This window comes from Balaenoptera musculus, chromosome 2 (genome assembly GCF_009873245.2).
Source record: "Balaenoptera musculus isolate JJ_BM4_2016_0621 chromosome 2, mBalMus1.pri.v3, whole genome shotgun sequence".
NCBI lineage: Eukaryota > Metazoa > Chordata > Mammalia > Artiodactyla > Balaenopteridae > Balaenoptera > Balaenoptera musculus.
In genome coordinates, this window is record NC_045786.1 from 60,954,940 (window position 1) to 61,097,338 (window position 142,399).

The window sequence follows — 142,399 nt, forward strand, 5'->3', positions numbered from 1 at the left end:
GGGAGCCCCTGCCCTCTGTCCCCCACATGGGACAGGCCTGGGTCTCCCCCACCCACCCTGATCCCTGGCTGCTGAGCCCAGGACCCAGCACCTGGGTGGACAGCTCAGCAAAGGCCATTGATGGGATTTGTGCTGAACTGGGGATGGAAGGCCCAACCCAGCCAGCACTGGACTGTGCAGGCCCCAGCCGCTGCCTCTAGGAATGGGCTGGAGGAAGTGCTGAGTGAGGAGGCCTGGCGAGCTGGCACAGAACACGCTGACTCTGCAGGGAGAGGACCACCAAGTGACCACTGCCAGCTGGGCCCTGTGCCCACCCCTCCCCCGAAGCCACATCTGGTGCAATGGTCGGGGAGGCAGGGGGGCTTTGGTCCCCAGAACCAAGGAAGGCAGCTGTGGAAGGGCCCTCGGAGGGGGCTGAGGGCCTTTGGTTTGGAAGCGCCTCTCTTCAGGGCTGGAACTCTGGAGAAGCCCGGAAATGGGGGTGGTGAGGTCAGAATCTTTTGAGGGACAAATGGGGTGGGGGGAGGTGGGGGAGGGAAGGAACCCACCCTTCTCTAGGACCCAGGGGAATTCGGTGGCCCTGGCCACCTCCTACTCTGTTTTTCCTCGTAGCTTCCAAGGTTCCCTGGGGAATTGGAAACACCAGAGTTGATAAAATAGTCTGGGCATCAAGGCAAAGCTCTGTGAGGCAGGAAGCCTCCTCGATCCCCTGATCCCCTCGGCCACCAGCCCAGCAGCTTCTCCCCTTCCTGACTTTCTCCCCCTCGGGAGAGGCAGGTGGGGCTCTGGGGCTTGCTGAATGGTAACATTCCCTGTCCACCCCACTCCACCCCACCCCCGCCCCCCATTCCTCCATCCCAGGGTCCAGAGCTGGCAGAGGCAGGGAAGATCATTATTACAGGAACAGGAGAGGGGATATCATCCCAGGGGCTTTCCTTGCGGGGAGGGATTTTGCCGAAGATGTTGGGTGGGGCCTGCTGGGTAGGAGAGCCCCTTAGGTCAAGGTTGGGGGGTGGGTAGCACTCAGCCAGCATGCGGTAGGGAGAAGGAGCTAACAGAGCCCCCTGCCCGAAGGAGAGAGCTGGTGAGACCAAGCAGGATGCCAGTCCCTTGGGCTGCAGCGTGGCAAACTCTGGAGAACTGGCAGAGAAACTGAGGCAGGAACCCAGTGGTTCTAATAGCAGCCTGGCAAGGTTAAGGGAGGCTCTTTTCTCTCTCTGTCTCTCTGCTTTTGTTTTCCTGCCTCTATATCTTTAACTTCCATTTGGGTCTTTCTGGGTTACTCTACCTTTTTTTGTTTCTGTTTTCAATACTCCCCATTTTCTCATTCATTCTTTCATTCATTCATTTTCTCTGTCTCCCTCCGTTTCAGTGGCTGGCAGTCTCTACTATTCGTTTCTGTTCTTTCACATCTCTCTTACTCTGCCTCATCTGTTTCTCCCAATTATTCCTTCATTTGTCCACTCATTCAGTCAGCATGTTCCCTGGGTGCCTGCTGCATGCAGGCCCTGTGCTGGCTGCGGGATCCCCAAAGAGCTCACAGTCTAGTGAGAGTGATACACGTAAACAGACAAGAACAGAGTGACTGTCCTGAATAGAGGTGAATCATTGTGCTGACTCTGTGACCTTTGAGTCACTCAATAAATATTTGTTGAATAAATGAATAAATGGTGAATTTCCTGTTCATATTCTTTGACTATTTTCTGTTGTAACGTTCATCTGCTTAGTATTGATTTATAAAATGTAGTATATTTAGCATCTTTTTGTATATCACTTTGTCACATATTGTGCAAGTAATTTTTGAAGTTTGTCATTTGAATCAGTATTTTTAATACTTTCCTGATATACTGAAGTGCTTCATTTTTTTTTTTTTAACATTTTTTAAATTATTTATTTATTTATTTGTTTATTTATGGCTGTGTTGGGTCTTCGTTTCTGTGCGAGGGCTTTCTCTAGTTGTGGCAAGCGGGGGCCACTCTTCATCGCGGTGCGCGGGCCTTTCACTATCGCGGCCTCTCGTTGCGGAGCACAGGCTCCAGACGCGCAGGCTCAGTAATTGTGGCTCACGGGCCTAGTTGCTCCGCGGCATGTGGGATCTTCCCAGACCAGGGCCCGAACCCGTGTCCCCTGCATTGGCAGGCAGATTCTCAACCACTGTGCCACCAGGGAAGCCCCCAAGTGCTTCATTTTTAAGCTGTCAAATTATTGATTTTTCCTTTATGATCTCAGACTTTATCGTTGTATGACCTTTCATCAAGAATGTACACATTTTCAATTAAATTTCAAGATTTTATAATTTCACTTCACTTTTTTATTTAACTCTTTAATCTATTTTATCTTCATATGTGGTGAGAGGTAAGAACACAACTTTAAAACAAATTAAGCCACTGTCCCAACATGAATCATAAATTAATCCATAAATGAATTCCTAGTGATCTGAAAGTCCATTTTATCACATACTGAATATTCTTCTGTTTGACTGGGCTTTCTATTCCGTTCCATTGGCTTATCAGATCATTTTTACACTGATATGCCCTATATTAGTAATTGTGACTTTTAAACAAGGGTTATTAACTGAGAGTACAAGTCCTATTTATTTATTTATTTATTTATTGGCCGCACCGTGCAGCATGTGGGATCTTAGTTTCCAGACCAGGGATTGAACCCGTGCCCCCTGCAATGGAAGCACGGTATCTTAACCACTGGACCACCAAAAATTATTTTTTGTGCTTGTCATTTAGATGGATTCTAGATTTTTTTTTTTGTTGCCAAGTTAAACAAAAACGAAACAAAATATCCCTCTGGGATTGGAATTGGATTAAATTTATAGATTAATGTAGTGCTAATTAACTTCTTCTCAACACTGAGTGTTTCCATTCAGGAACATGGTGTATCTTTCTATTATTAAGGTCTTTTTAATTGTTGTTCTTCAGTCAAGTTTTATAGATGAATATATGTGTTTGGTGCTTCTTTTCATGAAACATGGCAATGGCATCTGTGGTAGGCAGCTTCTGAAATGGTTCCCAATGATCCCTGGTAGTCACTCCCTTGTATAATCCCCTCCCTTTATGTGTGGGTTGGACCTAATGACTCGCTTCTAGTGAACAGAATGTGGAATAAAGTGATGGGATGTTAATTCTGAGATTAGGTTGTGAAAGACTGTGACTTCTGTCCTGCTGGAGCTCTCTTTTTCTCTCGGGCTCTCTCACTTGCCTGCTCTAATAAAACCAGCTGCCATGTTGTGAGCTGCCTTATGGGAAGCCCTTGCAACAAGGAACTGAGGCCCTCAGCCCAACAGCCATGTGAGTGAGCTCACCCATTTGAACCTTCAGATGAGACCACAGCCTTGGCTAACTACTTGATCATAGCTTTGTGACAGACCCTGAGACAGAGAACTCAGCTCAGCCATACCCAGATTCCTAACCCACAGAAACTGTGGGATAATAAATGCTGTTGTTTTAAACCACTAAGCTTTGGGGGTAATTTGTTATGCAGCAATGGATAACTAATACAGCATCTTTATTTATTTAATTTTTGCATAATGTTTTCTAACAAGTTATCAGGAAGTAGAAAAGATATTAACTTTCTGTGGTTATTTTATAACTGGGCACTTTACTGAACTCTTCTTTTCTGATAATTTTGTGTTTCTTTTCCTAGTTTTTCTAAGAGAGTCATATTTGCAAATAATTATAATTTGTTCTCTTGTTATATTTTTTCTAATTGCGTTAGCTAGAATTTTTAGAATAATGTTGAATAATAAGACAGTGAAAATCTTTGTCTTGTTCCCATATTTGATGAGAATGCTTCTTGTATTTCACTGTTTTGGTGTTGGCTGTGGATTTGAGAGCTAATATTTTTTTACCACGTGAAATAAGTATACTTCAATCTCCAGTTCACTAGAGCTTTTTAAAAGAAAATCAGGAATGGATGTTGAAATTTACCAAACATCTACTCAGCACGTAAAATGATCTTTTTTCTCCTTTGACCTATTGCTGTGGTTAATCAGTTTCCTGCAGTTTTGATATAACATCATTTGTGCATTCCAGGAATGTTTGCTCATGGTGTATTCTTTTCATGGTTCTGTACTTTCACTGTAAGCATCTTTGCCAAGACATCTTTGCCACAAACGTTTATATCACATAACTAACTGGCTGTAAGGCAATTTTGCCATAAAAGATTAAAGAGGGACATTAAGAAGGACAGAAACATGAAAAATGAACAATGAAATTTAAAAGACTTTATTACAAAATACAAAATATTTGAATACATTTAAAATGTGCATAGATTCATGGCAATACTATACAAATAACTGATTATATTTTGTGGATTGTCCCTATCTGCACTTGTTTTTCCAGGTCTTTCATTCATAGTATTTTATACTTTCACTTGTTGACTTCTCATTTGGCATTGCTCTTTTTCCTTCTGGCTAAAATTTCTTCCTTCACTAGGAGAGGTATCCGTTTCCAAGTTGTGGGATGCGTATTTGTACCTGAGCCCTGTACTGAGCCGTGAAAGCCTCTACACTGTCGTTAGTTCTTGCCATAATGTCCCCTGTCCGTTGATCATCCTTCCAGGCTTGTGTGGGAAAAGTGGGCTCAACTCTGCACCTTCAAGGCCCTCGAGGCCTCTTTCTCCTCCAGTGTAGTGTGTTTCAGAATAAGAAACCAACTCTTGGGGCAAATCGTCGTCATCTGTCAGCTCCATAAAGCCGTCAATAACGTCTCTAACTGGAAGAAATGCTAACACATTTCAACCAGTGGAAAGCAAACAGTCAAACAAAAACTGTTAACCAGTTATTTGATCTTTCTCAGCAAAATCGCCTTACGGCCCATTAGTTATACAGCAAAAATGCTTTCGGCAAAGATTTCTGTGGCAAAGACGCTTATGGTGAAAGCATTGGACACACTCTCTTGATACATTCTTGGACTGCTTTGGACTTTGATTAAATTTTTATTAGGACTTTATATAAAAGAGACTAGCGTTCGTTCTGTTTTTCTTTGCGCCATTTGTCAGGTTTTAGTATTAGGGTTATTCCAGGTTTACAAAAGAGTTGAGAAGTGTGTGAGTCAGGGTCCTGGCAAGAAACATCCCCCCCAAATGGTTTAAATAGAGAGACTTTAATGAAGGGACTCCGCATAGAAGTGTGGATAAGGTGAAGGGAACAAACAAGGGACAGCGAGGCACCCAGAAATTAGCACTAGTGGGGAGACACCACCATCCCCAGGGCTGCGGGGACGAGGGAGGAACCCAGAGAGAGCTGGCACCTTGGAGGATAGGTCCAGGCAAGAGCTGAGGTTGGGGACACTGCTACTGCCAGAAAGAGGGCACTAAAGCGGGGAGGGAGCAGGAAGAATATAGCAATGCTTCTCGCCTTCGGCCCTCCAGCCTCCTGCCCTGCTCCCTGTTGTCAGAATCCAACCAGAAGCTGGAGGATCAGGAAGCCTGGGGGATGAATGTGGTTTGTGGGCTCAGCCCCCTGGGGCCTGGGACTAGACAGGGAAGGATGTGGTTTCTGCTGTGGTTTCTGTCTCGTGACTGGACTCTGACGGATACGTACATAATCATACGTCTGACAAGTTTTTAATATTCACTTCCACATCTTTATACAGCAGCTTCCCTATACTGATTTTTTGTTTGTTTGTTTACTATGATTTTGCTTATTTTGATTCTTTCCTGCTTGCTAAGAGTGCATCCCTGAGGATTCTCCCCCATGAAAGGTAGAACAACACGTGGCATGTATCCTAAGTTCTGGAGTGCAGGAAAGTCTTTTTCTGTTGTCTTCATGCATGAGTGCACCTGGCAGATTGTTGGAATTTTAGGTTACAAAATTGTGATCTCTCAAAATTCTGTAGAAGCGTGGTTCCCAAAGCGTGTTCCATAGAGCACCTGTCTTTCCACAGAGTCAGTGGAAACGGATTTTATCGTTGAATAAGCTTGGAAAGATGTGCTTGCTAATATCACTAATTTCACAAATGCTTTAAAACCCCTGAGAAAGCTTCAGTATAGGATCTTGTCTTGTTTTGCTTCACTCTGCATCTCCCAAGTTTGTTTTATGACAGAAGCTTTTTTCTCCAACATAAGTACTTCCCAACATTCCATGGAATGGAAACTCTCTTCCAATTAAACATTATTCAGGAATGTTGTAGATGTTTCTCCCATTTTCCCCTCTGCATGGGTGCTTATAGGATTATTTCTTTACCCTTAAAATGGACAAAATCCTGCATGGTATTTCTAAGTTGTTTTTTTAATTAATTTGACTTAGATAAAAAGGAACCTTTTAAATGTATAGGCTTAGGCTTCCCATCAGCTCAGGAGTATCCTCTTCTTTTTCCATTCTTGCTTTTGTTTCATTTGTTTGGTTTCTTCTTTTGGTCTTGATGTCTATTGTGGCCTCTCTCTTTGTTTTTATCCCTTTGGGCTTTTCCTCTGCCTTCTCAGAGGACTTATATCTGTCTCTACTTTTACAGATTCAGTCTTCTGTAGTTTCAATTCTGTTCTTTACCATCATAATGCAATTTTAAATCCTGCTGCTGCCTTTGTAGTCTCTTTACAGCCTTTCTTTCTTTCTCCTATATGGTTTGCTTCAGATTTCCACCTACCTCTCAGCCAGCAGCCTTCTCATTTCATTCTTCCCGTCTTGTTTTTCCACTCTCCTTTCTTAGAGTTCACATTTTAATTAAATGAAGTGCTTTTTCAAAGGAATTATTTTTCTCTGCCCTTTGAGGGACTCGTTCTTTTCCCTTCATGATACAGGATCTTTTCAAAGACTGTGTGTTTGCAAGCGTATGTGTGCGCGTGTGGGTGGGTGTTTGCTTTTACTCCTCCTTAAAAAATGAATGTTTTGTAAAATCTTATTATTTTCCCCAAAACAAGAGGGAAAGAAATGGATTCTCTTTAGCTCACCATCCACCTGGATGTTTTTCCAACTGTCCAGTCATCTTTTAGGCTGAAGGACTGGTAAATGCAAACTCATGTCACCAACTGGCTGTGAACACAAATTGCCCGTGTCATATGTCCCCCCACTCATCTCCAGAGTTGACCTGTGGGTCTTGCTGGCTGTAGTGTGTGTGTGTGTGTGTGTCCTGTTCTTTCTCCACTCAAGTAGAGCCTTCCAAGGGCCATTACCAGCTCAGGGATCTAGTTGGGGGGAAGAATGGGAGTTGGCTGGGGCAGACCCAGTGGGGAATCTTGCTTCTGCACCAGGGGCCAGCTATACACTAGGCTACTCCTCTACGTAATTGATGCAGCCATGATAAGACTTGCGCCCACCCTGTCAGGGAAGGAGAAGCGTGGTATCAGGGAGACACTGATTCAGAGCTTCCCCCCAGTTATCCACTTGGCCTAGCAACCACATGCACCCCAAGGCCCCCAGTCAGCTCCTCCCAAACGCTGTTGATCCGCAGCACTGAAAGGGCTTCCGAATGACATATTCTCTGCAAGCCCCATGTCCCACCACCTGCCCTCCAAATTCAGAGGCAGTTGGCAAATGCTGCCAGGACCTCATCTACTTATTTCTCATGAAGGAAGTTTAGCTTTCTCAGAAACTGGAGTTGGGAAGCAGCCCTCGGGGTCTCCCTTCGATCCGGGTCATGCGTATTCTCCGCAGATCCTCAGTATTCCTGCCATGGGAATATGCTTCCCCTGGCTTCCAAGCCGACTCAGCCTTGCCCTTCTTTTTGTTAATTCAATTTAAAATAATGTATTTATATATTTATTTATTTGGGCTTTCCCTTCTTTTATATTCTTTTGATCAATTCAGCTGGGCTCTGGGAGGGAGGAGAGCCCTGCAACAGCATGACCTGCTGCTGTGTGGGACTTGTCCTATTCCAGATGCAGCTAAGACCCCAAACTGAGAACAAAAGACACCAGGGACCCTGTGTCCCTACATTCAGAGGGTTACCAGTGAGCGCCGGGAGCTCACACCATCGCTCTTCCGCAGGGCTCGCAAGGGGGCTGGACTGGCTCTTCTCTTCTTGGCACCATGACAGCCCACAGTGCCCGGAAGAGGAGCCAGGCGGGAGAGAGTCATTTGCCACGTGGGGAGTGCAGTGCATGTGGCCAAGGCTACTCTCTCCCCTCTTGGGGGTTGATGATGGGGTGCTTTTCCTCCCTGAAGCCACAGGGAATTTCTTGTAAGGAGAGACAAGCTTGTCATCCCCAGGTGGGTGTCTGCTTCATCTGTGGACTCTGTGATATACCTCCGGGCTGCCTGGGGAGGGGAAAGGGAAATAGGAGACAGATGGCAGGGTGGGAAGAAGGAGCACTGTGGGAGGTAGCTGGGCTCAAGCTGACATGCTGGTGCCTCACCCAGGAGGGCCTTGCTCTAAGGCTTCAAGAAATGCACAGGCCCTCCGAGAGAGTCAGCTTGTGAACAGAGGATGGGTCGGAGTAACCAGAGTGGCAATGCAGCCAGGAGAGGACAGGCTTGTGAGATCTGCTTCCACACCCCTCTCCTGGCCCCCGAGTCCCAGAGATCCCTAGAAGAGAGAGGAGGAAGACGGCTCTAGAGCCGGATTCCCCCTCACTCTGGGGTCTCAGCTCTGCCGGGGGAGATGAACAGGACTGAGTGTTGATTGCTGAAACGAGACTGTTCCAATAGATGAAGATGGTAGGAGAGTTGTGCGATGCAACCAAGATGTCATTAAGAGCCCTGCCACCCAGTGGGAAAGGGGCTTTCAGCAGGACACAGCTGGGTGAGGGGGGGTTAGTTGTTAGAAAACAATTTCATGTTTATACCCCAACAAATTGAGACTCTGCAATGAACGTGTTACACTTGAAAAACTCTTTCTTAAAAGCAAAAGGGGAAAAAAACAGCTTTGGAACATTTCGGGGGTAAGGAATGTATAAAAGGGGATGGGAGCTTCTGTGAGTGAAGACAGAGAGGGAAGGCCATCGGCCGGGGACCGAGGGGGTCAAGGAGCATGTCTTGTCCTTTTGCTTGCAAGGACAAGAGCCCAACTCATGCTATCTTATGTAGAAGTGGGGACTTATTGGAGGGATCCCGGAGCATCTCACAGAATCTAAGTAAGAGTTCAGTAGTTGAGCCAGGGGAGTGGTGGTGACGCAGGTGGGCACGAGTGACACCTGGAACCAGCCCTCTCCCAGCCCTCGTTTTTGCTTCCTGCTGCAGGTCAGCCTCATTCTTTCCTCTCACTGTACACAGGTTTTGTCCAGAAGACAGAAAACATGGCCACTGACGGCTTCCAGGTGTTGTAACGTGGAGGTTCTGTCCCAAGAGAAAACTGACTCTCAGTGGTCCCAAGTCTAAAAAATCCCAGAGGACGGCTTCACTGGTGGGGTCAGGCCAGGTGCACACCCTGGACAGTCAGCCTGGTTGGGGAGGGCAGCTCCGCAGAGGAGCAGGGAAGACCCATCCCAGGAAAAAGAGGATTGGTGCCATCAGGCATTCACAACTGGTGTTCCCGGCAGGCATCTGACCTTTTGACACCATGGTCTTCTGTAAGGATGGGGCTCTGACGACCCCACCATCTCTTCACCTGCCAGGGTGCCACACAAGCTGCAGAAGTTCTGATGACACTGTGGCCTTCACCCCTCATGAAGCCCAGGCAAGGGAAACAATCACAGAAATCATAATAGCTGGCATTTAGTGCCCACTTACTATGTGCCAGGCCGTGGGCTGTGCTCTATATGAGTTGTCATTGAATCATCACAGCAACTGTATTATTTTCATCCATTTTGAGGATGAGGATGCAGAGGTTAAGTTGGAAAGATTAGGAACCCAAGGGCACGTGGCTAGTGAGGGCCAGTACTGGCCCTCTGCCCAGGTCTGTCAGGCTCCCAAGTCCACAAGTTTTTACCATTCAGCTCTCCTGCCTCTAAGACTGAAGGTCTGGGCCTTGGCATTTCCAGAGAAAGTAGAAAAGTCTTCCTGGCCTGTTATGGACTTTCGGGCATCACAGACAGAGCCTGAGAAACTCCCTGGGGACTGGTTGTGTCACCATGAGGTCTCCAGAAGGTCGTGATGTGCATCTGAAGAGGTGACTCTGCTATGAGCAACTGCTGTGGTTGATGGAGGGGCCGCATAGCTTGATCCTCCATCCTGATGGCTCTGGGGACAGAAGGGGCCCAGGCTCCACTCTTCCCTTCTTTTGTCCCGCATCTCCTTTCTTTCTCCTCCCTTCTGGTTTTCCCTCTTCCTGCACTAGAGGGAGGGAAGTGCCTAGTTCCCCCAGGCACCCAGGGCCCGTTCCACAGGCTCTAGCTAGGTCAGATGTGGGCTGCAGGCAGCACCGTCGTCAGCAGAGGGCGCCAAAGATTCTTCACACATCCAGGGCCCAGGCCCGGCCCTGGAGGGGAGAGCAGAGAGGCAGGTTGGCAGGATGGGTACCGCATGCTCCCTGCCCATTCCTCTTGCCTCAGTCAGCCCGTCCTCTGTGCACCTGTACTCGGAGCTGATAAATGTGCACATGCCTTCGTGTGTGTCTAGGGGTGTGTGTGTGTGTGTGTGTGTGTGTGTGTGTGTGTCTGGTTCTCCCAGTGTCAAAGAGGAAGTCCCGGGTCAGGGCATAGGGAGAGATACTCTGTCCATAACAAAGCCACTGATTTTACAGACCTCAGTAACACCATTTTCTGGGCAGGCATTATAATTCTAGTTTCTGTCCTACTGTGGGACAGGCCAAGAATGACTGCATGAAGGGAGGGGAATGAACAGTGATCCAGCTCTCTGTCTGTGCCAGGTCTTGACTAGAAGCTTGACACCTATTACCCTGGTTGGCCAATCCCAACAGTCATGTGAGCCAGGCAGTATTAGTCCCATTATACAGAGGAGGATGAGGCAGCTCAGGGAGGTTAAGTAACTTGCCTGAGGTCACACAGCCAGGAAGTGGTGAAGGTAAGATTCGAACCCTTGTCTCTCTGATTCCAAAGTCCATGCCAGTTTCACACCTTCTAAAGCTGCCCTCTCAAACTTGTGTTTTCGTTCATGCAGACACCCCCCCCACCCCCCCCCACCCCCAAAAATGGGCTTGAGAGCAGCCAGTGAGGTTCCAGGAGCAGCAGCTGGCTCGTGGCTGGAATGACTGAGAAATGAATGTTGATGGACAGTGGCGGTTTCTGGGATTCAAGGAATAAGGGACTATATTTAGCTGTTTGCTGTGGGCTAGTTAGCTGATGGGGAGTGAGGACCCAGACTGGCTGGGAGGAGGGAGAGAGAGAGAGAGAATATGAATGAATGGGAATAAGGTGCTCAGCTGACTGGCCTGGCCCCTCGCCCTCAGGGTTGGGTCTCTGTGGCCAGCTTTGCATGGAACCATGGCTGGTTGGGGGTCTCTTTATGAAGGGGAGTCCCTACTATATCACGGCTGGTGGGACAGAGAACAGGGCTTGCAGAGCAGAATCTTCCAGGCCTTTCAGATTGTCTTCTCCACATACATGATATTGGCCTATGAGCCATTCCAGCTTGGGGGTGAGGGGGGATCTGTAGACCAACGTTTGGCGAAGCTCAGATCCAAGGCACTGCAGCCACCTCCTGGATGCTTGGGGTTGGGCCCCTTTGAGTTACGTGACCTCAGCTGCCCCTCCTCATGGGCCCGGACATCCCTCTTCTTTCTCACAAGGGAAGATTGAGACACTTGCTCTGGATGTGCCTTGGGCTTGGTTTTCCCAAACAATCTGCTTCCCAGAGGAATAGAGAGAGAAGTTCCTGCCTTCTCCTCCCATGTCTGTGGTTCTGTCCCCGTCTGCCCTCCTCCTCAACCACTTTGTCCCCTCCTTGTGTAACCGATGCAGCTGGTCCCTCATCCTTCTCTTCAAGCTGCCCCTCCCCCTCAGATTTCACTCACTCAAAAAACAAATTGGAGTTTACTGACAATTTGGGTGGAAAGACCTAGAAGAGGGAGGGTCTCTCACCCCAGTGCAACACTTGAGATGCTTTTCTGACATTTCTCTCCACCCTTCTCCCTACTTAGGTCCCCCCGTTCGCCTACCCACCACATCCTTCAAGGTGGGCAGCACAAAGGGCCACCAGGCACCAGGGCACACCTTCCTGATATAAATAACAACAATACTTGTCTATGTAGAAGTAGCACCACAAACCTTCTGGGACTCTGAGTCCGAGCAGCTGAGGCTGCAAGAGAGGCCCCGAAGCTGCAGCACAGGAGACCTGCCTGTGCCCCACCCACACCCAGCCACACTGCAGGCGACACATGGCCGGTTACTTCCCTTGCTGGGCCTGGATTTCCTTGTCTGAGTTCTCTTCCCTCTAGACCGCACTGCCTTGAGGGGAGGCTCAGGGACAGGCCTGCCCTGGGACAGGCCCCAGCAAGTCCACATAGACATCAAGCTGCCCGCTTGACCACCTCCACAGGGATTCTGCTCTGCCCCCGAGGGAGGCCCACAGCCAGGACCTGGGGCAAATGCTGTAAATCCACAGGAGTGCTCGCAGTTCAGCACATCTGGGAGCCGTAGATTGCTGGGCGTGGAGCAGGTGGGTGAAGGCCATGGTGGCTTTCTGAGGAGAAAAAGAAGCCCTGGCCTGTAGCATCTGCCAACTTCCATGGTATAACCCCCCCCCCCGCCCCCATGACCAATTTCAGCCTCCCAACATGCTGCACAGAATGCAGAATTGGGAAGAGATGTGCAAATTTGTTTTTCTGAGCCAGCACCAGCTGACTTCAGCACACCACCCAGCAAGGGGAAGGGCATGAATCCAGGGACCCTAACCTCAAGGATGTGCTGGCTTCAGCTGGGGAGAGCCAGCAAGCAGACTCCTAAATCTGCGCGTCCCTTTCACAGGTCAGCTTAACAAGGGAGGATAAAAAACTCAAGGGTGCATTTATGAGGGAATTTGTTTCAGCAACAATCAGATCACTTAGCAATTTAATTGCCTAAATATTTCTTTACCTAATTTAAAAATCGCTCGTCCCGTCCTGTGAGTAATTGGGCAATGTGTTATTGAATTACTGAGGGATTTAGTGCCTAAATTGAAGAAGCAATCAACCATTTGCATCTTTGAATCGAGGAGCTGATTGACACCTGAGGAGGTATTCATACCTGGCTGGGGTGGGCGGCGTGGGAAGCTGGTTCTCCGAGCCTCTCTAGCAAGCTGCACCCCCCCCCCGTGAACCAGGAGCCCAACACGGTGGGAGCAGTTTTCATCGTCAGCTGGGCCTGGGCCTGCTTGCCCTCCTGGGTCCTCTCGTGCTGCTGTCTTTGCTCATCACTTCCCAATTTTCACCTCTGTCCCTAGATTCTTCAATTTCGGCCCTTGGCTTTCTCCATTTTGGTTTGTCTTCCTCGCCTTTCTGCCTCTGTCTCCATTCGCCTTGTCCCACTCTGTCTTCTTCCCTTCTTTTGTGTTTTTTGTTTGCTTTGTCTGTGTTTGCTTTATCTGTCCATGTCTCTCCCCTCCTTGTCTCTTCTTTGCTGTCTCTCTGTTTCTCTTGGAGTCTCTCTCTCTCTCTCACACTCACACACACACACACACACACACACACACACACACACCTGGCCTTGTCTTCCAGCCCCAGTTCCTCCCTGCTCTGCTTTCCCAGCTGTACGCTGGTCCCTGGCTCCTTGGCACCATGCTGCCCAATTGACCTCCCTCCCTCTAGCTGTCTCTGCCCTGCCTCTTGAGGGAAATCAGAGTCAGAACCTGTGCTACAAACCCACAAACACACTCAGGATTCCATTACACCTGGGAGCCACAGGTGGCAGGGGGTGGGGATGGGGCAAAGGCAGTGGTGGCTCTCTGAAGGAAACGAAATCCTTGCCTTGTAGCATTTCCAATTTCCATGGTGTTAATACTCTCACCATGGCTGATTCCAAGCTCCCAGCACAATGTCACTGAATGCAGAATTGGGAAGAGATGCACAAGTTTGGTTCTTCTGAGTCAGTGCCAGCTGATTTCAGCACACCTCCAGGCAAGGGGGTGGAAGGGGCTTCCGTCCTGCCTGCAGGACCTAGGAGGGGGCTGCTGACAGGGCTGACCACAGAGCAGCTCACTGCAGCCTCCGCAGGGCAAGGTCTCACTGGGCAAGATGGGGCTGAGCTCTGGGCCAACACCTCACTCCATCCTGGCTACTACTTCCTTGAAGCTGACTTCACAGTATGCTCACCTTAGGGTGGGGCAGGGAGCCGGAGGATTGACTTCTATAGTCGCTAAGGAAGCCTTCCAAGATGAAATACCTGCACTGAGCAGAAGGCAGAGGTACAAGAGAGGGCGGAAGGGCATTCCCAGCAGAGGGCAGGAGCCAGACCGCGTGTGGGGATGGGGTCGGGGGGGGGACGTAGCTGCTGTGGGGGGTGCTGGTGACCACGAGCAGTTCAGTGTTACCAGAGTGTGAAGTTTGAGGCTGGGGAGGGTGAGAGTGGTGCAGAACAGGCAGACACGAGCCCGGGTCCTGGAGGGCTTTGAAGGAGCCCGGTCTTTTCTGGAAGGCAGTGAGGAGAGTAATGTGATCTGTTGCCTTAGTTCGGTTTCTGTGAAAACAGGCCTCTTGACAAGGATTTGGGTGAAGTCATTTGTTTGCCAGGTGATTGCAGGAAACAGGTGAGGGAGTAGGGAACTAGACAGGATGGAGAAGAGTGGAGAAAGCATGTGTTAATGAGCAGGCTACTGCTGTGGGCATTTGGAGCCCCGGCCCGGTGGGGCCCCTCTGACGTATGGAACATGCCTCAGAACTGTCCAATCAAGGGTGGGAAGCAGGGTTATTCATCCACCACAGTTCATTCCTTGTTGGTGGAGGGTTGCTCTTGGGGTGTCAATGCCCCTGGCATTCTAATCTGACCCACGTGGGTGCCAAGTTCAGTCCAGGGTCAGAAAATGCCCTTTATGAAGAGAGACCAAGATGCCTAGGACCTGGGTCCCAGGCTGGGAAGTGGCAGAGAAACCCACGTGGCCAGTGCCTTTTGACGGCTGCCTTTGCATTGGGCAGCACGGGGGTCGTTGGTGACTCTGGGGAGGGCAGTTTCAGAGGGATAAAGGGGCAGAAGCCAGAGAGGACTGACTTATGGGAAGAATGAGAGATGATACAGAGAATATAAATTATTCCAAAAAGTACGGGGACAACAGGGGAACTGTTGCAAGGCCCCTGGGGCAGGGGAAAAGGTGAGCTGCATGCAGACTGCGGAGTTGCTCAGAGCCCAGGAGAGCAAGCAGGTGGGTCTGCAGGAACAGCAGCATCCCGCCCAGCCTGCACCGACTCAGACTGAACAGCCGGAGCCCTAGCTGACACCTTGCGCTTCCATATTTCTCCTTGGGCATCACGGATTGGCTCGCCATGACCAGTTCTGCAAGCATTTATTTGATTGATTGGAAGCAGACAGGGCTCTGCTCTCCAGGGGGACAGACCCCATGTTAGGGATCAAGGGGGTGAGAAAAGGAGGACCTGTCCGCATAGTCTAGGGAAGTTGCAGCCATGAAATGACAGATGCAGGGAGCAGGCTGGGGGCATGCACCAGTGGAGGCATCTGGTGGTAGAGTCAGGAAGCGTGGTAGAGTCAGAGAGGAGACAGCTGTTGTGCCTGGGCTGGGGCAGCCAAGCCTGGAACGATGAGGGATATTTAGAGGTAGAGGAAAGAGCGGGCAGGCATTCCTGGACTTCAAAGCCTTCCTAGCCTGCTTACGCCTTCCTGGTAACTGGATATCACACGCCCTCAAGACTAGGGATCCACTGCCGCCAGAAGCAGTCCTTTCATAGCCAGACCCCTGCCACCATCCTTTGGTGGATCAGACTGCCCTTGTTGGGGAGTGTCACAGAGGATGTTTGGAAGGAGAGGAGGAGTGTCACACTGGGCCTCCAGCTTAAGGGAAGAAGGCTGCTTCCTTAGGTTTGGTTCCTTGGTGTCGTAGGCTGAATAGGAGCACCCGCCACCCCGCGCCAAAAAAAGATAACCACGTCCTAATCCCCAGAACCTGTGAATGTTACCTTACGTGGCAAAAGGGACTTTGCAGCTGTGATTAAGTTAGGGCTCTTGAGATGGAGAGATTACCCTGGATTATCAAATGGGCCCCAAATGTAATCCCAAGGGTCCTTATGAGAGGGAGGTAAGAAGGTCAAAGGAGGAAGTAGGAAACATGACAATGGATGCAGAGGTTGGAGTGATGCACGAAAGGGGCCACCAGCCAAGGAATTCAGGCAGCCTCCAGAAGCTAGAAAAGACAAGGAAACAGATTCTCCCCTGGAGTCTCCAAGAGGAACCAACACTGCTGACACCTTGACTTTAGCCCAGTGAGACTTGATTTTGGACCTCTGGCCTCCCGAGCTGTAAGAGAATAAATGGATGTCGTTTTAAGCCACCAAGTTTGCCGTGATTTTTTTACAGCAGCCAGAGGAAATGAATACACCTGGGAAGCAGACTTAGCAATAAAGGTTTGCATGTAGGGATTTGAGTGGGGAGTGCCCCTCACCTGTAGGGAGTGAAGGCAGCAGAGGTGGAAAGACCAGGCAGCCGAACCGCTATGGAGTCACAGATGAGTCCACGTGGCCCTGCAGAGCTGCCCCAGGTGAGGCAGAGAGCTGGCCCATGACCCGTGCGGAGCAGTTCTTGGATGGAGCTGCCCTGGGCAGGGGATGTGGCCTTGGTTGAGAGCAGCTCATGGGGAGAGACTGTGAGCCCTGCAGGCCATACTCACCCTGGTCCTGCAGGCCTCCTACAGCTGTGGAAGGCACACCTCTCTGAGCCTTCTTCCTGAGGTCTGCGGGCCCGGTACTTGGACAACTTTCTAACATCCTGAACTTTTTCATCTATTGAGGAGCTCCACAGTGTGTCCACATCTCTCCCTGAGCAAGAAATAGGGGTTTTAATCCCAGTTTCTAGAACTGTTACTAAGTACTTTACATGTGCTGCCGACTTTAATCCTAGGAGGAGCACTAGCTATTATTTATTTATTTTATGGATGAACAAACTGATAGAAAGGTGAAATGAATGCCCAAGGTCAGGGCCAGGATGCACCCTAGGTCTGCCTGGTACCTTCACTGCCCTGTGACATTGCCTCTCACTATCCACCATTTTCTTATTAGCTGTGTCATCTTGAGCAGGTCACTTAACCTCTTTTGGCCTCAGTTTTTAATTAATTAATTTATTTATTTATGGCTGTGTTGGGTCTTTGTTTCTGTGCGAGGGCTTCCTCTAGGTGCGGCAAGTGGGGGCCACTCTTCATCGCGGTGCGCGGGCCTCTCACTATCGCGGCCTCTCTTGTTGCGGAGCACAGGCTCCAGATGCGCAGGCTCAGCAATTGTGGCTCACGGGCCTAGTTGCTCCGCGGCATGTGGGATCTTCCCAGACCAGGGCTTGAACCCGTGTCCCCTGCACTGGCAGGCAGATTCTCAACCACTGCACCACCAGGGAAGCCCCTGGCCTCAGTTTTTTTGAAAACGAATTCTACTCTCTGTTGTGCCTCCCTCCTAGGGTTGCTTTCACCTGGCTTCCAAGGAGACGAGATGTAGCAGGCTTTGTGCCTGGGCCCGTGACCCAGCTGCTCTGACTCCCTGGGCCCAGCAAGCTTGCCCCCGCCCCGTGCTTCCCCCTCACCACCCGGTCCCTGGTGGCTCTGGGCCCCTGATCCAGAAGAGGAGGGGGATGCAGGAGGGAGACTCATCTCTGGCTGCTTGTGGTTTTCAAGATTGACTTGTCACCTTTGTAGTTTCCCTTAATGCTGGGAATTATGTAGGACGGCTGGGAATGGTCATATGGTTTATGTGCTGGGGTTTGGCCAAGGAGGAGATGGTGGTTGAAGTGCAGCCCACACTGGGCACCTCTTGCTTGGCACAAAGGTACCATCTGCCAAGGGACTGCATCTGCCCAGAGGGGATAGCCTTTTAAAATTCTTACAAAAGCCACACATTGGATCACAGTGGGCTGGGAATGTGTTGGCTTTGCAGGAGCTCAGGGCTTGCAGCTCAGCCCTCACACCCTGGAATCCAGAGTAGAGAAGGGGAGTGAAGCAAACCCCACCTAACTCACAGCTGCAGTGCCAGAAGCCACTGGGATCCCTCTGTGGGAGCTGCCCAACCTCCCAGACACACGCAGAGGGAGTCTTAGAGCCTTTGGCCCACTTCTCTCCGCAGACCTCTGCATGGAGGCCCCCATCCCAGGCTGGAGACAACCACAGAAGGTCACAGTGCATGGTTTTTTTTTTACAGTGCATGTTTTTAATTGTCCCAGAGTGGTTACTTCCTTACTCATCTCTCCCTTCCCAGTCCTTTCTGTATGGGCTCCAGATTAACGTGCCTCAAACCCAGACTTCACTGCATTCCTTCCTTCCCTGGCTCAGAAACTTCCATGGTTCCTCCCTGTCCAGACTGGCATTCAGCGCACATGATCTCTCTCACGCACACACACACAAACACACACACACACATCCCTCCAAGGCCGACAGCTGCTCCTTTCTCTTCCCTAAATTCCCTTTGGCCTTCTGTCATCTCCTGTCCCCAGATCCCACCTTCAGACCTTTGCCTCCTGGACCTCTATCCTCACCCTCTCCTTTTCACTCTCTAAATAATGACTTCCCCTACGGGCTGCACAAAGCCCCCCTCATGCAGGGCAGAGGGCTATTGACCCCAGGTGAGGCTGTGGGCAAGGCAGGCAGCTCTGGGGGTGCAGCTTGGTGCCTCGAGTGCCCTGAGGACTGAGTTTGAAGCAGGTGCTCTGAGGGGCCTGTACTGGACAGCAGCAGCTTCCCGTGCAATGGGGGCTCCCCGGGCAGGACGTGGGGGCCCAACCCAGCTGTGAGTCGGTTCCAGGTCCCCCAGAGGCTCCCAGGGCCCTCCTAACTGGAAGGATCAAAGGTAGAGAACCTGCAGTTCATGGGGCCCCGGCCCCTGCTGCTGCAGGATGCCCAGGAGACCACCAGCCTGTAAGCCAGGCAGTCAGCACACTTACCAAGACCAGGCATCAGAAGGGGACACGTGCAATGACTGTGTCACACACGCTGCCCCACACAGGAGCCACTCACTGGCCACGTGTGGCTACTGAGCGCTTGAAATGTGGCTCATCCCAATTAAGATGTGCTGCAAGTGTATTATAATAGTACATAATAATATTATGGTCATATTGGGTTAGGTAAATCTTTTCACCTGTTTCTTTTTTACTTTTTTAATGTGGCTATTAAAAAATACATTTGTGGGTCACATTATATTTCTATTGGACACTGCTGGTCTTGGGGGTAGAAAACATAGGCGAGGTCCTCGAATGGTCGGTCACACTGTGAAACAGGTGATGTTTAGAAATGGGCTAGAGAAAACAGAGGCGGTCTCTGACACATGGAGCCCTGACCGCGGCAGGTGCCGAGTGCTGGCCCCGACGCTGCCCTGCGGCCGGGGAGCATGGCTGGCGCAGCTGCTCCCTGTGCTGGGTGCATCTCAGAGCAGAGCTTCTGCTGGTGGGAATGGCAGAGTCCTGGGTGTCTGAGCATGCGGTGTGCGCAGATGAAGACCTGTGGGCCTGGGGAGGAGGCTGACAGACAGATCCTCTCCAGGCAGCCCTCATCACCATTCCAAGAGGTGACTCATCCAGATCCCGCTCTCCTCAGGCCACCCTGCATAAACACGGGCCGTCATCTGGGCCATTAGGATGATTATCGCCACTCACAGCAAATCACGCTGAACCACAGTGTGCGGGGGGATTCCCAGCCAAGAGAGGGGGCGTGGAGGAGGGTATGGTGCTTACTGCATCCACCCGCGGGGCTCTGGAGCTGTCAAGAGATGCTTCCAGGGGGACCCCGATGGCTCTTCGATCCCAAGCTAATTGCCAGTTCCCAGCAAATCTGCAGCCAGAGCGGAAGGCTTAGGACCTCTGAGAACCATGAACAACAACAGATTCCTTCCGCCGCCCCCTTCCAGCCCCCCAAAACAGCTCTGGCCCAGGGGGCTAGGCTTCCTCCCCTGCCACCCCTCCACCCCAGCCAGAGCACAGGGACTGCAGAGTGACTCTGGTCAGGCAGGGTGCCTCGTCCCTGGGGCAGCCTGGCCTTCCAGGGGAGTCCTGGCTCGTGGAGGATGTGCGCCCTCTGCAGGACTAATGTGCAGGTGCAGGTTCCACAGGAAGGAGGAGGCAGCTCATTCTAGAGGCTGTACCTTGGGGCTGTAGGAAGACACGGGTCCTGGAGAGGCCTTCTCTCTTGTGGCTACTGCTTCTTGGGTTAAAGAATAAATGATCACGGTGCACCTGACTCCTTCAGTGTCTGCCCAACAGCTACCAGTTCTCTGAGTTGACGTTTGCTGGGCTAAACACATTTATAGTCACTCATGTTTCAATCTGTAAGGTAGGTCTTTTTATTCCTAATTTATAGATGAGAAAACAGAGGCTCAAAGAGGTTATGTATATTGTCCAGGGCCACACAACTGTTACCTGGAGTCTGACTCCAGAGCTCATGGACTAAACCAGTTCACTCTGCAGCCTGCTTAGGGTGTGGACTCCCAGGAAGGAAATAGAGCAGACAGCTCTGGTGACCGTCTTTGCAGTGACCAAGATGAGGTGAGGGTGATGGAGAAGCGGAGAGGACCTGGGCCCTGGGGTAGGAGTGACACCAGGCCGTTTCTGAGTTATCCTAAGAAGAACTTGTCAATCTCCCAAGCCCCAGCTACATGTGCTGTCCTTCCCCACCCCCCCTCCTTCCCCACCCCCCCTCCTTCCCCACCCCTCAACAAGGCCGCTTCATTCCCCTTCATGTGCCTCTGTGGTCAGCCACAGTGTCCCTGTGGAAGTAGAGAACAAACTCACCCGTTCACTTGGTTTTCATACTTCCTCCCATTTCACAGAGGGGGAAACTGAGGCCCAGCTGTGGGGGAGGGGTGCTTTCTCCAACCACAGGTCACCCCACTGGTCACTTGCAGACCTCAGGCCTGCCACCCTCACTGAGTGGGGCTGGGTGGTGTAGCTGAGTCTTTGCTGAGCAGAGAGAAGTCAGGAGTTGTCTCTGAGCTTTCTCTACATCCATGCTTGCGGGCCTCGCCCCTTCTCTCCCGATCACAGCAGATCTTGTGTCTCTTCTTCAGAGTCCTTCCCTCCTTCCTCCTGCCTTTGGTCTGACAGGTTCTCTAACATCCTCCTCTACTGAACTTAAGAGTTTTGAGAACCCATCTTCCCCAAGTCCCCCTCATCACCTTCTGTGTCACTTCTCCATCACCCTCATCTCATGCTGCTCATTACAGTGACTTTCACCACGCCCACCCCTCTCCCACTGCCTCTGTTACCTGCACCTCCACCAGCATCTTCACTATCACCACCACCACCTGCCATTGCCAGCATCGCCATCATCACTATTCTCTTCCTCCTCGTGGCTTGCACCACCCTCACCTCCTTGTTGCCATCCTTTCCACAACGACCATCATCAACATTACCTCTAGCATCTCCATTTCATCCACAACATCACATCCTGTATTGCCTCCACCATTACTGTCACCACCGCCACCACTACCATTACCTCCATCATATTTACCGTCACCAGCGCCATAGCCACCATCTCCTCCAGGCCCATCTTCACCTCTGTCATCCCCACCATTACCAGGAACTCCACCCTCCCCTTCACCTCTGTCATCTTCTCAGCTATTTCCAGCCCTATCCCTTCCACCATCATCTCTCCCATCACCTCCGCCACCTCCACCATCCCTGTCACCACCCCTCTCTCTCCCAGAGACAGTGCCTGACACTGAACCAGGGACTTGGGCAAGGAGCCCTGGCAGAGAAGAACACCTTCCTGCCTGACCGACACTCCCTCCCAGATTTCTCAGAGAAGACCCTCAGCAAGCTGGATGTCAGAACAATCCCTCCTCTTGACCCTTCCACAGGATGCTTCTGACAGGAGACAACTCAGCCCTCCCTGTCAGCCATGTCTGTACCTAAAGAGACAGCTGCTGTCTGGATGAGGGATCAAGGCCATTAATCAGGGGCTGCCCTTGTTTGCATAATGACTGAATACATTTGCATGCCATTTGCTCCCAGCTTCTGAGCGTGGCCCTGTGGGTGTTTAGGTGTCATTTGCATATCACTGCAGGTGAGGGTCCGGCCTTTGAGACGTGGGCACTTATTAATTCCCTATTCTTTTATGTGCCGGTTCAGAAAAGAACTTGGAATGCTTAATTCTAGAGTCAGTCAGCTGCAGGGCTCTGAGGTGGGGAGGTAGGGAGGTCCACTTAAGAGCCAGAGGGGAGTGGGCAGCTGGAGGCTTTGGTGTGGTCCAGGGTGGAACTGGTGGGGCGGGGTTGGGGGGGGTGTGGGTTGCTGGCTGCAGAGACAAGCTCTGGTTCTTAGTATCAGTTCAGGATAGTGCCCTGCACAGCCACTCCTGTCCCCCCCCCCCCCCCCCCCCCCCGCCCCGGCTGTAATCCCTTCACTGTGACCTTGGGCAAGTCCCTCCCCCGTCCTGTGTGGAAGGCGTTAAGCTACTAAGCCCACTCCATCCAATGCCTGCTCTGAGTGCGGCGGTTCTCCTCCTGCCTGCACAATGGAATCACCTGAGGAGCTCTTTAAAAATACCAGCGCCCTGGCACCCACCCAGCCCTCGGTGGGCCCTGGGCACGGGTTATTATTAAAAGCTGCCTGGTGACTTTAATGTGCAGCCAAGATTAAAAGCGACTGCTTGTGGCGCTACCCTCCCACCCTGCCCCCAGCCTCCCGCGGCCTCCCAAGACCTACCTCCCTCATTTCCAGTTGCTGCTGATCTTTCCCTCACTAAAGGCTCACCTAGCCCCAGGATCTGGCAGGACAATTTGGATGCTAGTGCTTTTGCTGGAGGCCTCAGAAATAAATCCTTCCCCCCTGGGCCACGTGGCTGATGGCTCACGCGTGGCAGGATAGCACTTGGCAGTGGCTGGAAATTGCCCCGTCTCTCCACCTTGGTCTTGCCCAGTGGCATCTCCTTGCCTGTGGCTGATCCAGAGAGGAGTCTGCAGGGGCCAGGAAGGGGAGGGGGCTGCTCCTGGGCAGCTCTCCTCCACCCCTCCCCTCCCAGACTCACCCATCAGTCATTCCACACTCCCAGGCTTTGCTGTCGCCATTTCCACGCCTGGCAGAGAGGCCCGGCAGCCCCTCTTGGCTCCTTACTCTCAAGCCCTGCGCACTGATGTCCTTGCAACCCCAGAGCCCCAGCCCAGCCCCCATCTGGAGAAGGAATGTCCAGAGCAGCCTGAATGTTGTTTCAAACAAGCTATAGTAAACACGGCTGTAATTTGGCCTTCCCCAAACTTTCTGGGGTCATAACAGGCATATCCTGCACAGGGCAGGATAAGGGAAGTGGGACAGAGCGCCTGCACGTCCCCCCAGGTAGTGCAGCCCCGGAACGTCTTGGCCCACCTGTGGGTCCTCGGTTGCCAGGGGAAGGGTGGCCTGTGAGATGGGGGTCTGCCTTGAGGAGGACCAGACAGGAGACTCGGGTGTGCGCCCTGGGGGAGAAGGCAGACCCTGAGTAAGGCTGTGGGCAGGCGAAGACATGAACATGGGGAGCTGCCCCAGGACCAAGGCTTGGGTGTCAACAGTGGGGGCTCTGGTGTTCGCTGTCAGCGTTCACATTCTAACTTTGCCGTGATGATGAGGGTGATGATGGCATCTGTCTTCTGAATTTGAGGATTATGGGAGAGGAAGCCCGTGACATGTTTAGCACAGGGCCTGGGACATAGGAATTGCTCAGCAAGTGCAACTATGATTATTGTGCCCTGCTTCCTGACCTCCTGGAGCTCCAGCCCATTCCCCCTTGTCACAGTTCCCTCGCCCTGGGGTTTCAGGCCCCTAAGGGGTTAGTGGGAGGGGGGGATTAGGGAAGACTTGCTGCCTTGCCCTTTGGGATGGGGGCTGCAGCTCCACATTCTGGGGCCTGAGGCTTCCCATTGGGGTTGGTGGTGACAGGAACAGGAGCACCAGAGCTGGGGCAGCCCCTCCCGACCATGGGCTGCGGCACTAAGGCGGCAGCTCAGGCCCCAGCACTAATGAGCTCTGGACTTGCAGACCCTGGCCGGAGTCCACCCAGAGGAAAAAGGGTCAGAGGGCACGGTCAAGCCACATTCCCTCCCCAGCAGTGACAGAACTGAGCAACTGGTCTATGTAGGAGTAGAATTGGCAGGACTTGGGGATGGATTGAAGTGTGTATGTGTGCCTGTGGAGGGGAGGGTGGCAAGGGCAGTAAGGGAGAAGGACTAGAGAGTTCCTTTGGTCTAAATGGACCTGAACATCCTTTTTCTGAAAGGCAGACAAAAAAGACGGTTCTGACATAGTTACATGTCAATCAGATTGAAAAACAAAACCACCAGTAATACCCGCAAGGCTGCAGTGTGGGTGTGTAGAGTGTGTGTGTGTGTGTGTGTGTGTGTGTGTGTGTGTGTGTTGTGGTTGGGATGGGGCAGTGGCCTGGGAAGCACACCCATGAAAAGCATCAGCCTTGAGGATCAGCACACAAGTACCATTTGTCACTTTGCTGTGTTCAGCCAACACTGATGTCTCTGTTGATGGTCACTAAGATGACTTTCAGTTAGTTGAGAAAGAAACCCCACATTCCCTCCTATTTCACTACCTCCCCCAATTTTCTAGAACTTCTCTTTTTTCTTCCTTCAATTCCTACTCATTCTCTTTCTTCCTCCCTTGTCCCCTTGAGAGGCCAGTGTTCCAAACTCAAGTCTGATCACAGCAATGGGGCTGAGTCCTGGGCAGTGGAGGCCCCTCTCACTATGTCCCACTAGTTATGTCCTTCCCCCTGCAGTAGGTGTAGCCCTTCCCCCTCACTGGACAGAGGTCAGGGGCTTCAGCCCAGCATTGGGCTCTGCTGGCCAGCTGGAGGGTGGGTGCAGAGCCCATTTCCTTTATCCCTCTCTGAGTCAGAAACACAGACTCTGGGGCCCAGAGAACTTGGGTCTTTATACATGCCACCTCTGTGAAGCTGTAGGTGGATAGAGAGCCATTATCCTGGCTCCAGGAACAGAGAGTTGTCTTGGGGTCATTCAAGGTATCCAGAGAAGGGAAATGAATGACCTCCAGGGAAGAGGCTTGGAACAAGAGTGAAAGGAGGAGAGATGGGATGAGATCATAGAATAGATATAGCCAATCTAAACTTTCATATCAGGCTGAGGACCAAGTTTTGGAAAGCTTGGATAGGGCCTGGGCGCTTCCATTTACTTTATCTCTATGCTCATGACCACTATGGCTCATTTAAAAACATTATGTTTAGGTCTTGCTCATTGGAAGTGTGTAGACACTAGTCTTTCCAGAATGAAGTTATCCCTATTTTCATCTTCACCATGACTGCCGTCACCACCAACCCCATCACCAATATCAATACAGAGATGGCCATTGTAGACAGTTTTTGTTAACTGAATGAAAGCCAGCACTACCGTCACCACCACTGACATCTTCATCTCCACCACTGCTGGAATTGAATCACCACTACCACCACCTCCACCATCGTCAGTGACATCACACCTCTACCACCAACCCCCCCACCACTGACACCAACAACATCACTAACAACCACCGTTATCATCAACATCCCCACCATCATCACCAGAACTGATATTGTCACCTCTGCCACCAAGGCTACAGCACCGTTGATATCATCTTCACCACCACCACCACCACTGTCATTGACATTGCCACTATTGCCCTCACTGACATCATGACCACAGTCATTCACCACCATCATTAGCAACCTCACAACTCCTCCCGCCCACCATCATCCTCACAACCATCATGCCTGAATCCCCGCCATTGTCACTGACATCACCACCACCACCACTGATTTCTATCTTCTCTGCTAGAACCGTGTTCCTTTCCTTCAGAGCACAAAAGGAATGTGCAATTATACATTCTTTAAGGTGATTACCTGGTTCCCACTCAACTACAAGTGTCATGGAAGCAAGGATTGTGTCCCTCTTTCCCCCACTGGGGAATTCTCCGTGCCTGGACAGTGGGCAGCTCACAGTAAGGACTCCGTAAATGTCTATTGAATTAACAAATTATTTAGACCAGCACAGTCTCTACACTTAGTTGAAGGGAACTTAGTCTCTAGGATTTGAATGCTTCCCATAGTTCTATCTCAGGACTGGACCTTACTAGAGAAAAATAACACTGGGTGATAAAAGTGATCAGCTAAGAGGGGAGAAGTCTGTGCTGGCTCCGTGGTCCACACAGCAGTATGGGAAGATCCTAACCTACAGTCCACCAGCTGGGAGCACAGCAGACGAGCTGAGAGATGTTCAGCTCCTCTGAGATCTTCATTTCCATCACTATGTCACCTGGAATTTATCTGAACCTGGATCGATTCAGTGTCAAGACTTAATCCAGTCCATCTTTAAGAGCAACAGAGGTTTTCAAACATGCTCCCAGTAGGCCAGAGCTTCCTTGGAGGTACCTTGGAAGAAATGATGACCTTCAAGGAGGGGTCTGAGGGGGATCACAGAGAGGAGGGCTCTGGGCTTCCCACCCAAACTTCAACCATTGGGCTCCTGGCATAGATTTTGTAACAATGAGGCTCCAATGATTTTAAAATCAGGTTTGAAAACCATTGGCCTAGAAGGCGAGTGTTTGAATTGTTTCGTTTTGGAATAGATGTTTGGCATTGCGTATATGTCCAAACCAAAAGTCATAAGCCAACTAATGCCACCAGGCCAAAAGAAGCATTAGGAAATGCACACCGATGTTTCTATGGACCCTTCTCCTCCCAAGGCCACAGCTCATCGAGATGTCTTTTATTTTGGTTCTTCGGTAAACTGGAAACACAATTTTGTTCTTAGAGAACTGTATTCCATGCAGGAACCCTTGTTTAAATAAACTGTCTTGGGGACAGAAGCCTGAGGAGGAGGGCAGTATATGAATTTACCCACGTGCCTTCCTGCCCAGCAAACGCTGGCTCTTTAGCCATGCAGAAAAGACCCTGGTGGGGGGAACAGGACCCCATTCTTCCAAGCAACCCCCTCCAGCAGAAACACAGCAGCCAAGAGACTCGGAGTCAGCCAGGGATGGGACATTGTCACCTGAGGGGAAGGAGACCAGACACTAATTGGGGACATAGTGCCTTTCCAGTGATGGTCACTGAGAGTGACAGGGCGGGAGCAGGAGAGTGAGAAGGATGGTCGTGCCTCACCCCCAAGGGCCAGGTCCACAGCAAAACAACAGATCCCTCCCCCGCATCCATCAGCCCCCTCTGAAAAAGTGTAGCCACTGGGCAGGGCTCTGCATGTGTGTGGGTGTGTGTGTGCGTGTATACACACTTGCCAAGCAGCTGTGGGGATGGGGGCACCTAGCCAGCACCCTGTCTCTCTGTTGGTTCAGCCCCTTCTGGCCAACCTTCATGTCTGTCCTCAGGGTACCCCTCAGAGCATGGGCAGGCAGGGCGGGGGGCCCGGGGCTGGGGCACAGTCTGGGGAGAGCGGGTGGCAGGCACCGCTGCTCCAGGGAGAGTCTGCAGTGCCCAAGTCAGGGAAAAGATGGCATTCTCTGGAGAGATTAAGGCTGCAAAAGAGAGTTTAGTCTGAGGTGGCATCCAGGCTGAGAAATGAAGGTGCAATTGTGAGTGGGCTTTGAAACCAGGAGGGGAGTCGCTTGCTAGCCAGAGATTTGGGCTGTGACCTTCCACAGACTGCTGGGGAGGCTCTGGAAAAACACTGTCATGTGTGACTGGTACATTGGGAGTAAGGGGGGCCACGGGGTCGGGCCCTCCTCTCCGGACCAGGGATTGAGCAAGGCTGTTAGACACGTCCGTTTCTTCCACAGGAGGCAGCCGGCTCTCAAGGTCGGTTATACCCTCAACCATTTGCTTCCTGGTGCAGAACCACTGCAGCCTTGGAAAGCCCTCAGCCACTGAGGGATGGCTGACCAGCACAATCTCCTCCCAGTGTGTGCCCTCTCTCTAGCCCTCTCAATCTCTCCTCTCATTAAACAATCCTGTCTCTGCTCTTATGCGCCCCCCCAGGAAACACACTGCTTACCATGAACCATGACTCCAGAAGGCTGTTGATATCGCAGCTGTATTACCTACACCCTCACCCGAACGCCCCATCGGACTTGATCCTGACTTCGCGGCTGAAGCACCACCTCATTCTGTCTGTTGAGGGCGTCGATCCCTTGTGAGTATCCTCAGAGAAAGAAATCCTTTAATGGCTGAGGAACCTGGGGGAGAGGAAGGTTCCGGCAGGTAGAGGCGGACAGACATTGGTCTGTCGCTCTCATTCTTCGGTTCATTCAGCCAGTGACATTCTCCTGAGACCCTGGGTGCCCCGCCCTGTGCCCAGATCTGCCGGGATGGACGCAGGGAACGAGGGAAGAGGGCCGTGTTCTCGGGAAGCACAGTCTATCTACTTGGGGAGGCAGGAGTTACACAGGCAAACCTGTGAGAAGTCCATGCAGAGCAAGCCCCGTGGGTTGGTGGCAGAGATCGTAGCACAAGCTGTGTCCCTGAAGTTGAGTACGCCTGCCATGGGCTGGGCTTGGGAGACTGGGGAGGGCTTCTTGGAGGAGGAAGGGAAGGAGGACAAGTAATCGGCGTAACTTACATCCTTTTGGACGAGCTCCGCGTAGACTGTGCAGGCAGCGGAGACCAGCTCAGCGGCATCAAGGTCTATGAGGTTGTTGCACGCCTGTGCCGGGAGAAGGTGGGGCGGAAGCAGGTCTCCCCCGGGCACAGGCAGCGACCTGCCGCTTCAAGGGGACAAGGCCGCTGCTCACGGCAGTCACTGGGGCCAGCTGATCTCCCCCCCACCAGCTTGGCACAGTGCCTGAAATTGTACCAATGGAATTTTCTCTATTGGAAAGATGGTAAATGCAGTTTTCATTCTGGGCTCTAGGGAGTCCTGGGGTTCCACCGAGCGTTTCATGGGCTTCTAGGAGGACTCATTTTATGATTGGGGTTCTCTCTAAGATGTTTTTGACAAAGCCTTCAGCTGCTTTTTAGAATTGTTGGAAAATTCCAGGTCTTTTGTCACAGGAGGACCCTAGGGCCAAAGAGTTAACTGTCAGTCTGTCAAGCCTAAAGCTTAAGAACTGTTCAGGGCCTCAGTTTCCCCATTTGCTAAACAGGGGTGATGGTGATGATGAGCGTTATGGCCTCTCTGTGTCAGGCTTGTCATGAGGCTTAAACAAGCTGGTCTCTAAAAGCACGCAGCACAGTGTTCGGGGCATGTCCGTCTCATCACTACTCCTGCCCAGGGGCACAGGGGCCACTGGAGTCCAGGGCCCCTGACCCAGGGGCCTTCACCAGGGATGGTGCGGGTGTCGGGGGCCTCCAGGAGCCGGTGGGGCCGGGCCGGGCCGGGCCCGAGGGTGCTCTCACCAGGAGGATGTCGTCGCCTGTCATGCTCTCCTGCAGCACCTGCTTGCGCACCATCTGCAGCATGCTGTAGGCCACCAGCACCTGGAAGTTCCTGCAGGGCTTCCCCGTCAGCAGGACCTGCAGAGGTGGGCGAGCCTCAGCCTGGCCTGTGGCCTGACACTGCAGACGCCTTTGGGATGGCGCGGTACCCACCCACCACGTGGCCCCGTCCATCATGTCTGGGCCTTGCTGCCGACGTGCTCATTCATTCAGTCATTCATTCATTCAACCTCTGGGGTTCTAGGCATGGTGCTTGCTGTTGGGGGACTCAGAGAAAAAGCCTTCAGGAAATTCACTAGAGAGAGGGAGGGAGGAGGGAGAGAGAATGAGAGAGGGAAGAAGGGAAGGAGGGAGGGAGCAAGAGAGAAGGCGGGAGAGGGAGAGAGAGAAAGAGAGAGAGAATGCCAAGAATGACTGGGTAGCTCTCTGTAGCATTTGAGTGGAGCTTTGGCAAAGCAACAGTTGATGGAAAGTCAACAATCCAGGGGTGTCACCAAAGGCCTGGCAGTGGTCATGGACTTGAGCATGGAGACCAGCAGGCCAGGAGGGAGGGGTGAGGTGGGGGGAGTTGATTTCTGAGGCACTGAATGTCAGGCTGAGCGGTGGGCCGGATCCTGAAGGCAGTGGCGGCCACTGGGCAGGGCAGTGACGGGCGGTGGGCGTGTTCCCGGGGAGGTTCATCTGCTGATGCCCCGGAGACTAGGGTCAAATAACTGCAGGTGCGACCTGTCCTTGGGGGCCCCTCCTCCTCCAGGAGTGAGGGCTCAGAAGAAGTGGGCGCTCAGGTGGAGGGGAAGGCCGAGGAAGAGGTGGCCGGGAAAGTGAGAGCAGAGTGAGGGCCCTTGCACAGGCAGGGTGGCAGGGAAGCCGAGCGCAGGCCAGGCTTCCACTGCACGGGCCGTGAGGCCCCTCCTGCCTGCGCTGCCCTGAGAAGGTACAGTGGTGGGATTAGATGAACAGATGGACCAACTGATGCTCTGTCATCTCCCAACAGGGCGGAAGCAGGCTCAGTGGCCCACTAAATCCCACTGAACTCCATCCAAAGCCAGCAATAAAGGGAGGCAAGGAAAAGGGCTTCCCTGCTGCCTGCCCTAGGGCTAGGGTCTATCCTCTGCCCCAGAGGAGCACCTCACCTCCCAGAGCCTCCAGACGTCGTCGAAGGACTTGAAGGCACGTTGAAAGTAGAGGCAGAACCAGGGGAAGAGAGACTGCACGGCCCCCGCACCCTTCCCTTCTGTGGGGAGAGAAGCAGGGTGCCAACCAGGGGGCCATGGTCAGGGGAATAGGAGATAAAGCAAATGATGACAGATGAGGCCAAACAACTGAGCTCATAAACACACTGGGAAATACAAAAACCTGGGCTGTCACTTTTCCATCTGCCCTTGGAGACTGTTTGGGATGGATTTTCAACTGTCCAGATTTCAACCCCATCCAGATGAGCCCTCTCCCTGGGGCCCAAAGAAAAGACCAAATGACCTTGCTCCCTCTCACATGATTGGGCGCCACTGCCTTGGACTGGGTCCCGGCCCCCTCCCACGCCTGCTCTGTTTGGAGGACATGCAAGATGGCAGAGGGGCGCACTCACTTAAGTGCTCAGCAAACACGGGGTCCAGGAAGTTGATCAGGTTGTTGAGCATGTCGAGGTTCTTGCCCACCCCAATGTTGATGACACAGCTGTGCTCCTGGGAAAGATGGGTGGGAGGGAGGGAACCCCTTGAAAGCATCAGAAGGGTCGGCCTTGCTTCATCAACTCCCCAATTCTGGAGGCCCTCTGTGTGTCTGGCTCTGGGCCAGGCACGTGTCTCTGTATGAGTCTGAGTGTCAGTGTATGTGTGTTTGCAAACACACATCATGTCTGTGTCTGTGGTGTGTGTGTGTGTGTGTGTGTGTGTGTGTGTGTGTGTATGGTGGGCATGCGGAGATGTCTCAGGAGTGGCTCATAATGCAGTGAGACCAGTTATTCCTCCAGACACATACCATGGGTCTGGACCAATCAGGACAAGGAAAGAGCAGTGGGTACATTGTTGCAGGAATAGAGAGAGGGATGGGGGTGGGTTCTGGGTAGCCTCTCACAGATCATGAGGACAGGCTTTCCAGAAAGGGAGTAACAGGGAGCAGCACCTTCAAAAGACCTCCACTTCACAGTGTGGGAATACTGAGCCCCTGGGGGGCCGGGATGCAGGTCATGTGAAGGTAACTGTGGGAGACAAGACTGAAGACAGAGGCCTTGAATGTCTGGCTGCGGTTTTTGGATTTTATTCTGGAGGCTGTGGGGAGCCGTGGAGGATTTGCAGGAGCAGAGCCATGTTTTGGGAGGGGAATGCCAGGAGAAAGGTGGGCCTCACTGGACCTTGCCAAACCTTTCACGGTTTGACAAGAGCTGGACCCAGAGCATCATTATCCCCTTTCTCAGTTCCAATGCTTGCCACCCCCCAACCAGCACACACCCCACTGGGGTTGGCATTGTCTTTCCATGGGAAAAGCTCCTCTGGGACTCAGAGGGCTGCTTCAGGGCTGGAGGAAATGGCTGGGGCTGCCAATGCCTGCCTAACCTCAAGGGGTCGTTTGAGGAATGGGGGTGGTCCCTAAGCCAGGCTCAGCTCTCACCGTTTTCTGTAGGAAGAACTGGAAAAGCCAGAAGGTCTCATGGTCATGTTCCACCATCAGCTGGAAAAGCATCACCATCTCATGGAAGCCCTGCTGGTACTCTGGGGTGGAGAGGAGCCAGTGAGGAGGGGCGGAGCCTGGGCTTGGGCAGGCCCTATCCCAGGAAGGAGTTGAGAAGAGGGAGCTGAAGGGAGACCCAGCCCCCTGGCGCACCTGCCTGGGTGTTGCAGACGTAACTCAGGAGCAGGATCTTCTCCAGCCTCTTCTTATCAATAAGGACATTGCCCAGGGGGTCTTTGTCATAGAGTTTCTGGATGTCGTATGCTAGGTTGGAGGCAAGGGATGGTGAGGCACCAGATCACCTCCAGCAGAAAGTCCATGGGTTAGTTTATTCCCCTCATTCCAAGAGGCTAGGACCCAGGACATCCTGGGAAGGGGGCCATGAAAAAGGTACATCAGCCCACCAGCCTTTGCCTCTTACCACAACCTGAGCTGCCTGGGCTTTTTCCCACCTCCAAATCTTTGACCAGGCTGTACCCTTTGCCAGGGATGTCCCACCCCCCACCAATTATAATTCAACCTAGTTCAAGGCCAAGGTGGGAGGAGATGTAGACAAACAGCAGAAACAACATACACCCAGGGATACACAGCGCTGGGCATCTAGGGGCAGCCAGTAGAGCCAGGTGGACAGACTAACCAAGGTTTAGCTGGCAAAATTCCTGGCACACGTCAAGGCAGCTCCCAGGAACCAGCGCACAGATGTGACTGAGGTGGGGCAGGGATGACCTCCAACCCTCCCCTCTGCCCAGCACAGCCCACCCTCCTTGACTCACCGATGTTATTCCGAGTCTCTATGAAGTTCCGGTGCAGGTTTTCCAGGAGGGGCTGAATCTTCTCGTACATCTGGCATAAGGCCTCGTAGTTCTTCCTGTGAGAACGGAACTGAGGCTGAACGAGGCAGCCTTCCCCTCCAGGCCAGTCGGGGTAACCCTGAGCAGTGCCCTCACCCAGGTAGTGCCTGCTACCTGTGCTGCCTCCCCTCCCCCCGCCTCTGCCAGCCCTAACCATCCTCTGATGTCTGCCTGGAGTGCAGTGGGATGACAGGTTTAACCTCTGGTTCTGCAGTCTGACCACTGCACCTGAATCCTGGATCCACAACTTAAGTACTGGGTGTCTGCCACTAGGGTCAAGACTTGGGGATATCCCCAGCTCTCTCTAAGCCTCAGTTTCCTTGTCTGTAGAATGGGGCTAACACTAGCACCTATGCCTCAGAATTAGAAGGACTGGATGAGGCAGTGTTTTGTGCCCATCATTAGAACGAGCTTGGGTGGTATCGTGGGTTGAATGGTGACCTCCAAAGATAAGCCCATGCCCTAACCCCTGGAACCTGTGAATATGACCTTATTCGGGAAAAGGGCCTTTGCAGGTGTATTTAACTGAAGGATTGTCAGTTAAATACTGTGTTAAAGTTAAATCATTAACTGTGAATCTTCTCCACCTCAAGAAGGCCGCACAGGCCGAGGGATGGCTGGGCTGGGCTGGGCTGGGCTGGGCTGAGCTGGGCGGTGGGGACAGCTGGGAGGTGCTGGGATCCAGCTCAAGTGAGCAGAGTGAGGACTGGTAAACATGGCCGGGCTGGGGTGCGGGGTCGGGAGTGGGGATGGGGGAAGGTACTGATGCCCCCCTGTATGTGGGCCCCGAGTCGGCAGAGCCGTGGGGATTTTGTCTCTCAGAAAGAGAAGTCTATTTGAAGGAAGAAGCCTGAACCTACCAGGCTGGGGTGGGCACCCCCTCCCACCTGCCCTGCCACCCACCCTCCCCTGACAGGATCTGGAATGTTCTACCTCCTTGTGCTGTCCACCATGAGCCGCTCATCCTGGGAACTCTGCCATGAGTAGTAGCCCGTGAGGAATTTCCAGGCTTCCGTCCTCACGAAGGGGTGCAGACCCTGGGGAGGGGTGGAGGTGAGAGGTCGTGGGCCCTCCAGATGCTTGCCAAAAGGGCCCCTCCCAATGCCATGCTTGCCCCCTTGCCTGCCCATGTCCCCCAGTTCCAGGGTGAGGCCAAGGGTAGCTTAGGACCATACCCTTTCCAGGATGTTAACACAAATGAAGTCTCGTGACTTGGCCAAGTGACCGTTCTCGTCAAAGAAGCCATCCCATTCCGTCTTGTCAATGGGTGGTTTTCTCTTCACCTGGCAAGGACAACCACCTCAGCCCTCTGTTAGGAACCTTTGGCTTTTCTTTAAGTGTGATTTTTAAGTGATATACTCTGGATTTTGCAATGTGAATCAAAGTTCACAGCCTCTGATTCACTTTTGGAAATTTATCCTGAGGAAATTACTGAAAATATATAGAAAAACGCTGTATGCACAATCATTTTCATTGCACACTACTTACCAAAATGAAAAATGCAAGCACTCTCTAACTGTTGTGCAATAAGGGAATAGTTAAGTAAACTATGGTTTATATGCTTAATGGAATATTGTGAGGCATTTAAATTGATGCTTACAAGGAAAGAATAATAATCTGGGAAAATACAAATGTTAACGGACAAAAAGCAGAAAACAAAACTGTATATTCAGTATCTACTCTCTCTGTGTACTATACTCCATACGTCTGTTACATATTATAAAAACTTCACTTTATATACTCTTAGAGTGAATTAACCACTATAAAAATCCTGTTAGAAAAGACTGAAAAAAAACTCAGCCATAAAAAGGAACGAAATTGAGTCATTTGCTGAGACGTGGATGGATCTAGAGACTGTCATACAGAGTGAAGTTAAGTCAGAAAGAGAAAAACAAATATTATATTATATTATAATATTATATTAACGCATGTATGTGGAACCTAGAAAAATGGTACAGATGAACCGGTTTGCAGGGCAGAAGTTGAGACACAGATGTAGAGAACAAATGTATGCACACCAAGGGGGGAAAACCGCAGTGGGGCGGTGATGGTGCTGTGCTGAATTGGGCAAAGGGATTGATATGTATACACTGATGTGTATAAAATTGATGACTGATTAAAAAAAAAAAGAAAAGACTGAAAAAAAACCCTGAAAAAACCCACCTAAAAACAAAACAGTGATTATCTTTGAGTGATAGGATTATAAGTAATTTTCCCCTTTTTCTTATATTTTCAAACTTTTCTATAATAATATATACTGCTTTGATAATGGAAAAATATAAAATAAACACTAATTAAACACATCCACAAGCTCCATTTTAGCTTTCCTAAAAGAGTAGAACAATGCATCATAAGGAATGGTTTCTGGTTTACATCAGGGGTGTGTGTGTGTGTGTGTGTGTGTGTGTGTGTGTGTTGGGGGAAAGTGAGTGCAATGCATGCAAAGTAATTTAAAATGCTCATAAAACAATAATTAGGAGTTGAATTCCTGTTGGAACAGGGGAAGATTCCTAGGAGTCTTGTATTGGAGAGAATATCTTGAAATGCCACATTGCAGACTTGAAAGTGTGCTGATGGACAGAGCTTGGCAGGTGACTAGGCATATCTGATGTAAATACTCCCAACTTCCCATTAATATATACCTGAATATGCACATGTGTGACTCAAATTTAAATTTGCATACGAGTCACCTGAGGATCTTCTTAAAACACAGATTTTAACTCAGAAGGTCTGGGGTGGGGCCCAAGATGACAGATTTCTAACAAGCTCCCAGGGGATTGCTGATGCTGGTCCACTGACCACATGTGTAGAAAGGTGTTAGAAGTAAAACAGCACTGGATATTAAAAATTAGAGCCCACAGGCCCAAATTTGGGATAATTTCCACTAACTCCATGTTCTATTGGGATGGATTGAGCAATACACTTTAATGACTCATACATGTTCCATCTTCTGAACCAAAATAGGACATATGGGCCCTAGAAGGTACAAAAAATCTTGGCCTTCGCCTAACCTTGGGAAGCAGGGTCTGCCCTGATGCCGTGTCCCAACTGCATAGGCACTGTCATCTGAGCTGATCAGAGCCAGGCTTCTGCCCCCCTGACAGCCATCATGATCTCCTAACCTATACTCAGAGACTGCAACACTCAGCAGGAAGTAGAAGGGAACAGGCAGAGCGGGGCTGTGTCCTGGGATCCTTAATTGTAAAAGGGAATGCATGAACTTTAGGAATACATTTCCTTATGAATTTTAGTCAATTGGTTAATTTCTACAGTAAAGACAGTTGTGATTTTGATGGAGATTGCATTGAACCTATAGATCAACTTGGGGAGAATTGATAACACTATTGAATCTTCTGACCCATGAACACAGTATATTTCTGCATTTATTTAGGTCTTCTTTAATTTCTTTCAGCAATGTTTTGTGGTTTTTGGTGTGTAGGTTATTCATGTATTTTGTCAGATTTATCCCTAAATGTTTCATTTTGGGGGATGCTACTGTAAAAGTGTTATTTTTAAACTTTCAACTTCCAACTCTTCATTGCTAGTATATACAGATACAGTGGATATTTATGTATTGATCTTGTATCCTACGACCTTGCTAACCTCACTTATTAGTCCTAGTAGCTTTTTTGGTGTATCCATAGGATTTGTTATATAGGCCAATGATCAGCAATCTACAACCCATGGGCCAAATCAGGCCTCTAATCTGTTTTTTTAAATAAAGTTTTATTGGCACACAGCCATGCCCATTCACTCATTTGTTGTCTATGGCTGCTTTCATGCTACAATGGCAGAGTTAAGTAGTTACAACGAGATGTATGGCACACAAAGACTAAAGTACTTACTATCTTGACCTTTACAGAAAAAGTTTGCCAACCCTGACATAGATGATCATGTTATCTGTGAATAAAGGCAGTTTCACTTCTTCCTTTCCAGGCTGGATGCCTTTTATTTCTTTTTCATGTTTTATGCACTGGCTAGAACTTCAAGGGCAATGTCGAATAAAAGTGGTAAGAGCAGACATCTTTGCTTTGTTCCTAATCTTAGAGGAAAAGCATTCAGGCTCTCATGATTTGGTATGATGTTAACCATAGGCTTTTTGTAGATGCCCTTTATCAGGTTGAGGAAGTTCCCTTCTCTTCCTAATTTGCTGAGAGTTTTTATCAGGGATGGATGTTCTGCATTTTCTGAGATGATCATATGGTTTTTCTTTCTGTAGTTTGCTAAAATGGTAAATTATATTGAATTATTCTGAATGTTAAATCATTCCTTGGATAAACCCCGCTGGTGATGTATTATCCTTTTAATTTTTTAAATTTTAATTTATTTTTATTTTAATTTTATTTATTTATTTTTGGCTGTGTCGGGTCTTCGTTGCTGAGCGCGGGCTTTCTCTAGTTGTGGCGAGCGGGGGCTACTCTTCGTTGTGGTACGTGGGCTTCTCATTGCGGTGGCTTCTCTTGTTGCGGAGCGCAGGCTCTAGAGCACAGGCTCAGTAGTTGTGGCGCACGGGCTTAGTTGCTCTGCGGCATGTGGGATCTTCCCGAACCAGGATTCGAACCTGTGTCCCCTGCATTGGCAGGCAGATTCTTATCCACCAGGGAAGCCCCTGTATTATCCTTTCTAGACATCATTGGCTATTATTTACTACAGTTTTATTTAGGATTTTTGCATCATTGTTCATGAGAGATATTGGCCTATAATTTTGTTTTCTTGTAATGTCTTTGATTTTGGCATCAGGGTAATGTTGGCCTCATAGAATAAGTAGGGATGTATTCCTGCTTTTCAATTTTTTAGAATAGTTTGTATAGAGTTGGTATTATTTCTTTCTTCAGTATTTGGTATAACTCACCAGTGAAGCCATCTAGGCCTGGAGTATTCTTTGTGGAAAGATTATTAACTACAAATTCAATTTTTTATTAGATTGAAGGATAGTGTCAGAAGAAATTGTTTTATTTTTTACTTTTAAAATTAGAGATTTATAGGAATAGGACGTTATCCTTTTAATTCACTTTATTATTTTTTCATTTTTTATTTTATTTTTTTGGCTGTGCTGCACTGCATGACGGATATTAGGCATGCAGGATCTTAATTCCCCGACCAGGGATCGAACATGCCCCCTGCAGTGGAAGCACAGAGTCTTAACCACTGGACCATGAGGGAAGTCCCTCTAATTTACTTTAAGAAATACAAACAAACCATACAGGAAACAACAAGGAATCAATAAACGCATAAAGCATAAAAATGATAGAAATCCAAAGAAATCAATTATGGAAATAAATGCTTACATTCCCTTATTAGTTGTAAACACTTAAAAAGCACTGATGATAGTCTAAGTACTTCATATTTACCAACCGTCTAATCTTCACAGCCACCTATGAGGTAGGTGAGGTTGTTACACTGGTTTACATATTAGGGAACCAGAGCCCTAGAGGGTTAATTAGTATATTTGAAGTCGCACAGTAAATATCAGAGCTGAGATTTGAACCCTGAGCTGTTTGTTGCAAGAGTCAGGGTGCTTAACCCCAACGCCATGCCACCAGGCAGTGTAAAAGACAAGAAATTTCAGTTTGAATAAAAAATATACGCCCTACACATGCTGTTAACAGAAGGTATACCTTAAAATTAAATGCCATAGAAAGATTAAGAAATAAATGATGAACAAAGTTATGAAAAAAGAGTTGAACACAATGAAAGTGGCAAAGTAATCAAAGTACTATGCACAGAACACTATAATAAAAATATGGGGCTTCCCTGGTGGCGCAGTGGTTAAGAATCTGCCTGCCAATGCAGGGGACACGGGTTCGAGCCCTGGTCTGGGAAGATCCACATGCTGCGGAGCGACTAAGCCCGTGAGCCACAACTACTGAGCCTGCGCGTCTGGAGCCTGTGCTCCGCAACAAGAGAGGCTGTGATAGTGAGAGGCCCGCGCACTGCGATGAAGAGTGGCCCTGCTCGCCGCAACTAGAGAAAGCCCTCGCACAGAAACGAAGACCCAACACAGCCAAAAATAAATATAAATAAATAAATAAATTTAAAAAAAAAATATGGCATCAACATAATAAGGCAGAGATAATCAGAAACATCGCAAGAAGGCATCTGCTGAGTGCTCGGATAATTTGCATTACTAAACCTCTACCTGCAACAATTGGCTATCTGCCTACTTTGCCCTGGCTGAATTTGTTTATAAAAAGCCACTGACTTCTCCTTCCAGCAAACTCCACTTCTCTGCCCAGCCACATCCCTGAATCTCCCCAGACCCAAGCAAACTACGGGCCACCCACCAGAACATTTAAGACATTTGCTAGCAAGCAAAGGACAAGCACAAAAAGCCTGACCACCTGCAGAGGGCTACAGTGATGTGTGTGTGTGTGTAGGAATTTCCACAGGAAGTCCCCTTCCTCTCTTCACCAGTACATCCACACTTCCTGTCTATGCCTAAGATCCATCATGCAGTGCAGCGCGGCCAAAAAAATAAAATAAAAAATAAAAAAATAATAAAGTGAATAGAATCTGTATCTGGGGTCCTTCAAAGTAATGGAGGTGGTCATCTCAATGACCACTCAAATCCATCTTCATCCTCCTATATTCCTCCATTCCTTGCTCCGCCAACCTATTAACACCCTGCCCACAATCTGGGTACAATGACCTAGTCATCCAGGAGGAGACCCTGGTAGTCCTTGAGGTGCTGGGTACTCTTCAGCTCTGCAGTAGCACCTTTCCTAGTCCCCTGGGAAGGTTACTGCTAGGTAGGGCAGGTGTGGAAATCTCCTCCCACCTTTGTGGTGTGCCTAAGCAGGTTAAAGCTCTCCACGGGCAAACCTGGGGAAAGCTTGGCCATGCTTCCTCTGGAAAAGGGGTCCAGAAGTGGGAGCCTTAAATGGTTCAGCCTCTCTAACAGCTGCTAGTGGCCTTGGCTACAGGCATACATCTTTCCACTCTCCTTCCCCCTCTGCATCACTGGGTTTAAGAATTTTCTCCAGTATTTGTTAGTAAAATAAGAAAGCCACTGGAGGATAAGGAAAACTTTCTATGAGGGCTTTTGATGCTGTGTTCCTCTGAATACTCATAGCAACAGAGCCATCAATAAAGCCTGAGATCATCTGAGGGACAAGACATACTCCCAACAGTAACCATGTCAGTGATTCTTACCAAGGGGAGAGGGGGTGGCCCAAGGAGGGCAGGAATATTAAGAGTAGAAAGCTTGGGGAGGATGTGTGCAACTTGAAAGTTATCTGGGTGATTATTAGCAACCCAGGTTTGGAGGGTGTATCATCAGTATAGCATAGTTATCTTAAAAATAGTTTAAAACAACAGTGGTTCTCAAAGTTAGCTGCACGTCAGAATCACCCAGAGGGCTTGTTACACCAGAGATCGATGGGCCCCACCCCCAGAGTTTCTGGTTCAGAAGATCTGGGGCTCAAGAATCTGCATTTCTTACAAGTCCCCATTTGATGCTGATGCTGCAGACTCAGGCACCAGTCTTGGAGAATCACTGATTTAGAAGATGGACTCCGCAGTTTGGGTTTAAATACCAGCTCTGCCACTTACTAGCTGTGGGTCTGTAGGCAAGTTGCTTAGTCCCTAGGCCTCAATTTTCCCATTTATACAGTGAAGATAATAGCTTCATCCACCTCATAGAGTTATGATGAGACTGACTATAAATAATGCATTTAGAACAGTCATTGTACCTAATAAATGCTATATGACAGGTTGTTATTTTATTATTATCCTTCTCTAACTTCAGATAAATGAAGAGAGGTATAAAGAAAATTCAAATCAAGGCCTCGTGATAATCTACAATAGAGCAATAACATTTAAAACTCCGGGAGAGAGAGGCCTGTTTTGCATTTCTGCTTTTTTATGTATCACTCTCTAAATCACTATGATTAATGAGACTTGAGATTGGTTAAGGTCATTATAATTAGTTACTATGATTTTGAAAAATATACTGTGTAGAAAATTTTATGACTGAGGCTGAATTCAAATGAATAGTGTATCATTAATCGGACGCGGAACCGCCTACTAACAAAAGCATTACTGCCACCTGGTGGCAGCATACCAAAATTGTTGGCAAAAGCACCATGGGAAAATTATCAGCATCTTTAAGACAACTTGCAGACCTAGACTCATTAAAGTTAGAATGTCACATATGGGGAAAAAGTAACACTGGCTTAGATAGAAGGGTAAAAAAGAACCTGTGTTTTTCAGTCCTGTTGTCTGTAATGATGGTGAGACCAAGGTTTAACCTACCCTGCTCCACTTTCTAGGCCAGCTCAGGGTTCTAGTCCTTCCTACCCAACAGGGGAAAATGGCCCTAATGCAAACCAGAGGTTGGGGAGGGAGGGCCTCAGAGCTGATGAAGAACACCCACCAGGATGAAGGAGGCCGACTGCCTGGCAGAGAGGCTGTTTTCAGGAGAGAGGGTGGTCATGGCCCCTGCTAGCTGTCTTCAAAGCAGCCTCTGACCAGAGCTCACTTGGAGCCCTAAGTGATGCTTTAATTAAGCAGGGGAAGGTGATCTTCCTTTGCGTTGCATCCCCAGGAGGAACTTTAATTAAGCAGGGGAAGGTGAGCTTCCTATGAGTTGCATCCCCAGGAGGAACTGGGCCTATTCTGACCTCCCATACTTGAACAGAGCCAGCCAGTGTGTGTCACAAAGCCCCTGGAATCCTCATCACAATGACCTTGGAACATGGGAGCACTCAGCTTTAGAGGTTAAGACACACCCAAGAACCAAGGGGGCTAAACCTCCCAGTCACCCAGGAAAACCATAGTCCTTTCAGGATGTGCAGTGGGGGTTGGGATCAGAGGACATGCAGACCAGTGTGCTGGGCTGGTCAGGGAGGGCTTCCTGGAAGAGGTGAACCAAGAAACCTTTCTCTCTATCTCGGGATCTCCCTCCTCTGGGCTCCCTTCACTTGTTATCCCGCCAGACTAGTACCGAAACCTGGAGAACACCTAGAATGGGAACTTTAGATTTCTTGGGTGCCACTTTCAGAGACTCAGAATCAGAATGTCTGGGCTGGGGACCTGGGGAACTGTATTTTGAAAAACTCCCTGGGTGACTCAGATTAGGTATTTGGATGGTAGCTTCAAGGGGTAGAGATCAGTTTCATTTATCTTTATATCTAGAATGCAAAATACAGTGCCCAAGTGACTGAATGAATAAGTTAATTGAGGAGTAAATGAAGCTCTTAAATCTCATCTTACTTTCCTCTCTGTATATATTAGAGAGATTTCTATACATGCCCCATCTCCCCTCCTACCCTGAGTTCCTTTAGGCCAGGGTCAATGTCTGATTCTTGTGCTTTCCTCTCCTAGTGCCAACCCCACCTCCTGGCACTTGGTAGGTGCTCAGTATTTGTTGAATGAATCAGGAACTGGCTCCTCTCGGCTCCAGCATCACCAGTTCTCCACCTTAAGCATCGCTTGCATTTCTACTCAGGTCTCGGCCATTAAAGCCATCTGGCTCTAAAGCATCCTTAGTCATTAGGAGAGAATAGTAATTAGACCAACCAAATTGGAATCAGGAGCTTGGAGCTGGAATTTGGACTCTGACCTCAAATTTGGATGTTCCCCCTTTCTGAGCCATGGATCCCCCAGCCATGAAATCAGAATATAGTCAACCTCTGGCTTGCACATCCTTATTAACATAGTGAATCGGCGTCCATATGGAAGTCTTCAGTGGACACAATTCACTGTCTCATTTACTGTTACTGTTCTGCTAGCTTGTGGCACTGCAGGAGGCCTTTTAAATCGAAACGCTTTATTCTCTGCCTCTCTCCACTACTCCATCCCAACCTAGGAAAGCGTGACAGCCTCTTCCCCTTGATCTGCTGCCCCTAGGTCTTCATGGAGCAGGAGGTGGGGCGGCTTTGAGTAGGGGAGGAGTGGAATAAGGACGGGGCAGCCTCTGACAGCAGGATGCCTTCCTTCTGAGTCTTCCAAAGCAAATGTCCGGAGCAGCAGGCATGGCGAAGGCATTACTCACCATTTGGGATTATCTATGCCTCTTTTCTTCCACATTAACAATGTCGACAGCTGAGAATTAACTGTAATGTTGCCCTAAGAAGCTGAGGATCAGGCAGGGAGTTGGAAAATCTGAGTGCTAAATCCAAAGTGGCTTCTAAAATGAACATGATGGGTATAGGTCATCTACTGAACTTCCTTTCACCTCTGGCTCCTTATCTGCAAATTGTAGATAATAACCCTTCCCCAAATTAGCCAGTAGAGTTTAGTCATATTACAAAAGCCTCATAGCAACCACATGGAGGCTTAATATTCAAACAGAATTGCAGGACCCTGCGCTGAAGCAAGAAGGGTTTTGATCCCTTTTTCTCCTTTTTCTGATTCTTCTAAGGGGTTTACGTGTGTCAATCTCATTTTCTCCAGGGCCGAATGGTCCTTATCATGTCCATGTATTTGCATAATTGCCCAAATTCTTTAGATTCTCCTGCATTACTTTTCTTTCATTCGTTTCCCTCTCCCTGGTGGGGACCCAGTTTTCTGCTTTAAATTTCTGTACATGGGGATTCTTCAGGGCACAAGAGTCCCAGATTTTAACATATTCTTCTTGGTATTAGAGTGTGGGCAAAGGTTGGAGAGATTGAGAATTTGCATTAAAGTCCTGGGAGGAGCAAACCTCCTAGCCCATCTTTTCTCCAAGGACTCCGGCTGTCCGTGGGCTGCCTGCCGGCGCTGTGGTGGGAAAGGAGGGCAGACTTGGAAGAGGGAGCTACTGTGGGAATCTCCTCGTTCCCCCACCAGCCTACTGATCTATGCCCTGCTCTACACTACATATTTATTTGCAAGTTGTAATGCTGATCTGTGGTACAGTTTTTCTGAGTTTCTTAACCAGAAGAAGTAGGCAAGGGAACCCCAATGATACTGAAACATGCTTCAGTCTCCTGCATGGAAATGGGGAGAGGTGAGAGGTGCCTGGGGAAGACTGTCTCATCTCAGACATACAGTGTTCACGCATGAGAAGGCTCGTGGGCTTTGGTGCCAGGAAAACCCAGGTTCAAATTCTGACCCTGCCACCCGCCCATCATGTGAACTTGGTCCCACCTGTTGGGAAAGGCCATCTTGTGCATGCCATCTTTCCACCCCTGCTTGGCCATGTACGAGTGGGCCTTGAGCCTGGAACACCTCCTTGTCAAGAGGTAGGGAGCCGTCTCGGGCTGTGCTGGATTTATCACCTCATGTGGGGATGTCTTTCCCTGCTCTAGATTCAGCCTATGCTCCTTTGTTCTGCTTGAGTGTGTGCGTTGCACAGCACCTGGCCAATCCCAGCGCTGTATCTCCACCTGGCAGGGAGGGAGGGGGCTCTTTGTGAGGCCCTGGGGCACCAACGCCTGCTACTGAAGCTGATCCTGCTCTGTCGCTTCTCCATGTGAGTAAAGCACTGTTTCCTCCAGTGCGTGTGTGAGTTGTGTCTTTCTTGGTGGCCCTGACACTTGCAGACCACGGAGCGGGTTGACATTCTGGGATGCTGGTGGCAGGCATTGCTGTGCTGTTTGCTCTCCTCCACGCAGCGGGACTCCTCCCCTAGAGGTAGTAACAGGTGTCATTTGTTTAACACCATCTCTTACTCTTTCTGAGTCTCAGCATCATATGTCCCGGGGCAGGGGGATGATAATACCTCATGGAACAGGAGGGTAAGTGAAGCAGCGCGTGTAAAGAGCCCAGCATGGGCCGGGAGCCCAGGGCACAGGAGTGGTCATGAACCTCGGCATCACCATTAGTATTACCAACGCCCAGGACATGTCTGTAAAAATCCCTATGAACTAGACTTGAGTCAAGATGCCATTGCTTCCACGAGGCTTGCAAGAACATCCGTTCAAAAGTTCAAAGATCCTGTGAGCCAGACAGTTTCTGTTTCTCTGCCTTTCTCCAGGAACCTGAGGACCACGGTTGCTATAAAAGCAGGGTGAGGCCAGTATTAGAAACTGAGTTCAGTTCCCTTCATGTCAACACAACACGACACAACTCCGTGAAATGTGATGCGCCAGGTCCCTGTAACAATTAACAGGTAGCCCCCTTCAAAGGACATCTACCCATGACTGTCTAGTCTGGGGCATGCTACTTCTTGGTATAAATTATATGCATTCTGGTTTTATTTCACTGCAAAGTGCCGACAATCTTTTATGCTAAAGCAGTACTTTTCTCTTTGCCCCTCCCTGTGGGGAACCAGGATAAGTTTAGATTTTCGGCAGCAGGTTTTCTGCCCTCGCCTCCACGAAGTGCGGTATTTCTGACAGTGCTGGAGACAGCTGCACGTCATGTGTCACTAGCGGGAGGCGAGCAGAGGGCTGGGGGGCTGGGGGTGGAGACGGCTGTCTTCTGAGCCTGTGGTGTTGGAATTCCCCAGAGCAATAGCCAGCCCAGCCACCTGAAGTCCCCGGAGCCAGTTGGAATGCCACAGGGTTATTTGGGGCCATCACCATCATCTTGGGAAGCCCTCACTTGCTCTACTCTTCCCCTCAGTCAGTTGAAGATGACACCTCTGTCACCTTGAATCCAGTTATCATGCACGCCAGGAATACCCCATAGGAGCAACTCTGGGTAGAAGCCACTGCAGTCAGCAAAAGAGAGGCACTCAGCCCTGGGCAGCTGAGTCCCCATGAGCTCCCTCCTGCTCTGAAGGGGTCTTGCTCCTTAGGGGTCCTCGTCGTGGTTCTCCCTGACCCCTGCCCCCCAGCCGTGGGGCACCACCAAGCACAGGACTCTGATTCTCAGTGAGACCAGGCTGCGTTTTTCATGCTGCCCCATCTACTGCTCATTCAGCCCCCAAAAGCCCCCTCTTGTCCCTGGACATCCCGACCACAGCTGCCTTTTATAGGGCACTTGCTATATACCTCAGGGGAGGTGCTGCATATACGTCAGTGCCAACCTTGACCACCCTGTGAGGGCAACAGAAGTTACTTGCTTGGGATCACCCAGCTAGTAACTGGGGAGCCAGGAACCTCCTAGCTCTACCTAGCCTGGCTACCGGCCAGGCCAGCTCTGCGTCACATCAAGCTGCCTCCCTCGTCCTGTGGGCAGAAGGGGGCATCTTTGAACACCTTGCTGGCTCAGGGGTTTGTGAGCCCAGAGCCCAGTGGGGAGGAGGGAGCTTGCTTTACCTCCTTGTCCAGACTTTGAAATAGTCATTCAATCCAAAACAGAGTGTGTGGTGATGGCTGGACGAGACAGTGGGGCAGTGTTACAACCTAGCATGAAAGAGGATGGAGAGAGTGAGATGGAGAGGAAAAAGGACAAGGAATTCCAGCAAACTCCAGGGACTGCTAATGGAGAGAAATAATGTGGCTGATTACATCTCTGAAGGCTATCTGTTCCAAAATGAATTCTGAATGAAAAAATAATGCATTTTCCCTACAGCTTAAATCCAAGAAAGAAAGGAATGGGCAGCGTCTCCCAGTGCAGGCAAGAGCCTCTGTGTGCGTCCAGTGGTGCCTCTGACCACTTCACCTGAGTCGCTTCCCAGCATCCTTGTCCCTAGGGTGCCTGCAAAGCAGGCAGAAGCCACAAAAACAAGCCGTGGGAACCTTGTACACCCAGGGCTCCAGGAACAGCGGTGTGGACTGAGACCTGTAAATCTAACTCCATCACCCCGTCAAGGCTTAGAGGGGTTATTCTCCAACAGCTCCAGGGGGCCTTCTCTAGGCGAGGGCCTGTTATTTCCTCTGCCCACCCCCTTCCATTCTCCCCATCAGGTGTCATGGATCTTAAATCCAGGAGTATAAAGCTCCTTTTGTGAGATGAAGGCTTATCCGTGGGTTTGGGGAGAAATGAGCCCCGTTCTTCCCTCTTGCTAGGATAATCTATAGATGAGAATAAGAGGAGAGAAGCATTAGTTTTAGAGTCAAGCAGACCTATGCTCAGATCCCAACCTTACAACCTACTTGCTGTGTGACCCAGGGCAAGTTATTTAATTTCCCAGGCTGTTTCCTCACCTGTACAGTGGGGAAACACTATCTATTTCACAGCGTTGTTGTGAGGTTTAACTAATGTCTGTATAGTGCTTAGCACAGTGTCTGGCAGCGAGCAGTTGTTTGTATTGTTATTATTTGCTCCAGAGCACATCCAGGCTAACCTTGAACCTCCCAAGAAACTCTCTTCTGGGACTCCCACCCCCAGCCTCAGACAGCCCTGCTTACCTGGTGTGGCCACCTGGGCCAGGCATCAAGGACCACAGGGATCACTGAGCCTGCTGCTGACCCTTGACCTCAGATAGGCTGTTTGGTCAAAGGCCTAGCTTGCCCTCTGGTGCAGAAGAGGCAGCAAGGCCCGAGCCAGCAGGAGGCCCCTCCAAGCAAAAGAGAAGTGACCAAGATGCTCAAAGGCCCATGGGTGCCCTGTCCACGTTGCCCTCGGGGCAGACAGATCCCTACGTCAGTGCTCTATAGCCACACCCTCACCCCTCGGTGGGCTCACACCCTTGTCACTCATTCTCCTACACGGCAGCTCCAAAATGACGCACAACACCCCTCAAATTCAGGAGTACACAAGCACCCCTAAACTGCAGGATCCCAGGCTTCAGTGTTCACTCTCCCACACAGTCACACCCACGGAAACACAACAGCCCCATCAGTGAGCGCGCAAACACACATGTCATATATGCCGCACACACGTACATCCACGCATTTCCCCAAACACAGCACAAAGTCAATCCAGGGCACCTCACTTCTCTGTGAAACTTGCCGTCTAAAGTGTGCACTACAAAGTTCATGCGCATGTGTATATGTGTGTGCACACAAGCACACCCACACCCACAGGTGCACACACCTGGGCAGGATGCCGGGGACCTCGTCAGTCCTGGCAGCAGATCACAGACAGTTCCCATCCCAGGGAGAGCCCAGGCTGAGGAGGCCAACAAGGGGTGGCGGTGGGCAAAGGGCTTACCCTGGGGGCTTCCTGGAGGGCAGAGTTCACGAGGAACAGGGCAGAGCAGGAGGACCCCAGGTGCCTGGAGTGACGGAAGGGGACATGCTGAGCTGGGACCTGGGGGGGTAAAGGAGGATGCTGCAGATCTAGTCCTACAGAGGCAGAGAGGACGTCCCAGCACACACCAGCACCTCACAAAGCAGGCAGGCCGGAAATATTCCTTTCCCACCTATTCTTTCCCTTTTCTGGAACAATTCTATCCTCCAGACCCCGGGAGACTCTGAGAGCACTGACTCTGCCCTAATGGGTAGGTCCATGGTCGTTCTGGAGACCAGATACAGGAAGCTAATTACTGGGATTCTCAAAGGGATGCCTAAGCAGCGTTCTGCTTGGAAGATCAGGACTCCTGCAGCCTCTGTTCTCCGTCTTTGGGGCCTGCTCTGGGGGGCAGAACATGAGTGGAGCATCTTAATTCCTCTGTGTCTACAAGTCTTTCACTTGCCCAGCTGGGGAGGGGCTGCACCTGCGTGGGCTAAGCCAGCATTCAGGGAGGAAGAGGCTTCCCAGCCCTAACCTAACTCACCAATCCAGTTTGATTATAAGCACGCAACACCCAGAGGTGGAAGGTCCCAGGACATTCCTCCTCCCACCGCCTACTCCTCCCCGGTCCTGTGCCCCACTCTCTTCTTCCCCCAGCCTTTCAGGGGCAGCGCCTGCAAGCTTCTCTGCCTTCTGTAATCCTTGAGCAGCTGGGGACAGTGCTGTTATGGGAATTGTTCCTCCCCTTTATGGGCAGAGCCCACGGACTCAGGCTGCTGCTTTGCTGGCAGAGCAGCTCTTTCCAGTGATGGGATTATACAGAAAAACATTTGACCAAGGACTTGGAGGCAGTCAGGGTTATGGGGGCAATTCTTCTGCGACAGGCTCTGAGAAAGACAATTCTACAATCTGAACGTGCACTGCACCCTGACCTGGGCACAGGCTAGTCTTGATCACAGAGTTGTAAACTGAGCCCTGAGAAACATTTACAGCAACTCTACTTCATAGATAGAGAAATTAAGCTCCAGAGTGGGGCAGTAACTTGCTCAAGGTCACACAGCCAATCAAAGGCAGACCTGTAAGTAAAATCCAGTCTCCTCCCTCCTGTCCTCGTATCTTTAGATCTCAGCAAAATGTGATGTTTTAAAGCCAGCCTTTGAAGAAAAGAAGTGGATGCACAGGTGAGGAGGGACTCTTGTGAAAGTTTAATGAGGCGTCGAGGAAGCTCTTACTTTTTGGGGTGTAGGCGTTCTTTTTCCTTCTCCTCCGCTCTGAGGTTGGGACAGGCGAAGGCCAGAAAGTGCCACGTTCTGCTCATCCCTCTCATCTTGGGGGTGGAGAGGGAGTTGAGGGGAGGCGGGAGGCCTGGGTCAGGCATCGCCTTCTACTCTGGTCTTCTCTGAGAGTAGCGGCGGCTGCAGGAGCACGTGGTGCCACTGCGCAGCGAGGCTGAGACAAGAAGGAGGATTGATCTTTCTGCTGCGCTTCAAAGAGAATAGAAGGCGTCCCTGTCATGGCTGTTGATCAAAGTCTCTGCAAAGGATGTTTTATGTGCCCTCCCCTCCCCACTCCAGGCCTGTGGAGGCAGGAGTACCACTCCTTGTCATGCTGAGGCCTTCCTCCAAGTCTCCCTGCAAACTAGAGAGACCCCCTTCCAGCCAGGGTCCCACAGCAGCTACCAGGAGCCAGGGATCCAAATTCCCCCTTCAACCTTTTCTCCAGGCAGCTCAGCCCAAGGTCATGGCCCAGTCTATGGGAACTGATATTATTGTACAGTTGTATTGTCCTCATTGTACAGAGGAGAAATTGTGGCATAGAGAGGTTAAGTAACTTGTCCAGAGCCACAGGCAAGTTAACCCTTGGGAAACCTCCATTCTTATGGGGGTTTGTCCTCAGAAGGTCCCCTATCTGATGACAGAGGCATGCTTCTGCCTCGGAGCTACTGGTTCACCTAGCATGTGTAGACCCCAGGAAGACTGTGAAAATAACCTCTGTGAAAAGAGAAGGAAGGATGGGCCCTACTTCTAAAATGTCTCATTTCAGACATCTAGGAAAATCCAAATTCTTTAACTACTTTGCCTCTCTGGTGGGACAGAATGCAGATTTTTCCTGCTCCCCCTGCCCCCATCTCCATCCAACACCTAACTCCATCTATCTGCAAATATGTGCCTTATGTGTGAAAATCCTTAAATGCTTATCTTATCCATTAAATACAGTGCAAATTCCAAATTCCTTAGCCTGGCATTGAAGGCCCTGAAGAACTTTGAGAGGCCACATGGCCTGTGGTTAAGAGTGTCATCTCCTGGACCAAACTTCCTGGGCTAGCGTGCTAGCTCCTCCACCTCCTAGATTTTGACCCATGGATTATTTAGAAGTCTGTTGTTTAATGTCTAGGATTTGGGGGATTTTCCAGATATCTTTCTGTTATTCATATCCAGCTTAATTCCATTATGGTCAGAAAACATGTGTTATATGATTTCAATTTTTAAAAATGTGTTAAGATTTGTTTTATGGCCTAGAATATGGTCTATATTAAATGATTGAAGAGCAACTTGAAAAAGATGTACATTCTGCCTTTGGTGGTGGAGTCTCCTATATCCTTGCTGACTTTCTCTCTACTTTTCTATCAGTTCCTGAAAAATGAACATTAAAGTCCCCAAGTATAACTGGACTTGTCTATTTCTCCTTTTAGTTCTCTCAGTTTTCTGCTTTCTGTGTTTTGAAATTCTGTTGTTTGGTGCACACACATTTAGGATTATTACATCTTCTAGGTGAATTGATCTTTTTATCATTATGGAATATTCCTCTTTATCCCTGATAAGTTTATTTCTTTAGGAGTCTACTTTGCCTGATATTTATATAGCCTTTCCAGCTTTTAAAAAAATTAATGTTTTATGGTATAGTTTTTCATCCTTTTACTTTTAACCTATCAATATTTAAAGTGAGTTTCTTATAGACAGTATATAGTTGAGTCTTAGTTTTTTAAATCTAACCTGATAATCTCTGTCTTTTAATTGTATGTTTAAACTATTTACATTTAATAGATATATTGATATTGTTGGATTTAGTTCTACCATTTTGTTGTTTGGTTTTGATTTGTCCCCTCTGTTTTTCATCCCTCTGTTTCTCCATTTCTGCCTTCTCTTGGATTATTTCAATATTGTTTTAATATTCCATTGTTATTTCTCTGTTGGCTTTTTGAAATATCTTTTTGTATAGTTTTCTTAAGTGGTTGTTCTAGGTATTGTAATATATATACCTAACTTCTCATGGTGTACTTAGAGTTAATATTCTACCACTTCAAGTGAAATATATAAGCCTTGCAGCCATATAGGTCCTTTCCCCCTCCTCCCTTTATGCTGCAGTTGTTATAACTAGTGCATGATTATACACCAAAAACCACATCAGGCACGGTTATAATTTTTGCTTTCAACAGTCATACACACTTTAAAGGATTTAAGGGGGGGGGCGGAAATAGTCTATTATAGTCACCCAGTTATTCTCATTTTTTTTTTTTTTAAACAATCTTTTCTCCTTCTCATTTTTTTTAAATTAATTAATTAATTAATTTATTTATGGCTGTGTTGGGTCTTCGTTTCTGTGCGAGGGCTTTCTCCAGTTGCGGCAAGCGGGGGCCACTCTTCATCACGGTGCGCGGGCCTCTCACTATCGCGGCCTCTCCTGTTGTGGAGCACAGGCTCCAGATGCGCAGGCTCAGCAATTGTGGCTCACGGGCCTAGCCGCTCCGCGGCATGTGGGATCCTCCCAAACCAGGGCTCGAACCCGTGTCCCCTGCATTGGCAGGAAGGTTCTCAACCACTGCGCCACCAGGGAAGCCCGTTATTCTCATTTTTGTTTCTTTTCTTTTAGTCCTAAAGTTCCAAGTTTCCTTCTGATATCATTTCTCTTTCTCTTAAAGAACTTCCTTTAATGTTTCTTTTAGAGCTGGTGTGCTAGCAATGAATTCTCTTAGTTTTCCTTCAACTAAAAATGTCTTTATTTTGCCTTTAAATAGATATTTTCACTGGATATAGAATTCTGGGTTGACAGTTCTTTGGTTTCAGCACTTTAGAGATGGTGTTCCACTGTCTTCTGGCCTCCATGTCTTCTGATAAGAAATCTGAAGTATCATTTTAATTATTGTTCCCATATATGTAATGTATTGCTTTCCTCTGGCTGTTTTCAAAAATATTTTCTTTATCCTTGTTTTTTAGCAGTTTGATTAAGATGTATTTGAATCAGGTTTTCTTTGAATTTGTCCTTCTTTTAAGGTTTGCTGAGCTGCTTAAATCTATAAATTTATGTCTTTTCACCAAATTTGGAAAATGTTCAGCCATGATTTCTTCAATATTTTCTGCACCAAGCCTTTTCTCCAATCTTTCTGGGACTCCAAAGACATGAATGTTAGAGCTTTTGCTGTGATCCCATAAGTCCCCAAAACTCATTCATTTTTTCCCCAGATTTTTTTCTGTTTTTCAGATTAGATAATTTCTATTAATCTATTTTCAAGTTCGCTGACTCTTTCCTCTTCATCTCCATTTTGCTATTGAGCTCATAGACTGAATTTTTTATTTCAGTTATTGAATTTTCAGTTATAACGTTTCCATTTGGTTCTTTTTTATAGGTTTCATTTCTTCCCTAAGAATTTCTATCTTCCCATTCATTTCAAGATCATTCTTCCCTACTTCATGGACTATAGTTATAACAGCTGCTTTATATGATTTATGTTGTGTGATATAATAGTCTTCATGTGATAATACCATCATCTGAATCATCTTTTTATTTATTTTTATTTTTTATTTATTTATTTTTGGCTGTGTTGGGTCTTCATTGCTGCACGCAGGCTTTCTCTAGTTCCAGCGAGCGAGGGCTACTCTTTGTTGCGGTGTGCAGGCTTCTCATTGCGGTGACTTCTCTTGTTGCGGAGCATGGGCTCTAGGCGCACGGGCTTCAGTAGTTGTGGCACGTGAGCTCAGTAGTTGTGGCTTGCAGGCTCAGTAGTTGTGGCTTGCGGGCTCTAGAGTACAGGCTCCGTAGTTGTGGTGCACAGGCTTAGTTGCTCCGTGGCATGTGGGATCTTCCCGGACCAGGGCTTGAACCTGTGTCCCCTGCATTGGCAGGCAGATTCTTAACCACTGCGCCACCAGGGAAGCCCATCTGGATCATCCTGAGGCCAGCATCTGCTAATTGTCTTTTCCTTTGAGTGTAGTTGAGATTTTCCTAGTTCCTTGTACATGGAGTAATTTGGGGCATTTTGAATATTATGTAATATTATGTATCAATCCTATTTGTTTCAGACCACAAGTCCCTACCTGCCTTCTGCTTTGGGTCAGTTCTATGAATTCACAGCTCAAGGGTGAGTCCAGGACTTTATACACAGATTTAAGGGGGTTTATTCTCCAGCTCTCCATGATTGCCCTCACACTCTCTGGCTCCTAGAAGCCCTTCCTTGCAGCACACCCTGTACAGTAAAAGAGAAAAAAATTGAGATTCTGCATCCCCCTTCCCCAACTTTCTATCCTGCAGGGTCCCTGTTCCCAGTGCTCTGGCAAGAAAAAGAGGGTTTCTCTAGAACTCTTTCTGTTTGTTCCCACTGTACAGTCTGGGGTTCATGCTTTCTAGAGTCTAAGCTGGGAAATAGTGGAGGAAAAAATACCTAGGAAACTCACTTCCATATTGGTCATTCTTTGAGTGTTTATTTCCCTCCCAAATCCGCCTGCTATTATTTATTTTTCAGAGTCCTTAGACAGTGTTTTACGTATCTGTTCCAGGGTTTTTATTTATAATCAACGGGAGGGGGAGGGTGAAGTGTGCTTACTCCATCTTAGCTGTAACCAGAAGCCTGTAGACATGTAATTTTAAGTTGAGAGGTATGAGAGAATTTGACTAATTTTGCAAACAGTATTGCAATATTTAAGAGAATGTGAAAGTCACTGTATTTATAAATTTAATTTATCAGACTCACAACAGTTTTACCAGTACCGGATACAAAGGTTTTGCTTGTTCAATTAGACATTTAAGTTACTTAGGAAAATCAAATATATTAAACGCTCATATGTAGTTGAAATTGTTTAAGCAAATTTAATTACATTGTAAATGGCACTGATTGTTTAAGAGAGTTTAGCTTTTTCAACTTGAGTTAATCAAACTTCAATTGAAGAAAAAGTGAAGGTCCTGTTCTTATTATATTACACCTATAAATAGAACAATAAGATCAGTAAGTGGAACTTAATCCTGAAGAAAAGCTTTGTTTTCAAATGTGTGCCCTTAGTAAATTGAATATTAATTTTTTTTAACATGTTTATTGGAGTATAATTGCTTTACAATGGTGTGTTAGTTTCTGCTGTATAACAAAGTGAATCAGCTATACGTATACATATATCCCCATATCCCCTCCCTCCTGCGTCTCCCTCCCACTCTCCTTATCCCACCCCTCTAGGTGGACACACAGCACCGAGCTGATCTCCCTGTGCTACGTGGCTGCTTCCCACTAGCTATCTATTTTACATTTGGTAGTGTATATATGTCCATGCCACTCTCTCACTTCGTCCCAGCTTACCCTTCCCCGTCTCCGTGTCCTCAAGTCCATTCTCTATGTCTGTGTCTTTATTCCTGTCCTGCCCCTAGGTTCTTCAGAACCTTTTTTTTTTTTTTTTGATTCCATTTATATGTGTTAGTATACGGTATTTGTTTTTCTCTTTCTGACTTACTTCACTCTGTATGACAGACTCTAAGTCCATCCACCTCACTACAAATAACTCAATTTCATTTCCTTTTATGGCTGAGTAATATTCCATTGTATATATGTGCCACATCTTCTTTATCCATTCATCTGTCGATGGACACTTAGGCTGCTTCCATGTCCTGGCTATTGTAAATAGAGCTGCAATGAACATTGTGCTACATAACTCTTTTTGAATTATGGTTTTCTCAGGGTATATGCCCAGTAGTGAATATTAATTTTAAAAAGGCAACTATAAATAGTAGTTTTGTGGGCACAACCTCCCCCCACACCCACACACACCAAAAAAGCTTCGCTGATGGGGCTCACCTCCTCCAGAGACCACCATGTCACTCTCAGACAACTCCCACTGTTGGAAAGATGTCTTTCTTTCTACCTGAAATCCTTGGGTAGTGTAGACTGTACAAGCTTTTGGAGATAGACTGGCAAGTTACTTTACTCCTTGGAGACTCAGTTTTCTTAACCACAAAGCGGGAATAAAAAGAACCTACCTCAAAGGTTTGTTTTAAGATTCAATCAGATGGTATACGTAAAGTGCGTGTGTGTGTATGTATATGTAAAGTGCTTAGCATAGAAACTGTAGCAGTTGGAGTAGAAGCAGATAGAAGTAGCAGTAAAGCTATTACTGTTGCTGGTGGTGTTATGCTCTGAACCAATTCCCAGAGGTGCCAGGCCCTGGCACTGGGAGAAGCATGAGAAAACCAAACTGAAGCAGCTACTGGCAGTAGGACCCTCACTCCTGTCCTGCCTGCATTGCTGCTCCCTCCCTGGCCCAAAGCCCCTGACAGTTGTTTGGTGTTGCCAGGCGGTGGTTGAAAGATGCAGAGCTTTGCAGAGAGAACTGTGTTCAGAACCCAGCTCTGCCCTTCCTCCTGGGTGGTTTGGAAAAGATGCCCAGACTCTCCAAACCTCTGTTCCTTCACCCACCCATGGTATGGAGCTGAGGATAATGAACCCATTGGATAGATCTGAGTCTTAAACGAGGCCCTGTGCAGTGTCCAGCTCAGCGCCTAGCATGTGGCAGCCTTGTGAACATACACGGTGCTTATCTTGCTTCTCCACTGTGTAAGTTTTATTCCAAAGTGGATTCTTTTGCTTCTGGTAATCCAGTTGTCTACACTGACCCAGGTTATCCGGTTATCTTGTCTACACTGACTCAACTGAGGAGCAGGAGGCCTAGGTTCTAGTCCTGGGCCATGACACTTAGGTCAAACCTCTTCTCCCTGGGACTCAGTTTTCTCATCTCTAGATTGGGTGTGACAATCCCCATTCTGCCCCAGCTGGACCCACACAGATCAGATGGCCTATGGATGTGGAGGGCTTAGTTCTGAGGGGTGGTTTGCCCTGCGAGACCTAGGAGATCTGTGGGCAGAGCAGGATTCTCTGGACCCTTCTCACTCTGACAGGAAGTTGGACCCTTGTGCTTCTGAGAGCTGATAATTGGCTTCCATTCTGGCCAGGCCCGAGGGCAGAAGCAGGCAACCACTTGCAGGCCTGTGTTCTGGGTCACCCGTCCATAAGCCTGGTGCTCACTCCTTCAGAGAAAAAGCAGAAGGGGAACTCCTGGGCATCAGTGCCATCCTGCCTCTGCTTGAGTCCCCCTTCAGCCCCTGGTTGCTTCCCTGCTGCTGGACTCATGCCTGGGGGTCTGTTCCTTAGCCCTGGCATGGGCGACCTCCCCTGGAGTTTTGCGTGCCTGCCTTTGGACCTTAACACCTCAATCAGCCATGCCCAGGCTCACTGCAGCAGCAGCCATGTCCTTCAAAGTCAACTCAAGCCCTTCCCTTCCTCCAGGAAGCCCTCCTGGCTCTTCCAGCCCACAGCACCCTCTCCCTTCCTGGAGAGTCTGAGCCCCACCCTCTGCTCCCGCTCACACTGTGTCTGCCCTGGTCTCTCACTGTTCTTTGGGAGGCTCTGTCACCTCATCAACACTCTAGATGAGAGCTTCAGAAGGGAAGGCCCAGAACACCTCCTTCTCTACCTCCCTGACAGCCCTACCCTGGGATGGGCCCAGAGGGGTTCTGAGGCTGCTGACTGGTCGGGGGATATGAAGTGGGGCATCGGGTGACGGGGCAGGGGCCAGGTCCTGGCTATGCTCCTCAAAGTGTAGACTACAAAAAGTGTCATGATCCCGCACAATGAGGCCCGAAGCTCCCTGGGGACCACTCTCTGGTCTCAATAATGAAAACATCTCCCACATATTGAGGGCCTCATGGATTCAGAAGGTCTTTTACATCCCTGCAGCCACTTAACAGAGTGGGCTTGATTACCTCATACCTGTAAAAGAGATATCCAGGTATCCAAAAGGAGAGTTGGACTTCCGAAGGGCGCAGAGGTACCAAGGTAATTACCCCAGCTAGAACCTCAGGTTTCAACTTCCAGCCTCTTAATCTCGGTCCCTGACTTTCATGGAGGTGAGGTGGCAGGTGGTGTGGGAACAGCAGTGAGTGAGCACCTACCTGCAGCCTTTCCGTGCTTCCTTCAAGCCTGCTGTGCTGGAGCGGGGGCAGACAAGGAAGGAGGCGGAGCACAGAAGCAAAGCTGGAGACTCTGCATTGGATCAGCCCCCATCACCTGTGATGCACATGATGGATGGTATCTGAAAGCCGTGGGGGCAGGGTGGATGTGAGTGCAGGCCTGGGGTTCCTCCACCCTGCTGCCGCAGCCCCAGACACAGAGACCCTCTGAACTCCTGTCCCGTGCTCCTTCCTGGTATCCCAGGGAGCACCTGATCTGAGCATCTCTGGAGCTTCCCCAGCTCCAAAAATGAGCCTGGAGGTGAGGTTGGAGAAAGCAATGATATTGGCTAGAGGCTACAGTCTAGCTCAGAGGCCTCTACCTCCCTTCGTCTACTGCATCTCAGGAAGCTTTGCTCTGTAAAATATCATCTTTGTTTTCAGTAAGCTGGCGTGGAAAGGTCTTCCCCTCTCTGGATAATTTTGCCCTGGCCCATTTTCTTCCTTTCTCCTCTTTTCACCTGACTCTAGTGGGGAAAATACAGCCTGTCAGCATTCCTTCCTACTGGCCCAGCAGCAGCTGGCAGGAGAGGAGCTCACACGTGTGTGTGTGTGTGTGTGTGTGTGTGTGTGTGTGTGTGTGTGTGTGTGTCTATTTCCTGAAGATGCTCCCCTGTCAGACAGGCAGGGACCCAGCCTTGCCCAGCAGAGCTTGCAGGAGAGATGGCTCCCAATACGAAGCCCACTGGCAGGCTCAGGAGGTGGAGGGTGCCGGCAGTCACAAGAAGCCAGGCCAGCTCAGTAGCCACCATCCAAAGCCGTGGCCAGGGCTGCCAGCAGGCGGGAGGCTCAGGCTGAACTCAGGGCGAGTGAGGAGTGGTGGGAAGAGCCAGGCCAGAGCTGGCAGCCAGAGGACAAGACACATGGGCCAATGTCACAGATGCTCAGCACTGGCAGGGAGTGTGGAGAAGGGTCAGCACAAACCCTCATTATACATACGGGAAATCTGAGGCTCAGAGGGGTCAGGGCTCGGCCAAGTGTCGCAGAGCAAGGTAAGGACTGAAAATAGGTCTTTGGGTTTTGTGTGTTTGTTTGTTTTTTTTAGTTTTACTGAAGTATAGTTGATTTACAATGTTGTGGTGTTTAATTTCTGCTGTACAGCAAAATGACTCAGTTATATATACATATATATATTCTTTTTCATATTCTTTTCCATAATGGTTTATCACAGGATATTGAATATAGTTCCCTGTGCTATACAGTAGGACCTTGTTGTTTACCCATCCTGTATATAATAGTTTGCATCTGCTAATCCCAAACTCCCAATCCTTCCCTCCTCCACCTCCCTCCCCCCTTGGCAACCACAAGTCTGTTCTCTATATCTGTGTCTGTTTTTGTAGGTATGTTCATTTGCATCATAGTTTAGGTTCCACATATAAGTGATATCATATGGTATTTGTCTTTCTCTTTCTGACTCACTTTGCGTAGTATGATAATCTCTAGGTCCATCCATGTTGCTGCAAATGGCATTATTTCATTCTTTTTTAATGGCTGAGTAATATTCCATTGTATATATATACCTCATCTTCTTTATCCATTCATCCGTCGATGGACATTTAGGTTGTTTCCATGTCTTGGCTATTGTAAATAGTGCTGCTATGAACATAGGGGTGCATGTATTTTTTCCAATTATAGTTTTGTCTGGGTATATGCCCAGGAGTGGGATTGCTGGATCATATGGCAACTCTGTTTTTAGTTTTTTGAGGAACCTCTAATACTGTTTTCCATAGTGGCTGCACCAATTTACATTCCCACCAACAGTGTAGGAGGGTTCCCTTTCCTCCACACCCTCTTCAGCATTTATTATTTGCAGACTTTTTAATGATGGCCATCCTGACTCAGGTGAGGTGATACCTCATTGTAGTTTTGATTTGCATTTCTCTAATAATTAGCAGTGATGAGCATTTTTTCATGTGCCTATTGGCCATCTGTATGTCTTCTTTGGAGAAATGTGTATTTAGCTCCTATTTCTTTAGAGAAATGTCTATTTAGGCCCATTCGAAAATAGGTCTTTGGATTTCAATTTTTTTTACAATGTATCACGTCACATTGTTCTAAAATCAATAGCTGGAAAGTGTATTCATCTCTATTCATTGCCCACTTCCCAGATGCTTCTGGCTATCAGAAGCTGTGCTGAGGCTCTGTGAGATCTAGGAGTACATGAGGTCTGCTTCCTCTGTGGCCAGGCAGGACCTACTTACTGTTCAGGAGCTAGCACAGCCCCATGGATTAATAACTGTGAAGGAGAATGTGCCACTGTAAAGCTAAGGCAGACCCCAGTGGGACATGGGGAGGGGCAGAGGGAGAAAGGAGGGAATATTACTTACTTATACCTTATGTCATTCCCAAAAGGTTTAGGGTGGCTATGAGGCTGTGTGTCCATAAAGGTTTCTAGGGTATGACCTGACCTTGAAGTGAAAGCAGGATTCAAAGAGGACAAGACAGAGACAGGCATTCCAGGAGGAGGGAACAGGTTGTGCAGAGATACAGAACATGTGTGAGGCCTCACGAAGCCCAAGATGGCTGGCAAGGAGGGGGCGGTGAGAAATGCTGAAGGAAGGGGGAACTCTGTTCAGACTCCCTATTTATCAGCCCACTGTGGGCACCACTGTGGATAAGCCCATCTCCCCAGAGGCTGATCTCTTTAGCCTTAGTCAGTGTATTGTCTCAATAATGCTGTGTAACAAACTCCCTGAATTCAGTGGCTTGAAATAATAAGCATTTAACTTACTATTCTGTGGGTCAGCTGGGTGGCTGGGCTCTGCTGGGTGGCTCTTCAGGTCTCAGTTGGGCTCACTCACATCTCTGGAGGTTGGCTGGCCATTGGCTGCCCTAGGCTAGCCTTGGCTGGGGTGACTAAGATGACTTGGCTCTGCTGCACATGTCTCTCATCCTCCAGCAGGCTAGCGTGGACATGTTCTCATTGCTGACGGCAGAGCATGAGAAGGCAGGTTCTGATGTGAAAGCCCACTTCAAGCCTGCTGGCATCCCATTGGCCAAGGTAAGTCACATGGCTGGACCCAAAGGGGCAGGGTAGGGCAGGGAAGAGCCATGTAGAATCACACAGTAAAGGGCATGGACGCAGGGAGGGTGAGGCATTGGGGAGATGAATGTGATCCACCATAGTCACTGTTCACCCAGCCTTGCTTGGCACAAGTGTTCACACCCACATCCCTGGATAGGCGCGGAGCAAGCCTCCAGGACCTAGTTCAAATTCTGCCTTCTCAGGGGACCCCTCCTTGATGGCTTAGCCCTCGTCTTAGCTCAACTTCTTGGTCCAGTGAGGCCTCAGGTAGGGGTGCGTGTGTGCGCGCGCGCGCGTGCACGTGTGTGTGTGTGTGTGTTATTATCTCAACCAGATGGTGGGAACTGGTGAGCAGCTACCTGTTTCTCTATCATCTTTATCATCCCACCACGCTGGGCTGCGAAGCACAGAGGTGAATCACACACATCCCCTGCCCTCCAGGAGGCCCAGTTCTCTGAAGGGGACACTCCTGCCAGCAGTGACAACCCAGCATGACAAGGACCAGGACACAAAGACCACGGGGCACAGAGAGAGACGAGGGGTAGCACTGGGCCCAGCCTGGCAGCCAGGAAAGGCTTTCTGAAGAAGGTAGAGCTTAAACGGAGTCTAGACTGAGTAGAGGAAGAGGATGGACCAGTGCTTATAGGCAGGGCTGGGAGAATCTATCCTGTGCAGAGGGGATAGCGTGGGCAGAGGCCTAGTGGTGAGAGCAGGTGGGCATATTTGAGGAATGGCCATGGCTGCGTGAAGCTGAACCCAGGGGGGTGTGTTGGGGAGAGTGGGGATAAGCCTGGAGAGGTTGACAGGGGCCATGTCACCGCACCGTGGGTGTCAGTGCAGGATGAGGGAGGCCATGAAGCTGAGCTGGAAAGCTGGCTCTGGAGCAGATGGGACAGACCAGAGGCCAGAAGAACATGTGTGACAACTGCCCAAGGGGGAGATGAGGAAGGTCTGATCCGAGCAGAGGTAGTGGAACCAAAGAAGAGGGAGTGGTTTAGAATCTATAGGTCTTGGTGACCTGTAAGATGTGGCCCCCAAGGCAGAGACATCTTGGGACCAGGATTCAGGGGCCAGAGCTGTGGGCATGGGGGTCCCCTGAAGTCTAAGGGTTAGTAGGGCTGGCTCTCAGTAAGACTGTCCACTGGTTAGAAGTCGTGGGACATAGGCTAGGGCAGCTCAGGAGCCAGGGTCCCGCAGAGGTCAGAGTTCTAGACTCCTGGGCTGGGCCTGGGCTGCAGACAGGCTTCAGGGCCCTGACTCTGTGCAGCACCTGCCGGAGGGCCCTGGCCTCCCTCTGGAGCAGCTTGGCACAGCCCATACTCCCCCGCCTGCTTCTTCTTCAACTGGCACATCCTGACATGACTGCACAGCTGACAAAGAGCAGAGGGATCTTGAAAAAGCCGCAGAAGAAAGGAGGTATCAAAGCACCTTCCCAGACCTGCGCGCTCTCCCCACTCCAAAGCCTGCTTCAGACACCCCACTCACGTCACAGGCCTGAGGGGGACTGACTGATCACCAGGGAAGCCCCGAGTCGCATGTCCCTTCCTTGGGGAACTTCAAAGACAGCCCTGACCGGCCAACCTCCTGTTTCCCACCAGGAGTGGAGGTCCTGCTGCTGGGAGCCTTTGGTGTCTTCTCCTCTGACCTTTGGCTGACAGCAGCTCAAGAAGCCTCCCTTCTCCCCCTCCGCCCCATGGTGCCCTCTCACCCCTGGGCTCCCTTTGAGAACTTGTCACTGCTTGTGCCCCTGGCCCAGAGAAAGGGCTTCTCCACTCTGCCAGAGCCTGAGTCTGGCTCAGTGTGCAGGTGGCCCAGCCTGCCTTCCCTGAAGAGTTGGGCCTAGCTCTCAACCAGCTGCTAAGGGCAGTGAGGCCCCTGGATCTCAAATTAAGAATTCCTTGGGGGAAGAACCATGCTCTGTTGAAGCCTTTTCTTTCCTTCTTTTATTTATAGGCAGGAGCTGGGTTTTGGAACAAGCCCTGGCTTGCAGAATCAGGAGACCTGGGTTGCTATCATTTGATTTTGGGAAACCTCTTTGGGCTTCAGTTCCTTCAGCTCTAGAATGGGGCTAATAAGCTTCAGAGCCTGGTCTGTGAATCGAATAAGGTAATACATCTGAAAAAGTCTAATAGTGCCTGGCACATAGTAGGTGGTAATTAAAAAAACAATCAACATTAATTCAGTAGTGTACATAAGAAGTTACCACATACCCCCTATTCCTAGTACATGGGGAAGCCCCAGAAGGGAAGGACCTCGGAGAGTTCACAGGTGGGTCCTGTTAAATATCCCTGCCCCACACCCTGTGACAAAGAACACAGGTCAGCCAGCAGGTACCAGGGTAGAAGAGCTCAGTGCTGAGAGCATAGGTCAGGCTTCCAGGGCTGTGGGAACTGGGGCAGGAGATGGTGCTGTGGGCTGGGTGATCAGGAAGGAGGGAAGTGAGCTGGGCCTAGCATTTTGAAAGGCAAGGAGGATGGAGATAAGACATCCTCTTAAACCCACTGTGGTGCTGGCCAGGGGCCCTTCAGGGGGCCATCTCCCCTGGAAGGAAGAGGCAATGGTCTATGAATGCTCAATCTCTTGATGGACAAGGGGCATGTCCTACTGGTCTGACCCAGAGAGATCAAACAGTCCTACACTGCAGGCCTTAGGCCAGGTCTCCCTGGGCCCAGGATAGTGGGGGAGCATGGCTTTGGGCCTCTTGGGCATCCTGGAGCATTTGCTGCCACAGACCAACCTGGGAAATGACAGCACTTTTGCTGTTGGAATTGGAAGCCTGGAGCACAGAAACTGCTCATGGACCAGGAGGTGGCTGGAATGTGAATCCGCTTCTTGGCCTTCAGAAGCAAGCCCTGGAGTTCCTGGGCAGGAAGAGCAGAGCTGGTTAAGATGCAGAGAGGCGTGGGGAGAACCAGAGGAAGGCTGAGCACATCCAGGGCTCCTCCAGGGCAGGGGCCTGTGCATCGCTTTTTCCCCAGAGCACAGGGCCTGGTGCAGTAACGGTGGGAGTGTTCGTCAAATTGGTTTGATAAGAGAGATATAGAGTGAGATACAGTCACAGAGAGGGGGGAGACAGACAGACAAAGAAGCCAAGAGATGAAAAGACATGCAGAGTCAGGTAGAAAAACCTAGAGAAATAATGGAAATGGAGAAAGGAGAGAGAGGAGAAATAGAGCAGAGATGGAGAAGGAGAGAGAGAGAAGATCGTGTCTTCAGCAAGTCCCAAAATAGCAGCTGCTGGTGCTGGCAGCCTGCCCCGAGATGGCCCCTTAATTGGGGCTGAATTCAGCATTCTCTGAGCCCAGCACAAGTGTCACTGAGGACGGCATGTGCTGGGCCAAGGTTGACAGAAAAGGGCCCAGCTGGAGCTGGGATGAACACGGGGTGTGTGGCTTCCTGCCCCAGGCTCCCCACGCCCCTCCCAGCTCCCATCATGCACACTCAGCTCACTCACGGATGCTGTTCTGAGAAGGTGGCTCAGCTCTGGTGAGGTCAGGGCCTCTTCTGCTCGCCTGAGGAGTGGGGAGAGGGATTGGGCTGACGGAGCAGGGAGATGGTGGAGGGGAGCGGATGCTTATTGCATTTGGGGAAGAGACAGTGGTTGGAAAGTTGGATACTTGGTGCTGTTATTTTAGGGACAAGTTGTACTTTCACAAAACAATCTTAACAGGCTGATTTGTCTGCTCACGTGCTCTCTTCCAGAGAAGCCAGCACCCAGTTGTGTGGCCCCACCAGCCATAATTTCAGGTGCCACCCCCTCTCCAACCCATTCCCCTGTTGCTTAGGAAGAAGGGTTGGTCCTGTGTCTTAAGGGAACACAGCCTCTGCTCCAGCCAGGTATAAAATGAGGTCTGGCTGGATTCCATTTCCCCTTAGGACAAAATGAAAATGCCTGCTATTCCTTGTGCCATGAAGAATTTTCACTGGATGCCAAGAATGTTCCAACAGCATGAAAATCAAGACTAGCATACAGGAAGAGTTGAGTTGATTGACCATCACCCACTTCCCTGCTCTACCACATGGAAAATTCCAAACTTTTCCTATAGACTTATGCCACATCTGTGCTTGTGATGTTCAGTATTGGGTTAACTAAAAAGTGTTAATTGGCAATTATGTGGAAAGTGCCCCAGACCCAAAAGAAAAAGGGAAGGGAATTCATATTTGTTGAGCACATTTTTATATGCCAGGCACTGTGCTAAACAGGCTTCCTTATGTTGTATCATTTAATCCTCCTGACAGGCCTGTGGTGTTCTTATGATCATTTCTGCTTCAGACATGGGAATAGTGACTTGAAGAGATTAGGTAATTTGCCCAAGTTCACGTAGCCAGTTAGTACGGGAGCTGGAGTCCAAACCCTGATCTTCTTGCGTTCAAAGCCTATTTTACTATGCCAGCTGACCCAGAGAACATCAGGGAAGGCCTGCTGCTAGAAGCAAGTCTGAGGAGTGTCATAGAAAGTGGAGTGGGCAGTCTTTAGGAGACTGGAGAAAAATAGATATACAAGGCAGCTCTACTCTGCCTTGGTGGGCCTGGGTCTGAGTAGCCAGATGGTGGGCAGGGGTGTCAGCAGGAAGCCTAATTCCATGGGGCCAAGACTTTAGGTTGGGTTCACCTGGAAGCAGACTCTGAGATGACTAATATGCAAAATTTACTGGGGAGTGGCCTCAGGGCCAATGCTTGTGGGGGAGGAAAGGGAGCAGGATTGGGCAGAGGGAGAGGTTGGGCTGCAACGCAGCCTCAGTGAAAGCCTCAGCTGATTCTGCAGGAGCCCTGATGCTGGAATGATCCTGCAGGGTTGTCTCGAGTTGGGGTGAGGGAGCTGGGCCTTCCTACCCTGTCATTGACCAGTCACTGGGTATCGACTGCCCTGGAAAGGGGATGTGACCTTGGACAAGGACACTTTCTTCAGTTGAGGCAATTCCCATAGAGAATGGACATATGAGAGCTATCAAAGAACCATCTCCCTTCAGCCGTGAGAGTGGGTCCTGTAAGGGCCATTTGGGTGATGCAGCACAGCCTCCATGACAAGGTTTCTCAATGACACCAGTGGGAGAGGTGCCTGGGGAAGACATCCAGCATAATAAAGATCATGGATGAGGCTTTCCTAGGGGCCAGAGTCTTACAGCCTACGGGAGAAAGAGAAGGAAGCTGGGCTGAGGAGTTCTGCAAGGCAACTTGAAGTTTGAATATGTCCCATCTGATCCCTGTGCCAACAATGCCACACAGAAAAGGTGCTCAGGATGGGATTCTGGAAGGAAAATTAAAGCTGAGGACAGAATCATTCCCTGGCTAACATGTCATGCAGAAAGAACCTGAGTGCCTAGCCCTGTGTGGAGCTGAAATGAGTAGGAAGAGAAGAAGGAGAGAACGGAAGAGACAAGTAAAGGACAAGTTGGTCCTGTCTCAAGGCATTCACATTCTGGCTGGGAGTGCAGCTTCATATGTGGGAGCAGGCAGAGAGCAGCACACGGTGTGCTCCCAGGCTGTCTTGGATGGTTCTGCCAGATCGTGGGGTAAATTAATTCAGAGAAGGGAGCCAGCAAGGTGGGAAAGTCAAGGAGAGGTTCTCAGACCAGAAGAGACTTAGAACAGCCTTGAATAACGGAGAAGAGTCAGGCAAGCAGGAATCCGCACTCCTGACATGTCCTCTCACTTCCCTGCTCTGCGACCGTGGGGGACGGGAGTCCATACTTACCAGGGCTGGTGCATCTCCAGATTAAGAAGTGACCCAGAAAAGCACCCAGTCCTTTCTTTTATCTTTATAAACCCTCTTTGCCTTCCCAGGCGCCCTGGATCTGTCCGTGGTGCTGAATCACGGTGCAATTGTCCAAGCCTCACCTGGGGAGGACCAAGTCTGCAGAGTTTCAGTTTCTCCTGCAAGAAAGTAGCAAGATGAGCCTCTTCATAGAGGGTTTGTGTATGGGGGCTGAAGCCAACACCAGGAGATGTGCCCCTGGTTACCCAGGCCTTAACTTCCCTTCGTTGGGCAGAGCAGGACAGGATAAGTAGACCTGTCCAATCTGATGAGCAGAGCACAGGGGCTGCCACATCCTTGCTGCCTATGAGTAGAGCATACTGTGGGCCATTTAAAGATGTGTCCTCAAGGGAGCTCCTTTTTGGTAATGGAACGATTTTGTATCTTGATTGTAGTGGTGGTAGTACAGATTTATACATGTGATAAACTTATAGAACTATACATATACACATACCAAAAAAAAAAAAATGAATCCATGCAAAAACAGGTAAAAGCTGAGTAAGATCTGTAGTCTAGTTAATTGTATTGTGCTAACGTCAATTTTCTGGTTTTGAAATCACTATAGTTATCCCTACATTCCCCCATACCACTGAGGGAGCTGAGCGATGGGTACTTAGGACCTTTTTATACTATTTTTTGCAACTTCTTGAAGTCTATAGTTATTTCAAAATTTAAAAATTAAAAAAGCACATTGTGCTCAATGGCTGGACCTGCTTACGATTCCCTTATCAGCTGCCTCTTCTACACCATCTAGATCCTTTGGGGGCCAAGCTCAAGTTTTTCCTTCTCCAGGAAGCTTCCTGATTACCCATGCGCACTTATGGCACTTATGCTGTGAACTCATAGCCAGGGCTCTGTCCTCTGTGGTTTCATGTGTCTGTTTTACCTCCCCAACCATACTGAGAGTTCCCTGAGGGTGGGGTTTGGGGGTTGGATCTTCTGGGTCTTTCATCTCCTTCTCATATCCTGAGGATACACAACTGGTGCTCAATTATACCTTGGTGACAGACTGATAAATATCTGCTTTCCACAGGACCTAGGCTTTCCCAAGCCCTTCATTGCCTCCTTCCTTCCACAGCTCCTGTTAAGTCCAGCTTTATGGCAGCCTGTCTCCAACAAACATATGAGGAAGTAGAGAACATTGAACTTGGAGCCACAGGAACCACTGCATCATGAACCACTTACTGCATATCCACATCATGACAGTGTTTAACATGCATTGTATCTAATCTAAGCTTCATAACAACCCTGCAAATAGGGAGCTGCACCCCCACTTTACACATGAGGACAGACACACTGTTGGAAGGGGTAGAAGTAACAGAATTGAAAACCAAGTTCTGTCTGTTTCCCAGCTTTGCCACCTGCAAATCGAGTAAACTTGGGCCAATTGCTTAACCTCTCTGCTCTTCAGTTTCCTTATCTGTAAAATGGGAAGAATAATACCTTCGTCACAGGGATTTTGTGAGAGGTAATGAAATAACCTTCATAGCATTTGTTTTTCTGTGGATTCCTTGAAGGCAGGGCCAGTCCTGAGGTGTGGTGGATGTTTACTATGTGTTTACTGAAGTAATTGGTGAATGACTTAACGATTGAAAGACTGAACAAATGCTTGTAAAGTGCTCCCTCAGCTTTGAGCACAGGGTAGGAACTCTCTAAATGTTAGTTCCTTTCTATTTTCCTCTTCATTCCACCCCAGCCCTTTCTGGCATGAATTCCCATCCAACCATTGCCAGAATGGTAGAGAAGCTGCCAGTCTCTTCTGTTCCCAAAGGAAGGAAAATGTGCCCCTTGCAGTTTGGGGAGTTTGGGCATGGGAAGGAGGCAAGCCCGGGCTGGTGCTCCCTCTGCCCCTGAACTCATTGTCAGGCCCGGGGAAAGGCTGTGCAAACCAGTAACCTGGGTGGTGGCCACACTGGGGTCTTTTCCAGGGTGCCTAGAGAGTGAGCTCCAAGGGTTGGACCTGCAACCCCAGAGTTCTCCCACAAAGTAACCCTATACAAATGGGGTTTGTTAGGGGATCCAGGGAGGACTGTGAAACACCCACCTCTGGGGGAAAAGGCAGTAGGGCCTTAGAGTATCTGTGTGCCTGTCCCTCACACTGAATCTTGGAATCCAAGCTTGTGAGGGACCTTGCATATCATTAACGCACGCTTCAGAAGGTTGATTCCTGTCCAAGGAACTGGTCCAAGGCTTGACACCACTAAGGATGGGGGACTTACTACTTCCTGAGCATGGCCATTCACTGCTCATGCTGGTGGGATGGGCAAGAAAGACCATTCCTGCATTTCGGGAATCCAGGGATGCCTGAGCCAAGCTGGGAGAGCAGTGGCTGCATAGTTGAAGGCTCCATGGCCAATGCTTTTCACTGTGATGCCTGGGACAGAATCTTGCATTTGCCTGGAGTTCAGGCTGATAGGTAAACCCCTTGGGGAGGGGTAAAGCAGCTACAGAATTCACACTAAAGTGTAAATGATTGACAGGCTAGGTTCTTCCCTGCCTGATCAAGGCCTGGCCTGCTGGTCCCAAACAGAACTCTGAGGGGCCATTCCATGTTGTTCTTGCTTCCAAGGCTGTTTGACCAGATGGATAGACAGTACATCCCTAACGCTCCCTCTCCCCTTGGCTCCAACATCCCACTTTCCTTTTGGCCCCAGGAGTCCACTTTGGCATAGGATTATTGGGTTTAATCAATATGTCCCTGGTTTGACATAATTCCCCTCATTCTGGCTCAGTTGTGCGGCCTCCACTCCTTCTGTCTCTTCCTAATTTCAGGGCTGAAAAGAATTCCTGACACTTATAAGGCCCTTCTCATAAAACATCCCCCATGGTTAAACATGTATGGATTTATAGTCCCATTTTAAGGATGAGGAATCTAAGCCTGTGTAGGTGATGGTAAAGGGACTTGCCTGAGGTCACACAGGGAGACCCCTACAGGGCTGAATCTAAATCCCAGGGCTCCTAGTTTTTGCTCCTGCATTTGGCTCAGGGTTCCTGTTCCCACCAACCTTTCAGTCTGCCAGCAAGCACCAACTGCAGTGGTTTTACCTTTTTTACACCTGCCAGCAAACACCATCCTTTACCTCCAGTTCTTCCAGCTTGGACATGAGTGCCTGCTTTCTGGAAGAAACAGGGCTTTGTCTTCAGGAAGCTCATGTTCGGGTGGATAGACAAGAGTGTGATGACCCAGGGAGCAAGGAGATGCAGCAAGGGGGGCAGGCTGAAGGGGTCAGAACATGGATACCAAAGAGAGCTGGGAGATCACCGAGGCCTTCCTGGAAGAGAGCGCTTGAGGGCTTGCGGCCCACTGTGTGGTCAGGGCAGCTTCTTGAGAGGAGTGTCAGCGAGGTGATGGGCTCCTTTTGGGGACAGAGGCTGGAGAGTCAGTGAGGGTTCTGTATAAATCCTCCCCACCTGCGGATATTTGCTCTTTCCATCGCACAACTCCATACTCAGCAGAGTCCTCCAGATACCCAGAGCCCCTGCTCAAGCTTGGTGCTTCCATCTCCAGAGGCCAAATGCCCTTCCCAGGTCCACAAGATGCCCCCACAGCTACTTCTAAAGATAAGCCTCCAGAGGGAGCCTGGATCCCATCCTCATTCTTTCCCCTCCTTCTCCCACCCCACCTAACCCCCTCCCCCCAGCATGGGGCATGTTCTAACAGCAGCAACATCCTGCCTCAAAGACTCCCCAGAAGTCCGCAATGGCCTTGATGAGACGTGATAAGCTGGACTGTGGGAGCAGGGCTAGTTTGCGTCAGTCACACTCCAATCTTGCCTGTAGTAGAGGTCAATATTTTCTTCTAAAATGTTTAGTGGAAGGAAGCCTGAGTCTGGGCCCAAAATGAAGTCCAATCTCTGGATAGGCAGGGCTTAGTTATAGGAGTTAGTGGTTAGAGGGTGTCCCAAACAGTGACACAAAAACGGTCTTTCTCTTTGGTTTTGGAAAGCAGGAAAGGACACACAGCCCTATCCATGTGGCTTTATTGTGTGTTCTTCTCTTCCCTGAGGACCCAGCCCCGAGCCGGGTGCTGTGGGGGAAGCAGAGGAGGCAAAGCCCTCCCACCAAGGAACTTCCAGCTCTGGAGGCCAGATCAGCCTCACACAGAGAACAGTTCCCAAGCACATTAGTTTCCTATGGCTGCCATGATAAATTACCACAAATTCGGTGGCCTGAAACAACACAAATTAATTTTCTTACAGTCCTGGAGGCCAGAAGTCTGGTGCAGGTCTCAATGGCTAAAATCAAAATGTTGACAGGGCTGTATTCCCTTCTGGAGGCTCTAGGGGAGACTCTGCTTCCTTGCCTTTTCCAGCTTCTAGAAGCTGTTTGCATTCCTTGGCTCTTGGCCCCTTCCTCCACCTTCAAAGCCAGGAATGCTGGTTGTGTCTTTCTAATACAGCACTCTGATATTGACTTACTTGCCTCCTGCTTCTGCTTTTAAAGACCATTGTGATTACTTTGGGCCAACCTGGAAAATCTAGGATAATCTCCCTATTTTAAGGTCAGCTGATTAACAAATTTAATTACATCTGCAACTTTAATTCCCCTTTGCCATATAATATAACATATTCACAGGTTCCAGGGATTAGGATGTGGACCTCTTTGTGGGGTTGAGGGGATTATTCTGCCTAGTGCACCAAGTAAAGACATGGTAGTACACCCAGCATCTACCAGTGGGGCTCACCATCACCTTTGGAGCTTTTTAGAAATGCAAATTCTTAGTTTCTACCCCCAGAGTTATTGAATCAGAAATTCTTGTGGTATGGCCCAGCAATCTATGATCTAACAATCCCTCAAGATAATTCTTAGGTACTCTAAAACATTAAGAACCATTGTTCTAGGGTACTGTACTTATCTGCTTGGTTGCAGTTGGGTCACAGGCATGTCTAAGTTTGGGCTCATGGGCAGGGAGGATGATGGAGCACACCTCCAAGGTTTTGTGGCCCAGGCCTGGAAAAGGTACATACCACGTTTGCTATTGGTGAGAATTTGGTCCACGACTGCACTTAGTTGTACTGAGGTTGGGAAATGTAGTCCCAAGCTGAGAGCCACGTGGCTGACTACAACTCTATCATTATGGAGGATGAGGAGGATGGATTTTGGTATATAACTAGCAATCCCCACTATAAATCCTTAGTTCTCTTCCATCTCATAGGAACAATGAGATCTGTCCAGATCACAGGCCTCATCTGATAAGCTAAATACACCCCAGAGGTATGTCCTCATCTATTCCAACTCAACCATAGCTTCAATTACCTGGACCTCCTGATGACAATCATGATACCGAGGTCATTGTCCAATCTGAAATGAGGGTGAGCCTAGAGGAGAGAGGAGAGAATGGCTTTACAATGTTGTGGCCTGCCTAAGTTTGAGTAGACAAAAGTTGGGGTTGAGGGGCCATATTTAGGATATTGGACATACTTACTTTGATTTGCCCCCTTGGAATCCATAAAACACTGGAGGTTTTCAAGATATCCTAAGGACAGCAGGATGGGGAACACACTAGTTACGGCCCCTCCTCCTCCACCAATATCATCAGCGCCGATATTTATTGAGTGTTCACCATGTCCCAATCCCTGAGTTGTATGCTTAATGAGAAAGTGACACCAATTGCTGAAGATTCGAGAAATGCTCAAAGCTTTAGGGGGTAAAATGGGGAAATAGCTGTCCATCCACCTCTCTCTCCCACCACATTGTTCCAGGAGCTTCTTAGGGTAAGGTGACAGGCCTCTATCTTTATGCTGGGCACAGCCTAGGGACAGAGGACAGAGACCCTCCCTCCCCTTGGGTTCAGAAGCCCAGTGGATGTGTCTCCTGGTTCTCTCTCCTCAGTCACATTGAGCTCCTCCATTCAGATTTTCTGACCTTGTCACAGGTGTTCTGGACATCCACTCTCAGATGGCCTGTGTTTTTTCACCTTCTGGCCAGTGTTGGCTGAGCTTCCTACAGAAACACTGTCCTGAGCTGAGCTGTCCTGAGCTTGGCACCAGGCCACGACTTCTGCAGAGGAACTCTGAAGAATGTGCCTGCATTTTCTGTGGCTGTCGGAGAAGATGCTGCCCGTTGGGCAGCTCCATGTACCCTAAGTGATGGCTCCCATGATAAATTCTGCTTAGAATTTAGTGTCAGGGATGTGTTTATGTCTCCTGAAAAACTGGCCTTTTGTTCTGGCAGGGAGAACACTATATCCTTTTGGTTCCACTTTGGTCTGAGCTGCCAGGAACCTTGGAGCTGAATTTAATGATTAATTGCAGCAAGCACAATATTTTCAGCATAGGATGTAGTTCTCACTTTCTTTCCCATTCACCAGAGTTTCTCAGAGAGAGGGGTGTAGATGCCTGGAGCAGAATCAACTTGCTAAAGCACAGCTTACTGGTCCGATCTCAGACCTACTGGATCAGCATCCTGGCGAGGCATGGGGGCAGGGGGGACATGTCTTCTGCATCCCAAGTCAATTCTTATGTAAACTGAAGACTTGGACTCACTGCTGTGAGTCACGTTGATCTTTTATCTCAGACATCCTCTGGTGAAGGTATGTTCTCCTTCAAACCACTTCAAAATGTGTTTGGTTGTAGGAAGATTTTGAATTATGAAGTCAGCAATGGAATACTATGTAGCTGTGAAAATGAATGAAGGGGCTTATTAAGAAATAAAAAGATCAAGATATTTCATTAGGTGAAAAAAGAAAGGAGCAGAATAGCACAGATAGGATACTAACTTTTGTGGAAAATGGGGGAGAAATGTGAATACATATTTGGTTTTGCTTATAATAGGCATAAAGAAATGCTGGAAGACTTCGTAAGAAATTAGTAGCAGTTTGTGGGGGTGCGGATAGGAACTGGTTGGATCTTAGGAATGAAAGGAAATCTTCCACTACATGCCTTTAATGTTTTCTCCTTTCCGAACCACGTGACGATATTTCATATTCAAAAAAATATTTTTAATCTATATATCTGATCAAAAGACACTGCTGTGTCACAACCATGTTACCTGTTTTATTAAGACGTGTGTTTCCTCTGTGTGAATGCTTACCTCGTACAACTCCATCCCAGGTCAACTTCCCCTGAAAGGGCCCTGGAGCTCATGGCTTTGGACAGAACTAGCTACACCCTGGTGGCAAAGTGGAGTGAGGAGATAAGGGTGAAAATGTTCCCTAGCTTCTCAGAACATTCAATGTTCAATGCCCATGTTGAAGAATGTTTCTCCATCATTTTTGTCTGTCCAAGGGGGTCTCTTGCTAAGACAGGATCCTCTGAGGTCATTAAATGTCAATAAGACCATTCAGAATTTGGGGACTGAGGCTTTGGATTCTGACCTTGGTTGGCATCTGGATCAACACTGGGACTATTTGTGGTCTGGCAAAATGTGGTTTGAAATAAGTAGTTTGTGGGAAGCAGGATGGCAAAGTTCAAGGCAGGCATAAATCAGAGGAGAATGCAAAGAGAGACAGAGACAGAGAGAGAGAGAGAGAATAAGAGAGAGGAATGAGACAGGAGGAAACCAGCACTGAAGCCCCAGCACCACCCTCCTGAAAAAGAACAGCCACCTTTGGGATCCTCCCAAGATGAGGGGTGACTAAGCATTATCTTCACAGCCCCAGCCTGGATCCTTGACTTAACATCTCTCCAGAACCCTGGAATGCCCACCTTTTGCCAGACTTTGCCTTAAATGAGCTGAGGCCTCCAGGACATGTGCTTACCCAGTTTTCGAGTGGGGAGAAGCATTAAAGTTCATCCAATCATCCAAAGAAGGTGAGAGTGTGGAGAGTGACTTCTCCAAGGCTACACAGCTTGGACCTAGAGTTGCCATTGTTCCCCTGGAGCCAACAGGGGTGAAGGAATGGGGTTCCCCTGAAATGCCAATATCCCCAGGGGATCCAGCAGGCAAATCAGGAAAGGGGCCTTATCTCCTCTTCATCATACAGTTTGTACTCTGGGGATCTGTTCTCCCAGATCAGAGACAGGGGCTGCCCCAACGTGAGGGGCTGATCCATGGAGTTGGGGGAGATAATGGAGAAAACATCCCTCAGAAAGAGCTGTAGGTAGGCAGACACACGTCTTGGGTCATTAGGAATGGCTAGTCAGGGAGACAGAGATGTTTCAGGAAGACTGTCCCTAAAAGGGAGAGAGAGTGGCATAAATTATGACTTAACATCCCCCGATAAATCCTGATCTGATATTTCAGTGTTCTAGCTGCAGGCATAAATGCTGGGCCTCTGATGGATGGATGGATGGTGTGCTTGAAATGATGGAGTGTTCCTCCTGCATCTCTCCAATCTCTCGGATGATGCCGGCCCTATTTTATGCTCAGTATCTATAACAAGGACGTGTCCTGTAATGAAAGATGGTCCAGGGATGGCAAGATCAACCTGTCTCCACTACATCTTTGGCAATGGACGACTGCTGGGTTGGCCTTGGGGCCAGAGGAGCTCATGGTCCATCTCATAGTGGAAGGAGTGGGCCTGGGGCACTGGCCCCCTCTCCCACCACGTGCATCTCACCACTCTGTGGCCATGGTGGGGGGTGGAGTGATTTTGATCCCTCACCATCGGCATAGCAGAGGGGGGACATTTATTTCAGTCTCTCTGGTTTCATTTTCTGTGGCTTCAGGAGGGTGTCAGGACTTAGGGAACCTGTTCCGTAGACCCAAGAGTAAGAGGCCTGAGTAGTTGGCCATTTGGATCTGGAACTGACTTGGCGATAGATCTATCCACGTGGGGAAAATAATGCATCCCTGGGCACAGGCTCTTCTCACAGAGAAACATTTGATCCCATAGTGGCCTTGGACTGGCTGGGATCTCCCAAGAGTTCTACACTCCCCACCCCAGACCTTGTTCTGTGCTGAAGTGCAGAAAAACTCTTTCTGAATATTCTTTCCCATCTCTACACGTTTACCTATACACTGAGCCACCCTGGATGCATTCCCATCCTCTAACCTTTCAAGTCATTCTTCCTCGTCCTGCAAAGGTCAGGTTCATGCTCTGCCTCATCTAAGAAGCCTGTATTGATGACTCTGGCCTGCATGGAATTCTTCCACCCCCCAGCCTCTGTGCACTCACCATGTGAATCACCTGTCACTTTGGGTTATGACTTAAGTCACTTATATCTGATTGCTTCATAGGTTTCAATTCCTAACAAAACTATAAACCTCTTAAGCTCCACAGTGGGCCCCCGTCCACCCAGGCCTCACACAGAGTAGATGTTTAATAAATGGGAACTGAATGACTGCCTTGAATTGAAGGACAAGTCTCTTCTCTCCCACCAGCCTGGGAGGTCACCAAGCATAAAGAAGCCACCTTCTCTGCCAACCTGTTGCCCGCCACAGAGCACTGACAAGGATACAAGGAGAATGGGGGCCAATAAAGCTGGCCAGTTCAGTCCCACAAAACAAAGGCTAAGCTGGCTCTCTCAGCAGTGGTTGGCAATATTGGTGCTGAGCCCTTGACTCTGAGTCTCCCTCTGGATCCCAGACACCCCACCCTCCATGAAGGTCTAAGCAGGCTCTCCCCACCCAGGGCCCCTGGGCTTCTGTCCATCAGAGCCTCTGGAAAGCCCAGGGCCAGGCGGCCTGCTGCTTCCTCTGGGTTTGGGGAGTGGAATCCACACCGGCTATATTCCTGGTCTAACTGAGGGGCAACACCAAAAGAGGAAAAGAGGTCACTCGGGGATGTTACATCCAAGCACTGTGACATCCACCTCCACGGGGCGTGATTCCCACTCTCCCAACTCCGGCCTGCAGGAAGGCCTCAGGACCTGCTACGTGCTGCGCCGCCTTCCATCGTCCTCTCCCCAAATGCCATCTGGCAGACTCCTCATTTGACAATGAAGCCCTTCTTATTCCCACAGATCTTGGAAAGGTCAGGTTGTCCAGGCCCCTGTGTCCAAGTCTGTCCAGGAGGGAAGTATATGTCCTCGGGGAAAGAAGGTGAAGTCACACTTATGCCAATGTTTAGCCACCCTCTTCTGCAGGAAGTTCATCCTTGTATCCAACCCAAAACTCTCAGCGCAGCCGAAGCCCAGTTTGCTCACTCTCCTCCACAGAGCTTGACCCCTATCCTCAAGCCCTCCCCCCACCCGTCGTCTCCTCTTTGCCGGCTGTGTGGCCAAGATGGGGTCATCTGTGACCTCGCTTTAAATCTCAGAGCCTGAGGAACGGCTTTTATCATCCCCGCCGTTTTTTTCCATCTATCTTAATTACATTTTCAATTTTGTCACTTACTGTCACTTCCTGTTTCCTTCAGCGGCTGAGCGTGGCCATGAGGACCTGGGTGGGTGGGGGGGTCCCTGCCCTTCCTGGGCACTTGGTGGTTCCTGGCTCTGTCACTCAGGACTGGCAAATTGCTGGCACCTGCCCTGGGGCTCGCTGCAGAGCAGGATGAATAAATCGCCACCCTTACCCTCCACCCCAACTAAACAGCCTTGGCTGTGGCCCAAGCCTCTGATCCAGGACGTCCCTGCTGCCAATTCCTCCAGCCAGCTGCCTGCCCGCCCGCCTGCCGCCTGCCGGTGGGTTTCAGGGTGACCTGGGGCTTGTCTCCAAAGCACTGCAGGAAGCTGTGAGGGCACCAGACTGCCCTGGGCTGGGCAACTGCTCAACTGGCCTCTTGCCTGCCTCCATCTCTTTCTGAACCTGTTGTGAGAGGCGAGGCAGCTCAGCTTACCCCCTGGCCTGTATGCCCTCTTCTACCACAGGGGACAAAGGCTCTAAACCACAAGTTTGGGGGAAGAGTAAAGAGAGGGCCCAGAAGTAAAATGGTTTTAAAGGTTAAGAATGATGTAAATGGGCTTCCCTGGTGGCGCAGTGGTTGAGAATCTGCCTGCCAGTGCAGGGGACACGGGTTCGAGCCCTGGTCTGGGAAAATCCCACATGCCGCGGAGTAACTGGGCCCGTGAGCCACAATTGCTGAGCCTGCGCGTCTGGAGCCTGTGCTCCGCAACAAGAGAGGCCGCGATGGTGAGAGGCCCGTGCACCGCGATGAAGAGTGGCCCCCGCTTGCCGCAACTAGAGAAAGCCCTCGCACAGAAACGAAGACCCAACACAGCCATAAATAAATAAATAAATAAATAAATTTATATAAAAAAAAAGAATGATGTAAATGAAGAAATTACACTTATACTCTGATAGCTTTTAATTATGGTTTCTTATCCAGGAAATTAATGAAATTGAGCTCATACCCAGGGGGGTCAGTTAGTTCAACACTCTTTCCCCATCAAAAACTAAGTCCAGACTCCAGTCCCAGACTGAGCCCTGCCACTGGTCCTAGATTGAGCTGTGGTCCTTCCTTGTCACAGGCTAAGCTATGACTCTGGTCCCAGGCTGAGCCCAACCCTAGTCACAGATTGGTCCCTGTCCCAGTCTAATTTCTGATCCTGGCCCTGGATTATGCCTCTACGCTGGACAGTCCTGGCCTGGTCTCTAAATGAGCCCTGACCCTGGCCAGCTGGGGCTTATCTGGCATCTAAATACATACTCTTCCCAAAGCTGGGCAAAGGGAGAATGGCTGATTGGGTGTGATACAACCCCAGGGCTTGGCATGCAGGTTCACGTGACTCTCCTTGTTCCCAGGCTGCAGGCCTACGAGAGGCACCCCTGTGTGAAGGGTGAATGCTGCGTGCCCTCCTGAGGAGGAGCCGCAGGGTGGGGAGGGGGGAGCCAGACCCAGGCACCAGTTCATGACCTGGAGCCCGTCACTTGAGTGCACATCCGTTGCCATCCTGTCTTCAGAGTCTTGAAGCTAATATCTCAGAGACACAGGGCCGTCCCTTTGGAGCCACACCTAGCCCCTTGCCCTGCACACCTCCCAGGCCACCATCTGGTCTCCATCCTGCTGCGGGTTGAAAGTCAGCCCCCCCACCACCCCGGTTAACCGTAGGCACCATGCCTCTCTCCTCCTGCCCCTCAAGCTCTCAGGACGGCTCGCCGCTTGGTGCGGCCCTGGGAAAGGGAGGGAGAAGTGGCCTCCATTGGAAAGCCTTCCTCTTCCTCTCCATCTTGAGCTCTACCTCCTGCAAGAAGTCTTCCCCCGCGTCCCTATCCCCTCTGAGCACCCCAGAACTTCCCTCCACGTGGCCGCAATGGCCCACGTTTGGCGCCAGCTGCCACAGCCCTGAATACTGCTTTGTCTGCCCATGGCATATTTATCGCCACACTCGTGATGGCCAGGTTTGAACTGATACTCCAGTAACGTCGACACCACACATTCTGGAAGCGATACCTCTTGAGGCCTCATTTTACACTTCATGGTGCTGCGTCAGGACACAGGCTCGGCTGCTGAAACAGTGACTTAAACAAGATAGAAGTTTATGTCTCATCCATGCCAAGGTCCCAGCTCCTCTGGCATTTCTGTGACCTCTCTTGTGACTCTCTGCCATCCTAGGAAGTCGCCTTTATATCATGTTCTTATCCCAGTTGCCAGCAGGGGCGAGGGTGAGTATTGTCAGCGTTCGGCACCGCCCCCAACGCCCACCACTATGCTTTCACTTCATCACAGAGCCTGGAAACCTTGTTACCGAATTTCTCAGAGTCCTTTGAGACTAGGATTCTGGTTGTGACTAGTTCCAGGCCGTGAGCTTCACCCATGTGCAATTTGGAAGGCAGAAGGAGAGCTGAGGCCATTCTTCCTTCGGCAGTGGACACGGCAGGCCTGTAGCCCCTGGCCCATGGGAGTTTCAACAGTGGCTGGATCTTCAGGGCACTGTCTGGTCACCTTGTGTCTGTGGGCGGCTGTGACATGGGAGCGGTTTCTGGGGCATCCTGACCTCTGGTTTGTACCCGCCATGGCGTGATCAGAAACCCTAGCAGCATCCCACAACCTCCATGCTTCCAGGCCTGCCAATGACTTTGCAAGCCCTTACCCCTTTATTAAATCTCATTTTACTTGGAAAACCTAGAGTACTTTCTGTTTCCTGTTCTGCACCCAGACTGATTCTGATTCGCAGGTTACGTCCACCACACCCCGTTAGTCAGGCCACATCTAGGGAGGCTGGGAAGTGTAGACTTTGCTCTGAGAGGCCACGAACCAAGCTAAAACACAGGCTATCTATTACCAAAGGAAAGAGGAGAGAATGGACTTGGAGGAACACTAGCCACCTGCCTTGGGTGCTATGATAAATCCGGAGAACACTGGAACAGGCCTCGTGAGTGCTACTGCCCCAGCCTGTTAACTTTAAAGCTCCCCAGAACCACATAACGACAGATTCCAGAACCCCATCCATGAATCCAAGTCCACTGACATAGCCAGTTTCTCTGCCACTGATGTTCTGACCAAGGTATGCAAAATGATGTGAAATGAATAAAGGCCTGAGGTTCAGGCTCTGGGCTACTGTGTCAGCTGTGCCTCCTTATGGGCCTGGATTTTTGCCCTGCAGCTAAGGTCACTTTGAATTCATTCATCCAACAAGCCCCAGGTGGACTAAGTTGACCCCTCCCTGGGCTCCCACCCCTCCAGTGCTTACCTCCAACTCAGCACCAGTCCCAGTGGGTTGTACTGGTCTGTCCCATCTTATGTCTCTGCCTCTCCCATAAGATGGGATGGGGGTCTGGGTTGGCAAGGACCTTGTCTGATTCCTGTCTGGATTCTCAAAGCCCGGCACTGCTTGCCCAAACCCTACTCTCCATCCACATTCAACCCCAGCCCTTCCCAAACGGGTAGTTCTATCTTCTGCCACAGGGACTTCAAAAATGGTGCCCCTTCCCCTACATCTTCTCCACCTTCCTCCCCTGACTCTTACCAGACAAGTCCCACCAGGTACCACCTCGTCCAAGAAGCTTTTCCTTCACCCCCAAAGATGGACCAAGTGCCTCCTCTAGGCTTCCACAGCCTCTAAGCTTCCCTCTACACCCTTGCTACTCAGAGTGTGGTCAGGGACCACGGGGGTGCCGACCCCATCCCCTGGGAGCTTGTTGGAAACACAGAATCTCAGGCCCCACCCCGGACCTCCTGAGTCAGAACAAGCAGTTTAACAACATCCCCAGGTGATTCCTGTGCACATTCAATCTGGGAAAGCGCTGTTCCCACCCTGCTGATTATATGGATTGGGATCATCTGACTGGGGTCTTTCATCTCCTACCCGACTGTGAGCTTGTTCTAAGGGTAGGAAACATTTCTTATTCTTTTTATCTCCTCCTTCCTTCCCCAGTAGGATTGCCAGACTTAGCAAATAAAAATACAGGACGCCCAGTGAAATTTGAATTTCAGATGAACGATGAATAATTTTTTCGTAGAAATACGTCCCATACGACATTGGGGGCATAGCTACACTACAAAATGACTCGTTGTTTACCCGAAATTCACATTTAATTGGGTGTCCTGTATTTTATCTGCAACCCTACCCCAGCCCCTGCTCAGTACTTTGACCTGCCCAAAACAGGTGTTCAACCCATGTTTGCCAAATGGAGGCTTAAAGGACGCGTGAATGTGAGCCTCATCTATAAAACCAGAGAAGCTTGCCTGCCAGTCTACTTCCCAGGGTTGCCGCTAAAATAAAACTAGTGAAAGTGCTTTAGAAATGCTAAAGCTGTGTACAAATGTGGCTTGTTATTATAGTCATCATGACCATTGCCATCATCCAAATGGCCCCAAATAATACATCTAAGCTAGACTTTGTGAGCATTTGCGTATGTCAGTAATTCTTTTATATTGCTCAGATCAATCTGGATTTAGCACATTAGGGCAGATGACATTATATTATAATCATGTTCTTATTGTTATTATTGCCGCTATTGATATTGTTACAGTATGCTGCTTTGTGGATCACTGTGATTATTTTCCCTGCAGAGAATATTATGTTCTTGTCATTGACTTCGCTGCAATAATGATACCTGAGACCTTCCCCAGGACTCAGAATGGCGGGTGACTGGGAGCCCAGCCTCTCTCTCGGAAGCGGGAGTGTGCCGGCCTTGGATCCTTCAGGAGAAACAGATACAAGGTGAATTTCTGAGTCAAAATCTAGGTCAGCAGTTCCCACAGTGTGGTCCTTGGACCAGCAGCATTGGCATCACCTGGTAGCTTGTTAGAAACACATTCTTGGACTCCATGCCAGATCTCCTGAATCAAAAACTCTGAGGGTGGGGGCCCAGGAATCTCTGTTTTAACAGCCTTCCAGGGGATTTGATGCACCCGAAATATGAGAATCACCGGGACTTGGAGCTCTCAGGTCCCTTCCAACCCTACAACTATAATTCTACTGTGTTCACCAGGGTCGAGGAAGACAGGGGCCAAGGGAATGGGAGGGAGGGCATGAGCACTGGGAGAGGGGATAATATTGACTGACTTGGTATCAGGTCCCATGGCCAGGGCCCTCCTTCTATTCACAGGCTTCCCAGGGAAAATGTGAATTTCCACAGGCGGGATGGAGGAGGGTAGAGCACTCCAAGCAGAGGAAATGTCATGTGCAAAGGCCCTGAGGCTTGGCAGCAAGGGGCATGTTTGGGAAAGAATGGGTTTCCAGGTTTGTTGGAATCTGGGATATGAGTGAAGATGGTTTAGAGAGCCAGAGTACCGTGGCCCTTGGATGCCACAGGACACTTCAGATGTCATCCAGTTGGTTTTTGAAAGCCTCTGGAGGTTTTTAAGCAGGAGAGGGCCATCAGCAGAGCAGTGCTTGTGTAGAATGGAGAGGGTGAGACAAGAAGCTGAGAGCACAGCAAGGGGGCTTCCATCACAGCCATGAGGCAGGCCCTGAAGTTGCACAACATGCCACCTGTGGCCCTGGCTCCAAGAGTAAAGTTGGTGTCCTTCTCCACAGAGCTGTTGTTTTTGACTCACAGCATGAAAAAAGTAAAAAAAACAGTCCTGGCTGGTTGGACTTTGCAGCTCTTGCTGACTAGGGAATTGGGATCTGTGACAGCGACAGCCATGACAGCTCCAGCACCCTCCAGCAGGCTTTGGGTCCCGAGCTTCTGGGCAGAGGCTTTGATCTGGTGCAGCTGTTGCCATGGACATTTGTGAGGGTTGTTGTTTTGTGGGGGGTTGGATGGGTTTAGGGACTCACAGAGGGCACGATGACAGATGGAATCTTGCCCTGGCCCCTCCCTGCTTCCCTGGCCAGTAGGGAGGAGGCTGCCCTTGGATATGGTCTCATTAAGGTCTGGAGAAGGAGGAAGCGGGGTGAGGGTTGGAAGTGAAGGAGAAGGAAAGGGCAGATATTTATACCACCCCTGTTCCTCTTCTCTCACAGCCTTCACTCTGCCCTGCCCTGCCTCAAGGTACAGAGGGGGTCTCTCCTCTTCCTTTGGGGAGCATCAGAGAATATCTTGCCTCATGGCCTCTTGAGGACCACCAGCTTTGGGAGCATAGTCCCATGTGGATTTCTTGTAAAAGGCATTGGCCATGGAGGCAGCAGTGGGGTCCCCTCCATGAGGGTTTATGGCAAGAGAGCAGGGACATGGCACACCCCCAATTGATAGGAGAAAATACTCATTCTCAAGTACAATGCAGATACCCCATGGAGACTCCAAATACCACTGTGTGTGTGTTGGGGGGGGGATCTCTACATGGGGCTGGTCCTTGGATGGCAAGTAGGGCAATTGCTGTGAAGGTGCCTCCATTGTGCCCCTAGGTTGGGGAGACAAGAATTACATGTGCAAAGTCCCTGGCATAATGTTGGCACCTGATAAATGCTTGAGTTCCCTAAATTGGCTTGAGTGGCCACTATGACCCAGGTTCTTTTGTGACCCTGTGGACCCCTCCCCTCAATCCCTTGGAGACGGGGCCATTGATGCCTGCAAGTCATGGAATGTATCTTCTCTGCTTTCCATGGACATCTGGTCTCACCCTCTGATGGGGGCTCCCTAGGGATGCTTCACGTTGCTACTTCCTAAAGCCAAAAAGTTAGATCTGAGGCTCTTCAAGACTTTGTAACTAACTCCCATTCACACAGAGATAAGAAATGGATCCAAGTGGTGGAAAATTACTGGCCCCAAGTCACAGAGGAGTCAGGGACACAGTTAGCACTGGAATCTGGGTTGTCTGACTTTCACACTAGCACTTGCTCCACTGAGTCATGTTATCAATCTTCAGTACCATCCCCAGAGGGGTGGGGGAGGATTTGACTAAAAGAGAGTCCTGACATCATGGGGCCAGTACTCCAGGGTTTCAGATCTTCCTTTTCCTCCATCCTCCTGACAAAGGACCTTGGGAAAGTTACTCCTCATGCCTCTGGATGGTTCAGGCTCTTGAATTACATCACCCATGCTTTTAGAACAGTTGCTGGGGTTACTGATTACATCTTGGGCAGCATAATGGCTAAGGGCACAGAGCCTGGAACCAGATTGACTGACTTCACGTTCCTGTTTTGAACTTAATACTTAGGTTGACTTGGGCGAATCTCTCAACCTCTCTGTGTCTCAGTTTTCTTATCTCAAAATAGGGATGCTAACAATACCTACCTCATAGGGTTGCTATGAGGATGAAATGAATTTCTTTTTGTAAAGGACTTAGCACTGTGCCTGGCACACTGTGAGACCTACACAAGAGTTTAATGCAGTAAAGTACCATTGTCATTTATGTTCCCTAGAAACAGCCCAAGACAGAGATTCAGGTGCATGGGATTTATCGAGGGGTCCTTGCAAGAGAAAGGGAGGGAGGGAGAGAAGGAAGACAGAAGAACATGGGAAGATTTAAAGAAGGATGTGGTCTCAGCTGGGGTCTGGCTGCACCACTGTGGAACAGCACCTGCTTCACAGAAGCAGTCTCACCCTGCGGCAAGGGGCAGGGGATAAAGAGAAGGGGTGCAGCTTTTTGCCTATACCATTCAGTTCTTGCCTACAGGATGCTCTGAGTGCAGGGAGAGCAGAACATCCCAGGAGAGGTGAATTCTATTTGTCAAAGGCAATTCTAGAGAAGAAGGAGGCCGTGAGCCATTAGTAGCTGACATCTGCAGCAGCTGGGCAATGGGTGTGTAGGCTCAGCAGAAAAGGATCTGGGCAGGGCACCGGTGGTGCTAGCTTAGAGCACTAGGACCTCTCAAATCCTCCTTTCCTCAGCAGAAGGGAGGATGCTGTCTTTGGTCCTGACCCTTCCCTTCAAGTACCTCCAGCAGGGCTAAGCTTCCTCTCCTACTCTATCCCCAGCAGGAAATCAAAACTCTCATCAAGAGTTAGAGAAATTCAAGGGTACCCCCAACCCCTGCACTACTTTATCAGCTCCCACCAGCCGCCTCCTAGCAGAGGACTCTCCCAAGGACCCCTGAGCTCAGGAGGCTCTGCCTCCCGGCCCTCAGGCAGGGTCCAGCCCTTCTAGTGATAGCTTGGTCTCAGCCCTTCCCCCGACCCCTGGGTCCCTGTGGTGGGTTCTTACCCATTCAGGAATTTCTATCACACCATGAGCACCTCGGAGGAAAACCGGCAAAATTAATTGGAAATTAAAGTCACCAAATGAGCACTGAATTAAGAAATCATTGGCTCCAAATGACTGCTGGAAGGGAGCGGAAGTTAACTACAAAGGCTGCCTGGTTATTTTGTGTGTTTTCAGCGTCACAGTTATCGTCTTAGCTCCTGATGTCTGAGTCTGATTAACATTCTGTGGCTATCAGTGTTGCTTTTGGTGAGATGTGTGACACTCCCCAGGTATCCATGGACCAACTCAGGCATTGAGGAAGCCTCCCCCTGCCAGGGATGGGGCCTCCCCACAAACTCCCTGCCAGATGAACGGCAGCTTCTTCCCACAGCTGCCTCCTGCCTCAGTATCCTCTAAGGGTAGCCATTGCCAGTGGCATCCCAGGGAGTCCTTGCCCACACATTATCATTGCATAATGGGCACCACCCTCCACCTCATTAGGCTCTGCTGGGGATCAGGATTAAATGGGATAAAATGGAAGAAGCACATGGCTTATTAGCTGTGGGAGAGAGTTGTGGGGAGGAAGCAGACTGTTTGCGAGAGAACCTCCCCGATGGACCGCCCTGAAAGGCAGCTCTGGGCCAGCTTTCTTCTCTCCCTGGGAGCCATCTACAGCAATAGAGATGACTATAGGATGGAAGCTTCACAAAGGCAGGGGATTTTGTTGTTTTGTTCACAGTTCTATCCCTAGGGCCTAGATCTGTGCCTAGAACAATAACTATTTGTTGAATGAACAAGTGAATTGGAACTCCCAAGAAACCTTCACTTTCCGCCAAGGGAAGGGAACTGTTTGCGTTGGCCATCCAACTGCTGGGAGCCAGGGTCTCTCACCTGAAGGGTGTGGTTGAGGCCTTCATGACCTATCACTGGTGCTATGGCAGAGCTGGCCCCGCTCTCTTACCTTGCATGGCCAGCTCCCTTCCCCATTCTCTATATTATGTCCCAGAGTAATTTTTCTAAAATCTCTATCTAATCATGCCACTCCCCAGCTCAATATGCTTTAGTGGCTCTTTGCTGCCTACAGAGTAAACTATAACTCTATAAAAGGTCCCCAGCCTGGAATTGGAGACCCTCAGAGATATATAGTCCCCAGAGCTTCCCTTCCAGAATGTTCCTCCTCCAGGAAGCCCTTCCCAACCACCTGGGCCCACTGTGAACCTGAGTTCTGTCTTCTGTGACCTTCTTTGTCTTGAAGTGTGCACGTAACCAGGCACTTCCCAATATTTTGAGTCTTTATTTAGTGCCCTATGGGTGGCTTTTGTCCCTCCCCATACTGATTATAATCTCCTTGAGCAAATGGATTAGTATATTCTTGAGGCTCCCACAGGAAATGCAGGAAAGGGCTGAGAACATAGAAATCTCATTATGAAGGACACTGGTTGCTTGATCAATGAGTTCATTGGCTTCCCCTCCTTGCACTCCCCCACCATATTCTCTTATCAGAGCTCTCAACATATCTCTGCTCCGTAATTCTCACACCATCCTGTAAGCATTGATTTTCTCATCTGGCCTCATCCCCTGGGCTGTGGGATCTTAGAGAATAGGGGATGAATGCCCTTTCTCCCTGATTTCCCAGCAACTGGCACGGTGCCTGGTGCCCTCAGTAAACAAGAGATGGTTAAAACGATACCTCCCTGGCTCTGGTTTCTTATCCCATACTCTCACAGAGCCTTATCTATACCTTCCATAGCATTCCTTTCATCTCCTACTCATTTATTCATTTATTTGTTCAGCAACTGTTTATTAAACATCGACTATGTGCCAAGTACGAGGCTAGGTATTGAAGTCAGAGTGATGAAAAGACAAGCAGTCTAGACATTTTCATTTCTCTATCATACATTGAGTTTCTTGAGGTTGGGAACATACCGGAATCAACTCCATGGTTCCATTGCTTAGCATAGGGCATGGCACATAAAGTGTCCACTAAGTGTCTACTGAATTAATCAGTAATGTATCTAATTGGCTTCATTCCACTTTAAGCCTGTGGTCTCTCATTAATCCTATTTTTTAGAGGGACTGGAATTGCCTTAAGGCTGGAGTTGGAGAAGCCATACAAAGGCCAACTCACTGGGAAGATGTTTTCATTCAACAAACATTTCCTGAAACTGTCCCTGCCCTCAAGGAGCCTATGGTCTAAAGGAGAAGACAAAGATAAACAAAGAGAGATAAACCTTGTGGGGTAGGTGCAGAATCAGAAGGACAGTGGGACATTGGTACAGGAACAGTACTAGCACAGATGAGGTGATGCTTTCTTCTGTCCTGGAGGTGGGAAGAGAACTCCCCAGAGAAGAGGATTCTTGATCTGGGCAGTGAATCAGAAGTGTGCCATGAAGACAAAGTGGGAAAGGCAGAGGGAACGGAACGTGCAAAGACATAGTGAAGACCTGGGACATTTGGGGAATTTCTGGTGAAAGCTCAACATTGCTAGAGCTTATAAGATAAAAGAGAGGGCAGAGGGGCAGGCGAGAGGGAGCCCATGTTGTAGCCTAAAGCCTGAGAAGCACAGACTTTATCACATAAGCTGGGAGAGACTCAAACATTGTTATAGCCTCTTGAAAAGACAGCAGAGAAAGAGAAAATGAAAATCCATGTGGGAGAAATAATATGAACCCAGCAGGTGGGGTGAGATGTTTACCTATAGTCCTTGCTTATCTACCTAAGTCTATCTATCTATCTATCTATCTATCTATCTATCTATCTATCTATCTATCTATCTACCTATCTATCTATCAATCTATCTATCTATCTATCTACCTATCTATCTATCCACTGGGGTTACCTACCCAGCATCCACCCCACCACATAGCCCACACCTGGCCAGTCACAATATTCCACTCCCCTGGCCAGTGATTGGCTCAGAGATGATCATGTGATCCCACCCAAGCCACTGGAACTCAGTTCTAGGCTCTTTTGTTAGCATGAAGGGGATATCTCTTCTGCTAAGGATGTTCAGAGGATATGAGAAGCTGAAGCTATTTGCACCCCTCTGCCCACCATGTGGTAAAGACCAGATTGAATGAAACCAATTTTGAGGAATGCAGAGCCAAGAGATAACATGCAGCTAAGTTCTGGTGTCATCACCTGACCGCTGGAAGCAGTAAGTTGTATTTCTGGACTTTTCAGAGAAATTTTTAAAAATTTGGCAATTTGGATCAGGCTTCTGTTATTTGCAACTTGAAAAGTCCTAACACACTGAGAAAGGTTAAAAAGAGGTATAAGTTTCCTAGGAGTGAATACTGGGTTAACTGCTGGCATTGTCTAGACTAGAGGCTTGGCTCAGGGAAAATAAGCAGAAGGCTGTGTGCCTAAAATGGATAAGTTTGGGAAACACCTGTGGGAAGAGGCCAGAGAACACCACTGAGTTAGTATTCGAGGACAGTAGTTTGAATTGAAAGAGATGAGATAGACCTAGGACTAGGTCGTACAGGTAGGGAAGCCTGTTTATCCAGGAATGGAGGGAGCTAGGGAAAGACCCCATCCTGAGTTAGAGGGAGAAAAAGGGATAAATGGAATTATCAATTATACAAGATTGTGCTCAGAACAAAAATCTTCTGCCCCAAGGGAATAAACTAGAGCAGGGGTTGGCAACTTATTTCCTGTAAAGGTCCAGTTAGTAAATATTTAGGTTTTGTGGGCCCTAAAATCTGTTGCAACTACTCAGCTCTGCTGTTGTAGAGCAAAAGCAGCCATAGATAATAAGTAAACAAATGAACATAGCTATGTTCCAATAAAACTTTATTTATAAAAACAGGTGGCAGGCCCCAGATTTGGCTGTGAGTCACAGTTTGCTGACCCTTGAACTAAAGGATATAGATTGTTTAGTGCTATAAACAGAGCCATGTGAAAGCATGTGTCTGTAACTCACAAATCATTTTCTATTTATCCCTACCTTGCCTGCCATAGAGGAATTCCTCAGTGGAGTAGCAAGGATGATGCTAGGGTGGACTGTAATTCCCATAAGTCCTCTAGATCTTGGTGTAAAAATTCAGCCTTGAAGCTGAAAAGAGAAGTCATCAAGCACAACAGGTTTGGGGAAGCAGAGGCCAGTACCAAGGACAGTGCCACTCCTTGCAGGGCAAGGTTGGTTTGGGAAGCCCCTTGTTTCCATACAAATAGAAAAGGCCTGTGATCAGGGGCCAAGAAGGACACCTTTGCGTCTCCTACCATGAGGTGTAGGAGCAAAACATGGCGTGGATATCCTGAGAAGTGTCCTGAGAATCTCGGTGCTTGACTCCACAGGCTGACCCCTGGGACTGTACAATCAGTGAGAATGAATCTTTTTCCTAAATGATCTAAAAATAAGCCACAACTTCATGCTAGTATATCTAGGTGGTGTGAATGAAAGGGGTGCCTGGAAGGAATCTTGGAAAGTCACTTTAGCTCATGGAGTCTTCTCTTCCTCACCTGTCAAATAGAGATAATAATCACTTCCCTGCCTTGCTCACAGGGTCATTATGATTATTGAATGAGACAGTGGGCAGAAAAGTGCTGTGACAAGCAGAAAGTACAGATGGGAAGAACTCAGTCCAAATGTCCAGCTCAGCCTCTGACCTGCCATGACTCTCATTCATTTCTTTCTTTTCATTTAAAAAAAGTGCCTTTTCTTTCCAAGTGATGCAGAGAAAGAGTCAAAACTAGTTTCAGCCTTACTACCTGTAGCAGGCATTGCTGGTTACTTACCCAACATCCATCCCACCTACCAATCATTTCTCCCACTAACAGAACTTAGGCTGTGTTCAGAGGCAAACTCCTTCTCTAGAAGGTGCTGGGTTTCACTAAGGCAGTCATAGTGGTCCCATTTCCCTTGCCAATGGTTGTTTTAGGAATGTATATTTGAACAATTCTGGCCAATGAGATGTGAGAGAAAGACTGCTGGGAGGCATGGATAATGAGCCCTCATTGATTTTTTTAAAAATTAAAAGGAACACATAGGAAGAGCTGATCCCTCTCAGAGTAATAGAGTGAAGCCAATAGTAGGAAAGCAGAGCCAGAACTGGTCCTGGAGACCCTGGAGCCCACCACGCCACCTTTGGGTCTCTTGTTCTGGGAGATACTAGAACTCCTTATTGCTTGAGCCAGTTGGGCCAGAGCTTTCTCTTACCGGCAATCACCAGTGAGCCAAAGGCATTCTCACTGGCAATCACCACTCATGAGGAGATGACCAGGGAACACTGCGTACTCACTGGCACCCACCTCCTCCCAGAACCTCTCCCTCTACCCACAGTTTCCCCCTCACTTTCTTTTCAGGGCTTCATCTGGAAACAAAACTGACAAGCCATGTGCTCCCCAGGCCTGTGCTCATCTTTAATTAATCCTCGGAGGCAGAGTGCTGGAACTGTGGGGAAGAGGGCTGGCTGTAAGAGGCGTGGTCCTTGTCTCCCCCCAACCCCCAGACCTAAAGAATTTCCCCCTTCACTCACATGCCTCTCCCACTCACTGTTGAGGGATAGAGCATTTTTAGGGAAATATTTACTCTGACTTGGACCAAGAATGGAAGAAGGAACTTGTGGCTCCTGGGGTATGTGCTTGAGAAGAGCCAGGAGTTAAGGCCCATTCCCTTGGGAGCACAGAACCAGATTTGGGCCCCTTACAGTTTATCTAGGAGCTCAGGTCTGGGATGGGTTTGTCTGAGGTGGACAGCTCAACACACTCCCAGAGTAAAGAAGCCACTAATTACGACTCAGCCCCTCTTAGCTCCACCAGGCGTCAGCTCTCCTTGAACAGAAGACTTTCAGAGCCAATGGGTGCTTAGAACCTTTGAGGACGTGGCTGAGTTAGGGGTAGGGGTGTGACATGAGAGGGACCATGAGGAAGCCCAGGACTTCCTCACAGGATGAACTAGATCAGGTGATCAGGGACCCAGACTGAGTCAGCAGAAGCATAAGGTGTGGTTGGGCTTATTCATGGGAAAGAGAAGGAACCCCAGCTGCAGAGACTGATAGGCAAGAAGGAGGCTCAGATGAAAACAAGCAAGGCATGAGGTCACAGGCCAAGGCCAAAGAAAACAATGTTAAACAGTGCTAAATTATGTTAACCCCAGGCCCATCCTATTAATGGCATGGGCTTCCTTGCCAGCTCCAGCTCAATGCAACCCATTTTTTTTAGATGTCATCTTCTCTGACAACAGACTAAAGTGCATGGAGAAATGTTGCTGGCTCTACCAAGGAGCTCTGTTGGAAGAGGAGGCATGGCCTCTACTCTGGGTTGGCTTATTCCTCCAGTCATCAAATGTTAAAATACATGCAGGCTTCCCCCCACTCAATAATTCTTGCTCTTTCTCTCCATATCAACCATCATTGCCCACATCCAACCAACCACCTTCTCTCACCCTGAAAGCCCACCTCTGTTCCCCCACCTCCAAACTGTTCTTCCTCTTTTATCTATTGCCTCCACTCTGAAAACTAGAAGTATCTTTCCAAAGCACTAATCTTAGCACATCACTCTCTTTTTTAGAACTTTTGATGGCTCCCTATTACCTGCAACATAAAGTCCAATCCAACATCCTTAACATGGCTTAAGAGGCCCTTTATTATCCTGCCTTGCTTACCTCTCAAGCTTCATCTCAAACCAGACCCCTTCTTGAATTCAGTGCATTGACCACATCAGGGCCTCAAATATGCCATGTTCTCTTGCATCTCTGAGCCTTTCTGTGTAGGCTATTTTATTCCCTACAACTTTCCCTTGCCTCCTCTCCCACCCCCATCTTTGCCTGGTTGTCCCTACCCACCCTTCAGCTCTTACTAATGCTGCTTCCTCTGGAAAGGCTTCTTGATGCCCCAGCTCAGGCTCACTTCTCTCCTTGGGGTTTTCATAGCCCCCTGTGCTTATTCCCATCAAAGCTTGTCACTCTGTGTAGCAGTTGCCTCTTTACCTATCTGTCTCCCCCACCTACCTTTGAGTGTCCTGAGTATTAAACTGAGACACATGAAATGTCCAATATTTGACCATTCTGACTTACAGAATGGGAAACTTCATATGGTTCCACTCAACGCAATGACCATGACAATTTTGTTACCTGTTGTATCCCAGTGTCCAGCACAAAGTCCAAAACACAATGAGTAGTCAGCAAATGTAGATCACTGTTTCTCAGTATGACTTCAGTTTAAGTTTTCATGCCTGATGGTCAACGTCAGCAGAAATCTGGTTGGTGATAGAATCAAGGAATATAAGGAAGGGGTCTCCTAGGGTCATCTGATCCAGCCTTCTGCCTCTTCTCGGGCCTGACACACATGTGAGAAGCATAGGGGTATTGCCAGGGCTGACTTAGTCTAGAGCTGTCCGCAGCCTGAGGTACACTCCAACAGGGCCTAGGGCATGTTCTGAAGCTGAGGGACACCAACTCAAGCCTAGGCTGGTGACATCACCATGGCCATAGATGATCATTGTCTAATGAGAATATTCTTGTGTTTCTTTGGCCAAAGGGTTCAGCATGTCTAGTACAACTCTGCAAAGCCAGGCCAGGCCTTATGGACTATGAAAATCTTACATTACAAAGCCCCATTAAAGTTATAGAAACCTGTAGATAACAGCAGGAAGATTAGATTCAATATTCTGACTCTCCTCATTGGCACATCACCTTGTGCTGCCTCAGGGACCACGTAGGTTCTTGGATCAGGGATGCAGAGTCCAGCTGCCTCTCCCAGACCGGCAGCATATCTCTCAAGTGAGATCTGAGTTAAGGCATCAATAACTTATATGTCCTCTTTCCCAGGTAGGAGTGTAAAATGCAGTAGCATCCTTCTACTAATGATTTAAATGATACCCTCTTTCTACTCTCATGGACTGTCTTTTTTCCTTTTCCAGGGCCTTCTGCCTATGATAAAACCAAGAACCTCAGAGGTGCACATGAAATCCAATATACGGGTTGATCATGGTGCTATTGCCTTGAGGAGAGGAAAGAGCCTGTGGGCCTGCCAAGGCATCCCATGATCTTCAGCTGAGCATCTGTGCCCTTGCAGTGCTGCGGGAGGTCTGGCAGAGTCCCTGTCAGCTGCCAAAGCTGTGCTGGCACTGATGGTCCAGCAGCCTTTTCTCCAGGTACTTGGGAGGTTGGGGGGGTGGGGTGGGCGGAGCCTACATGTTCTTGAGGTCATGTTACACCTCTATAGGCCCAGGGTCACGGTGCAGTTTTCTCAGCTCACATGCACACTTACTCCCTGCACACACATATATACGCACCTGTACCCTCCTCCAGGGCCAAGCCGGTCGTTTCTGCCAGGATTGGCAAACTATACACTACTTTGTTCTCATGTCTCTCAATCACAAAAGGAGTCCAATTTGCAAGGTTCCTGGGAATTCCCAGGGCTTGCCATCTCAGGCCCCCTTCTCCTCCTGGCTTTGCACTCTCAGTGCCTATCTCTGTCCCCATCAGGATGGCCCAGACAAAAACCCAACCCTCTCCAGACTCCCCCAAGGAATGTACTCATACCTGAGCATTAGTGAGAGATGGATAGTTTACTAAAGAGTTTATAGGGCAGATAAAGGGGAGTTTATATCACACACTTCAGAAACATCAGGACCTGTCTCCAGAACCCCTACTTGACTGCCCCCACCAGGAAGTTCTCTCTTGGGCCCTCCCCACTCCAGCCCCAGCCTCTTTGGCTCCCCTCTTCTCCTCCAGGGTCTAACCACTCCCACCCTGAGTTGAGTCTTCTGGACTTTCACTCCCACACCCTCACAGACAAACCCAGCAAAGTGCCTGGCGGATGGGAGGCCTTCCCAGTTCTCATTGCCCACCCTCGAGGACAGATGTAGATGCAGAAATTCTTTTGTTCTGCCTGATTCTCCTGGTTGTGACCACAGTACCTTTGCACCTCCACTAAGCCACTCTGCCTTAGCACATCTTCTAGATTATTTCCGGGCTCTGCCCAGCTTCAGTTCTGCCTCTGATCCCAGCTATGCCTCCTCCCACAGACTGGGGTAAAGCCCCTCTCCCTTAGCTCAGTCCAGACCCCAAGACCTTTCATCGGTACACAGCTCCCTACCTCTGACAGGCCATGTGCCCCTGCTCTTCTTTGCTCTTAGTCTTGCTGGGGGGACTCAGACAGAGGACAGAAGGGCTGAGTAACAAATGGAATGGTTTACACTTGCAGCGCCAGGGAACTGCGCGGGTAAGAAGACAGGATGGAAATGGAATTCAGAGAAAATATTTTGGCAGTGGTATCAAGAGGAGCCACTTGGAGATTTCTGTAGTAGTTTAAGACTAGGGCCATGGGCATCTGAACTAGGATGGCAACCTTGAGAATGGACCGAAGGGGTCGGGCTAGGAGAGCTGTTGCCGAGAAAAGTGCAGAGGCTGTGGAGCTAACTGGGTGTGAACAGTTGGAGTTGAGGGAGAGAGTAAAAAAAGAAATGAAAAAAGGGAGAGAGATTGACAAGAAGTTAATAGGAATTTCAAGGGTCCAGGAGGGAGATAAGAAGAAAGAAGAAAGCAGATATCGAGAGAGAGAGAGAGAGAGAGAGAGAGAGAGACTTCCCTGGTGGCGCAGTGGTTAAGAATCCACCTGCCAGTGCAGGGGACACAGGTTCGAGCCCTGGTCCTGGAGGATCCCACAGGCCACGGAGCAACTAAGCCCACGAGCCACAACTACTGAGCCCCTGCGCCACAACTACTGAAGCCCACGTGCCTAGAGCCCATGCTCTGCAAAAGAGAAGCCACCGCAATGAGAAGCCCACGCACCGCAATGAAGAGTAGCCCCCACTCGCCACAACTAGAGAAAGCCTGCGCACAGCAATGAAGACCCAACGCAGCCAAAAATAAATAAATAAAATAAAATAAAATAAAATAAAAAGAGAGAGAGAGGAAAATGGAGAGAGAGCTGGAGGCAGAGAACCACGGAGAAATCATGATGGGGACCACGTGGACCCGCCGCTGGAGGGGAGCCTATGCTCCGGAGCAGCTGCAGCGTGGACCAGCTGTGGGCACCCGTTCCTCCACTCCAGAGCCAGGCTAGTGAAGCCTAGGGGGAGTGTGCATCCTGCTGGGTGTCAGTGCAGAGGCCTGGGGCCTGCAGGAGGGGACCTGATTTACTTACAGAAGATCAGCAAGTGCAGAGATTAACTCTGAGTCCAGACCCCTGCCCTGGAACCTGCTTCTCCACCTCACCCTGCCCCGGCCTACCTCTGAGCCCCCTTCCCAGGCAGTACCCACTTGAATTCATGTACCCCATATAAAGGAGCTGGAGCCAGGCCCAGGAAGGGGGCCAGGCTGTCAGCCTCGGAGAGAGAAGCAGGGAGCAAGTGTGTGGGGAACTGGGAGCACACGGCCCTCGTTCCCACCAGCTCCGGAAGGCCCCAGGGTGATCATCTCCTTCCCTGAAGTTATAAAGCCTGAGTTCTTGGCCCATCACTCAAGGCCCTGCACAGGTAGGCTGCCTTCCCACTGCTCTGCCTTGGGCCGGGGGGTCTCTCCTGCTCACTCCCCTAGAGTGAAGGCCCAGCCGGGGCTCCATACACGCTGGGGTGTCCCCACCTCCTCATCTATCCTCAGGCACTTCTCCCTGCCTGGGATGCCCCCTGTGATTACCTCCCCCTGCCAACCCTCCTTCCCTCTCTCACAGCTGCTCCAGCCTGCCTTCTCCAGACAGCTGCCCAGACCCCTGCAGGCCTCCCGGACTTCACCCTCAGAGCAGGCCCTCTCCGACAAGGGGAGGCGAGCTGAGACAAGGCCTGCCCTGGGATGGGACAACATGACATCTTTCAGTTTGCTCGGCACGTGGTCAGGAGCAAGACTGCATGCGTTGTCCTTAAGAGGAGAGAGACAGCCCCTGATGTGCCATAGCCTGGCCCGCTGCCTCTGTGGCTGATGGTGGGAGCGGCGAGGCAGGCTTGGGCCTGGGGCTGCTGGCTGAGGTTTGCAGGGCAGTCCTGCTGCTGCTCCGGGGGGACAAGGCATTGGTGGGGTGGGGTGGGGGCAGCGCTTTGGCCTGCACGGCCTTATGGCTATTCTGCTGGGCCCGAGGCCCCTCTGGACCATCCATTCCTCAAACAGCTACTTCTGTGCTGGCTTTGGGAGATTTACACAGCCATTGGCGATTGCCACCCATCCCTGACCCCGAGAAAGAATTTGGGCTTGGGTCGAGGGGGGCCAGGCCCCAGCTCCAGCCTTCCACTGCCACACTTCAGGGGTGCTGGCAAGTTCCCTTCCCATCCCTGGCCTCAGTTTCCCTGTTCAATATGGACCCCCTCTATGTATAAAGGGCATAACCTGGCCAGGCCTGCCTCCTACCCAGGCCATTTGTCCTGACAGAGTGAGGTGAGTGGTGGGAGGGCCTTCTCAGCAGTGGAAGGGAGGAGGTGGGGCTAGTGCAGGGCCTCGAAGCAGTCCAGGGGGCGGAGTGGACAATCAAAATGGCCAGAAAATAGAATACATATTAAAACTCCCTATTTTGGCCAATTTCTCCTACGCCAACTCAACCCAAGATCCAAGATACAGGAGGGGTCATCCCACAGCCTCCAGGGTGGGCGGCAGGGTGTGAGCTGGACATTGACCTCTTGGCTCAGAGCCCATGTCACACATACCTCCTTGTCACCCCAAGTAGGGAAGGTTCCAAGTCTCCCACAGCGCCCCCTGCTAACCTGTGGCGTCCGCGACCCCAGCAGCAGAGCCATATCTTCCCACCATAAAGAAAATGTCCTTCCTTCAAAGACAGAAAAGGACTGAGGGTGTGACCCGTCTCAGAGGCCTATGTGGTAAAGCAGATGGGGGGCGGTGCAGAATGGGGGCGTCTGTGAGAAGCTCAGAGGCAAAGTGGGGAGGGCACCCTGAAGACCCCTCATATCACACCAGCAGCGTCCCCAAGCAAAGACTGGTGTCCTGCACCCTTCCTCAGGGCCGCCCTCATACCCTCCCCTCTTCTAGATCCACCCCCCAGCAGCCTGGCTTCCACCTCCAGGACCTGCAGTGACTCAGACACAGATCCGGCTCGAAGATGTTTCCTTTCCATTTAACAAGGAAACAAAACAAAACAAAAGAAAAAGGATGTGGGAAGAGTGTTTAAGGTGCCCTCAGCTAAGAACTGCAGCCATCCTTTAACGCCAGATGTTAAAAGTCTGGGCACACACAGGGTTCCCGGGTGGCTGGCTCAGCCAGGGTGCAAGCTTGCCAGAGGGACCTGCCACCAGCCCTCACTCAGACCCAGCTTCCCCTTCCCTGACCTCAGGCCCACAGCCTTGGGCTCCCATTTTGGCCCCTGTTCTCCTTAGCCCAGCCCCTTTCTCCACAGCCTGGGGCACTGGAGCTGAGGCCAAGAGAGCAGCCCTGCCGTGACCGGCTGAGTGGCTGTAGGCAAATCACTCCCCTCCTGACCTCAGGCACCTCTCCTGGCAGAGGGGGGGATGTGGATATACTGGCCACTATGAACTGGACCCTGTTTTCTCTCCTTGTCTCCTCTGTGTGAATTTGAACGTGCCTCATGGTCGCTGCCCGCTCAGAGCTTCTTCTAAGGAAGGTCTCCCTGCTACAGCCCCTGAGGCAGAGGCCACCATGTTTTGCTCCACCCCCTCACCTGTCCGCTACTGATGGAACAGAGGTAGGCATGTGGTCCAGAGTTAATGAGCCAGTAACCTGCGTCAATGAGCACATAACTGGGGAAACTGTCCTTGTGAGAGAACTTCCTTGAAAAAGTAGCATTTAAGCGAAGATCCAGATGGTAAGTAGGTTTGGCCAGGTGGAGAGGGAGCACAGCATATGCAAAGACCCAGGGATGGGAAGGAGCTTGGGACCCTGGAATGAAAAAAAGAGTCAGTGACGCTGAACACTGCAGATTTGGAGGAGAGGGGAGAAAGGGTCAGAGAAGGGAACAAGGGCAGGCATGTAGGGTCTTGCAGAGCCCATAAGGCACTTGGACTGAACCCTGCTTGCTTCCTTCTGTCCTGTCTCCAACTAGCCGTCTCTGTTCCCTTATGGCTTCTGCTTCTCTGTAATTTCAGCTGCACAGAACCAACGCAGCCTCTCTGGATGCCTCTGTCTCCCACCTTTTTTTTTTTTATACAGCAGTTTCTTATTAGTCATCAATTTTATACACATCACTGTATACATGTCAATCCCAATCGCCCAATTCATCACACCCCCACCCCCACCCCCCCACGGCTTTCCCCACTTGGTGTCCGTATGTTTCTTCTCTACATCTGTGTCTCAATTTCTGCCCTGAAAACCGGTACATCTGTACCATTCTTCTAGGTTCCACATATATGCGTTAATATACGATATTTGTTTTTCTCTTTCTGACTTACTTCACTCTGTATGACAGTCTCTAGGTCCAACCACGTCTCAACAAATGACCCAATTTCGTTCCTTTTTATGGCTGAGTAATATTCCATTGTATATATGTACCACATCTTCTTTATCCATTCGTCTGTCGATGGGCATTTAGGTTGCTTCCATGACCTGGCTATTGTAAATAGTGCTGCAATGAATATTGGGGTGCATGTATCTTTTTTAATTGTGGTTTTCTCTGGGTATATGTCCAGTAGTGGGATTGCTGGATCATATGGTAATTCTATTTTTAGTTTTTTAAGGAACCTCCATACTGTTCTCCATAGTGGCTGTATCAGTTTACATTCCCACCAACAGTTCAAGAGGGTTCCCTTTTCTCCACACCCTCTCCAGCATTTGTTGTTTGTAGATTTTCTGATGAAGCCCATTCTAACTGGTGATACCTCATTGTAGTTTTGATTTGCATTTCTCTAATAATTAGTGATGTTGAGCAGCTTTTCATGTGCTTCTTGGCCATCTGTATGTCTTCTTTGGAGAAATGTCTATTTAGGTCTTCTGCCCATTTTTCGATTGGGTTGTTTGTTTTTTTAATATCGAGCTGCATGAGCTGTTTATATATTTTGGAGATTAATCCTTTGTCCGTTGATCCGTTTGCAAATATTTTCTTCCATTCTGAGGGTTGTCTTTTCGTCTTGTTTATGGTTTCCTTTGCTGTGCAAAAGCTTTTAAGTCTCATTAGGTCCCATTTATTTTTGTTTTTATTTCCATTACTCTAGGAGGTGGATCAAAAAAGATCTTGCTGTGATTTATGTCGAAGAGTGTTCTTCCTATGTTTTCCTCTAAGAGTTTTATAGTGTCCGCTCTTACATTTAGGTCTCTAATCCATTTTGAGTTTATTTTTGTGTATGGTGTTAGGGAGTGTTCTAATTTCATTCTTTTACATGTAACTGTCCAGTTTTCCCAGCACCACTTATTGAAGAGACTGTGTTTTCTCCATTGTATATCCTTGCCTCCTTTGTCATAGATTAGTTGACCATGGGTGTGTGCGTTTACCTCTGGGCTTTCTATCTTGTTCCATTGATCTATGTTTCTGTTTTTGTGCCAGTACCATATTGTAGCTTTGTAGTATAGTCTGAAGTCAGGGAGTCTGATTCCTCCAGCTCCGTTCTTTTCCCTCAAGACTGCTTTGGCTATTAGGGATCTTTTTTGTCTCCATACAAATTTTAAGATTTTTGTTCTAGTTCCATAAAAAATGCCATTGGTAAGTTGATAGGGATTGCATTGAATCTGTAGATTGCTTTGGGTAGCATAGTCATTTTCACAATATTGATTCTTCCAATCCAAGAACATGGTATATCTCTCCATCTGTTGGTCTCATCTTCAATTTCTTTCATCAGTGTCTTATAGTTTTCTTCATACAGGTCTTCTGTCTCCCTAGGTAGGTTTATTCCTAGGTATTTTATTCTTTTTGTTGCAATGGTAAATGGGAGTGTTTCCTTAATTTCTCTTTCAGATATTTCATCATTAGTGTATAGGAATGCAAGAGATTTCTGTGCATTAATTTTGTATCCTGCAACTTTACCAAATTCATTGATTAGCTCTAGTAGTTTTCTGGTGGCATCTTTAGGATTTTCTATGTATAGTATCATGTCATCTGCAAAGAGTGACAGTTTTACTTCTTCTTTTCCAATTTGTATTCCTTTTATTTCTTTTTCTTCTCTGATTGCCATGGCTAGGACTTCCAAAACCATGTTGAATAATAGCAGTGAGAGTGGACATCCTTGTCTTGTTCCTGATCTTAGAGGAAATGCTTTCAGTTTTTCACCATTGAGAATGATGTTTGCTGTGGGTTTCTCATATATGACCTTCATTACGTTGAGGTAGGTTCCCTCTATGCTCACTTTCTGGAAAGTTTTTTTATCATAAATGGGTGTTGAATTTTGTCAAAAGCTTTTTCTGCATCTATTGAGATGATCATATGGTTCTTATTCTTCAATTTGTTAATATGGTGTATCACATTGATTGGCGTATATTGAAGAATCCTTGCATCCCTGGGATAAATCCCACTTGATCATGGTGTATGATCCTTTTAATGTGTTGTTGGATTCTGTTTGCTAGTATTTTGTTGAGGATTTTTGCATCTCTATTCATCAGTGATATTAGTCTGTAATTTTCTTTTTTTGTAGTATGTTTTTCTGGTTTTGGTATCAGGGTGATGGTGGCCTCATAGAATGAGTTTGGGAGTGTTCCTTCCTCCACAATTTTTTGGAAGAGTTTGAGAAGGATGGGTGTTAGCTCTTCTCTAAATGTTTGATAGAATTCACCTGTGAAGCCATCTGGTCCTGGACTTTGGTTTGTTGGAAGATTTTTAATCACAGTTTCAATTTCATGACTTGTGATTGATCTGCTCATATTTTCTATTTCTTCCTGGTTCAGTCTTGGAAGGTTATACCTTTCTAAGAATTTGTCCATTTCTTACAGGTTGTCCATTTTATTGGCATAGACTTTCTTGTAGTAGTCTCTTAGGATGCTTTGTATTTCTGTGGTGTCTGTTGTAACTTCTCCTTTTTCATTTCTAATTTTATTGATTTGAGTCTTCTCCCTCTTTTTCTTGATGAGTCTGGCTAATGGTTTATCAATTTTGTTTATCTTCTCAAAGAACCAGCTTTTAGTTTTATTGATCTTTGCTCTTGTTTTCTTTGTTTCTATTTCATTTATTTCTGCTCTGATCTTTATGATTTCTTTCCTTCTGCTAACTTTGGGTTTTGTTTGTTCTTCTTTCTCTAGTTCCTTTAGGTGTAAGGTTAGATTATTTATTTGAGTTTTTTCTTGTTTCTTGAGGTAAGCTTGTATAGCTATAAACTTCCCTCTTAGATCTGCTTTTGCTGCATCTCATAGGTTTTGGATTGTCTTGTTTTCATTGTCATTTGTCTCTAGGTTTTTTTTTTTTAATTTTATTTATTTATTTATTTTATGGCTGTGTTGGGTCTTCGTTTCTGTGCGAGGGCTTTCTCTAGTTGCGGCAAGTGGGGGCCACTCTTCATCACGGTACGTGGGCCTCTCATTATCGCGGCCTCTCTTGTTGCGGAGCACAGACTCCAGACGCGCAGGCTCAGTAATTGTGGCTCACGGGCCCAGTTGCTCCGCAGCACGTGGGATCTTCCCAGACCAGGGCTCGAACCCGTGTCCCCTGCATTGGCAGGCAGATTCTCAACCACTGCGCCACCAGGGAAGCCCTCTCTAGGTATTTTTTGATTTCCTCTTTGATTTCTTCAGTGATCTCTTGGTTATTTAGTAACGTAGTGTTTAGCCTCCATGTGTTTGTGTTTTTTATGTTTTTTCCTCTGTAATTCATTTCTAATCTCATAACGTTGTGGTCAGAAAAGATGGTTGATATGATTTCAATTTTCTTAAATTTACTGAGGCTTGATTTGTGACCCAAGATGTGATCTATCCTGGAGAATGTTCCGTGTGCACTTGAGAAGAAAGTGTAATCTGCTGTTTTGGGATGGAATGTCCTAAAAATATCAATTAAATCTATCTCGTCTATTGTGTCATTTAAAGCTTCTGTTTCCTTATTTATTTTCATTTTGGATGATCTGTCCATTGGTGTAAGTGAGGTGGTAAAGTCCCCCACTATTATTGTGTTACTGTCGATTTCCTCTTTTACAACTGTTAGCAGTTGCCTTATGTATTGAGTTGCTCCTACGTTGGGTGCATATATATTTATAATTGTTATATCTTCTTCTTTGATTTATCCCTTAATCATTATGTAGTGTCCTTCCTTGTCTCTAGTAACATTCTTTATTTTAAAGTCTATTTTATCTGATATGAGTATTGCTACTCCAGCTTTCTTTTGATTTCCATTTTCATGGAATATCTTTTTCCATCCCCTCACTTTCAGTCTGTATGTGTCCCTAGGTCTGAAGTGGGTCTCTTGTAGACAGCATATATATGGGTCTTGTTTTTGTATCCATTCAGCAAGCCTGTGTCTTTTGGTTGGAGCATTTAATCCATTCACGTTTAAGGTAATTATCGATAGGTATGTTCCTATGACCATTTTCTTAATTGTTTTGGGTTTGTTTTTGTAGGTCCTTTTCTTCTCTTGTGTTTCCCACTTAGAGAAGTTCCTTTAGCATTTGTTGTAGAGCTGGTTTGGTGGTGCTGAATTCTCTTAGCTTTTGCTTGTCTGTAAAGCTTTTGATTTCTCCATCGAATCTGAATGAGATCCTTGGCGGTTAGAGTAATCTTGGTTGTAGGTTCTTCCCTTTCATCACTTTAAGTATATCATGCCACTCCCTTCTGGCTTGTAGAGTTTCTGCTGAGAAATCAGCTGTTAACCTTATGGGAGTTCCCTTGTATGTTATTTGTCATTTTTCCCTTGCTGCTTTCAATAATTTTTCATTGTCTTTAATTTTTGCCAATTTGATTACTATGTGTCTCGGCGTGTTTCTCCTTGGGTTTATCCTGTATGGGACTCGCTGCGCTTACTGGACTTGGGTGGCTATTTCCTTTCCCATGTTAGGGAAGTTTTCGACTATAATCTCTTCAAATATTATCTCCAGTTCTTTCTCTCTGTTCTCCTTCTGGGACCCCTATAATGTGAATGTTGTTTCATTTAATGTTGTCCCAGAGGTCTCTTAGGCTGTCTTCATTTCTTTTCATTCTTTTTTCTTTATTCTGTTCCATAGCAGTGAATTCCACCATTCTGTCTTCCAGGTCACTTATCTGTTCTTCTGCCTCAGTTATTCTGCTATTGATTCCTTCTAGTGTAGTTTTCATTTCAGTTATTGTATTGTTCATCTCTGTTTGTTTGTTCATCTCTGTTTGTTTGTTCTTTAATTCTTCTAGGTCTTTGTTAAACATAGTTTAACAGTTATTGTATTGTTCATCTCTGTTTGTTTGTTCATCTCTGTTTGTTTGTTCTTTATTTCTTCTAGGTCTTTGTTAAACATTTCTTGCATCTTCTCAATCTTTGCCTCCATTGTTTTTCCAAGGTCCTGGATCATCTTCACTATCATTATCCTGAATTCTTTTTGTGGAAGGTAGCCTATCTCCACTTCATTTAGCTGTTTTTCTGGGGTTTTATCTTGTTCCTTCATCTGGTACATAGCCCTCTGCCTTTTCATCTTGTCTCTCTTTCTGTGACTGTGGTTTTTGTTCCACAGGCTGCAGGATTGTAGTTCTTCTTGCTTCTGCTGTCTGTCCTCTGGTGGATCTGCTAGTGTTGGAGGATCTCCTGAAGAGGTAGGGGGTGGCTGTGGCTCACCATGGGGACAAGGACACTGGCAGCAGAAGTTATCCTCCCGGCTTTTCTATGTCAGCTTTTGCTGCTAACAAGTACATGCTGTAAGAATTCCCTCCCCAGCAGCAGCATGGCCACCGTTTCCTGGGCACCGCCTCACTGCTCCTCACAGTGACCCTGAGAGTGTGTCATCCACTTCGTAGATGACAAAACCAAAATCAGAGAGGTGAAATCACTTGCCCAAGTGAACTCAGCTGGCAAATGGCAGAGCCAGGATTTGGGCCCATTTGAATGTGACACAAACACCTACCCCCACCCCCATTGTTGCTCCTGATGCTGTGAGGCTGCAGGCAGGGATGTGTGGGCATAGGGCATCCATTGTGATAGGCTCTAATGGGAGCTGACGGGCCCAGGGCTTCTATAGGCTGGTCTGGAAGGTCTGAGAGGTGACCATCTTCCCATGGTGAGGGTGGGCAGGGAGCTGAACCTGGACCACCTGGGAACACTGGGACGGGGACGTGGAATCCGGGGGTGTTCAGGAGGCCTGAGACCATGGCCTCTGCAGCCAGTCTGCCAGCCTGGCCTGGGCTCCATCTGTCCTGAGCCTGGGGTCCACCATGGTACCAGGAGCCGGTGGCATCTAAGGCCCTGTACTGGGGGTCCCCCAGCTGAATGAAAGACCCTCATGGATCTAAACAATATTTTATCCACAGGGCACCTCAACTCCAGGTGCCTGAGATTGGTTTGGTTGAGTGGTGATGGATTTCACTCCTTGATTGTGCTTGATTTGGTTGAAATTCAACTAATTTGTGTTTCCTTCAGCACATGGTAGTTAGAAAAGCACAGCGATAGGACTGGGAGGACCCTTGCAGGTCACGTTGTCCACTTTCTCAACCCTCTTCAACTCCAGGCTCCCTCTGATAAATCTAAAAACCTCACACTTGCCTTTAGTGATAGGTGACATTTCTAAATGGAGTCAATGCTGTGGCTGAAGCAGGCTGAGTAAAAGCCCCCCAAAATATCAGGTCCTAATCCCTGGGACCTGGAAATGTTACCTTATTTGGAAAAGGGGTCTTTGTAGTTGTGATGAAGTTAAGGGTCTTGAGATGGGGAGAGTATCTAGAGCCCCTGGAAGGAGTGCAGGTCTGCCAAATCCTTGATTTCAGCTCAGTGTTACTGATTTCAGACTTCTGGCCTCCTGTGTGACAATGAATTTCTTTTGTTTTAAGCTACCCAGTTTGTGGTAATTTGTTATGGCAGCCACACAAAACTAATGCAATGATTTAAAACAAATCAGAGGGGACTTCCCTGGTAGTGCAGTGGTTAAGAATCCACCTGCCAATGCAGGGGACACGGGTTCAAGCCCTGGTCCGGGAAGATCCCACATGCCTCGGAGCAACTAAGCCCATGCACCACAACTACTGAGCCCGTGAGCCACAACCACTGAGTCTGTGTGCCACAACTACTGAAGCCTGTGCACCTAGAGCCCGAGCTCCACAACAGGAGAAGCCACCACAATGAGAAGCCCGCGCACCACAACAAAGAGTAGTCCCTGCTCGCTGCAACTAGAGAAAGCCCATGCGCAGCAATGAAGACCCAACGCAGCCAAAAATAAATTAATTAATTAAAAACAAAAACAAATCAGAGTCACAGTGAACTAAATAAGCTGTTTAAAAACCTGAAAAGTCATGCTTAGAGGTTCTGACAGTCCACCAGGCCGAGACTTTGATGTTATTTAATGCACCCAATTTACAGAGAAGACTGAGGTCTAGAGAAAGGCAAGGACTTGCCCAAGGTCACAAAAGTAGTCATTGACATAGACAGGACTAGAACCCAAGAAACTCAACTCTCAATCCTCCCATAGCCCTAGGCCACCTCCTCCCACGCTTTATTCCCCTATGTGGGGTAGGAGAAGGGGCTAGAAAGGTCTGGTGAATCAGAAAAGTGAGATTGGGGCCAGGCTGGGAAAACCTGGAACGGCACATCCTGGAGTTGGAAGCTTATCTGATCGATAAAAGGTGCAGATGTTTCAAGATTTTTCTTACTAAAAAGTAGCTTCCGGAGATTGTGAGAAGTATCAAATCTGATTTATAAAGCCTTAAGGAAAAGGCTGCATTTGTAAACACCGTGACAGACATCAAAACTGGGCACCTGTCAGTCAAGAGGGGCATCTGGTGGGGAAACAGTGCAGAAGGAGAGGACAGAGGGGCAGCGGTCTAAGAAGGAAACGAGAGCCAGGGCCAGGGCCAGTGAGGGGGTGGAGTGCCAGCCTCAGAATCCTCAAACTTCTCAGCTTTGCCGAAGACTAGCACTTGCAGTGAGCAGGAGATGTGGGCAATGTAGCCAAGCCCTAGCCTGTATACACACTGCATGCACACGTGTGCTCAGAAGCACACATGGGACCCAGGCATGTATACACACACACACACACACACACACACACACACACACACGAGGGCTAGAGCCAAGCCTGGGCAGCCAGAAAGAGCTAGCCATAATTTGTCAGTTGGCCTTTGGGTTACACTTTTAAGTCCAAAAGCCAAGTGGAGCGTGTTGCCATGATTTGTTCTCCTGGCATCCCAGCTCTAGCCTAGATCCCCAGCATGAGATGCAACGTGGCTGGGATTCACACAGCTTCTTCTCTTAGTGGTCTGCTGCTGAGCCTACCAAGGACCCCCCATCCCTGCGCCTGACTCCCTCTCCCCTCCTTTACGTCACCCTGCTGGCTCCCCAGCACAGGAAATGGCAGATCCAAATCCCCGTGATCACCAGACTCAGATGCTCCAAGATTTAGGAAACACTTTTTCTAACTATTTTTAAGGGGAGAGACCAGTTTTCAGCTTAGAGGGCAAGAGAGGGCTCAGTATAGCAGCTGACCTGGGAAAGAGAGCCTCACAGGCCGGAGCCTCCGGTCGTATGTCTCCAGCATCTATCTCAGAAAGACCATTACCTTGGGGAGCAGGAGAAATATACCCAAGAAAACCAGCCCAGCAACCTGGGCCAGAACAGAGAGTACAAGGCACACAGCAGAAGGTGAGGGCACAACTGGGTAACTGGCCCCCTTGGCTTGGAGCAGGCAGCTACCAACGCAGGACAGCCACCTTGGGTACAGGGACCAGGGGGCGACTTGCTGGAACCCCGGGAAGAAGGACTGGACCAGGGAAAGGAATAACGGTTACCATGATTCTGTGTTGAGGTTTTGTTGTGCTGTTGCTATTTTTCAAGAACCTCCTAAATAACCTGGAGGCAAGCCCAACACCAGGGGAAGACCCGGAAACAGTGTTTGCTGTGCCCCACCCAGGCTGGCACATCCATTCAGAGATGGACCAGGCTCTTTCGCGGGGCTGGGACAGGTATGGGCTGCTGGCAAGCAGGCCAGGCCAGGTGGACTCTGGGCCTCAGGTCTAGTTTTGCCCTCCTTCCTTAAAAGCTTGTATGGAGAGAGCCTGGGTCAGGGCACGGGGGCTTGGCCCAGCTCCCATGGTTAGAGACACTCCAGTCTCCATTCTGCTAGGTTAGGTGCTCCCTGTCCACAGGTCTGTCCCCGCTGTCAGGCTGAGACGGTTCTTCCCTGATCCCAGCATTGCCCAAGCCAGACTTGGAGCAGAGCATGCCTAGTGAGCCCCCATCTTGGGAGAGGTGAGGGGATGCCCATCAGGGGCCCCCGAGTTCTGCATGGAGACCTCAAAGGTCCCCTCTCCTACAGAGTCTGGGAGGCAATACCTTTTTAGGGCCCTCCTGGTAACAAATGATGGAAACCCAATTTGAGCCAGTTAGGCACAAAGGGGATGTTACTGGATCACAAAACCAAATGTTGGGGAAGGCTGGGGAGCTGGAAGCCTGGGGAGAGACTGTACGTGAGGCTTCTACACCACAGAACCCCCTCTTGGCCTCTCCTCTCTGCTGGTCGAGGCTTCCGGCCTCCTTTTCTCATGCTAACCCTCTCTACAGCTGGAACCTTGCCCGTGGGCTGCTCCAGGGTTCCCTCTGCAGAGAGCTATCTGCAGAAAAGAAAGACCTCTCTTTCTTGGGTTTGAAATTTTCAAATCCCAGGGAAGGATGCTGATTGGCCAGGCTTTGGTCATGTACCCAGCCCTTTGGGTGGTAAGTGGGGTGGAAGGTGGGAGTTCTGTGAGGAGTTCTGTGATTGGCAGCTCCCTGAGAAGCAGGAAGAGAGGCTGGGCAGACAAAGCAATGAGTATCTTAGATCACCTACAACGTTCCCTGCTCCTCTGAGCTGGCAGGAGTCAGAAGTAGGGGGTGGCACAGGTGGGAAAGGGGTACAGGTGACATCCAGAGGTTGTCACTTCTCTTATTTCCCTGTCACCTATCAGAGTGGCTCTCAAACCTCCTTTTGACATTTAAGTCCCTTAACATCTCCTCCCCCACGGCCCTACCTCTCCAATTCCTCCTGCCCAAATCCTCCCTCCACTCAGGTAACTTCACACACAGCAGAGGAGAGCGGTTACAAGCATGGGCTCCGGAACTAGACTGTCTGGATTCAAATCCCACCCTTGCCCCTCACTAGCTGTGTGACTTTGGGCAAGTCACTTAACTTCTCTGTGCCTTATTTATTGTGAGGGTTAAATAGATTCAGCCATACAAAACCACTTGGAGCAAAGCCTGGCACACAATAAGCTGTCAGGAAGTGTTAGCTGTTATCCTGGCACCTAGTTTCATTCCATCCCCCACCTGGGACGCCCCTCCTCTTGTCCAAATCCTCCCCATCCTAAGACTCCCCTGACCACTGAACTATTACAGACACTCCTCATCTCAATCCCTGCGGCACTCAGGGTTGAGCATCTGTGGGAAAGACTCATCTTCCCAACTGGTCCAGGTTTCCCTCTTGTGGTGTACCCCATCTCAGTAGCAGATCTAGGCACACTAGAGTGTCAAGAAATGCTTGGACTCCCCTCCCCTGCAGGACAGGCCAGCAATGGGAAGAAGAAGCTGTTAGCAACCCTGGAGACCAGCATGGATGGAGGCCAATAGAGCTAAGCAAGCATGGCCGCCATCCCGCTGGGAGCCAAGAAGTCCCTGTACCTGTGACATCACACCTTCACCCGTAAAAATAGCCGGGACGCCTTAGCAGCCTGGGCACAGCCTGCTCTGGGAGGTGACAGGTTATGAGTGTGAGTCAGCACATGCCGAATGGATGACACCCTTCCTTTCTGGCCCCAGAGCAGGGGAGACATACACCTCGGCGGAGGTCTCTTGAGACTGGGAGAGACAGGAGAGGCAGGAAGACAGACAGAGGCAGAGTCCAGATTTTCCATTGTAATTCTGGAAACTGGAGCCTGTCCGGATCCCTGTATGTGAATGCGAGGTCTTGCCCTGGCTCTGGAACTGGGTCTCTGCTCCTGCCCTTGCCCCCGCCCCTCCTGAGTCTGTCTCAGCTGCGGGAGTACCTAGGGCTGTTGGTGGCTGGGCAGGCAGAGGGCAGTGTGACAGAGGTTTAAGGAAGACAAACACAGATTAGTCAAGGACCGTCAGACCTAATTACATCTCCGAGAGCCTGACAGCGATATTATTTAGTCATTGGGCCCTTCTGAACCAGTTACACTGGACTCCACTGACGCCCATAGGGCCTCCCCTGGAGTGAGCCAGGATCAGAGTGGGTGCCCACCAGTCCTTCTGGGCTCAGCGAATGGCCCGGGGTGGGGAGGGGTATCTGCATGCACTCCCACCCTGTTAGGCTGCAGACAGTGGCAACTAGCAGGCTGGGGTCACTCTTGGGTCCAGGGCCCTCCAATCTTTCTGTTCCCCAGCATCTAGGTGGTTATGAGACACAGCAATGGCTTGGAGAAACACCCTGAACAGCCCCGCACACACGTGTGGGGTGTGTGTGTGTGTGTGTGTGTGTAGAAGCAATGGCTTGTGGCAACAGTCTGTGAGTCTCATGTGCCCTAAGGTGTGTGTGTGAGACTGAGCTTGGAGATGAGTGCTCAGAGGTGAATGTGGAATAGCTGGTGACAGTATGTGGGGGAGGGTGTCTATGTGTGTGCCTATGAGGGTGAAAGCTGGGGAGGCTTCCTGGAGGGGGAGACAGTGAAGGAGGCTCCTGAAACACATTATCTGGGCTAATCCCCTTTTTCCTCATATCCCATTTCTATCCCTCCTGGCAAAGAGTGGGGCCAGATAATTCCAAATGCCAAGGCTATTTAACTTGGGACCTCATTACAGAATTATTTTTTCCATCAGAAAATTTGCTGAAGCAAAATGGTGTTGGCTTCAGCAAATACTAAGCCAGTTTGCTTTCCCAGAGCTCACACTGGAAGGAGGGTGGTGAGGAGCCCGGGGCAGTGGGAGACCAACTGGGGACCCTTAATTGGCAGGGAGAACCCTCTGCAAGCAGCCTCACTCCCAGGAGGGCCTCACACTTCTCTGCCTTTGCCTGTGCCGTGCCCTCTGCCTGGAATGTTCTGCCTTGCCCTTGCCCACCTGATGTAAACAACTGCTCTGCCTTCAGGGATTGGTGTACCTGCCACCTCTGGGAAGCCGTCCGATCCCCTTGGCCTCATCACGCCCACAGCACCTACATCTTGCATTGCACCGATTCCTCTGAATGGTGAGTCTATATGTCACCCCCACGAAACTGGGGTTTCCTTGCAGAGAGGATTTTGTTCAATTCTCTAACCTTAGCACAGTAGCTAGTTTTTAAAAGTTAACACATATCGGCCACCTACTATGCACCAGGCACTTTACAAAGAGCACCTCTTTTATTCCTCAAAACAGTCTATGAGCTCAGTACTCTTCCCAGCGTCCCCATTTTATACAGGACTTTGAGACTCACCCTGTCTGGGAGAGGAGGTGGGCCTTGAAGCCATGCCTTTCTGACATCCATCAGAGTCCAAGGTCATCACTGTTATGTGGTACTGCCTCCCTGCAGACAGAGGTTCTGGACTCAAGGTCCAGAGGCCTGAGGTCCATGCTGGCCACACCACTTAGCTCTTTGTCATCTGAAGCCTTGGCTTCTCTGTCCATAAAATGCAAAGGCAGATGCCTCCAGCTTTGAAGGTCTATGCCAGTTAGTGGGAAAGGCAATAATTGTGCATTTGGGTCAACATCTTGTTTTATTTTATTTCTCACATCTTTATCGGAGCATAAATGCTTCTGTGAAGCATTATGTGTTAGTTTCTGCTGTACAACAAAGTGAATCAGCTATATGTATACATATATCCCCATATCCCTTCCCTCTTGAGCCTCCCTCCCACCCTCCCTATCCCATCCCTGTAGGTTGTCACTAAGCATCGAGCTGATCTCCTTGTGCTATGCTGCAGCTTCCCACTAGCCATCCATTTTACATTTGGTAGTGTATATGTGTCAGTGCTACTCTCTCACTTCATCCCAGCTCCTATGTGTCTGCATCTTTATTCCTACCCTGCCACTAAGTTCATCAATACTGTTTTTCTTTAATTCCATATATATGCATTAGCATTCAGTATTTGTTTTTCTCATTCTGACTTACTTCACTCTGTATGACAGATTCTAGGTCCATCCACCTCACTACAAATAACTCAATTTCATTCCATTTTATGGCTGAGTAATATGCCATTGTATATATGTGCCACATCTTCTTTATCCATTCATCTGTTGATGGACACTTACGTTGCTTCCATGTCCTGGCTATTGTAAATAGTGCTGCAGTGAACATTGTGGTACATGTATCTCCAGAATATATAAGCAGCTCATGCAGCTCAATATCACAAAAACAAACAACCCAATCCAAAAATGGGCAGAAGACCTAAATAGACATTTCTTCAAAGAAGACATATATATGGCCAACAAATACATGAAAAGATGCTCAACATCACTAATTAGAGAAATGCAAATCAAAACCACAATGAGGCATCACCTCACACCAGTCAGAATGGCCATCATCAGAAAATCTACAAACAATAAATGCTAGAGAGGGTGTGGAGAAAAGGGAACCCTCCTGCACTGTTGGTGGGACTGTAAATTGATACAGCCACTATGGAGAACAGTATGGAAGTTCCTTAAAAAACTAAACATAGAACTACCATACGACCCAGCAATCCCACTACTGGGCATATACGCTGAGAAAACCATAATTCAACATCTTTTTTTAAAGATTTTTCTCTCTGCTTTGTTTGTTTAATGACAGCCTTCTGCCCATGGCCTCTGGAAGCTTGACTGAGTGAAATAGGTATGTTTCCCTCCGGCAGGGAACAGAGCCCAGAGCTGGGGTCTCAGACACTGGGGTTCAGCTCCCACTCTGTGTGGTCTGCACCACCCAGCCCCAGGCCTGGTGACAGAGGGCAAGAGGAGCCAGCTGGCCACAGGGGCTGCGCGACAGGCACTGCTGACTACAGACAGCTCCCCTCTACCCCCATGTCTGAGAGGCCTGTCATCCTGAGTGTCCCTAAAACTCAGGCTGAATCCTACACAGATCCTCCCCAACCCCTCCGGAGGAGGCAGAAACCCAAGTCCCCAGCTGGGCAGGCAGCTACGGGAGGCAGTGCCCAGGGCGCTGGCTGCCTGAGCGCCCAGCTGTGCCCACACCGCCCCTGGGCACTCCCAGACAAACCCGCCCACACCACCCAGGCCCAGGACAAAGGAGCCCTGGAAGAATGAATCAATGGGCCCCGAGCCACTGCATCTGATCGCTTCCCACAGGGCGTGAATCTCTCTCCTCCCCCGCCCGCCCTCCTTCTTGTTCTGTCTCTGCTTCCTCTTCCCTCCCTCGCCACCTCTTTTCTTTTTTTCCCTCTCTCTCCCACACAGCTGCCTCGTAAGAACTCCAGACGACACTTCACAGCCCTGAAGCAGAGGGAAGGCCCCAGGGTCAAAGTCGTGCTGTTTGTTCTCAGTCAGAGAAAATTCTCACTGGAGGTGGTCACCCCAACTCAGGGTATCCGACCCCTGACCTGCAGGGACATGACTTTCTCATCAGCCTTTAACCTCTGATTAAGGTCTCAAACATAGCTGGGAGTTTGTTGAGTTGTAAAGTCATCCACTATACACACACACGCAGACACACACACGCACAAGCACACACATGCACACATCACACCCACCTCATTGGGCCAGAGGCTAAGTGGATGTATGGGTGGATGCTCAAGAGATGGAAAGGTAGGTGCCACCACGCGTGGACAAACGAGGCTGGCTTGGTAACTGAAGGCATGACGGGAGGGAGGCTGGGGGTGATTGGGAGAACAGAAAGTTGGTGAACAGAAAGATGAAAACAAGTGTTTTGCATTGTCTATACTTGGAGGTGCTGATGAGCCCACTGGGGGCTAGGCTGATATCCTTGCAACGTGGTTATGACGTGCCAGTGTGTGCATGGGAACCAAGAGATCACCTAAAAATTCATGATTGGTCAACTTGGGCAGCTTCCATGATCCAGGTGATCTCTGAACAATCTCAGGTCAACAGGACGGGAAGGTGACAGTAATTCAGTAGAGAGACGAAGGCCATAGAAAGGTGAGGGACTGGCCTAGAGCTCGGGTCGAAAACTTTTCCTATAAAGGATCACGTCATAAATAATTTAGGCTTCGCAGGCTACACAGTCTCTGTTGCAACTACTCACTTCTGTGGCTGTAACACAGATGTAGCCATAGATCATAGGTAACGAATGAATGGGCTGTGTGTCATTAAAACTTTCTTTGGGGGGAGGCTGAAATTTGAATTTCGTATAATTTTCACATGTCATGAAATATAATTTGTCTTTTGATTTTCAATCATTTAGAAATGTAAAATTCATTCTTAGCTCTTGAGCCATACAAGAACAGGCAGTGTTTGGCCTGCAGGCCATAGTTTGCTGACCCCTGGGGTAGAGGGTGCCTGAGACAGATCAGGTGCCAGGGTGGGGCAGAAGCATCAGGCCGTTGGACAGCAAATCACACAGCCAACCCCCCGCCCCACCCCAGCTCTCTAACTCAGATTCACCCAGGGGGCTTCTGGTCACCTTCTCTTGGAACTTGCTTTCGGAGAGAGCAGACAGACCTGGAAGTTTATGAGCACCCAGACCCCTCAGAAGTTCGATTTCTCACTGTGAATTACCAACCCAGCATTTTTCATGATCATTTGACTTCTCCTGTTACTTGCCTACTGAGAGAGGCTCTGTTCTGCCAGGGCAAATATCCGCTCCACTTGAGTAGCATTTCTTATTATAAATTAATAAGTTGGCATCAGGGTGTGTATATAAAAATCAATCCCTGTGAGCTTGGTAAATGTAAGTCTGTCGCAGAGAGGTGACTCTCCTTAGCACCCAGCTCACCAAAGCAGATTCCTGTGGCTCCAAGGCTTGCGGCCAGGCCCTCGGAAATGCCACCTGGAGAAGCCTCCAGGCTGCCCCCCGGGGTGCTCGTGGGGAGCCTCTGCTGTGCTCCACTGTCTGCCTCTTTATTGTGCAGGTAGCTGGCTGGAATGGGTGGCTGGATAGAGGCGGATGGGTAGATGGATGGGTAGGATGAGTGAAGGGGTAGGTGATGCATGGGAGACTGGTGGGTGGGAGGATGGATGGATGGATGGGTGAAATCCACAGATTTCTGGGTTCAGGTGCCCAGAAAGAGTGGCCCTCGTGGGCATGGAGGGTGACGAGGCAACCACATACGCCCCAAGAGGTAAAGGTAGAGTCAAGAACTAACATGTGTTAAGACCTGCCACGTGCCAGCAGTGAGTACGGGACTGGTTCCCTCTCCCCTTGCGGTCCCTGCCGCTCTCCATATTCTCGTGACCTTGTATTCCGGAGCTCGATCTTAACAGGCCTTACTCAGGCCCTTTCTGGTTCAATTACTAATGTAGAGACAACTCTCCTATGGTACCAGGGCTTGCTGGAGCTGGGGGTCTCCTCCCACACCCTCTCATCTCCAGCCCTTGGTTTATTTAGAGTAGGTGCAAAGGGTTTTTGCCCTAAACCTTACTTCAGGATCAGATTCCATCTCAAGAGGATTTTGTAATAATTTAGGCTTCCAAAATGGGTCCCCAGCCCATTCACTGGTCTTTCCCCCCACTTCCCTCCTTCAAAGCAGTGCTGAATCCATCCCTACCTTTGGCCCATTAGGGGTCAGGCTCAGATTTCCCCTTCCCATCCGCAGATCTACAGGTCCTTTCCTCTAGGAAGCCCTCCCTGGTTACTCCCAGTTGAGTCCCATCTCCTAAAGGATGTTGCAGCTCTGAACTTCAAATCACACAGAGACACGTAGTAGGCTGTGGTTTCCGTGTGTGTGTGTGTGTGTGTGTGTGTGTGCGCGCGCGTGCGTTGGAGGGCGCTCCCCTTGGAGCTGAGCTGGGATGAACCCCCATAGGTGCTGAGCAGCGACCAGCACAGGCCGACTGCTCCATCTTAAATGAGGAGCCGATTAATTTTCCCAGCAAAGCTTCCCTCAGTGGACACGCTGAGGATGTGCTAAGGGAGGCTGACTGGCCCATTGGAGGAGGGAACTGCCAGGAAATAAACAGTGAGCACGGCTATTATTACTTTTTTTGTTTTTAATTTATTCCCTGCTTAGCTTCTGATAGGCTCCAAGATGACTAAATAAACCCAGGAATTGACTCCCCACTCCCCAAAACTCCATCTTCAGCAAGGGAGAGCTCGGTCTGCGGCATAAATTAGCAGAAGCCCGAGTGTAAAAATATGATTCTGTGAACAAACAAAGGCCTCCAGTCATGAGACCAGCAGCGGCTGAGTTGTTCCCACTGCCACCGGCTCTGTTTCCAAGCAATTAAAGGCAGAGGGAGAAGAGACGGGCGGGCCACCCCGGCGGGGCCAGTAGGGAGGCAGGCGGCAGGGGCAGACCCCAGGGCTCTGCTGCAGCCCACAAGACCCTTGGAGCTGCTGCTGGGGCTGGCCTGGCAGGCAGGAGACCTGGTCTGTCTGGCCTCAGGCTCCGAGGGACCTCCGGGCATGGTTTTTGCCTACTGGCCTCAGTTTCTTCATCTTTAAAATGAGCATAATTTAAAAAAAAAAAGGTTGGGGGGGGAGTTCCCTGGCAGTCCAGTGGTTAAGACTCTGCATTCCCAATGCAGGGTACCCGGGTTTGATCCCTGGTCGGGGAATTGGGATCCCACATGCCACATGGCATGGCCAAAAAATTAAAAAATAATAATTAAAAAAATGAGCATAATAACTCCTGGTGGCTTTCTCACAGACATGCCATCAGGAGCAGACAAAATAAAGGGAGGGTGTGAAAGGGTTTGAGGAAAGGCAGAGGTACGTCAGGGGTGATTGCTGGGCCTTGTAGCAAGCCAAGGGGCTGCCCGGTAGGGTGCATCCCACCAGAGACCCCCCTTCCTGTTCACAGTCCCACTCACACCCAGACTAGAGACCTCAAAAGTGAGGCCCAAGGAGGTTGGGTCTGGCCCAAGGTCACTTTCTGGAAATCGAGCCGTGTCAGCCAGACATAGACGCCAGCGGCCTCCCGCTCCCCCTTATAGTCAGAGCCAGAGTGCTGAGGCCGGGGGGCGAGCTGGTGTGGGCTACCTGGGCCTGGTTCACCCGGCTGATCTCCGTGGCAGACTGGGCAGCCCACAGCACGGCACCTGCCAGGTCGGTTTAGGCTAAGACCACCCTCATCAGAGCCCAAAGGCATCAGTTCTCTGGCCTCGTGCAGTAAGATTCTGACCACTCAGATCCTAAAAGTGCCCATTATGAGCAAGGGCACTGGGGACCCTGGGATGGTAAGACATGATCTCTGTCTCCCAAGGGCTCCCAGACTGGTGCTGGTGACAGACTCACGGGCTACCTTCATGACCAGCATTGGATGGCACTTCCCCTGCCCAAATTGCCACATCAGAGACTCCAGAAATGCTAGAGGACAGAGCCAACCTTCTCTGTGCACGGACTCAGGGGCACGGGCTTGTCCTGCTCTCTCGGGCCTGTCCTCGGGCTCCGGATCCACGGAGCCTCCTCTCTGTGGAGCGTGGCAGTGAAGAGACAGGTACCCATACCCTCCTGGAGTTTACATTCAAGTGAGGCCAGATAAGCATTAAGCAAAATGAAGTATAGGATGGTGGTAGGTGCAATGGAGAAAAATAAAGCAGGAAAGGGGGTTCGGTTTTCAATCAGGTGGTCTAACTTAATCCTTAAAATAGCCCTCATTTGACAGCTGAGGACACTGAGACTGAAAAGGTAAGTAACTCGCCCAAGGTTAGACAGTGAGGAAGGGAGGAGCTAGGACTTAAACCAGAATGTTCTGATGGGGGAGCTCTGCTCTAAACTACCAGGCAACCATGACTCCAAATGACCCCACAGCAGACAGAAAGCTATCTGGATGGAGGCCCCAGCAAGGAAGCTAACGGACTGAGGAGTTCTGTTTATTCTGTGCAGTCAGGAGGGCTTCTCATAGGAGGAGGAAGCACTTGAGGCTGCAGGGGAGAAGACCCTGCTGTCCCCATCAGAGGCTGCACTGAGCCTGGGGGAGGGTGCTGGTACAGGCGGAGGCTGCCTCTGTTTCCCTGCCGACCAGCCTCCCCTCTGCCCGGACGACCTGCCACATTCTCTACCCAACCCCGGCCGGCCTTACAGAGCCAACCTGGCTTGGGAGGCAGGCAGAGATGAGAATCCCTCCTGTGCCAGAGTCTATGGCAGGCCCACAGCCAGCCCGAGACTGTGGCTCCTCCTGGTTGCCTGCACGCAAGAGTGGAACCTCCAGCCCTGCGCTCTGGGCAGCAGCCTGTTGGCCCAGCAGAAAGGCTGCTGGGGGAAGTTTGGCTGAAAAAATGGAGAGTGAGAGAATTGATTTTTTTTTTTTTTCAGCTACACAGTCATAAACATAAACTGGAAGATACATCTCTTCCTTTATGGGAGACAATCAAAAACACAATACAAGTTTATAGAGGGAATGTGTCTTTCTTACACGGGATGTTTTCCCCCAAACATTTGGCAGCCTGAAACCACTTCATTCCAGAGATAAGTAATCAAGTGGAAGAGAAAGGGTGGGGTAGGAAGAGAGAACCCAGGGTTTTATGAGCCAGAGGCCCTAGTCAGTTAGGAAGAGGTGGCTCTCCCTCCATTTCTCGCTCCCCTGGAGGCCCCGTGCAGTCTGAGCTGAGCCCAGGGTCCCGGAGTCAACCTTTGGCAGTCAAGAGTCTGGTTCATCACCACACTAATTCTTTCAGTGCAGCTTCCTTGGGCAGCTCCTCTGTGCCAGGCCTGGTGCTGGGAGCTGAGGACAGACAGATCAGACCCGCTCCTCACCCTTGAGAAGCCAGCCAGCCGAGAAAAAAGGATATGTACACCACTGATGCTGACCACAGGCAAAATGAATTCAGAGGATGTGGAGGTCTTGTCCTTCCCCTCCTCCTAAGTCTTTTCTTCTTCTCTCTCCACTGCACTCCAGGGCACCCAGCTAGGCACCTGCCAGGAACTGCTCCATAAAGCTTGCCCTCTGGATCCCTGAGGCAGGGGCTTCTTTGGCAGCAGCGGTGCCCAGAATTTGGTGGCTCCGAACGTAACGCACCTAATCCCCCTGCAGCAGAAGCCAATTCTGGCTCGGCCGCATTTAGGAGTGGGCAGTTCTATGCCAGCTCAGTGTACACCTCAAGCACCTGCTGTCAGTCTTTCCACTTTCTTTCTGATGCCACAAGAGCCTGCTGGACTCTTGAGCAAGTGCCATCCGGGCAGGCAGAGGAGTGAACACCCCTCTGGGGCAACCCCCCAGCCAATGGGGGATGGGAGCCAGTGGATAACTGTTCCAGCCTTCCATCTTTTCGGCAGACAGTTGAAGAGGTCTCAGGGGAGTAGAGCCCCAAACCCCACCTTGGCTTCTCTGCTAATGCTCCTTTATATCAGCTTTTCTGCCTTTCCCCCTCTCTCTTTCCCCACTCCCCTACTCCTGCTTCCTGAGATTCCCTCCCAAATACACCACAAGCACCCAAGTCCTGGTCTCAAGTTTTGCTTTCAAAGGAACTCAAACTAAGAAAGCCTCTCTAACTCCCACTTCCATACTCCCCAACATACAATCTCTCTGGCCTGCCAAGCGCCTCTAGAATTGCTCAAGACACATAGATCCTCAGGGCAAAGGAGCAGAGCCCAGTCTCGGCCGGGGCAGAGAGGACAGTGGGCCCTCCTCCCAGAAGCTGTCCCTGCCTCCTCTTCACCCTGACCAGATAGTGAGGCTGGGGGCCCAATGGATGGATGTGGGGTGGGGCTCAGCTCCACCACCACCACCCATGGGACGTTGTGACCTTGGATGAGTCGCTTAACCTCCCCAGCCCCGTTTTTTCCGTCTGTCAAGTGAAGATAATAACACCACGTTGAAGAGCTGTGAGAACTAAATGAGATTGTGTGGAAGTAAGAAGCACGATCCAGACTGGAAAACATGAACCACTGTTTGTACGAATTTTGTCTCCCTAAACAGACTGCCAATTCCTTGAAGGCGAGGGCCTTCTTTATTTTTTCCTGTCTCCTCCACAGCACCAGCATGAAGCTGGTGCACAGGAGGCTCTCACTGAAAACTCCCTGGGTGGGGCGGGGGTGGGCCCCGGGCCCTGGCTCCTCTCAGACTGGCACTGGCGAGGGGCTGGGGGATGGCACCGGCTCTGAGCGTGCCCTGGACAGCACGGAGCTGGCCTGGCCCCCTGCCCGGGGCCAGCGGGAGGACAAGTGGCTTCCCAATCTGGGAATGGAGGGGGAGCTGGCCAGAACCCCAGAGATGTGGCACTAGCTGGCACAGCCAACCCCACCCTCATAAAAAATCCAGGATGACAGTGTTGGGGGCTTCCATCAGCCCTGGGCTCTCTTTGAATAAAGGGAAAAAATTGGCCTCCACTCTGAGACCAACTGCATTCGACATCTGGCAGCTCAAAGTGAAGTGACTCATGCAATCCTGAGATACAAGGAAGTGGGGGGAGGAGGGGGAGAAGGAGGAGAAGAAAATCACACAGAGGGAGGGAGGGTACGCGGGCGATGCGATGCGTCCCCAGACAAAAGACTCAGCCGCCAGGGTGGAAAGCAAAGGCTGGTCCTGTGTCCATATGGCCGATGAGGAACTGTCTAGCCTTTGTTCTGCTCACCCAGCCTTGGGCCTGGTGTCAGAACCTCTGGCACCAGGCACTGCTGACCTAAAGAGACACAGATTCTGACGAGCCCAGGCAGGATATGGAGTGAAGCTACAGGTAGTGAGCAGCCTGTCACTGGAGGCATGTAAGAGAAGCTGGGTAGGGGTGTGTTAAAGGCTCTGGCCTAATAACCACACGTGCTTGTCTGACCCAGAGATGATCCACGAAGGGCTGGGGAGGGGGCTGATCTGGGGGGTGGATGAAGTCATGGAGGTTAAGGGGCACCTAATCTCATGCCTAAAGCCTGGTCGTCCCACTCCAGGAGAAGAAGCCATCTCTCTGCCATTCAGGTGACGAGGGCAGGCAGGACGGAGTGGAGGGGCCCTGCTTTGGCTTCCCCTGGAGACCAGAGCTTAGTGGCCTTCTCCTCTCCAGCATGATTGCTCTGGGGGAGGGGGAAGGGGGAAGGATCGAAGAGCAGCCTGTGATACACTCATCACCTCGGGGAGCTCAGAGCATGGCAGGGGAGGAGCACAGGCCTGTGGAAGATAGAAGAAGAAATCCCGATTTCACACAGTCCCATCATTTCAGCAGAACAGACTCAGGCTGAGAGGCACTCAAGGAAGTGAGAGGTTGGCAGGTGGGGGCGATCTTGGAAGAATTCTTGGAGGAAGCAGAGCCTGGGGCTGGGTCCAACCACAGATAAAGGTCCAGCCAATACAAGGGAGATTTGGAGAGATAGAAAGGAAGGGGGAGGTCATTCCTGGTGCGGGGGCTGCTGAGCAAAGGTGTGGACTGAAAAAGAGTTTTGCCTGCGAGGGGCCAAAGCAAGCAGTCAGGGGCCAGGAGGTCCGCCTCTGTCCTTTCTAGGCCTTAGTTTATGCCTCTCTCGAGGATCTATGTTTTCAGGGTTCCTCCTGGATGGTTGGAAACATCAGACAATGTTTCCTGCCTGCTGTTCCCCTGGGAGGGCCACACACCAGCAGAAGGAGGTGGGGAGGCCGGCGAGCTGCCCTTCCCTCCCCGGACCTCCTATTTCCCACGAGCACAAGGTGTGTTGGGCCACTTGATCTGTGAAGGCCCTTTTAGCCCAACTATTCCCAGATTCTCAGGTCCCGCACTCTGAGAGCTCCACACTCTGACAGGCTTGGAGTCCCAGGCAGTCCATCCCCAGCCTCCTCCTTGGCCCAGCCACATCCCCACATGGTCCAGGCCACTCCTGGGCAAGGGGAAAGGCAGATGGGGAAACTGAGGCTCAGACCAGGCACATGCCTTACTCCAGATAAATATCGAGCTGCTTGTGGAATGGGGGACCAGAGCTCACATCTGTCTCCCCCTCCAAGTGGATGAGATATAGGTGGCTGGGCAGAATGCACGAGTGAGTCTAGCCAAGGATACTAGTGGCACTGACAGCCCCTGTGGGTCACAGTGTTGGCCTCTAGAGGTCAAGCGGCCAGGGTGGGAGAAGGGGCGGCCCCTCCTTCCTATAGTTAGGAGGTCCCACCACCCAGAAGGAGCCCCAGAGCAGCTACTCACTCCCCAAAACTAGTGCTAAGGTGCTAATTGCTTCCAACTAGGGTGACCAACTCATCATAGTTTGCCTGAGGCTTTCCTTGTTGTAGCACCAAAAGTCCCACATTCCAGGGAACTCCTCAGTTTCAGGCAAACCTGGACAATTGGTCAGCCCGCTTCCAAGTTGCCCTGCATCCACCCCCCCAGCTGAGTACAGTTTAGGCTCTAATCTCTAATCAGTCACCTAGGCCACCTCTGCTGGGCCTGGGCCTCCCTGGAAAGAGCCCTGGTCTCCTGTGAGGGTCCCCAGAGGCCTTCTACCCCAGAAAGCTCCTGCTTCTGGGCGCTGCTCCAGTAGAGGGCTATAATTGGCCAGATGGAGCCTGTGGCTCTGTCCTGTCGGGACCTCTATGGTCATAATGAGATACTGACAAACGGGACTTTTCAGGTAGCCCTCCCCAGAGGACAGGCCAAAGTGCCGGCCTCTGGCCACCAAAGGGGCAGCCCAGGGCCCGAGGTGGAACTACTCTGCCACGGCATCCTCGGGTAACTGGTCAGAGTGCCCAGCCAGGCTCGGCCTGCCCTCTGGCCACCTCCTCTGCTGGCTCAGTGCCCAGCCCAGCAGGGGCCGAGCATCTCTAACTGGGTCACCCCCACCCCCACCCCCACCATCATGCCTTCACTAGTGATAGTGTTTCAGCTGCAATTAAGAATTTCAAGTTGCAATTAAAAATTAATTGGAAACCGTAGGTTGTTTATGTCTCTCTGACCTCCATCACCTGGCTGGGGGCGGGGGTGTGGAGGAGGAAGGACAGGTGAGAGAGGAAGGCTTTTCAGAGCAGTTAGCCGTGGGAGGAAGGGCCTCTGAGCTGGCCTAAGTTGCACTGGAGCAGATTTCTCCTCGAGGCTGAAAGGAATGACATCAACCTGTGGGCCTTGAATGCCACCGTCCCTGGGTTCTTTGAGAGCCCAGAGCACGGGGGTCTGTGGATGGAAGAGAAGAGAGAGTGGAAGAAACGCACGTGAGGGAACAGGTGGCAGAGCCAGGACTGGAGGTAAAGGTTGGGGTGTCCTGAGTTCATGGTTGCTTCCTCGAGTCCCTGACCTGAGGGCAAGGAAGTGGGACCAGGTAGGTTAACGTCCTCAGAGCCCCACAGAGAGGCGCCAGGTGCAGAGTGAGAAGTATGAAGACTTCTGGTATCTCTGAAATGGCCCACATACTCTCTGGTCCTAGGTCCCGCTGGCCAGACCCATGGATGAGGTTCTCCCACATGCTCTTAGGCAAAAAGACTGAATTCACATTCCTTGGTCTCCCACCAGGGCTGGGTCTGTGATCTCTGTACTTTCAGATGAGGGCATTCCTCCCATTCAGTTCCCTGCGGACACAGAGATCAAGGTCCCTTTAGCATTGTGTTATCTTAGTCTCTGCCCTCAGGTGGCCTCTGTCCCCCCTGCATCTATCCTTCTCAAGGCTTGCTGCCCCCAGCTGGTCCTTCCAGGTCCAGGGTTCCCTCTTCCTCCAGGAAATCCCCTCTAGTTCCTACAGGCTGCTGCCTTCTCTGAGATCCAGAGCACTTCCTGTCTACGACCCTCCATGGACCCAGATTTTATCCCATCTGTACTGGTAATAAACCAGGCTGTGTGAGTCTATTTTCCCCTAGGACTTGGCAAGGGCAGGTCCTAGGTTCTCTTCTATTCCATGATGCAGAAATTTGGTCTAACAGCACTAGAAGCAAAAAGGCTGTCAATAAAGCAAATTATAGATGCCAGATCATGGGTTTACACCCTCAAAGCTCCAGAAACAGTGAGCCACAGTGACTAAAACCTGGGGTGGTAGACTAAGGAGATGGTTGAACTCCTTTCTTAGAGAATGTCTGTGACTGCTTCTCCCGCACTGAAATTTTGTGCAAAATAATGTGTGTGTGTATGTATGTACCCACATGTGCCTATGCCTGCTTACAGATACATGTGCCTGTGGAGTGGGGTCCCATCTTTGATCACATTCTCAAAGGGGTCAGTGCATTAGTTAGGATTTGCATTCAGCTGCTAATAACAGAAACAGTGGCTTAAGCAAATTAGAGGTTCATTCTCTCAAATGAGACATCTGGATTTAAGCAGTCCAAGGTGGTGTTGTAGGTCTCTCATGATCAGGGATCTGTGTTCCTTCTATCTTTTGACCCACTATCCTTACCATATAGCATTCATCTTCAAGGGTACAAAATGGCTACTTGAGCTCCAACCATCACATCCACATTCCAGGCAAGGAACAGAAATCAGGCGGATAGTGTAAAAGGGCATGTGTCATCTGTCTATCTTCCCCTTAAGGAATATTCCAGCCGTCCACACTACAACTTCTGCTTATATGTCATTGGTGACCTCTAGGTGCAAGGGAGGCTGGGAAATGTAGTCTTCCAGCTGGGTATCTTGCTACCTGGAATAAAACGGAGGTTCTGTTACTAAGAAAAAAGGGAGAGAATGGGTATTGGGAGTGCAATAAGTGGGCCGTGTCACATCCAGCAACCCCAGCAAGCCAAATAAGCCCCAAGACCTTGAGGCTGGTGTGGGCCAAGATGTTATGTCTTTCAGGAAGGAGAGGGACTCCACATAGGTCCAGGGCCACCCCTGAGCCACCACCTCCCTGTTCACAAAGAGTAGGAGGCCAAAGGTTACTTGAGCAGGTGCTCGGCAGAGCTGCCTCTTAGCTGGAGTTTATGGCTATGCAGGAGAGAGTGGGAGGAGGATTGGCCAGGTGAGGCCTGGGCCCTGAGATAGGGAGACAGATCAGGGACTTAATTATTTCATTCTTGTATTTGTTGTTTCATTTTGCATCTAAATTGCAGGCCTCCAAATTACCCTTCTAGGAGGTGGCGGGCACCACGACAGCCCCCCTTCCTCAATTCTTTTCTAATGAAACACCTTTGCCTGCCTCTAGCTCCTGCCAGGAGAGGTACAGGATGCTGCCCAGAGCCTGCAATCACCCTGCTGTTTTAATTAGGAAAGAGGTATCTTCTGAGGATGTCCATAGTAAGGCTGGTAATTAGGGAGCAAAGCAACTGCCTGCTTTTTCAAAACTGACTTGGATACCTTGGAAGGGACTGCCTTGACCAGTGCTGTTTGGAGTCTCATTAACAAACTTGTTTTGAGCACTTAAGACTCTCCCCATCCCATCACCCATGACACAAGTAACTACAAATGGGCTAAAATTTTGAAGGAGAATGCAGGATGGAAGGGGACCAGCCATAACTTGATGGATCGACCAGTGGGAGAGATGGAGGAGGAGGAGCCCTCAGCCCCTCTCCTGGAGATCTAGGCCAAGGAGAGACAGGGCTCAGCCTCATGGGACAGTAATAGAAGCACATTCATTCAACCAATGTTTACTGAGCACCTGCTGTGTGTCAGGCTCAGTTCTAGGCCTGGGGATGCCTCAGTGAATAAAGCAAAGACCTGCCCTTATGGAGCATACACTCTAGCTGGCAGAGACAGACAGTAAACAATTGAGCAATTCAGTAAAAGTGCTATAGAGAAATGAAGCAGGCTAAGGAAATATGGAGGGATGGAGGGGAGGGGGTGGGAACATTGCTCTGTGCTACTGGCTGATCAGAAACCGTGCCATTTGAGATGAGATGGAAAAGCAGTCATGGAGTAAGTCTTCAGAGTCATCTAGGCATAAGGGCTATAACAAGCAGAAGAAACCACAAGTGCAAAGGCCCAGAGATGTGGGTGCGCCCAGCATTTGCTGAGAAGCAGCAAGGAGACCGGTGTGGCTGGAACAGAATGAGGGAAGAGGAAAGGAACAGGAGGGGAGGTCAGGTTGGTAAGGAGAGACAGGTCATCGAGGGCCTTAAAGGCCACAGTGAGGACACAGGGTGTTGAGCCTGCTGCAGTGTGGAGAGTAGGCTGGAGAGGGCAAGGGGAGGAGCTGGGAGACTGGTTGGGAAAATATTACAACAATCACAGGAGGTAGTGAGTGTTTTGGTCAAAACTGTCAGGTATATTTGATTTAAAAAGAACACGAAATGGTCTATGCATGAAAAATTTACTGGCTCACATAAAAGACTAAGTTTCAGGAATAGTTGAATCAGTGGCTCAGCTGAGGTCATCGGGAATCACAGGGAATTCCTCTGTGCCACCACCCCTTGTGATGGCAAATAGTCCCCAGTAGTTCCCAATTTATCAACTTAGCAATTGCAGTGGAGGGCACCTCTTTCTCAGTGGTTCCTGCAAGAGTCCCAGAGCAGGATCTCGTTGGCCCAGGATGGATCATGTGACCACCACTGTGACTCTAATTGGCTAGGTCCGAGTGATGTGCCCATTCTTAGAAGCATAGGGGTGAGGTCAACTCCACCCAGACCTCATAGACTGAAGTGAGAGAAGGGAAGTTTCACAAAAGGAAAAGATGGCTATGGTTTCCAGAAGAAGGGGGGAACTGATGGTGGGAGAGCAAAAACAACAGGTTCGCTTTACATGGCATACACAGAACAGAGCCAGGCTGGGGGCACAGCTGTTATTAGAGGAAAGAAAGGGAAGGAAAGAGAAGGAGAGGGAGGGAGGGAGGAAGATTCAAACCTAGAGGACTTGTTCCAGGGGGTGATTAAGGAGAAAAGGGCCATCAGCGACGGCCTCCTGGAAGAGGAGGGACTGATTCAGAGGCAGGAGAGGACTTTGCGTTTGGGCAGGGAAGGGCCGGACCGATCCGTTGCGCAAGCAGGCTCAGAGCCTGGGGGGCTAACTGCAGCAAGAAGACACCGAGTAGACAGGGTGAGCCTGCCTGTGCCTACCGCATGCCCTTGGAATATGTCCCACCAACGGCCTCCCTGGCCACCTTTCTATTTGTGGAGCAGTAGGCAGTCATCACACCCCATGTTAGACACGGCTGCTGTTCTAAATGGATTCTTGCAAATGATTTAATCACCCACATTAGCACTCCTGGCTCCCACGTGGGGGCCCCGGAGCATCTCCTCTCACATCAGCCCTGGCAGAAGCTTTTCTGAAGGGGCTGCTGCCCAAATCACTGCAATTGACGCAGGCCGCAGGTACATGAAGTGGTCTCCAAAGAACTGTTCCTGCCCCTGGCAGCGGGGCACAAAAGGATTCACTGGAGTGTGGAAAGAAAGTTATAGAACTTCCATTTAGATTTGATTTTTTAAATCTGATCCTTTTAAAATTACTATTTTGTATCCATTTTATAACAAACAGAATACATTAGCACAGAAATACAAACATATAATTTACGAATGAATTAATATCTGTATATACTGGAGGTGTCCTTAAATTTTTTACTGATAGGAGTGGGCTGTCAGAAACATTTGGGGTCTACTAGTGCAGGTAATAATAGCTAACAATTATGCGGAACTTGCCACGTTCTAGGTCCTGTGCCCAGTGCTCGTCTACTCCCCCCAGCAGCCCATTCTTACAAATAAGGAAACTGGAGCACAGAGAGGTTAAGTAACTCGCTCCAGGCTACTCAGCCTGGAAGATGCAGGGCTGGGATTGTCCCCAGTGTTCTTGCTTGGAATCCATGATGCTTTTCTGATTAGACTGGGGTCTTGGGACAGGAAGAGGGGATCTGGGATTACTGAGTATATCCTTTGTTTCTGACAAGATAGCCACTAAGCCACCCAAGATCAGTGGCCCAGGTCCCAAAGGAGCCCCCCAGGGCCAGCACATTCCTGCCTCTCATAGCTCTCTCTTGCCAACCCACCTGTGTCATCCCCATCACCCCCATTGGATTTCAGCCCTTTTCTCCTCTTGGAAAATGGAGAGGAGATATCAGTTTTGTTGGCTGGAGTAGGGAGGGCTGGCCGGTGGTTGGAATTCTGTCCTCTTAGAAAACATCCAAATGGAGGAGAGGGGGAGGAAAGAGGAAGCCAAAAAAAATGAAAGAATCCTGGAGTCTTGTGATGGAGGGGCTGAGAAGCCGGCCAGGGGGCTGCTGGCAAAGTGAGAAAGAGGCTTGTGGAGCCCAGGCAGCAAGTGGGAGAGGGCATATGGGAAGAAACCAGCAAGCTGCCGTCTAGAAGCCTGGGGTCTTCAGCTCAGATCTGGCAACTGAAGGGGCCAGGGCTGCAGGACTGATGTGTCCCGCAGAGAACACAGGCTGCAGCCAATCAGAGTTCCCCGGGCCTCGGAGAAAAGTCGAGGGTCGTCAAAGGAGTGAGACACCTGCCCCGAAACCTTCCCTACCCCAAGCCTTCCTGCCTCCAGCTAAGGTCCCCAGGACTCAGTGGCTCTCTTGGCTAGGGCTGAGCAGGCGGGCTGGCCCTTTGACTCTCTGACCCTCCTCTGAATCAGGAGGGCAGTGGTGGGGCCAGCCATAGCGTGGTGAGCCCCGGAGACTCCTGTACAATGATGCGGACATGTGCGTGTGGACGTGTGTATAACGGAGGCTAACGTTTCCTGACACAGTGTGCCAGGCTCAGAGCCAGCGGCTTTGCATCTCATTCAGCCTTCCCAGCCTACGAGGCACATATCCTTATCCTCATTTACAGGTGAGCAACTCAAGGCTTAGAGTCCAGGATGTTGCCCAAGTGAGAGTTGGCAAGTGGTGAGTCAGGATTTGGACCCAGCCTGTCTGATTCCACAGCCCCTTCTCTTAAGGATTACCTTACACTGTTCCCAGCAGGTAGTCCCAGAGCCCCTGGAACCTTGCTCTAAGGAAAGTCAAGTTCTGGAAACATTAGCTTTTGACAGCAGCCGCAGGCTGAATTCTGAACATGGTCACACCGCACCCCACACCCGGTCACCCTCTGAGCCCTGATGGATGACCACCACATTCAGAATAAGAGCCAACACCACCATTTGTTGAGCAGATCATCGCCGATGGACCCGTGAGACCTATACTGAGATCGCAACCTCCTCAGAAAGGATTTGGGATGTTCATGCCATGTGAGATGCTGATGGGACGTTGGGAGTTTGGATGGCGGCTCAGGATCCAGATGGGGTTCTTCCAGCCATCAAGCTCTGGATCTTGGAAGTCAGGCCCTGGGAGGCACCCCAGGCAGGCGGCTGGCAGGAAGGATGGCCAGGTTGGGGCAGAGCTGCCCAGAGTCTGAGGCTTCTGGCATGGCAGTGGCTGGCACAGCAGGAACATGGGCAGGGAGGGGGGCTGTGTCTGTCCAACTGAGTCCTGCCAACTGGGAGCCTAGCCTACTTGATCAGAGAGAGAAGGGTCCCGAGAGCCCCACCCCAGGAACACTGGGCAGGTCTAGCAGGGAGAGGTACCCTCCTATGCTCCCCACAGGGCATGGCCTTTACCTCTCCAGGCTAAGCCAAGTACATTTTCCAGGCTTCGTGCTTGCCTGAGCCTTCCAAACAGAATCTTAATCACTCTCCAGCACACCCTCCGATACTCCCAGATCCTCCCAGTGGCCCCTAGTGGCCCCTAGAAAGACAGAGCTGGGCAGGGATGCCACTTCCTGTTTTCTGAATGAGGCATCTCGGGTCCAGAGAGGGAAAGTAGCCCATTCAAAGTCCCACCCCACTTCTCCAGGAAGCCTTTCTGATACCTCTGATCCTCCTAGAACTCTTCATCCTCCTCGCACAAGGGCCCAGGGCTTCTCCTTTCACAAAGCCATGTTCTGTCTTTAGAACTACGTAGGCCCAGATGTTGGAGAAAGTGATGGAATGAATGAATAAATGAATGCATTTATTACTGGGTGGCTGGCTTGCTGCGTGGATGGGGTCTGTGTCAACATCACAGATCCTCCAAAAGTCGTCTCCATCCCTCACCCTCCATAGGGGTCTGGCCTCTATTCCCCTCTCCCCCTTCACTGTTCATCCCCAGCTGTTGGTGGATGGGGTTGTTAAGCACCTGTGTGACTTTGGGCAGGTCACTTGCCTCTCTGTACAGTTCCGTTGTGGGAAATTAGGATTCCAATAGTGCCCACCTCACAGATTTGTGCATGTAAAGTAGCTTATAAGTGAGTGGGATCCAGCAAAGCACCTGGTACGTGCCTGGCCTTAGTAGATGGCCAATTCAGCTGAGTCCCAGTTCCTGCCCTCTGCCTACCATCTTCTCTATGCCCTAGTTGGCCGGAAGTGGGGTGGGATGTCCTTGCCTGGCCAAGGGATCCCTAAACCCCAATACCTATTCCCACTGAATCCTCAGACCCCGCCCCTCCCTGCCAGCTCATTCCAGCCATATTTCTACTCAGTCTCTCCCCACCCCCCACCTTCGCTCTTGTAGTTGTTGGTTTAACGTGCACAATACAATTAGGAAAAATGGCTTTCCCATCAAACCCCCAACAACTTCCCCCTCCCCACCCACCCCAGCATCACCAGGCCCCATTCACTGCCTCCCTCGGGGACCATGAAGTTTAATTTCAGGGAATAATTCCCTGAGTAACTCTCCTCTATGGGGCCTCACACACACCCCAGAGAACCCTTGGGAGCCACGATGGGATTTTGTTGGGCAGGAAGCCCCTGGAATCAGGGTCGGAGCACAGTGAGAGAGGGAGTCCACAGTCAGGACATTTCTACTGGGTAGCTCACTGTCTTGAGAAAGGCTTTCTCCAAAATAGAATCTAAGACCAGAACTTGGAGGCAGAACGTTTGAGCGCAGGAGAGCGAGCAGGGAAAGAGGAACAGTCAACATAAGGAGCACCCTCAAGGTCCTCACGGTAGGGAGGAGGCTCCCTTATGCCTTGACCCCTGAGAAGGGCACAGACAATCTTCAGAACTGTCTGCCTGAAAGGCAGGGAGCTGGAGCAGTTACGGGGTGGCTCCCGTCTCACCTTGGTTGAGGGTTGTCTGGGGATGTTAGGCTCCCCTGCACTTTCAGCCCGTGTTTGTTCACAGGTCAAGCGGGCTTCCCTGGCATTGTACAAGGCCCTGAGGCAGAAAGTGAACATCTCCGGGGTGTGCTCTAGTGGGAACATGGCCAGCATAGAGTGAGCCTGTGCTTACCCAGAACCCTGTGCTGCAGCTGTGGCTGAAACCAGAAATGAGCAGAGAAGACGTGCTGGGCACCGAGAGATCCACTATGCTGGGCAGTGCCTCCCTGCTTCCTTTTGTTGGAGACCCTACAAGAGTGGAGATGACAGCTTTCCTCAATTGGAACCATCCTGCACACTCACTCGTTCATTTCACAAACACTTCTGGAGGCATACTGAGTGCCAGGTCCTGTGCTGGGTGCTGGAATCATGGAGGTGAATCAGGTATGGATCCTTCCCTCAAGGACTTCTCAGGCTAGGGGAGGAGGCAGAGCCAAACCTAAGTGATGCCACAGAGGTTTGGGAAAGTGGGAGCACAGAGGAGGGAGTTAGCTAGGAAGAGTCAGGGAGGGCTTCACTGGGGAAGTGGTGTTTGAATTGAGCCTTGAAGGATAAGTAGGAGTTCAGCAAGCTGAGAAGTAGGCAAGGATTGTCTAGGTCTAGGGCCTGCCCACAGCACACCCCGTAAAAGGTCAGCAGATCACCTTTCTAAAATCCACATCAATCCCTTTAAGCGTTCCTGCCCAGCTCTGTCTGCTCTCCCACCCCAGCGTGGCCTGGGCTGGGAACTCAGATTTAGCACTGGAGGAGGCCCCCTCCTGGACCTGAGCCACCTCTCTGGGTCCCTTTCAGAACCTGGGTCCTGCCTATGCCTGTACCTCCCAGGGCCTGGATCTCAGCCTGTGCCAACCCTCACCCCCATCACCTACCAGGTCTCCCTGATGCCACCTTGTGGCTCACCAGGTCACCAAGGCCACCAGCCCCCCAAGGCCACCAGCCCCATGAACACAGTGGGGAGGCAAAAGACCTTGGGGCTGGAGTCCTGGGGTGCACACACCTGGATTTGGATCCTGGCACCACAGTTGCAAGATCTGGGGCAAAGTGCCACCTTCTGTGAGCTCATTTCCATGGGCTCATCTCTAGCTACAGGTGATAACTAGAGGCAGGAAGCACCTCGGGCACAGGAGGGGTGGGGGAAAGGCAGGTGTTACCCTTAAGTGGACTGTTATTTATTTGCATGGGGAGATTGGGAAGGGGCAACGTCCCACTCACAGACCCTGAGCTGTAGAGCCTACCCAGCCGCCAGGGGACTTGCTGGGCGCAGGGCTGGGTCCCAGAGCTGGGTACTAGGAGGCTAGGCTGGAAAAGACCCTAGAGACCCTGGCCCTGTGCCCAGGGCCCAGGCTTGGGGTGGGTTTCCTACCATGGGCAATTTCCCCCTCAAGCTATTTCTAAACTCTCTCACATTAGCATGAGAATGGGGCGCCGGCTGGGATCTGAGGGTTCAAAGGTATTTGTATTCCAAAGCGTTCCCTCTGTTCCCTCAAAGTCATCGCTATCTGAGCTGGGAGGCTGGGCTGGGATCCAGAGGCCACTGCAGGGCAGGCAAGGGGAGAGGGGCGCCTGCCAGAGGGGAGCTGCCCTGGGCTCCAGGCCCTCTGCCACCTTCCCTTCCAAGGCCCTTGCCTGCCCTCTCTCTGGTTTGCCTGAAGGCTCCACAAATCCAGCCCAAGCTATTCTCATCTCCCCCATCCCCCACCCCCAGTGTGAGCCTTGGTTGTGTGTGGTGCTTTTTAGTTTGAAAAGGCGTATTCCACATAATAAGTGCTTTGATTTGTTTTTGCCTCAGTCTTTTATTTCTTTGACAATTTCAGTCCTGTACCATTAACAAGAGGAGTTTGAGGTTTGTATGCTTATTACAAGGAAGCCTGGAATTTTTTAAAGTTGAGAAACACTGACCAATGGGATTAATAATACCAACCATAATAATACCTAACGTTTGTGAGCATTTGCACTTTGCCAGGCTTTATGCTAAGCAGTTTCCGTATATTATCTTTTTTAATCCTCATCATGACCCCCTATGTGATACTGTTACAATCCCCATTTTATTGATGAGGCCACTAAGGCTTAAGAGTAGAGTGACTTGCCCAGGATCATAAAACCAGTCAATGGCAGAATGGACCCTGTACCCAAGCAGCCCCAAGCCCCTACTCCTCCAACTGCCTCTCTGGAATGGAGTGGCACTAAGGGATGGGGGCTCAGGCACCAGGATGCGAGTGGGCACAATTCCAGGCAGAAGTTCTCCCTCAGGCCCCTCTCCACCCATCCTGCTCTGGAGGTGCCCGGTGCTAGGAGGACCGGCTGGCCTCAGGCTCATCAACACCCTCCCAACCTTGTGTGCAGCCCTGGAGCTCAGAGCACACAGTTAGGGCCTCTCCTTTGGGCTGAGCTCAGTGACATGTCCGAGGGAAGGGCAGAGGAGTGCCCCCAGCTCGAGGTACAGCATCCATTGCCACTCACGGGAAATAATCCAGGATGCTGGGTCTGCCCTGCAAGGATGCTCTCTACTCATGTGCCCGACTCCCTCTTGTCTTGTCATTCTTGCCTTGACACGCTTGACACCTTCTATTTCCCCTCTCCTTCCCCTCCTCCCTGCCCACTTCAAGCCAAGAGCACGATGAGTGCTGGGGCCACTGGACAGAAGAAAGCTGCAGGTCCCACCAGGCCCCAAGGGAGGCCGGCCCATGACCCACCCAGTCTCTCCTCTGAGAAACTTGTCCCTTGCTTCCTCTTCCAGCAGGATTCCATCATACAAACCAGAAACCCTCATGTCTGGCTTTGTCACTTCCTCCTCCAAAGGGCCCCAGGATCTAGGACATCCTGACCGCTCCTTCCATATTGGGTAAGAGCACTTGTTGCGATACCCCCCCAGGAAGTGCTAATGGAAGATTCCAGGCACCGAGCAGTCCCTGTGATCTGGACATCCCACGAGGGCCATGGCTGCCCGGATCCTACTGCAGACCAGGGTACGAGGTCTTCAGTTGAGTCCAAGGAGGCTGAAGGTGGGAGTGGGGGCAGGCTGGGGCAGGGATGGGGAGAGGCGCTGGGGAGGAAGGGCCTCGCCATGCTTTTCATCTGCTCCTCATTATCCTCTGCCTGAGAAGGTAATTAAGTCTTCCTCCCATCAAAGGCTGAGGGCTGGCTTCACCCCAAGGCCTAGCTCGCATGGAAGGGAGATAATGAGCGCTCTCACCGGGGCTGGGGAGCGGGTAGGAGCCCAGCCCAGGGCCTGCCCCCACCCCATCACACACACATCTCCAGGAGGCTGGTCTGCTGCCCAGGGCTGAGGAGGAAAGCTCCCAGGGTGTTCTGATGGCCAAGGGGGCAGGCTATGTTGTCCTGGGCCTTGAGGTTCGGGATGAGGCCACGGAGGAGCCCAGGAGGAGGGGGAGATGCCCCCAAGTCACTCTTCTAATTCAGCAGAGCACAGGACAGGGACCAAGGGTGCTCCGGGAGCTCAGAAAGGGGAACCACAGATTCCCATCAGCAGAGTGATGAATGAAGAGGCTGAAGCAGCTCCCTCTGCTTGAGCCCTCGGGCCTGGGCTGCCCACTGTGCTGGGCCCGGGGAGGCGGTATCTCCTTTAGTGAAAGCCGCACCATGCCCTTTCTGAAGCAGATTCTTGTCGTTCCCTCATTTTTTTCCAGAGGTACAATCTGAAGCTTGGAGAGGTTAAATAATTTGCCCCAATTACAGAGGAAATCTTCCTGGAGGAGTGGCCTTTGAAGGATGGGAGGATGGCAGGAAGGCCAATGTGAGGATGGAGGGGAGGGCAGCTGCGCAGTGGTGCTGAGACAGTGGAGTGTCCCGTCAGGCTGAGCCTAGTGACATGGGGAGGGCAGGCGGAGGGAAGGGTGACAGCAGGGGCTGCAGCTGATAGGGAACCACCAAATGTTCAGGAGCAGAAAAGTAGCAGGAACAGGCCTTCGGAACGGTGTTGTTGGGTGGAGAGAAGGGGCCAGTATGTAGCAGTGCCAGGAGCCTAACCTTGACCTCAGAAGCCCACATTCCTGACTTTCCTACGACAGGGAGGGGGTTCCTGAAGCCCAGCACAGGAGACTCTGACCAGGGATAAGGTGGAGGCCTGTGCCATGACCTCAGGCAGCCAGCTGCCCTGACTCTTGACCTGGTACAACAGGAATCAGCCACACCTCTCTGAGCCTCCGTTTCCTCACCTGTGAAATGAGATAATGATGATGTCCACCTCACGGGGCTGGAGAGGATTAAGTGACATAATGTTTGTGCCATAACAGACCTGCTGTGGTTGCTGCAGGTTTCTTCCAGCCAGAGAAGGGCCTGGACATGTTCCCTGCCTTTTGAGGGATTTTCAAATCTCAGGGATGTGCACATTTAATAGGCGGGTTTCAGGCAGACCTCCAGGTTTCAAGTAGTAAGTACCTTGCCCAGAGCAGCTACTCAATTACCCTTCATCTTGATGATGTGGAGCTGGGCCATTGCAGGCCCCAAACAAGTCCCCAAGCCCTGTCCACCAGTTACCCAACCCCCAACCCCCTCCTTATAGTCCTCAGGTGACTGGGTGCGGATGTGGATTGCTCAGGACAGCTTTTCTCTCCTGCCCCAAACTGCCTTCTCGTGCCAGCAGGTCAGACCGGCAGGCTGGACGAGAAAATGTTTTTGCTTTTTTTTAAAATTTAATTAATTAATTTATTTACTTCATTTTATTTATTTATTTATTTATTTATTTATTTATGGCTGTGTTGGGTCTTCGTTTCTGTGCGAGGGCTTTCTCTAGTTGCGGCAAGTGGGGGTCGCCCTTCATCGCGGTGCGCGGGCCTCTCACCATCGCGGCCTCTCGTTGCGGAGCACAGGCTCCAGACGCGCAGGCTCAGTAATTGTGGCTCACGGGCCCAGCTGCTCCGCGGCAGGTGGGATCTTCCCAGACCAGGGCTCGAACCCGTGTCCCCTGCATTGGCAGGCAGACTCTCAACCACTGTGCCACCAGGGAAGCCCGAGAAAATGTTTTGGGCCACAGAGACCTGGTTTGATATTCCACCATTAGCACTTGGCTCTGGGCCTAGAAGGCCCTCCTCAACTCGTCAGTCCCCTTTGGGCACCCTTATTAGTCATGAACAGCTGCCTCTAGGAGTGATTTTGTTAGATCCCTTCTAACCAGCAGATCTCTGGGCAGTAGCAGGTTTGGATGGTGGGAGAGCAGAGCAGAGGGTGTTGGCCTCACAAGGCGGGAACGAAAGCCAAGAAGACTGAGCCTGATAACCATCTGGGTTGGGGCCTCATCTCAAAGGCTGAACACTAGGCCCCTGCCTCACACAGGGTTGAACCTATCTTATTACAGAAGCCCCAGGAGGAAGTTCCCCAGGTGTGTGGCAACACACACACACACACACACACACACACACACACAGAACTCTTCCTGGCTACTTCTGGGCTGAGTGAGACCCTACGCCCATCACAGAGAGAAAGAGAATGGGAAGCTGAGGCTGGTAACTCAAGCAAGGCCTCACTTGGCTATGGACTCACTTTTTCTTTCTGGAAAATGGGGAGATTTTCTGACTTCATGTGATCAGCACAAGTCCCCTGCATCCTTGTCCCAGAGCTGGTGAAAGTACCACGCAGCACTGAGCTCTGAGACCTGTAACTCCAGATGGAAGGACTGAGCTGCGATTGCTCCCCTGTGGAAGGGCGGTTCATTTTAATGTGGGTGGGAAGGGCTGGATCAGATGTGCTGGAAGTGGCGAGACAGGCCTGGGCATGGTGGAAGGGAGCAGTGGGAGGAAAATACGGGGTTTTTTTTTTTCACTCAGGCACTCTGGTTTCAAGCAGATGCCACCACAAGGTGTCACTAAAGGCCCAGAGAGGTTGACTGACTTGCCCAAGGTCACACAGGCCTTCTGATGCCTAGCCTTGGGCATTTCTTGCCAGACCCAGAGTGAGTCTCTGCTCTCCCTCTGAGGTTGGCTGGGAGAGCCACGGAGAGGACCTGAAGGACCTTGCTGTGCTATAACATCGGAAGTAGCCTCCTGGGCTCAGGGCTCTGAGGGGTAAGGATGTGTCAGGTCATTGGTGGGAAGAGGAGCTCTTAGGCAGGGAGATAGCCTGGGCTCTCTGACACTGTGGGGGGCTGACATTGCTGGGAGAACAGTGACCCCGCCCCCTCCATCATGCCACATCCAATTCATGGGTAACTCTACTACCCCTGCTGGTCTGCGCACCTTCTCCAACCTCTAAAGGAAGCCACTTCATAACTGGTCAGATGAAATGGGGTTTTGAGGCTAGCCTTATTTAAACTCCTTTCCTCCAAAGTCAAGAAAAGATGTTTGCAGGCTCAGGACCCACCAACGTCATTTGAAATGTCATTTTCCCACTGAGCTCCAGGGCCCAGTCGCTAATTGATCCAGGGCAATCATTAATGTTGGTTGAATGACTGCTCCAAGGAGGCCATTTCTGGAACGGCTGGCTCCCATGTCCAGGGGCTGAGGGCTGTGTGTGTTGCTGTGAACGCCCACCTGTAGCAGACACTGTTGGCCAGTTGATCCAAGCCCCTCCACGACCTCTCTCTCCCCAGACACCTTCCAGTGATTGGTCTAGAGATGGCCATGTGACCCAGTTATGGCCAATAAGATGTAAGCGAAGCACTGGGTGGGGCTCCCGGGTGCTCTATTAAAAAGGGACAGAGCTGGCATGCCCTTTAGCCTTTCCATCTTCTTTCTGCCTGGAACGTGGACAGAGGTCTGGTGTTGCTACAGCCATCTTGCTATTATGAGGCAACAAGCTATAAGACAAAGGTTTTCACACTAAGGATGGTGGAGGGGATGATGGAAGGAGCCTGGGGCCTGGACAGCCTAGTGGAGCTTTCACACTGGCCCTGAACTGTCCATCCCTGAACTACTTGCTGTATGGAACAAGTACCCTCCTGCCCCCCCTTATGTGTTGGGACACTATTAGGTTTTCTTTTACTTACGGCCATCCTTAATTGTTATACCACCCTCCTCCAGTTTAGAAATGCTGAGCCCAGGTAGAAAGGGATGTCTTTCCTCTGAGCTTAGTGTTTGCTGGGGAGGTCAGGACCCTGAGCTTCCAATGCACTGTCCAGGATCCTCCTGGAGCAGGAACTGACCTGGAAATCTGAGTGTTGAGTGTCAGTAATTCCACTAATAGACTGAGATCAGCGACCACGTGGTCTCTTACTCCCCTTGGTAACTGCATGTGCATTTCCTACTCCCTGCACCCTCTCCCAGCTCTACCAACCTCCTGGATAACTCCTATTTATCTTTCGAAACCCAGCCCATGCTACCTCTTCCAATGCCCCCCCCACCTTTACTGGACCCCTAGATGAATTAGACATTTTCCTTTGTGCCCTCACAATACCCTGGGCCACGTTCAGCACTGCATTTATCACCCAAAGATGTGATGCTACCTGTGTATGTTGGCCTCCCTCACCAGACCAGGTGTCTTTTTACCTTTACATGCTGAGAACATATAGTAGGTGTTCCAGTCATCCAGGGAGCCATCGTTCTTTTGCTCATTCCTTTGTTCAGGGTTTATTGAGCTCTCCTTATGATCTTATGATCTTGATGCCACGTGGAGCAGCTCTGGGCCTAGAACATCCTTGCATAGGCGATCCCTGGGGACAGTCCCCAGAAGGCTGGACTCAGGGATGGGTACTCCCAGCAATAAGCCCAGCTTCTTATAGCTTCACAGAGTAGGGAGGGACTATAAGCCTGGAGCCAAGATAGCAAAGTAGGTTCTCATTCTGGGCATTCTGCCCCACCCCCACTCAGCCCTGCTGTTCAGTGAGGAAGGAGAGTCAAGGGCAAAGTGTCGAGGGTGGTATGATGCAGGCCCCCACGTTGCCCAGGATCTGAAGCTGGAGGGGTGGTCGTGGGGTTCCTTGCAGGGCCTGCAATTATAATCATCTCCTCCAGGACTCAGATTTGGGAGCCGGGGATCAGGGAGGAGGCAGAGGCAGGGGGCATCCCCTGTGGTTGTAACCATCTGGCCCTGAAAGCTTACTGGACAGGGAAGGCCCTAAAACTCTCACCCCTCTCCCTCCTCTGGACCAAAAACCTTCTTCTGTACCGCTCCCTGCCCCCCACCCGCCGTCATTCCCTTATGTCCTTTCTCTCCCTCTATAAGCGTTACCTGAGTACCTGAGCACCATTGGGCACTCAGCATTTCAAAACCAGAGCTGTTGTGCCCATTGATGTGGAGGTCCTGAGTGCTCTGCTTCCCCTGGCTCCCTGGGTGGTCTGAGGCCTTGGACACCCCTCCAGCCTCGTGTGCCAACCTTTCAGGGCCTTTCTGCCCTAACCCAAGTCTCTCTGGCATTTTAGAAGATGTCAGGTCCCCTACCCAATGGGGAGTCCCTGGCTCCCATCCTGGTCCTCTTAGGCTCTGATGGAGGGAGGGGTAGACATCAGGATGCCCAAGTGCAATGTCAGGAAACCTAATGTGTTCCAGACCTAGGTGGGTGTGCTGCTCAGTTACTACACACAGGGGGTAAGTAACTCAGTCACTCTGCCCAATAATCCTGCCCGGTAGGAATCATTATTATCTTCTTAAGGAGAAGGAAATTTACCAAAACTAACATGAGAAGAAATAGAAAATGGGAATGCTTCTAAAATTCCTAAAGACATTGAGTTTGTAATCAAAAACTCTTCTTACAGAGAAAACTCTAAGCCCAGATGATTTTCCTGGTGAATTCTACCTAATATTTAAGAAAAATAACCTTATTACACAAAATCTTCCAAATAATAGAAAAAGAGGGAATTCTTTCCAAGTCATTATGAGGCCAGCATAACCTTGATACCTCAATTCCCACATCTGTAAATTAGTGCCGATCTCAGAGGTAAGGAGAAGGGTTAGGATTAAGGGAGCTGTAGGTATAGCCCTTGGCATGATCCCTGGCACCCAGCATGTGCTCAGTGTATGGTGATTGTTTCTAGGCGGCCAGGATTCAGACCAAGGCCCGTGTGTTATCTGCACCATGCTGAGACCAGAACAGCATCCCTTCGAGGAAGAGAAAAGAGAGCTGGGGAACCACCATGAACAGAGCCTGTTGGGTGACAGCCACTTAGCAAATTGGATCTCATTCAACCCTCACAAAAACTCTTCAAGGTAGGTGTATCATTTTACAGATAGGAAAGCTGAGGCTCAGAGAATCTAGGATGGACTGTATAAAGTCTAAGCCAGGCCTGTCTGAAGATAAAGCTCGTGATTCTCTGAGCTGTGCTAACCAACCAAGTCACAGCAGTGGAGCTCTCTGACCCTGGGCTAAGCTGACTCTGAACTTCAGGGTCCCTGTCTATAAAATGGGTAGAGGGGCTGCTTTCCGAGTTGTTGAAAGACAGATGAAGCACAGATGGAGTCTCCTGTGCTGCCGTGTCTGTTTGAAAAGTGCCCATGAACTGGCTCACCTGGGCTGTCAGGCTCACCCCTGTTAACCATGGCCACCCCCGCAGGTCACCACCTGCCCCAGCCTTCACACACCACCACTCCTGGCGTGGGGAGATGGGTCACCCCAGGCAGAAGTGTTCCTCCTGTGTACAATGTTTTTATTGGACAAGTGATACATGGATACACTCTCATTGTAATATTAAAAACTGAACAAGTTCAGAAATATACTGAATGATAAGGTATCATGCCCCTCTGCCTCCCCTCCCCTCCCCCACCCCAAAAATGAACGCAGTTCAAGCAGCAGCAAAGACCTCCTTCCAGGCCTACTTCTGTGCATTTACTCTCATATACATTTATACATATCTACACATGTTGTTCCGAGGCTGTTTTTTCACATAACTGCAATCATCCTGTATGTATTGTTCTGCAACTTGCTATTTTCCCTTCCCAATCTCACGTGCTATTTATATCTTCTCTGCTTCCCAAAGGATTTGAGGAGGTTTACCAGAGTTCCTGCGGGCGGGGTGCAGAGCAGTGGAGAGAGCCTGAGTTCCTGGAGTGACGCTGACCTGGATTGATATCCCCGCTCTGCCACCCGCATCTGGGGGACCCTGCGCCAGTCCCTAAACCCTCAGCCGCAGTTTCCTCCTCCATGAAATGGGGATGATGATAGTAGCTACCTCACAGGGTCAGTGTGACTTCACTGTGGGATGACAAAGCGGCCGTTCAAGCATTTCGGCTCCCCAGCCTCCCTGGGGCTTAAAAAACAAGGACCTAAGTGGTCTGGAGGCCAGAGGTGGGACAGACGGTCCTTAGAACTCAGATTCCAGACCTCGAGTCCTCCTCTTTCCCCAAAGACAAAGACAGAGAAGCGGGGAGAGCAGCTGAGGGGGGAGTGTTGAGACCTAGCCTTGCTGCCCCATGGCTGCAGGTCCCAGTGAGTCCCTCCAGCCACACTGGATGTGCTGAGGGGAAGGCTGGGTCTCCTGCTCCCCTACAGAAGTGGCAGCTGTGACATCAGCCTGGCCCTGCTTTCCCTAAGCAGGGGGAGAAGCAAGCTGCGCTTAATAAATATCTGTCAATGTCCTTTGAATGATTCCATGACCCATTCCTTCACTTCTGAGACCTGGTGGAAACTTCTTCTCCCTTTTTGGAAAATGGGGAAACTGAGGACAGGGAAAGTCAGAGCTGCTGGGTCTCTGGACATCACCTGGCCCAGCCTCCTCAGTTGACACGAGGAAACAGGCCCCGAAGGGAGGAAAGTAACTGGCCCATGGACCATTCTGGTATATAGTTTATACAATCAGTGTTCACTCGATTGGGGCCAGATGCTTTATTTAATTCTCATCCAGCACAGTGAGGTAGGTATTGTAGTTTCTCATTTTATAGGCCAGAGAGCTTAGGTGGCTGTCTCAAGGGGACGCTACTAATAGGAGCCAGAGTCAGAGCTCCGTGTGTGAGTTTCTCACCAACCCACCGGCCAGGGGCACCCATCTGTGCAGAAGGTCCTTTCTGCCTCCTGCCAGCACCTCCCCACCCTGCCTCATCCTCCTGGCAGCTCCATGAGCTGCAGCTCCCCGAGGACGGCTCTCCTGGCCCTGGGAGCGGCTCTGCCCATTCTTCTGTGCCTCGCTGGTCCATCCTGACATTCAGGACCCCTGGGCTCGCTGACCAGATCTGTCTTCTCCCCCAGACTGTGAGCCCACAAGGAGAAGGGTCAGGTTCTGATTCATCTCCGCATTCCCACGCCCAGCACAGGGCCTGGCACAGAGTGAGCGAAAGTGAATCTTTGCGGAAGAAAAGGAGGGAGGGAAGGGGAAGGGAGGAATGCCAAAGCCCATGCTCTTTCCTCTGTCCCACAGCTTCTTTTGACAGAGTCAAGGTCAGGAGACAAGACCCCCAGGTCTTACACCAGATTTGATCTTCTTCCCTGCTCTCAGCTCCGCTGCCCCTTCCCCTCTTCCCCAGGCCCCTTCTCCCATATGCTGGTGCTCCCCACTGACAAGGGCAGTAGCTCCTCCCTGCCTCCCCTGCCACGCTGCCCACAGCTCTCAGGAACCGCCCTGCCAGCTTCACTCCCATGAGGGCCCAGGCCTCAGTAAGGGTCCCCCCACCAGGCCACTTGCCTTGAACAGGTGACAAGGCCTTGACCACAGACCAGCAGGGGAAGTGTTTGGAGGCTCAGCCTTGCCTTGACTTTCGAAGCCACTGAGAAAGTGGCACCTCCTCCATCAATGCCACCCTCCGGCTCGGTGGGAGTCCTCGTGGTCCATGCCCTCCCTCCAAGGTGGGTAGGGGGCTGGGGAGACTCCCAGTGTTTATCAGCCAGAGTCCTGTAGTTGGGGAGGACTGCGTTTCCATGGATACAAGCCATGGGAGCTGCTGGGAGATGGGGCCATGGTGTACACAGACACAGATCCACACGGACCTGCAAGAAAAATAGCAACAGATTTGCTGAGTCATTGGCCCCGCATATTTATAGTCTCTGGCAAAGGCAGACCTGCCTATCAGAGGCTAATAATACTGCAGCAGCGTGTTAATTGCAAAGACGGAGTCTTCAAGCATCCATTCAGACACCCGAGACTGCTCCTTGAATAAAGAGTGGGGCCCTCACAATGGGAGCCAGCATGTGTGTGAGTGTGTGTGTTTAGGAGCACGTGTGTGCGCAGGTATGTGGAACCCAGCTCTAGCAGATTAAGAAAGCTCAAGTATCACATCCGCTGGTCTGAAACCACCCCACAGCAGTGTTTGTCATAAAGCACTCTTCAATCACCTAAGGAAGTCTAGGACTCAACCCAGGTGGAGGGCTGGACAGGAGAGGAGAGGAGGCTGGTGGTTATCTCCCTGGGGATGGGGACAGGGGACAGGATGCTGGTGTGTAGCCCCGAGACCTTCATCCCACAGCTGTGGGGACAGCCGTGGTCCTCCAGCTCTGGGCAGTCGGGCAGTTAGAAGAAAGGGAGAAAAAGACCTCTGCCTTCTGGGAGGTCAGCCCCAGTGGGCCACCTGACACACACCGAGATCACACAGGGGCCCAAATATGGGAAGCAGAGTCAAGGATGATGGGTGCCCAGGAGCCTGAGTGCCATCTTGAATAAACACTCAAGGGCCAAGTCTTTGCACCGTCACTTCTGGGAACCAGGAAGCCCATCTAGCTTTGATTCAGGCGAATCAAGTCCCCACCTCCTACAACTTGTATCCACACCTGGTGGTTCCGTCCCTGAAACACTGCCTTACAGTGGCATAAGTTATGATCCCGTCCATCACCTCTGCCACCCTGGCAGCTCTATAGAGACTGGGCCACATGTCCCCAGCACATGGCAGAGAAGGGCCTCGCTGAAGACTTGTGGATGAGAAACCAATTCCCTCCAGTTCTTTGAAGGCAGTTCTCAGGTCCCTGGAGTCTTCTGAACTCCAAGCCAAACAATCCCCTGGCAAGGGTTCAGGTTTCCTCCCTGGCTCTGTTCCTCTCTGGATGTGCTCCTTCTTACACTGTGCCCCCCACTAGACAAAGGGGGCAGAGGATGGAGCCCCAAGGGGTCCCAGCCTACAGCCCCCATACACTCATTTCTGTCCTCAGGGCAAGGAGGGCAAGGATTGCTGAACCCAGCTTGCTTTTGCTCCAGCTGGAGCACAGCCCCCTGGCCTCTGCCCTCTGGTTCAGCCTAGGAGGACGGAAGCCATACTCTCCCTCCAGGGGTCTGACAGCAAGGGGCGTGGGGGGCCTCCAGGGACCCACAGAGGGACAGCGGAGCAAGGCTATGCAGGGGGGAGGAGTAACTGGGTTCGTTATGTGAGCTGGGCCCTGATTTCTCCCAGGGCAACCCCCCAAACCGCTCAATCATTCGTGACTGCGTCCACAGTACTCTGAGGGAGGGAGGGAGGAGGGGAGGGAAGAGGGGGTCATCCTTTCAGTTCTCACTTCTCTTCAAGAGAAGGTTGACTCAAGAGCTATTATTAATAGTAAATTAAATAGTGTGGTTAGTCTCAATAATAAAGAGCTCTCCTGTTCCAAGTTTCTACTGTCCTCTCTCCAGGGAAATACCTGCTGTGGCCTGAGATGTGGCATCCAGTGACAGGCATGTGTAGGATGATGCTGATACCCCTGCTGGGCACAGTCACAGGCGGCCAAGTCCCCCAGGAATGCCTCTGCCGCCCCAGCTTTGAATATGAGGGGAAGACATTCCAGGTACCCTCTGTGATCCCACCATGGACCCTGGAGTCACCTTGTCCACGAAGTCCCTGCTG

The 142,399-nt window shown here is 50.1% G+C and overlaps 1 protein-coding gene and 2 long non-coding RNA genes across 5 annotated transcripts; 2 read left to right on the forward strand and 1 right to left on the reverse strand.

Moving 5' to 3' along the window:
• Positions 1-3,165: 3,165 nt before the first annotated feature.
• On the forward strand, positions 3,166-62,073 carry LOC118890579. Its single transcript, XR_005018764.1, has 4 exons — positions 3,166-3,302; positions 27,854-28,007; positions 59,852-59,953; positions 61,931-62,073. It is a non-coding gene; the product is annotated as an uncharacterized LOC118890579 (long non-coding RNA).
• On the reverse strand, positions 27,893-41,319 carry TBC1D21 (TBC1 domain family member 21). Of its 3 annotated transcripts, XM_036843619.1 has the most exons (11): positions 41,141-41,200; positions 33,942-34,049; positions 33,700-33,803; positions 32,689-32,783; positions 32,069-32,179; positions 31,856-31,956; positions 30,834-30,930; positions 30,382-30,482; positions 29,210-29,326; positions 28,434-28,517; positions 28,018-28,050 (listed from the first exon to the last, which is right to left on the reverse strand). In XM_036843619.1, exons 1-11 carry the CDS (start codon positions 41,198-41,200, stop codon positions 28,018-28,020), a joined length of 1,011 nt encoding a protein of 336 aa, XP_036699514.1. The 3 variants fall into 3 exon arrangements, with proteins under 3 accessions (XP_036699515.1, XP_036699514.1, XP_036699516.1); XM_036843620.1 differs by lacking the exon at positions 32,069-32,179 and having other exon boundaries at positions 27,893-28,050; positions 41,141-41,319; XM_036843621.1 differs by lacking the exon at positions 33,942-34,049.
• Positions 62,074-80,538: 18,465 nt separating the features above from the next.
• On the forward strand, positions 80,539-111,353 carry LOC118890580. Its single transcript, XR_005018765.1, has 4 exons — positions 80,539-80,659; positions 91,873-92,106; positions 109,000-109,098; positions 111,276-111,353. It is a non-coding gene; the product is annotated as an uncharacterized LOC118890580 (long non-coding RNA).
• Positions 111,354-142,399: the final 31,046 nt, after the last annotated feature.

Coding starts and splice junctions, on each gene's coding strand:
- TBC1D21 (XM_036843619.1), bottom strand. CDS start 41,200: ATGACCACCCTCTCTCCTGAAAACAGCCTCTCTGCCAGGCAGTCGGCC. Junction 32,784..33,699: donor ATGGTGGACAGCACAAGGAG/GTAGAACATTCC, acceptor CCGTTCTCACAG/GAAGAACTACGAGGCCTTAT. Junction 28,518..29,209: donor CAGGCGACGACATCCTCCTG/GTGAGAGCACCC, acceptor CTCCCGGCACAG/GCGTGCAACAACCTCATAGA.